Consider the following 144,179-nt stretch of genomic DNA (forward strand, 5'->3'; position numbering starts at 1 on the left):
TCTGCTTAGTGGCATTAATATTGCTATCATTTATTGTTTACATATTTAATGACCTTATTGATATTAGACACTGTTAGTACTACTAATTATAAGACAATAAACATAATTTATGAACAGTTTATAAGGAAATATTTAATAAGTGATTACTGACAACACCTGAAATAGTTACAGTTTTTGTGTATGCATGCCATAGATGATTTTAGATTGATATTATTGTCATATAAATCTGTTTTGACACTCTTAGATATCAGAAAGTGACCTATATAGAACCATTTTTGTCTTCAGCAGAGAACTGATCAAAGCTATAATTATGGTGTGATTGCCTTGGTTTTACCTCTAGTTAGTGAAAAAAAGAGAGTAAAGAAAAAAGAAAATTAAAAATCTCTCATAAATCAGATTTCTCAGGTTCTGACAGCTCTAGTTTTTTGTCTGACTGCACATTATTTCTTTAGCTAGAATCTGAGGAGTTACAGGCCATATTCTAAGAGGCGTTGACCATCTTTTGAATAACCTTGGCTTTTAGGATATGGCCTATCTTTCCAAAAGGAAATTTTTGTCCAAAATACTCATTTTGTAGGTTTAAAGTGACTAAACTCACTCTGATAGTAGCTCAGTGCTGCAGCCTTGGGAAGTACTGCAGATTTGATGTCAACCACCTGAAATTTGACATAGGCATAATGGCAGTGACCCTCGCTCCTGGGTCAGGTCAGGGTTGGTTTTCTCAGTAAGGATCAGGACAATTTGCAAAAAAGAGCTTTTGGAAGCATGCCACAGGTGAGCTGTCTCTCCTTGTCTTCTGTTCTTGCACTCTCCAGGACAAGGTCATCCTCTCTCTAAGCCCATGGGACCCACAGGAGACACCCAGGGATGCAGTCTGCCTGCACCCTCTGCTGTCCTGTGTCCTGTCCGTGTGGCCACGTTTGCAGCACCAAGTCTTCTATGGGTTGCAAAGGTCATGGGAGAAGGAGAGAAGCCTTTGTTCTGCTGGCAGGACTAAGGCACCCAGTTCAAAATTGTCTTAGAAATGCCACTAGGAATAACAGACCAGAATTCTTCATAGGCATACCCAAAACAGCTTCCCCGTCAATGTTCACAGCTTTAATCTTCTCAGCTGCAGGTAGTGCTGGCTAGGAAAAACTATGTATTTTTCTGTATAATGACATGATTAAACACTATTCTTTGTAAGGAAAACTGTAGATATTTTAAACTTCCACCATAAACACTGCACTTTTTGAGAAAGGTACTTCTTCCAGGAAGAGGAGAAACTCTTAGCAGCAGCCTGAATGTGCAAATCATAAAGGAAGAAGGACTGATCCTGTCAGTCCTTCCACAATACCTTTAATTTCCTACCCGTTGCTGCTTGCACAGATCTGGTTTTTAATGTGCCTAAGCAGGAGTGGTGACCTGTGGGAAACATGTCCAGAGAGCTGCATATTAGGATTTTTTTAAGGGTCTCCTTTTCCTCCTTTCCTAACAGCACGGTGACTAGGACTCAGGATTTCATTATGTAGGGAAAAGTTCTGTAACTACTGAAATCAGTGTCTGTAACACAGCCAAGGTATTAAAGTGTCTTTATATTGGAAGGGGGGCAGGGAAGTAATAGAGCAGAAGTCTTTTTAAACAAATGCAAACACCTTATCAGCACAGAATTCTATCTCAAAGATCAATGCTAAGAATCAAAAGTAGTAGAAGGAGAAAGAAATAAAGGAGAAACACAGAATGAATAGATGACCAGGAAATGAAAGAATAGAAGGAGAACAGAAATGGAACACAGAGCTGGTATTGAAACTGAATGGAGAAAGGATAAAATGAAAGATATAATAAAGGCCTATTTTTATACTGACATGAAAAATTCATCTTGGTGGATTTACAAGCAATTGTGAATTCAAGAGTGTCCACTAATTTCTGGCTTAAAGTAACAGAATCCACATGTGATAAATTATGTTATGCTCATTCGTATGCATATAATTGTAAGAAATTTATCTAGTAGAAAAATAAAGAGTTATATGTGTAGGATTAGCAAGGTTACTTCTGCAAAGGCTTTACCCAGAAAAGTTTATTTTAAGATCTAAAGGAACATTAGAAGGTTAACTGAAAAGGAAAGTTCATTCTGAACTAAATTTCTTGGAAAACATGGATCTGACCTTCCCTCCTCTCTTTTGAGAATTACAGACTTACCATGATTTACTCCATTGACATATGCTCTGAATGGAACTGGTTATATTTGAATGTAAGTGTAATTATATGTAAGTACTATAATTTTATCACCATGATGCTACAGCTATTGATTACAGATAATTGTCTGAAGTCTACAGATATGGTTGTGTAAGGCTGACAGCTAGTATAATCTGTTGGGTGTCATCTCCCTGTGCTATTGAAGGAAAATGAAATTAAACCTTAAGAACACCACCCGATTTCAATAGGTATCTGAAATACAGAGGGTCATTATTTTATTGCATACTTTTCAAAGTGAGAAAATCTTAACTTATTTCTGGAAACTGTCTGTAGAACTATATATGTGAGAACTATTTTAGTTATTGTCTCAGTATCTCAGATCAAATGAATGCAGTTCGCAAAAGGTATTTCTGTCTCCAAGGAAAGCCATTCCTTGGCATCATTATTTCTAAGAGAGATTATACAGGGCAAATTCTGCTTCTCTTGCTTCTAAATTGTCTTCAGATTTGTCTCACAACTCTGAAGCTACAACATTCTTACATTTAATGCAAAATGTTTATAAGTGAGTTTGTTCCTGCAGGTAGAATTCAGTTAACCAATACCTCAAAAGGCAAATCAAAGCATTTTGAAGTTTGCAGTTCTGAGTCTTTGTTTATGTTTGTTTTGCTGAAGTTTGAAATGCAAAAAACAAAATGTTAAGATCTTCACTGAAATGCCCCTCTTTCTGGGCAATTCTAAGATTCTCTTCCCAAACTAGCCAGATTGTACTCAAAGCTACAGCATGCTGTTCTGAGAGGATGAAAAGTTTTAGAAATGTGATTTTGCTTTCAAAAGCATCAGAAAATCCTTCCTGCTGACTGTTCAGTGAAAATAAAGCAGGACTTCTGAGTAAAAACCAGCTTATTTCTGTATGATTTTTCCCACTGTGTTGTAATTGTATTCAAAACAGGTGGAAACTGGAGAAAAAGGAAAAAATCTGAGGTTGAAAAGAGAGAAATTTGGAGACAAGAACTGTGGTAAGCCTCAGGACAGATGAGCACAGCTCCTAATGAAAAGACAATTAAAGCCTTGTCATATCAACCCATCAAATGGTGTTCACTCACAAGATGCCTCTCTCACTAAACAGGAACTCATAGCTAGGCCCATCATAACCCCACAAAACAAATTCTAAGTCATGAGAGTAGGACAATCAAAGAGTGTCTGGGCTTCAGAAATGTCGGTTGTACCAGAGGCCACTGGTGAAAAGCTGCATACATGTGTAATATACATTTGTTCCTGTAAGGATGTCTGCTATCTATTAATTAAAGGGTTTGTAATTTCATTTCAACCAACATACTTGGCTTCTGTTCATTATTCCTAGTAATCTCTTAAATGAGTGAAATATCCAGCATTACAGTATCAGTTATATACTGCTTATAAACAGAGCCTCTTCATGAGTGTTTCAGCAAGCAGAGCAGCCCTGGTGCCAGGCAATCTTCATAGAATATGAGTTGGAAGGGACCCATCAGGATCATTAAGTCCAACTCCTGTTCCTGTGCAGGACACCCCAAGAACCACACCATGTAGCTGAAAGCATTGTCCAAATGAGGTCTCCCCTCCATCTCTTCTCCAGACTGTACAAACCAGGTGACTTCAGCTGCTCTTCATTTGGCTTCTTCTCAGGAACTTTCAAAATCCTCATGACCCTCCTTTGGATGCTTTCTAATAGTTTAATATATTTTTTATTTTGTGACACCCAAAACTGCCCCCAGCACTCAAGCTGAGGCTGCCCCAGAGCAGAGCAGAGCAGGACAATCCCCTCCCTTGCCTGGCTGGCGATGCTGTGCCTGATGCACCCCAGGACAGGCTTGGCCCTCCTGGCTGCCAGGGCACTGCTCAGATTCAACTTGCCATCAACCAGCGCTGCCAGGTCCCTTTTCACAGTGCCGCTCTCCATCTTGTCGTTCCCAAGTCCAGGTGCAGAATCCAGCATTTGGCCTTGCTAAATGTTGCTGTTGAGGCAGGACGGGAACAGATTGACTCCAAGTCAGAAGGCAAGGAATGAACTGATTTATTTCAAATGCACTGCTCTATATGTAGAGAACATTGTGCAGACTAATTTCATTGGTCTTAAAGTAAAAACATCTCACACCATTGGTGTGCAGTGAATGACACACAGTAGTGGAACCTATCTTGTAAACTATGTGAACAAGAGAGAGATAGTGAATTATTTACATTCTTTCCCAACTGTTTCCCAGGCTCTTGCCTGGCTAGAAAACCCTCTCTTTTTCTCTCTGACTGAACTGAGAATATCCATAGCTAAATGTCATATGGCTCGTGATTGTCCAGTCCTCTATTTGTCTAGGTCTCTTTGTTCTCAGGGGAGCTGATGGTTCCTCCAGTTTTTGTGTCATTGGCAAACTTACTTAGTATTCCTTCAGTCATGAGTCTGAGTCATTAATGAAGATACTGAAGAGCACAGGGCAGAGGATTGAGCCCTGTGGCAGATCACCACTAGTGGCAGATCACCAGTCTGATGTCACCCCCTTCACTGTGACCCTTTGCGCCTGACCTGTGAGCCTATTGCTTACCCATCACATGATGCATTTATCCAACTATGTGCTGGATATTTTGTCCAGAAGAATACTGTGAGAGAGAGTATGAAAAGCTTTGCTGAAGTCCAGAATCTTGTGTGGACACCTCTACGTGGAGGATGAGCTCATGACCTGGATGTAGAGCCTGAGCTTATTGCTTATCCGCTCACCACTGTTTTTTTCTCCCTGGGACTGGAGAAGACCTGAGCATGCAGGCTGGCCCTGGATGAATACCTGCTGTCTTAGTGCTGTCCAGAGAGAAAAATGCTAGAAGATTTTTTTATTCTTGATTTTTCAAATTAAGATGAATTATTTGTCCTCACATTTATTATGGAGAAAAAGATTGGTGATACTTCCGTGACTAAGTTGGTGTGATCTTCAAGCTGTGCATAGTCGGAGCTCCCAATGTGGTCATCACCTGTTCCTTTAAGATGGAGGAGGTTTCCAAGTTCTGGGCTGGCCTTGTTCAGGTCCTTTGAGTGCTAGTGCAAGCAAGTAATAATGATAGCATGATGATGTGTGTCTTTCAAAGCACAAAATGACCACTGCAGGTGGTGACATTCCTAAAAACTGTAAACTGCAGCCGTTAAAAGCTCACAAACATTTTAATGAGACTAGGAAATAGTAGAGCAGAAGTCCATTCCCTGGACGATGATCGCGACATGAGTAGGAAATGTACGAACCTAACCTGCTTTCTTTGCAGCCTGCAGCCTGGAGTCCTTCAGGACTCCAACTATGCAGGGAAGAAGCCAGGAACGCTTCCTTTGGGACCATAGCTAATTAGAATATCCCAAAATTCAATGTCAAAACCTGGCCAGAAGCCTTAAAGAGAAATCCCATATTTAAGAACTCGAGTAAAGTAACAGCACAGCCACAGAGAATTTCTTCATTTGGGGAGCTTTTTTATTTCAGGGGGAAGGAGGTTCTGTGGCTTCTTTTTAATTTGTTCTTTTTTAGACAATCTTAATGGGACCACAAAATTGTCTTTTTTTTTTTTATTACAAAGCCTGTCACATTGAAACAAGCAGAGAACAATCTTAAAATCTTTTAATTCTCTTTACATTTCTATACACTGTCTGACATATGCTGATGGAATAAAGCAAAAATATAGTTTGTATCTTTAATGCTGCTTTTCTCACTGATAGAGTGGCAGATTGTGGACAGGGTCATATTGTTGCCAAGTATGCCTATGTTGCAAATAATAAAATTCCAGCAAAAACAAGGGACTGGTCATGCAGAAGAATCTAAATGTTTCCTACCAATGTGGTGAATCCCTTCTGCTAGCAATTAATTTTGAGCTATTTATAAATGCTGTTTTCTTCTACTTCTAAAATTTGTTTTGTTTATTGCAGTTGTAGGCAATACCAGTTAATGACTAAATTAAAAATCCGGAATACTACTTTCCAGCAGCATTATAGCCCACTTTCCTATGGTGCTTCTACACATTTAAATTTAAGCCCCTTTTGGAATTGGTGTAAGTGTGCATTTGTTTAAGACAAAGCACATGCCTGACTGTGTGGCTGGACATGGGCAAGGACATGATAGCACATCAGTCAGAGGTTAGTCACACACTTGAAAACGTTCAGGGAAGGCTTCATCACTTTTCAGAACATGAGAAGTGCAAAGGTTACAAGTAGGCAAATACCAGTTTAGTATTTTAGAATGGACATTTACATCAGCACTGGTATTTCCCTTAAAAAAAAATCTTATTAGAGTGTTTTATCTAGACCTCTTTTTATGAGACATTAATAGAGTCTTTATAAAACCATGGGTTAGTTAAAAACTTGCCTTAGATGATGGTGTCATTACTGGTAGGCCCATGCTGCTCTTTTGGCATTCATCAGCTGGAGGCAAGTGGGCTGTCTCATGGGGAGTTGAGAACTTGTAGGTTATCACTTTGATTAGCTGCTGTAGGCAACTGGTGGCTACTGTAATTGCCTCCACAAGTCTGAAATGAATATACATTTCCTCTAACAAGGAAACAGTAGGAATATATGCCTAGTGGAAGCTTTAGGTTTCTATAATGCCATGGAGATCAAATTAAAAAAGGAGAGGGAGAACCTGTTGCAATCATACTTCATTAATTAAGCATCAATTTAGAAAATACTATGGCATTGACAGATTTGGGACTGGCTGCTGATACTGTTTGGCAGGGACAAATTTTCAAGTGGGTTAATGTGCAGTAAGCCTTATGGAAGATAATAATGCTCTAACTGGGAGACTACCTCTTTAAAATATTGGTTTAAAATATGATGTACAAAGTGAGCCTAATGATTTAAGTACTTTATATAGTTATTTTAGAGTAGTTCACTCATTAGCAGCCATGTAGGCAGCACTAGGAGCAGGCTGCCTAGTGAGAGGTGTGGGGAGAGGAACAGGAGGGGAGTAGAAACTTTTGCACAGCTCGAACTGTGGAGGTCTGGGGTGCAGAGAAGCAACTCAGGGATGACAGTGGGAAAATGGGAAACCAGGAGCCAGAACTGCAGCTGAGATCCAAACAGCCTCCACATTCATCTTCTTTCCCAGTTTTGATTTACATCAGCATCCTGTGTTGTTCTCCTATTTCTTTTCCTTCTTCAGAAACCTTCTTCTGCCTGTTTCTTTGGGAGATGTGCCAACTGTCGGGCCTTGGCAGGAGAAAAAGTGCAGGAGCTCAGCTCCTGGCAGCTCCATCTCCTTGAAACACTGTGGTTATGTGAGCTGAATGGCAAATGCTGGGACAAGGTGTTTCAAGAGGGGGCTGGCTGGCCAGCCCCACTGCCGCTGAGACAGACATCCCGGCGTGATGCCCATGATGTGCTGGGAAGTGCTCGGGGGAGAAGGCACAGTGGAGGAGACCTGCCCCTCTCCCCCTCAGTCACCAGCATCACCTGTCAAAGAGCTGTCTGCCTGCAACCCACAGGGACAGGGGAGTCTCTGGACACCTGCCAATGGGTCAAAACCTCTGCGGGTTTTGGTTCAGTCCCAGTTCATTTTCTGCTTTGTGTGGATGCATGTGCTGGTTTATTCATCAGCAGCATTTTCCCATCCCAAAAATTATCTGACTATTCCCAACCCAACAGTATAGAGGGGTATTGAACAGTGAGTCCAATGAGTCATGTTGTTTTGTCTTTTCCAAAAGCACAACCCTGTAAGAGGCAATGAAGCTGCACCTGTGTCATCAAGAGTGAAATTTGGCCAAGTGCTTCTGAATGAGGAAAGAAAAAGAATAGACTGGAGAGCACTGATATACTTTTGTTTCTTTTTGCTAATATAGCTGCCATTAATACTTTTGGGAAAGACAGGGTGAGAAATGAAAAAAAAAAAAAATCCCTAAAATCAGCTTTGAAATCAGTTTTTAAGCCATAGCATCATCCTGGGGATTTATCACATCATAGCACTGGAACTGAACTTCAGATATTTTACAAGGAGAAGATTTTATTAAAGGCATTATGTTTTCATATAGAAAAAAATTGAGTGGAGTCTATATTCTTTCTCTTTTCTCACAGGAAAACAAGTTGAGTATTTAGCAATCACATACTTCAGGATAAAAATGGTGTGTGTGCTTTTCACACATTTTCTGCATAAATATTTTGAGGTTCCTGTAAAACAGGACAACTGCTTTTTTTATTCTTTATGAATCAGCCCCTATGTTTGAAACAAATCGTTGCAGCAACAAGGAATGACAGCATGACAGCCTAGTAGGTTATTAATGGGAGTGACAGCCTGCAAATCAGAAATCATGGCAGTGCATCTGTATGAACAGCAATTTGTGTTCAGTTGAATAACCAGGAAATCCAGAAAATCAGAAAAGGTTGGGGGAGGAGATGAATCAAACAGAAACATTTTTAGATAACCCAAACTTTCTAGAAGTAATTGGAATGTCAGGGGAATAGCAACATTCAAAAGTTTACTAGTACAAATACTTAGGTTCACATATGTTTGTTTTGATGCCCACTAAAGACCTAAAATTAAACAAAAGAAGTGAGGAAAAATGTAAAAATGCTGAGAGGGCTTTTTTTATCTGTTATAGTAATATCACCAGGAAAACAAAACTGCAGCCTACTTAGCTGCTTTATCACATTTTGTGAACAAACTTTATTCACTCTATATTCCAGATAGTAGAGCTCTGTGAGATGAATGCTGAAAACTTTCCATTGTAAAAAAATCTCTGTATAATTTATAAATGCAGGTGTTATGATTTTTCTACTTTCTCGTTCAGTTGTTCTGAGAAAAATCAAGTATATTTAATTTCTCTTTTGGAAGAAATGATGCAATGTAAAGTACAGGTTAGCATGTTTCCAGTCTTAATTTACATATAAGTTTATGGGGAAACACTTTATGTACCTATGGATATAGGGTTCAATTGTCCACACAGATGTTCTTCAGTTTTCTAGATGCTACTAAAATTCTTCTGATGGGCATTTGAACCTGAATTTACTATTTCACTGTTAATGGGAACTATCTCAGTTATCAATGATTTTTTAGTGTGCTTCTCAGTAATGTCAGTCCCGGTATTTTCATGAACTGATTGAACTCAAAAAGGGGTTTAAGTTTCAGTTACATAGAAATTGTTGTAAGTGACCACCCAAGATCAGAGTTAATAACATTTCTGACTTCAGTCCCAATATGGAAAGTAGAAAATTTGGCAGATCTAACCCTCAAATCAGAGGTTTCTGCAATACATTGACTTTAAACTTGCGCATCTCAATTCAGATTTCTCCCTTTCAATTAGTGTCAGTTGTTTAACCTAAGGGGTATCAATCCCCCAGTGCTACATTCCAGTCATACTATTAGTTGGGCAACAAAACTTTGATTTGTCTGTTCACCGAGGACTACAAACTCCAGGAATATGAACCTCTTTTTGCAGATACTTGTTAAACACAGTAATCTTGCTTTATTACTATACAGGGGTTACTAAAAGTGGGAAAACCTGAAGAAGGCAAAGGCAAAGAAGGTCCTACCTTCAATGAAGAGGGACAATAGCTCTATTCACCATGAAGAGCATTTGCCTGATCATCAGGTCATCCATACCTGAAGCTTAAACTTTCAGTGCTCCAAAGGAAGGAAAAGAGACAAATCAAATATAGACAGACCACATGCAGTCAGAAGCCCCATATCCTGAACTATACATTCCTCCCCAAAGCAGTAAACTGTTCCCTGCTTGGTCTGCCTGTTTGATGCTAGTATAAAAGTTAAAAAAAAAAATTTATCTGATAAATCTGAAAAATCCATTTTAGTTTGTGACAGGTTGGATTTTTTTTTTTTTGCTCTCCCTGGCTTTGAATATTTCCAATAGCTTTTATTCATAATAGGGTTTTCTTTTTTTTTTTTTTTTCCATTGTATTATCAAGCAGGAAGCCTTTGAATCTCATGTTTAAGTTTTATTTCCAATGTTACAGTAGCAATTTTGCATCTCTTCTTCATCAGCCTTTGTGTTTGATTTGTGTTAGAATTTAGCTTACTGCTGTGGGTAACCCCCAGGCAGTGCTATCATTCTGTCTTGAAGTGGAAAAAAAGAAGGGTATGCCTTTTTGGATCACTAAAAAATAAAATAAAATGAAAATAACTCAAAAGAAAACCCCCATTGGTTGAAAAGCTTTTTAATGTCAATACAAAATATAAACAAAACATGGTTTCTGAATGAAGTATCAAGACAAATAATCCTCTTGCCCATCTGTTATACTAAAATGGCCGCTGTGGTATAATGTTGTGAGGATACATGTGCCAGTAATGGATGAGATAAAAGCAGACATATGCTAGCAAGAAAGAATAAAAAAATGATCATAGTAAGTTATGAGCTGAACCAGTATGGAGAAATATATTCAGACATGAGAGTACAGTATCTGCCAATCTATGTGTAAAGCACATATTTCCACTGCATATAATTGTTCCAGTTGCTCAGTGCCTTCATCCCAAAGGACCTCAAGAATGCAACATGTCATCAGCATCAGCTTGGGTAAGGTTAATCCAAAATAAAGACTTCCCCATTTTCCTTAGAAACTGCTCATGAATCTATTAAATGACCTTTGTAATTACTTGGCATTCTTGGAATAATCTCAATTTACCTGTGAATCAGTTCTAGGGTTTGATCAAACTGCAGAACAACTACTTTGCTTTTAAGGAATAAAGACAAACAGAAAAGATAGTATTTTCAGGTTTATCTGTGAGAATTTTGTGGAGCTGTACATGAGATAGATTGAAATATACTAGAGATTGCCTCTTGCCTTTGTAAATAGAAAGACTGAATGACTGAAAGCCACAACACCTGGAAGTCTGTGGTTTGTATGAAATAAATGGGTCGTCTTACTTACAGTCCTGGCAAACTTCAATTTGTCTGAAGAATAACTAAAACAAAGATGGTGACACAGAGGCTCCTTCATGCTCTGCTGCCAATGAGCCTCGTCCTACCCTCTGGTTGAAAAATGGTATTTCCTACAGGAAATTCCAAGAACTTAACATATGGAGTCACTCCAAATTGAAACAAGCCCAAATCTCAGACTTTTTCCACCCCCCCTGCAAAATGAAGCTTTCCAAAGTATTTCATTTTGGTCGCACCAAAACACAAATAACACAAGATTCACATTAAAATCTCCAGAGACACTAGCACTGGGACTGGTAAGGGACAGAGTACATTTCTTGGGTGCCTTTAAAAACTATATTGATCCCTGGTCTCATTTTAAAGTAGACCTATTTCCCACATCTAAGCTGGCATTGCAGAGAAGGCAAAGAAAGGAGTGGTGTGTACAAACAGGCACATACAACATCCTCAGCAGTCAGTGTGCTCTTTCCATTTCATTCACCTCAGGAATCACTTTTGCAGCCCATAGACTGGTTCTTCCACAGAGACTGCACTCCTGAGCAGTGGACAGTCCCACAGCTTAACCTGAAGTAACGTCAGCAGGCCTTCACTATCTGCCATGTGAAGTTTCCTGTCAGCCCCCTGAACCTTCCCTTGGTGCCCAACAGCGCGTCATGTCTTCACATCAATTCCTGTTCTGCTGTGGAGCACCAAGCAGTGGCCAGGAAATCTGTGCTTTCTTTCCCAGCTCCTATTGTGTCATCATTGCCTCATCACCTTTATTCATATTTTTCACTTTTCTCCTTTGCAATATATTAAAATTACAAATTCAGGGGGAGTATGTGTTTGTGGGAACAGTTTTTCAGTATGTGGTAATATTTATTGTTCCTCAGCATTGAAAAATCAGTCCTTGTGTTCATAACCACACAGGAAGACAGGGCTTGCTGCTGACCTGTGCACATGATGAAGCTGGTGAGGAAAACTGTGCTCAAACTTTTCAGGAAAGCAATAAATATATTTAATTTTTCAGGAATGTAGTGACTTATAGCACTAAGTGTATAAGACAAATGCAATGTAATTGATGCAATTCAACTTTCCTTTACATCGATAACGTCCATTATGATGTCCATAATGTTGTGGACTAGTCTTCAGACACTGCTGGGGGAATGAATTTAAGAACAGAATTTAGCCAGGATTCATCAGTTGCAGGGGTATGTTCATAACAAGAGGTAAGACACTGGAACATGGCAGTGTCAAGATTCCTCTGGGGAAAACTGGGCTCAACACATGATATTTAAGTTACAGCAGGACAGAAAAATGAATCTGGCAACCCAAAATATACAACTGGTGACTAAATAGTCATATCCTTCTTCATGAAGAATCCATTGAATGCAAGTTCAGACTATTCCTCCTCTGTGGATCTACCAAATAATCCATACCAAGGATTTACGATTGCCTTTGAAAACATTTGGCAATTTTTTGATACAATTAGCTGCTACACTCATCTTAATGAGATTAATTCTCAGAACAAGTATTGAACCTGAATTAAAGTCACATAGCAGAACAACCCAGATTGCTTTTGGCTATTTAGATCCAGGTGTGATGTTGAACTCTGGATTGTATCTGTTATTGTAAGTAAAACACCAGATCTAATATATACACCATGGTTCATTCTGTTTTCCTCCAACACTTTTTTTGATTTTCTCTCTAAACTTCTCTTGTTCTTTCTTCTTCTACCATGACAAAGATATTGAGATAGGCAAGCCTGGCTTATATTCAGATTTGCTATGAGCAATGAAATTTTGATAAATTTGTATCCAAAATCAATTAATTTGTTTAAAGATGTGGAAGATTAATCATGGGAGGGTAGATGATGGAGATGAGTCTACTGAGATAAATGGCTCAAGACTTTTGACAATGATTTTTCACGAATGATAGAAAACAGCAGATTCTCAGATCTTCTTTGGAAGAACTATGTGGAAACCACAGTGCATGTGCTGCAGAAATAGTGACACCCTCTACTAATTCCTGTGTTCCCACAGCGTAAAGCAGGGGAGTATCTCAAGGGCATGACTGGATTTTATTGTTTTATTGTGCTCAGAAACTTTCTAAATGTTTATGAATTGTTGGCACAAGATTTAATTTAAAAAAAAAAAACAAAAACCCTTCAACCACTTAAAAATGTTTTAGCATGAGAAAGACAGGATACTTTGAGATCCCAATTACTTCTCTGATCAGCCAACATGCTCTGCTTGGACAAATACACACAACTGTGTGGAGAATCCATGTCAGCGTACAGCATGTCTTCCAGTGCTGAATAAATAAGCAGCTTGATGACTGCAAAGGGCTCTTGAGCAACTAAAAAATGCTCCTTCTTGCTGCATGGAGGAAAAAGAATCCAGTTTTGAGGCCAGTAATTAATTATTTACTCCTATCTCATACTCCAACAAGGGCTTCCTTGGGTGTGTTGCTCAAGTCATTTAGAATCCGTCCAAAGAAAGTTTTTGCTGACTATAGTGCTGGGTTGAATTTGGTTCCTGAGTGAAAATCTATTTAGAAATCTGTAGATATCAACATTGTCACTTGTAGAATTGCTCTAATTTCTAGAGTCCTGTTTCTGTGCATTAACAGAAGTACCATCATTTTAGCAGATGAATTAAGTGGTTTGGTGTTACTTTAATATCTGGGTCTAGCTGGGATCTATATATTCTGCTGAAACCTGCTACAGATCTAGTATAGTAGATTTAACTTGAGCTTGTCTTGGCAATGATCTTGTTCATATCAATTTTAAAAAAGAGTGTTACTGAAAGATCATTCATGCTTCCCATTCCTGTGATGTAATTATAGCTGGGGTATTCACTGCAGATAGAGAAGACCTACTTTCAATTCTTTCCCAGCTTCAGGGAGCATTTACCCAAATTCTTTACCTTTTAGCCGACTGTACTCTGCTGTGAATCATCATCTTTCTTTGTGAAACTCTGCCGCCAGGCAGAAACACATGCAAGAGGAGTTTTCACAGAAAGAAAATTCCAGCAAAATTGTAACACCAGACTTTTATGGATTGGATTGGATGAATTTACAGCTGAAGGAAACTATTTCTTTCTCTGTCTGTCATGTCTTGTCATCATAGCTGGGAGACATGGGAAGTGAATCAAGGGCACAGTGCTGAGGCTCCATATCCTTCACCTTCAACCCTCAGAAAGGGTAACTACTTAATGCCTTTATATTCATTTTGGTAATTATATGTCCATTTCAGGTAAATTTTATAATTTTTTTGCAGATTGATGTTAATAATACGGTTTCGTTTTGTCAGCAAAGTTTGTTTGTTCTAAATAATTGTGCCCACAGTAGATGTGCTGATCTCCATGGTGTAAATGAGTCACCAAAACAGGTTCCCCAACAGTGGCCCATAAATGAGGCCACGGAAGTGGGTCTTCTGGGCAGTATTCATTTCTAGGATTAGAGGCCAAATACTTTCATCTAAGCTGCCTCTGGACATCTTTGGGTATGAAAGCAGAGTATGGCTTGGGCCCATGCCTCATCAGCTGCAATGAGATATGTCTACTGCTCAAGCACTGCATTTTGGCAGACTGTGTTTGTATGCAGACAGGAAAGATCTGCCAGGTTTTCATACTGAATCTAGAATTATTTCTTGTTTCAATCTTGTCTTTCTTTTCTTGACGACATCTATTTTGAATCATGGTTTTGAAGCTTTTCGTACAGGCTATTTAAGGTCAAAGTGGCTTTTAAAATGCTTAGACAAGGTTGCTGCCTTGATTAAGACTAAGGATTGGGAATTCCCAGAATGGATATGCAATGAAGAGAAAGCAAATGGGTCATGGCTATGAGAAAGTGACAAATACGTAGAGAGAGAAGCCTCATTTTCAGGTACACACCACCAACAAGGTGTGAGCTGCTCATTTTCTAAAATTTATTTCATATGAAGCAACTGCCTTTTTGCTTATCTATAGTTTTAATATTATCCATCCAGTTTTAATATTCAGTACTTACATACTGAGTCATGCTTCTACAGACTTGCAGAACTTTTCAGCTTGAATGTCCAGATTCACAGATTGGATCTTCCTTTTCCCTCCCTGCCTGGACCATTATGAGAAACAGTTGGTTTGTATCTTCTATTTTTTTGTCCACACCAGTATTTAATGAGGAGATTGTTTTACTGAGCCATGTGAAGCAAGTTTTTTCTCTACCTGACCTTAGCAGTCCTTCAGAATAACTGCCAACATGATCAAGACATTTAGGAAGAAATATCTGTCTTCTTACTTTTATTTCTTTACAGCAGAGGAAAACCCAACATTTTAGCAAGTTCTTTCTTGCTGCACACCTTTCCAAGAGCTCTGTGGGTCACAGCTGAAGAAATTCTGATGCTTCATATTTCAGAAAAAAGTATTTCCATGATTTCAATAATAAAAATCCTGTTCTTCCCCCTCATTTTTCTGTCTGACCACTTTTATCACTTTAATCAGATTTTATTCAAGTTGTCTCTTCTTGAGTCCTAAAGCTGGAAACACTGATGATCATCTGGATGCAAAGTTTACTGTGTGATTCTTAGTGCTGTCACACTGCAGCTGTAATTTTTTAAATTATAGAAAATATCTGTGAAATATAAATACAGAAGTTAAATTTCAATGGCTGTGGAAATGAGGTCAATATAATAAACCTGCAACACTAGATAAAATATGAAGCCTATGCTATTGGATAATAACTGACAAAATCAGGTAATTCTCTTCTCAAAGCCATAAATATAAAGATTCTCTAGGTAGCAAAAGTTAAATTTCTCTGTCTAATGAATAATAACATTTAACTACATTTAAGAAGTTAGCTCAGCTATTAGTAATGCAAAAGGGAAGACCTTATTTAGAATGTTAGAAGATGGCTAAGACTTCAAGTGTTTCTTTCAGGTTTTTGAAGCACTAACTAAGTTTGAGGGTTAGAGTGTCTTGAGTGTATGAGTATGGAATACAGTGCTCCACACCTTCCAAGGAACAGCTTGTGCTGCTCTCTGTTGTTATTGTCAGCACGACTGGGAGGGTAACATCCCTTTTTCCTACTGAATTTATAGCAATTATGTTTACAAGACAGAGCAAGAATGGGCCTCAAAGCAGCGGAATAACAAAAAGGATGTTCCCAAGGGATTGTTTACAGTGACACACTGGAGGGTACTGCTTCCTAATTGTCCTTGCTGGACAAATGGCCTGCCTTGTGTTGTTTATTTTCTGTCCCGGAGTTTTTGTGTTTCCCTCTTGCTGGGGGAGGGAAGTGGTGTGTGTGTATGGTGGGAAAGAAAGGGAGGGGGAGAGAAGAGAGGAGGTTGGGAACCCCTGTCCAGCCCCCGCATGGGATCAGAACATGTAAACTTTCAAATCAGAAATTATACTGGTACTGTGAGTTTAGATGAATGGCAGTGTCCAAGATATATGAAGTATTTTTTCATTTTTCATTGTCAGCTAATTCAATCCATTGAGGATCTTGAAATTATATGCTTAAATATTGCTGTACTGAAGTAAGTGTTTGAAAGAGCAAATAAAACCAAAAGGCCAATATCAAAAACTTTGATTCATGTAAATTGACTCTACCCATACAAAAAATCTCTCAACTTGCTTCAATAGCTAAAGACTAATTGGAAGACTGAAGATTTGTAGTGTCTAGGCTTTAACAAGTAATATGAATAACTAGAAACCTAACACCACAAATCAAACGTGTTAATTCCTGTGTTGCTGTGATTCATAGAGCCTCCAAAGAGTTTTGGAACACTTTACTGCATACCAACATATAAGTGTTTCTGTCCACAAACTAAGCAGAAAAGCTACTGCAGGAGGAAGGAAACTTTTTTTAATGATGAAGAAAGCAAGCCTAGGGAACAGATTTTGATGTTATAGTATACAACACCATGCTGTTAAAATCAGCTTTGGAAATTGGCATACAGGAGTTAGTATGAGGATGTTGATGTAAGTCTGTCCATTGCAGAATTGACTATAACTTACCACTCCTGTTTAATACACTTGATTTTCTCAAAGATCAGGTTTACTTTAGAATAAAGAAGTCAGAACCCTAAATATAGGAAGTGACTCTAATGTTCTGAGTCACTTCAGCCATATATCACCCTGCCTTCCCCACCTCAGCTGTAGAGAAGTTAGACATTTGTATGAAAGTAAGGATTAATAACACCTCTGTACTGGTAATGGTGACAATAATACACAGATTGAGTTATTTGCCACAGGACTTAGAACAAAAGCTTGACTGGACAACAGACATAGCTGCTTTCCATTCTGATTTGTTGTACAGTGCTAACAAAAATGTTATTTAATTAGGTAGTCACATATAATATTGCCCAGGGTGCAAATCTTGCCTTTCTTGCTAAGAACATTGTAGTCAGTTTGCATTATTGGAGTATGTGTGTTTTGAATTGTAGGTGCATAGTGGCATAATTCTGCATCCTTTGAACATTTCTGATACTATTCTTTCAAGTTTGTGGAATAAAAGAGGCCACATTCCAGAATAGTGTATTCTTCCACTTCTAAACAATAAAAAAGAGGCCATCTATCAAATTGGCAGGCTCATATCTTTTGTAACCATGTACAAATCACGCTCCAACTGGATGAACAGCTGTCAGAGCAGTCTCTTGTCAGCAGGTGGGTTAAAGTTTGCAAATTCATGTGTACACGTGCAGGCATTCATATCCTTTTCTCGTGAAGATCAATAACAAGATTTCGAAATGTGTTTGCAGTCATGATTTACTCTGGATGCATTAGCTTTCTTTTGTTCTTTGCCCCACCTGTCTCTTGTTATCTGTTTGCAATATGTTTGTCCACCATGTGAGAAACTTTACAGTGAGTGAAATCTGGAGAGATAAATAGTATAAGTGAATTTTGTTCTTTTGAATCCTTCATAAATCTGAGGTAAACATTTTGTGTCCAACCATTTGTCATAGTTTAACCCCAGAAAGCAGCCAAGCCCTATGTACCTGCTCATTCACTCCCCCACTAGTGGATCAGGGGAAGAATTGGAAGAGTAAAAGAGAAAATTCATGGATTGAGATAAAGACAGTTTAATAGGGGAAGCAAAAGCTGCACACACAAAGCAAAGCAAAGCAAAGCAAGGAATTAACTCACTTCTTCCCTTGAGACAGAAGCTGTTCAGCCATCTCCAGCAGAGCAGGGCCCCACCCCATGTAATGGTGACTTGGGTAGACAAACACCATCATTCCAAACTCCAAAAGTCCTCCCCATCTTCCCCTTACTTTATATCATTAGTATGATGCCACATGGTCTGGAATATCCCTTTGGGCAGTTTGGGTCACATGTCCCAGCTGTGTCTCCTCACAACATCCCATGCACCCTCAAAGTCCTTGCCAGTGTGGCAGTATGAAAAGTGGAAGAGGCCTTGCCTCTGTGAAAGACCTGCTCAGCAATAACAAAAGCATCTCTGTATTATCAGCTCTGTATTCAGCACAAACATAAAACACAGCCCCATACCAGCCACAGGGAAGAAAACTAACTATATCTGAGATAAAGCCAGCACACAATTCTAGTGCCACATTTTCCAGGACATGGATTCTAGCTGCTTTCTGGTCTCATCTAGTATCATGCATATCTTGAAAAATTACATTGCAGTCCTTGTCTAGAATAGAGTCCTAGTCTTGGATTGTTATTTTCTTGTGTAATGAATTTTAGATGACAAGGTGTATGTGAAGGCAATGAAGAAATGAAAACTGGTCCAGATGATTCAGAAGCATCCCCACAGCAAAGGACATTCTGGAAAGAAGCTCATGCTTAAGGACTGAGATGAACTTTCTTTAGGACAGACATCAAGAACTGCTCCATAAACATATTCCCAAATCTATGTGATTCAAAATCAATACAGGTAGGCTTACCATTCCTAAGTATATGGTTATTTTCAGGATAGTTCTAGTCTTTACGCTAGACACAATGACATACAAGTGCTTTAACACCTTCACTGCTGGACAGGGAACCTGACTTGGTAAACACAAATGTTCAGCAATCTGAATGTTCCTCTTGGTAGAAGGATTCTCAGTAATGCCTGTGATAAAGTAAGGTGTCCACAATGGCTGATCTGAATATGTCCTACAGTCGTTACATGAAATGCTCCAAGAGTGTCACACAGTGCAGATAACTTATCTAAGGCATACTTATTGCCCACACATATTTCTCAGTGTCTGCGGGCATCGCCTCCAGAATCACAGAGCTCCGTAACAAGATACTGCCAGAATGCTAAGAGTCATGCTGCTGAAAAAACAAATTGAAAGCATAAACACATTCATTCCTACAGTTTGGCATAAATATTTATTTTTCAATTAGACAAGATGTTCTGAGTAGCATAAATCCCCTTTATAGTTCTGTTTGGTTCAGTACTTAATCCGTTACTTTCCTGAGCAGTGAAAGCCCAACACTTAACTTTTTAACTTTCATGTCAGATAAGTGCCATAAATTTGCAAGGTGATTTAGAATGAAAATCATGAATAAAATTCAATACTTCTAGTGCTAGTCCTTTATGAATCAAGACCCTATAAAACTTCATCAATATCTGTATTAAACAGTTATTGACCAGAATTTTATGGAAGCCTTTATTCACAAGGGACTAGTGTTCCCAATACGAACCTATGAACCTAGGTATTTGAGAAAGGCACAGACACTGGTTTATAATTTTTTAATGATTATCCTTATATATTTATATGGATATATATATATACATATATATATATATATATATATTTATATTTATATTTATATTTATATTTATATTTATATTTATATTTATATTTATATGGATAGATATATATACCATTTATATCTGGAATAAACAGATACACCCACACATTTTTTGCACAGATGTGAAAAATCTTATTATCAGATCATGCCAGAAGAGGGGAAAATATTGTGTTTTCTGGGTCAATAAAATAAAACCATATTAAATATTATAAGAATAAAAAGGAATTAATAATGTGTTTTACAAGTTGTAAAAGATAATAAGGAAAAGAAAAGCAACTTAGAATACACCTGAAAAGTTGAAATCGAAAGACTAAGTAATAACACAAGAAACAACAGCCTAGTTACTTGTCTGCAAAGGTTGTTTCATTATGAGAGTGTATTTCTCTATGATTCAGAAGCTGGGATGTTAAAAATCCTACTCTGATTGAAGGTGTTTTGCTTTTGATTTCATTGATAGCAAAAATTTACCTTCTGTAAAGCCAAAAGGGATCTGATTAAGATCTAGCTGACCAATATTCTGCGTAAAGTTTAATATCCAAAGGCAGTAACATTGTCAGTAATGAAAAACATGGTGTATCCAGATAACCAATTAATCCCAAACTGCAAATTGAGGATATAATGCAGAACTATTTAAATGCTAAACACAATGGTTTGGGATTTAATTTTTAGAAGAAGAATTATATACCTTCCGAACTTCCCTGTTGTTGGGCAGGAAGAAAGCTTTCTAAGTGGCTTTATGCCAATTTAGACAGCTCAGTGTTGAGAGAATCTATGAGAAGGAGGTTAATCCAGCTTTTTAGTTGTTTTATTATGTAATATCAACATAAAACAGCTGGATCAGGATTGAACAGCTATTTAAAAAAACACAGAAAATTGTTTATTAAGGATTTTTCTTCATTACTCCAGCATTATGGTAACTTAAAGTCCCCTTGAAAATAGCAAGGAAATTCAGGTTTAACATGTTGCTTCATGCAAATACGGCCAGCCAGCCAGGATCAAATATAAACATCGAAAACCAACTTAGTAAAATGGTGTCAATTTAAAAGAAAGAAAGAAAAAAAAAGGCTTTATTAGTGCTTTCATGAAAAGATTTTTTTGGCTTTTAAACCCAGATGTTTTATTGCTTCTCTAAATAAAGCCTTATCTATGGGTTACTGTATCTTTTACATAGAATGGTAATCAAACATTTTTTTTTCTTATAAAACAACTGTATTTTCTAAAACACTACACGGAAGACAGTTTGATAAAAACACACGTTTTGGTTTGTTTATATTTTTCCAATTTTAGAAATTTCATTGATTTATTTTTTTTTTAATTGAAAACATTTTAGACTGAAAAATATGTTTGCATTTTTATAAATAAACCATTTTTTGCTTTGAGAAAACTATTTTTCAGCAAAATTTGTTCCTCAATGTTATTTAAAATTTAAGTTGTATTTTACATTAAACATGAATATCTTAAAAAAAAAAAAAAGCACCATTTAAAGCTTTTGGTTTCATAAAGGCAAATAATTTTGTTCAACTTGAAATTTCTTTTCACCTTGTCAGTGTAACAGAAATTTGTTTCCAAATGCAGCAATGATATTTTCCTTCATGTTATGGAACTGCTACTGCATTAAACCCGAAACAAACAACACTGTCCCCCTCCCCCCCAACTTATCTGTACTTAAAAAGAAAAACTGAATCTAAACTTCGTTTTTGGCCGCAGGATCTATCAGCCCTCTGCATGCTGTATGCCGTTTAATATGTGTCAAATAAAAGGAGTACACAAGTCATCTCAATAGCTTGTCGTACGTGCAATCTAATTTGATGTACATATAGTAGCAGAGTATCCTGTAGCAAGAAGAAAACTTTTGACCTTTCCTGCTTTTGGAGAATGCATAGAGTTGAGGATTCATCCAAATTGTTCTGGGTACAAATGACATGATGTATGGTGCTAGAAATATTCCTTACTACGGCAATCAAGATGCTTTCATCAGTCAGTGGACACAGACTGACTGACCTTAACTAACCCAGTTGTTTAAGGGCAATATGTGACCCAAAAATGAACTTCTCTGTTATGAGAGGAGCTAGTCTGCATGTGAAAAGGTTTGCTTTAACTATGTTCAGTTTCTGTTCAGAGGCTCAGGTTGGCTTTTATTTTATCCGCACCCATTCAGTCATTAATATGAATTATACTCTAGTTCTAGAAGTAGGAAAAAAACCTTCATCTATTTGGCTTGTAACAATTTGATTGTGGTTGGTATGTAAATCACCTACTACTACCATGCTTAGACGGTCAACAATTCTTACGGAAAACAGAAGCATTCAAATTGCATCTGTTTGGTGAAAAATAAATGTTGCTCGGCAGAGGCTATTTCACCCATTCACCCATGATTAAAAACTTGCTGGTTAAAGATTTAAATGGGTTTAAGATTGGCATGGTGTCACCATTGTGCAAATCCTTTGTTAAATATTAAATAATAGAAAAATGTCTTAGGGTCACACAGTGTGTGATTTATGTGACAAAGTCCTTATGGGCTGTGTTTGTCAAAGGCAGCTCATAATTCTAAATTGCTTCGCTGAATAGCAGAGAATATTTTTGTTGTGGTGGTGGGTGGGAAAAGATTTGTTTTCTCTCTATATTCAGCGTGGTGCGATTTCTCTCTGTCTTTAGACACCTTTCACATGAAGAAGCCAAGCCCTGAGGCTAAGCAAAGGAGATGGGGAGGATGGGTGCATCTTCCCTACATTAAGCCACTGCTGATAACAGCTTTTTGATATATGCATGGTCGGGGACTCAATTAGATTGTCAAATAAAAGTAATAAAAATATGTCATTTTTCTAAACTTTTTTTTTTTTTTTTTTGTGTATAACAGTCAGGAGCTGTTTAAAATTTGAAGACTGTAGGCCATGTGGACTTTTTGAAATACTTGCGTTTGTGTATAACTTCACATCATCTCAGAATTATACTTCTGGGACTTTCTAAACAATTGTGTCTATATAAATCCCCACTGCTTTGTTAAAAAATATATATGTATATAAAAAGTAGGTAGTAATTTTCTTCCTCCACCCCCTCAAAAATATATATATAAGTTACAGCCAGAAATTACTGCTTCCATTCTGTACTCTAGGAAATACAAAGGCAAATTCAAAAAAAGACCTTGTCTCCTTTCTTTCTCTAAAACACAATTTATTGCTTTAAATCATAAAAATAAAACAGTCAAATGTTGCATAAGAGACCCTCAGCAGAAATAAAAGGAAAGAAAAGGCAAAACTGAACTTCCCATAAACCCAAATCCCATACAGCACAGCTTTCTACAAGACCATAATTAAATAATCCCTGAAGGACTTGTGGAGGAGGGGATAAGAATACATAAACTTTCCAATATGATGAAAGAAAAGACCCTGTTATTATTATTGGATTTTATTTTTAAGAAGGAAAAAACTAAAACCAACATACTTAAGGTGGTATACATGGGAAAAGTATTCTATGCTGGGCAAGTATTCATATAAATCAGCCTTGATACACAATAAACAGAAATTAAAAGATATCTTTGGAATTGGAAGTCTGCAAGTAGATCGTGGCATTGTTTTAAAAAGTGCACATCTTCAGCACCAGACAAAGGCCTTCAGCTCTGCATCTGGACTGTTGCATTTGTTCCCAAGCATTTATTTAACATTTTTTCCTCTAGTCTGAGATTTGAGATGAGATGGGACAAACTTGCAGCAGAAGGTTTGTTTTACAGGAGCTTCTTCACTAGATGGGAGCCTTCTTTGTTAAACAGAAGAGTCACATACCTGTCCAAGGCCACCCATGTAGACAGGCAAATAGGTAGAAAGAGTGACCAGGAAAGGTAAGGATTTCTTGTCATCATTTTACTTTATCAAATTAAAAAGCAAACTATTGGTATAATATATAATTGTGAGATTTGTAAGTTATCTTTTGTCATATTTCTTCAGGAGGGTTCACTTGTAGTGAAATGGTTTTCCTCAGACAGAAAAATGCCTCATTGGGAAAACATACCAAGCATCTCTCAGACTCTTACAAACTAAAATGCTGGTAGAGTCTCCTATCTGCTAAGCCTCAAACTATGGGAATCACTCCTCCTCACATCAGTGACACTGAAGTACCTGACTTTCTGTAATTAATAGAAACCATTAAGACATCTGGAAAAGGTGAGGGCATGTGAGAGGAAGCCTATCAGAGCTAGCAGGGTAATTTCTGGGTTTTGGCAGTTTTTAATGGTCAAGTTTAAGAATACCTTTTTTTTTTTTGAGAAGGAGGATGATCCTTTCATTTAAATTGAAATGCCATTAAGGGTGTCCCTCTTACTTAGTTGGAATTAGCAGAGAATATGGAGCTCTCTTGTGGGTTTGCTTACGAATATTTCCAGTTAGCATGTCTAGTAAAGGAAGAATTGATTATTAATTATACACATCTAATCAGCAAAATGTTGCTTTCTGGTGCTATTAGTTACTATAAAATTGGAAAAGTTATATAAAAAATGAAACATGACTCCCTCACTTATGACAACAGGAGGTTTAGCTTTCTTTTTAAGCATCACATTATTATTAACATCTTGTATGTTTTCCATCTGGGTTTAATATTATGTTGATAAAATTGCTTATGAATTTATTGACTGGCACTACATAAATTTATAAGTTGGTCAGTCAAAGGTGCAAAGTTACAAAGGGACAAAGACAATGGAAATCCATTATATTTAGATTTAGGGCCTCAAAATACAAAGAGTTTTCTTAATGGGAATACAGTGAATTGAGTTAGATTCCTCATGAAATGCTCAAACCAACTTTTGCAGGGCTGATTGATGGCAATCAGTCATTTTGCTTTTCTGCCAAATCTTCTAAAACCATGCAAGGGCTGGAGGACAAGTATAGGAGTGAAAGTTTGGTGAAATCCAGGACGAGTCCTCAAGCCATCAGTGGGAGAGTGGATTCTCTATGTCCTTCCTGTGGTCCTGGTTCCCAGGCCCAATTCACCCAGCCTTGATATCACAAGAAGTGCCTGTGGACCCAAGGAATAGGAATAGTCTGATGGTTTCTCAAACAGTTCTAGAAATCCTTTTCTTTGTTTAGTCTCTCCTTTTCAACACTGTGCAAAGCCTCAGTGAAATGTAGGGTGATCATGAATTAAAGTCAGGAAGAAAAATTAATCAGAGAAGAGTGAATAACGTTCATCTTTCAGGATCTGAGCAATGGAAAAGTAAATGAACTCTTTGAAATTGTTCTGACCCTAATAATTGAAATTGCAGTAAATCCAAATCAGACTCTGTGGATAGTCCTGTATTCTTCCTGATCCTTTAAACTATGTTTTAATATGCCAGATATGCATGCAACAGTTACAGTTTTAGCCTCAGTTAAACTAGGTTTAATCCCAGCATTTTTTAATTTAAAAGAAGTTGTTCCTGGAGGTATATTGGTGCAGCTGCCAGTGGAAAAAAATCACATAGCAAGTTGAGAAGCATGCTGAAAATCAGTATTTGTTCCTTGGTGTAATTGGGCTGCTCTGCTTAAGCATGATATTGTTATTTTGCATGGAGTTTGAGCTGGAATGAAAATGAATACAATTCATCTCCAAATTAGATGCAGTACCATATGTGTTGTCAATTTATCAGTACACCAACAAAATTGAAGTGTTGAATGGAAGTGGTTTGGTGGCTGTATGTGGCTGTAAAAGTCAGCAAATATTGCAGTTAGCTGATTCAGCCAACTGCTTCTTGACACATCTCTATCTTTACAATTATTGACACATCTCTAGTCATATGGAACTGATATTTAAATGTTACCCTACAGCCAGGCACACATAATGGCTATAGAATTCATGCCGCTGGGTAGGCTGGAAAATTTGTATTATGACACAAACTGTGTTTTTCCTCCCTGTAAGGTCTGAAAGAAATTGTAGTCAATCCTCCATTCTCGCTGGCAGATTAATCTTAATGAATGGTCTGAAGTTGTAATAAAATACCTATTTTGCATTGCTTCATCATGGAGGTACCTATTTACTCCCAGATTAGCATCTTCTGCCTGGCTCTTACCTATGCTATTTTGGCAAGGGAAAGGAAGAGAGGAGAATAAAATGGTTTTGTTCAATATTTCATTGCTTAACATTATGTTATGCTATAGCAGGCTATGTTACATGAGTTGATGAGAGCAAGACACAGAGAAGTGCAATATAGTTTAAAACAAATAAATTTAGAAATCCTTAAGGTGAAAGAGGTATGAAGAAGCCCATTACAAACCCAGACCAACTTGGCAACTTCCCTGTGCTGACATCTTTAAATATCCGTTCACTCCCCTCCTCCTCTTCCTAAGAAATGCCGAAGAATCACAGGCATCTGGGGCTAGACAGATACCTCAATATATTAGATACCAAACTTTTTAGAATCTGATCCACAACTCCCACTATTGTACTTCCTTTTCAAACTCATTTTATAGCAACCATGACTCCCTCAGAACCTGCTTACTTGCTTCATAAAGGCCACTTAGAGACACCGTGTAACTCTAGTGACTCACCGCAGTGCCTTTTCAAGGCAGAAAAATCATGACACACTGCTCATATACATAACACAGTTCCACCTTACTGATTTTAGATTTAATTTTCTTGGCTAGGACTGAGTTATTGGATGGACATCATGGGATGCCAAATGTACAAATTGCCTTGCAGCTCAAGAGTCTGTGAAGAATCCTGACTGAAGCTTCTATGATCACATGAACTTTTGGGGACCTGCCAAGCAATCCAAAGATGTTCATGGCGATATGTGACTATGTTGAAAATTTCACTGTGGGAAGAATTCCTTTCTTACTAAAAAGGGCAAAACATGCGCAACAATATCCTTGGGGAAACCAGTGCTGGAAATGGTACTAGGTATGCATATTCACAAACCAACAGAAAACTGTTTCCTGTGCCCTTCAGGCCTTTACCTGTTGTGAGCTAAGTTGACTGTATTTTAGACTTCAACAAAAGGAAATTTTTCCTTCCTGCTCAGAATGTTACTTTGGAGCTAAAGAAAATGCATTCACCTAGTAAAGTACAGTGTATGTATAAAAAAGAACAGAATGTAGGTAACCTCACTAAAAGTATAGCTAGTTGACAGAAAGGACACTCTCCTTGTTAAGGTATTCCCGTATAAATTTTCATCTTCAGCAAATAGGACTTTTACTGACTTTACAAATGTATGTTGAAATAAACCCCAAGAAAAGACACTAAGTTAATTAAAAAGTGGTGATTTTATTGCAAATTTACAGAACAGAGTCGCAGCACTGAACCACATCAGCAATAACTTCTAAGAGATTTGTCTTTTTACTTTCCATTCCTGAATGTAGTCTGTAATTAAGATTTGGTTAGACTGGGACTGGTCATCTACTTGTGTAAACCAGAGCAAAACCAATGTTGATGTGTACAGGTTGAAAACAGGGCCCAAAATTGCAGTTCTCAGCTTCTTTGATAATACTGAACTCACAAATAACGAGGGTTTTTTCAGTACCATTTTTTTCCTGTAAACTATTGCAGGGGAAATATTTACATTAAAGTATTTAGTTTAATATCACGCTTTTAGTCTATGTTAATGGAAATAGTGTGTTCCCTTACCTAAGTGTATATGTGACCTCTATGCTAATGAAATAAAGAGACTTAAATGCACTAATTACAGGAGGGATTATTGCACAGGTAGCTGAGATACAAGCTCTGCTACACAGATCAGCCAAAACTTGCTCACACTTGATCTGCCACACTGTCAAGTTCTTACTGTACAAGTGCTCTGTGAGGTGAGTGGAAATGAGACACTGCAGGCCCAGGTCACAGGAAAAAAATTAAGAATCAAAATCCAGATGTAGCATAAACAGTGGGAGTTGTTAATATTTATCTTATTCTTTAATTTAAAAATGTGTGTTGATAACTCTGTTGACATAAAAATTGATAATTTTGACAGTGACCAACCCTTATATTTTACAAGAGATTGACAACTCCTGCACTGATTTTACTATTTTTTTTAAGTCGGTATGATATTACGATCATGTTTTCAAACCTTGTTTTGCTATCATATGAGTACAAGATCTAAAATAATATATCATTATATTGAAAACTAGAAAAATCTCTGATTCACAGGTAAAACTTACAAAAACAAAAAAAAAGATAAAATATTGACTTTGTTTTACCATGGTACTTTTCTGAAGTCAGTCCATCTTAACCAGAACCTGTGTGTTCATATCTAGTAGGCCTGATGTTTCTTGGTGTTCTTTTCTGTTATTTGTTTGTTTGTTTGTTTTTCCTAGTCCCATTGGGAACTGATTTGATCATCACCAGCGACAAAAATTAATTGAGATTCTTCTGCCTCACCTCTTTTATGAGGTGAAAAGACCTAGTCTAGATTTCCAGATAAAGTCTTTCATTTCCCTTGTCATTCTTCCCTGTATACCCTTCCTTGTTCTGAGTGCTCAACATTCCAAGATCTATTAAAAAATACATGCATATTTTTATATAACTTTACAGGATCTTTCCAAGACTGCACAAGGAAATTTTTGCTCAAATAATCCTGCGTTAAGATAAACATTATCATATTCATCAACGGTTGGATTTCTTTTTCATTTGTATAGTTGAACATATTTAATTAGGTTTAAGAATACTGATCATGCACAGATCATGCTATAATTTGTAATGTAGCTGGACAACTGTTAGAAATAAGGATTGGACTAAAAATTAATAAAACCCACAAACCTTCAGGATTATGCAAATGAGATAAATTTTGAAAGTCATGTCCAAGTGGAGTACAGGAGATAATCCAAAGAGTAAAACAGATATCCAAGTAGAATAAGAAATTTGAAAAGCGAGAGTGATAATGCCAAAAAGTGATGTATAATGAACAAAATTCTGTGGTGTCATACATCAGTGTAAAAGCATGACTGTGATTTTGATCAGCCTGTCTGGGGGGCGGTGGGGGTTATGTCTGGTGGGGGTGGGCATGTATGGAGGTAAAAGCCCCATTTTGTGTGCACTGATACAAACTTTACTTAAAGTGGTGTGTTCAACTTTGTGCACATCATTACCAGGGGCATCCTGAATCTTGGGGGAAATTCTGCTAGAGAAATTTAACAGTAAAGGAAACCAAAGGCTGTGTAAGACACAAGAAAATGGAGGTGGAAGAGAGCATGACAACCACCTACTAATTGCTGAAAGTAATATTTATGCTCAGAAGATAAAGAATAATTCAAGATGGTTCAGACTTCTTGGCAAGAGGATCCATTCAGTTGCACCATAATATAAGGCAAATCACCTGTGATAGTTACAAAGCAGGCTGACCCAAACACCAGCAAATGTATTCTCAGGAGCAATACTGCAGTGGCATGAAAATGAGTATTCCAGCTTTACCTTCTGTATTATTATCCACAGTCTGTCTCCTTCACATAAAAAATAAATAGGCTCCATATCTCAGAACAAATGGATCCCAGATTTTTCACAAGGATTGAGGTAGTTTGCTGAAAAGCTCTCATTTTCTTTCCACAGAAAAAAGAATTGGGGGATGCCCATGACGAACAGAGGTCCTCTTTATTTTCTGCCTGTTGTCATCTGAAGTAAATCATCTCAGTAGGGAAGCAAACTGGGAGTCTAGTATTCTGTCTAGAATCAGTTTTCGACCTGGGCCTGATAAACATGCTCAGTCCTCCAGCATCCCCTCAGTGTCAACTCCCAGGAGCCAACCAGAAAATTGCCTCATTGACAGAAGGCAGCAATGTGCTACCAAAATCTTCTCTACAGTGCCACTGACATGACTTTCATTTTAAAATGGTTCCTGGAGATTGCACCTCAATGTAGCTGAAGGTGGAAAGAGAGTTAACATTTAAATGGCTATAAACATTCTAGCTATGTACAAACACCATCTAATGTAGCTTTTTCCGTTCCCTTTTGCCTACCAAGCTGTACCTTTTTTGTCTGCTTAGATATGTTATAGTTATTTTCACCAGAGGGAGAATTTGTTATGTCAGTAGCCAATCTAATCACCTCCTGCCTTGAATCTTTTCATAATCACCTTATAGAATCCTATTCAGAACAAAACCCCATAGTGAGTGCTCAGTTCCTTTCCCCATATATCCACTCGCCACCCTGTTTCCCTCTTGTAGCAGAGACACAGAGAAAAATGACAGCCATGAAGGTAGAGGGGTATCAACTGCTGTGGATAAATCAATCCATCACAAAAAAAAAAAAAAAAAACCCAAACAATTCTGCCATGAAACTTAATCACTAAAGGTCATGTCGGGGAGTGAGGAACAGATTAAATTAGCATAGTATTAGATATGGAAAATGATTTCTGTCAAAATCATCTTTACCACAATTATAATATGTTAATTACGTATTTCATTAAGGAAGTTGATTATGGTTCACAGATGAAATCATGCAGACGAAGACACCTGGAAGGAAGCACTAGAGCCTGAAGCCTCTTCTCTCCCTCTCTCTCTCCCACACACACGCACATGCACGCACACTCACACGCAATTAGGTACACACACTCTTAGGAAGAAAAGCTTTTACTTCAAAAAAGTGCAGCTGTTTCTGTTAAGGACAGAGACTCACAGAAATAAAGGAAAACATGGTAGGGTACATTCATTTTTCTTCTATCAGTACTTAGAATGAACTGCTCATTTTAAGACTGTAACATCCTCTGCCTCTGGTGACATATTGGTGGCATCTAGTACTATGGGTAAAGGATTTCAGCACTGACTAATGAGGTGGTAGCAGGGTGTTTTTTATAGGGAAGAGACCATTCGGCAAATTTTAGCCAAGCTATTTGAAAGAGATATCATCAACCATATGAATGTCATACAATGTCTTGCCCTTAGAAGTGGTTGCAATTAATTTACAGTGAGTTTAGGAACTTGGCCACTGTGAAAAAGTCACATCAATCAGCAATTACTTATATAATGTCTTAGTCTTCTTTTCCAAATAACTGTTTGAATTGTTTGCTCTATTTAGTGAATAGATCAAGATCTTTAGTGATTTGAAAACACAGCCTCCTTGTTTTGGCTAGAAACAATGCAGCTGAGTCTCATATCCCACAAACATGGAGAGATGTAGACAGGAATTTTCACATGGGTATGAGTCTGCATGTGGTCGTGTATGTGGTCTGTGTACATGATAGCAAGGAGTTGTAGCCGACATAAGAAGGGGCTAATTTTATTCAAGTCTTACTGAAGGAGCAGCAGAAGTGGAATAAATGGGATACTCAGTAGAAGGAAGGGAGGAGATAATATGTATCCCTCCAAAAAAGGTCCTACAGATGCCCCTGGGAATGAAAACGTCTGAGCTGCAGTCAAATATAATTACCTCATTCTCATATTTCCTAGTGAGTGAGAATGCATCAATGCTTGTGTGCCCTTGTGCTGATAGATTTTGCCACACAGAATAATCATTGTTGGAATTAAGCATAATTGTCAAGAAAGACTTGGTCATCATGAGAGAGACTGTCTCATACAACTGTCCTTTTGCTTTCCAACAGTAATTACTTTAGTAATTAATCTCTGTCATTTAACTGTATTACATTTTGAAAAGAGAAAATGGAAGAAAGACTGGTTTCTGACTAATTTACATCACAGTTTAAAATCCTAGAACAGGGTGAATCAAATGTCAAATTTAGCGCTTTCACAGATAGTTAAAATGGGCCCTTTCTAATACCTAGCACAAGCACAAATGAAGTTAAGTTCCTAAAGTCAGCTTCATAATATCTATATTGCCTGAAAGTTTCCACTTCAGGGCTCTTAGCTGTAGGTAATGGAAGACAACACAAAGATCAAGAACCGTGGCCAGAAAAAGTCTATCACTGCCTAGTCAAAAATAGCTTCTGCTGCTAGTCCTCGTGGTAGGTGCTACTTACCAGCCTTGCACCACTTTTGAATGCCAACATCATACAGCAGTATCTATGATTTCAGCAGCAGCAGTTGACTGTGAATGTTGCCTGTGCTCTTCAAGAACCGTGTGGGTGAGTCAGAAGTGCTGAGCATCCTTAGTTCCAGCAGCACAAATGCCCAAATGCTTCTGAAGTTGAGGGTCAAAGTGGGTCTGTATTGATATCATTGGCATTCTTGCTTTCTAAAATATTTTAAACCTGTGTCAGTCCTCTTCAACCTTTTAAAAGGTTTTCTTTCAGCAAAGAAATATTATATGGATGGCATATATATTAATTCCTACTCATGGAGAGAAGGATCAGCTCAAGGGTTTCACTGTTACAAATAATGACACAAAGTCCCCAGATGCATCCCAGAAAGTACCTCAGAAAGATGAAAATCCTGTTTATTTTGGAGACTGATGAGGGTATGATTTTTTTATGATCGATCACTTTCACTGCCACTGCTCTTTGTAGGAGTCTGACCACAATGAGGTTTCCAGGATTTCACCTACTATCAGGTCTGAATCATAGGTAAGCCAGGTAAGGCATTGCCATGGACCTGTAACAATCTAATATTAGGTATTTCACTCAAAGCCAAACAGGCTGGTGAAAGAACTGCAGGGTTTACAGTAAAAGCATGAAATCTGCTATGGTCTAAGGTTCTAAGGGTACGACCTTATAAAGATGATCAGATGCCGATCCAAAGCCTTTCCTTTCACCAACATTTCAGTTTCAGTTGGAATAAATTTTATAGCCCCAGTTTTCCTGAAACAGATTGCTCAAAAGATAGAAAAACCCACCAAAATATTAAATCAGTGTTTGAAATTCCCTTTTTACTTCCCCTCCTTTTCTTTGTTCACACTTTTAATCCCATTGTCCTTGTCTTCTAAAAATTAAAAGAATGAATAGTGACAGCTTGAAATGGTATGAAAATATTTACAAGCAAAACTACAAATTAATTTTATAGAATATTTCTGTCTGAATAAAATCAAAATTCAAACATCAGCATTGGTTCTACTGAGCTGGTGGAAAAGATTGCCTAGTGGGGTAAATCCATACAGCACCCTGAATTTCTCATCCACAGAATATGCTACACAGACTGTTGTGGTATATGTGTGCCTAGGAAAACACAGCTCAGGAGCAAACCACAACTCTGCTGTTTTACCGACAACCAAGATACAAGGAATCTTGTTTTCCCTTAACAAGATACAGGGCATTTTTATTTCAGTTGCTATGTAAAGAAACACAAAATGTATGAAAAAAATTAACAAAGATGTGGGTAGGGTAGTAAAGAAGGAAGGATTCAGTTGTGACTGTGTAACAAGAGAGTCTTAATGTGGTACATGTGGAGGAGTTGGAGGATGTAAAGAGCTATGGGAGAAAAAAATGAAACAAAGGTGATTATGGTAAACAGTTATTTTCCTGTCTCTGTCCCCCAACTGTATCTAAGGCCTTTGTGAACACTCTCTTTATAATATGCCCTTAAACGTCACTGGGCTTTCAAGATCAGCCTTATAGGCAGTGTGTTCTACTGATTTGCATTGCTAATTATATTGTACTAAATTTAGTTTATAGTGATAAAAAATATCAACATGATGCTTTACAGCATCTATGTAATCTGAGCTTTTTTCTTTCAGGACTGTTTCTGGGTTATGCAGATAAAATGGCCCCTTGAAACAACCGGGATTTTTTTTCCCTTTTCCATTTTGTACCCATTGTGTGATCTCACTGCTCCAGATGCAATTTCACTGAGGTTCCTCAGCCATTCTCCATCGCCTTCTAGAGAGGAGAAAGGGGGGTTAGAAAGAGTGAGTGACACGAGGGGGGCTATTTTTACAGGCCCGGTGCACCGTGATTAGAACAGGCTTATGGTCTGCATATGTACATGGAAAAATCTCCCAGCAATTGACCTGCTAAGTGAATATATATTAGAGAGCAGTAAATAGAAGGCTACGAGGTTTTAGTTAACAAGAACTGACTGATACTTAAAAGCCAGGTTCTGCCCCCCTCCCTACTCCTCCTCAGTGCTAGCTTGTTATCCTTTCACACTGGACAATACAACAGCACGTCTGTCTCTCCCCCTCTTCTCCCCAAATCAAAGATCAAAGGCTGCATTTGTAAAGCAAATAGTTGGAGAGCTACAGCCGGGTTTGATGAAAACCCACTCCAGGCCTCTTGGGAGATATTACCTTCCTCATTATTCCACTGATTGGCCTTATTTCATCCAAGGATTACTGCACATTCTCCTGACGGCTGATGAGCAGCTTCATGAATATACAAAATAATCCGGCGGCACTGGGCCAGCACTGATTATTATTGTGAAACTCGGAGGAGCAGCTTCAAATGAGCTGCTGGAGACTGTGGAACTCTTCCTCCCCGTTTTCCATCTGATTTTACCACAAGGATCCTTATTAGGCTATTTTTCACATGTCTGTGAAGAGAAGGAGAAAGAGAGAGAGATATTGCATCTAGTTAAAAATGATCAGGGAATTCTGGGTACCAGATGTTTTTTGCTTAATATTGCAAAATGGCTTTTATTAGATTACACTAAGCACTTACTAACTACAGTTAAACTGCTTTGCAGAGAAACCTGATGGGAATGCTGCCCTAAATAGCTTCCTTTTTAATTTATTTATTTTTTGGGGAGCAGCTTTATATCAGGTGGGCAGGCAGGCAGTGAGCCCATCGTTGCAGGTACAAGGAGGCCAGGTGACAAGGGGCTTTGCCTGAGAAGGCTGAGCTCTGCTGCAGTGATCAGGTCCCATGCATCATCCCAGGAGATACACAGCTTCAACATGCTCTCTGGTCATGAGACACATGGGCCAAGCACTTCTGAGGCACCTGAGCACTTCTCTGCACCTGAGCAGAGAGCTGAGCTCTGTGCTTTCCAGTTCAGCCCAGCAGAAACAGTATTGATGCAGAGCACCTCTGGTGGACTCCAAACCAGAGCCCAAAACAATCTTTGAATATAAATTCTGACTCTAGATAGAAGCCATTTTGTGTCAGAGACTTTCATGCTACCCTTCTCTTCATTTTCTATTTTTTTTTTTTTAAGGATGCACATTTTAAAGTGTGTCTGGAAATGGTGGCCTACATGCACTCCTGTTGTTCAGGATGCAGCTAGGTAGCTTTGCATCTGAGAGAAGCCCTTCCCCTCCCCAGCATTTCCTCTCAAGTCAAACAAGACTGTTCCCCTGTTGGACTCCTCCACCCCAAACACATTGCTTGATTTACAATGCTGCCAATTTCCCATCTGCTAAACAGGGACCATGTAATTGTCACATTTAGTTGGGTACACTTGGTTTTAGTGATTGTGAACTGCTGAACTTCCTGTGCTTTAAATGTCTTATCCTACGCTTTGTAATACGTCACATGAAATAAAGGACTGACACAAGCGACTCCCTGCTGCCTCGAACCCTGCTAACCACGACTAAACCGTGTTTTAACCAGGTACAATATAACTTCTCAGCTGAGAAGTCAGAAAATCTACTCTGCTTCCTCTGACAGTGGCATGCTCTCTCCTTCATTCAGAGGAGACAGGCTGGTGGCTCACCAGTGAGACCAGCAGTTAACCCTTTCTGGAGATGCCATGAACTCTGCCATGCAGCTGTTGAGCTCTTGCAAAATCCCGTTGTCAATTAAAGGTTACTTCTCACTATGTATCACATTTAAATATATTTTTTTAATATATTTTATTTGAAATTGTCAAAAAATAGTATATTGGCCACCTTTATAAATACACTTAATAATGGATCAGATGGTTTGTTTAGCTGGAAGCTCATTGCCTGGAATGAGTTAGGGGACTGACAAGGCAGCTTTTTCTTTTTTTAAGCAATGTCTTGATGAACAAACCAGTGCTGTATTTCAAACAAGGCTTTTACACTGAGCTACCCCAGCACGGTAATTTAATGAATCTACATTTCATGACTGAAGTGATAAGGATGAAACATTTTAAAATAACCAAAAGGTAGATACACCAAAAAAAGTCTGATGAAACATTAAATGAATGTAGTGTAACACATTATCTTTGCTTCTGCACATCCAAAAAGTGCAATGAACTAAAACATTGCATTAAGCCAAGAATAAAGCTAAAAATTAAATTGGCTTAGAAAGATCTAGTGTAGTGGTTTATGCACTAAGAACGCTGTAAATTTGGTCATTTAATAACATTCTCTTTACCTCTGAAATGCACATTAAAGGCAAACGAAGACTCACGGTAAAAAGTTAAAAGAAAAGGACAGAGCTGAACTTTGTCATTTTATATGCTTATGTCTTTTTAAACACACAGTATTAATTGTTGTTTTATTTATTGTATAGTTATTCTCACTGTCTGTTTTTCAGGTGGTGTGAATAGCCCGAGACATGAAATATAACAAGGTCTGTTACAGATTAAAACAGGATCCAATAAAGAAGATGTATTCAAAAATATAATACTGCCCCTTCAAATCAATAAATAAAGACAAGCATTTCATACACTAATGCATATATCTATGACCATTATAAATTAGTTGCTTGCCAGAAAATACACTTCTTAGCACAAGTGCCATTATTTAAAGTTGTCTGTTTAATGCACACTTAGTATATTTTCTCATCCAAAGCTGCACTGCATAATTAGACAACATCCATTCTTAAAAACTAAAGTAGATGCCAAAAATGTAATACATAAAGCATGACGTATTACAAATTTACATCTTCAAAAGTTATGTGTGGTTTCAGACAGAAAAAAATTGCAAAAAGATCACTATATTATAATGGCCAGGGTTTCATCTTAGCTTGCTCCATCTGTCGACTGGCAGTAATGTAAGTTATAATGCACTCATTCTTATTCAGCTTCAGTGAATGGGTATTTTCCAGGCTAGTTCTATTAAGTGGACAACTAGATAGGTGTCTTAATAGTTTGCTGAATTATGGTTGTTTAAGTCTCGGTTAGATCAATGGGTTGATTGCTGGTTCTTTTCCCAGAAGACATTTATTGTCTTCTAAGGTGAACTCGTGTTTCTGTCTGTATTCCCAGCATGGATGGGTTTCTGGCAACCTATTGGTCATATACCGCATACTTTTATCTTTTCCACTTAGGACCCCTTGGGAGCACTCTCTTACCCCTATCCTGCCAAGATAGGTGAGGGTGTCTGTCTCCTTCTGCCCTTCTTTGGGCAGTATGGAACAGCCAGGTTGGTGGCAGTTGCCTTGGTGAGAGCTGTGACAACTGCTTGGGTGAGAACTGTTCCCTCATTGTCCTTCCGTGCAACAGGACACAGCTGATCAATCAGAAAGAGCAGGAAAATGTGGGCCTGCTGAGGGATGCAGGGGACATAGTGACAAAGGACATATGAAAGGTGCAACAGCTCGATGCTTTCTTTGCCTGAGATCATTGGCAAGGTCCACTCTCAGGCCTCTCAAATACCTTTGGCTGGCAATAGGGTCTGGTAGAGTGAGGTACAACCTGTGGCCAAAGTAGATCAGACTATGAACCAGTTTGTGGACTGGGAAAGTAGAAAACAATGAGCACAGCTCAGCATCTGATGTTCCTGAGGGAGCAGGCCTGTCTTACTGTGGGAGAGCTCTCTGTCCTTTTCAAAGAGTAAAGATCAGTGAAATGGAGAAAGTTCTGGGAAACTACCAGTCAGTCAGACTAAGGAGAACCCTTAGAAAGATCATGGATTGAAGCTTGCAAACTGTCTCCCACAGCACACTCCTGGAAAAGCTGGCAGGCCACAGCTTGGACAGGAGCACTCTTTGCTGGGTTAGGAACCGGCTGGATGGCCAGGCCGAAAAAGGGATGGTGAATGGTGCTGCATTCAGCTGGGGACAGTCACCAGTGGTCTGTGCTGGGGCCAGTTCTGTTCAATATTTTTATTGACGACATGGATGAGGGTATTGAGTCTGTCATTAGTAAATTTGCAGATGACACCAATCTGGGAGTGTGTGTTGATCTATTGGAAGGTAGGAGGGCTCTGCAGAGAGACCTGGAACGGTTGGATGGATGGGCAGAGTCTAACAAGATGAAGTTTAATAAGTCCAAGTGCTGAGCCCTGCATTTTGGCTACAATAACCCTCTGCAGTTACAGGCTGGGGACGGTGTGGCTGGACAGTGCCCAGGCAGAAAGGGACCTGGGGGTGCTGATCGACAGCTGGCTGAACGTGAGCCAGCAGTGTGCCCTGGTGGCCAAGAAGGCCAACAGCTCCTGGCCTGGATCAGGAACAGTGTGGCCAGCAGGAGCACAGAGGTCATCCTTCCCCTGTACTCAGCACTGGTGAGGGCACACCTTGAGTGCTGTGTCCAGTCTGGGCCCCTCAGTTTGGGAAGGACGTTGAGATGCTTGAGTGCGTCCAGAGGAGGCAACGAGGCTGGAGAGGGGCTTGGAACACAAGCCCTGTGAGGAACGACTGAGGGAGCTGGGGTTGTTTAACCTTGAGAAAAGGAAACTCAGAGGTGACCTCATCACTCTCTACAACTTCCTGAAAGGTGGATGTAGCCAGGTGGGGATTGGTCTCTTTCTCCAGGCAGCAACTGACAGAACCAGAGGACACGGTCTTAAGCTGTGCCAGGGGAAATTTAGGGTAGATATTAGGAAAAAGTTTTTTACAGAAAGGGTGATAAAGTACTGGAATGGCCTGCCCAGGGAGGTGGTGGAATCACCAAAAAGATTGGATGTGGCAATCGGTGCCACATTAGTTGGCACACAATCGGTTGCCACACAATCGGTTGAGGTGTAAGGGTATGGGTTGGACTCAATGGTCTTAAAGGTCTCTTTCAACCTTTGATTCTGTGAAACACCCATTGTCAAGTGCACAAAGAACAGAACAGTGAAACAAAGCACTGGGATTTACCAAAGGCAAATTACGCCCGAAAACAGGCACAACAACATTAAGATAACTGGCTTGGTAAATGATAAAAGGAATGTAGTGGATGTCATCTACCTTAAATTAAGCATGGTCCTTTGCACTGTCTCCATAATGTCACTGCAGATAATTGTAAAGATATAGACTGGAAGGAAAATTGCATGGTGGATAAAATTTGCATGGACTGTCTAGGCTTAAAAAACAATGATTCGTATTTTGAAGACCAGGTGGTGGATGATTACTGGTGGCATTCTTCAGGGACTAATACTGAGGTCTGTGTTCTTTATTGTCTTCATTAACAATCTGGGTGATGGAATGAGGTGGGATGAACCTTTGTCAAAATTCTGGATGACACCAAAGTGGGGATGAGGCAGAGGATTGCGGTGGTGGAAGTTGCCAGTAGAGGCTGGGAGCAGGTCTGCCAGTTAGAGGGACCTCAACAGGCTGCAGAAAGGAATTGACAGAAACCTCAAGAAGTTCCAAAAAAGCAAATGTAAAACCCTGCATCAAGGGTGTAAAACTGCAGTGGTACAGGAGAGTGAGTGACTAGCCAGGGCACCTCCAAAAAGGCATCTGGGAATCCTAGTGGACAAGTTCAGAGTGAATAAGAGAGGTGAAGGCAAGCTGCATTAGGATGAGTGTAGCCAGCAGGTCAAGTGAAGTTATTATTTCCTGCTCTTCGGCCTTTGAAGATCAAATCCCATCCAAGTAATGTCCAATTCTGGGACTCCGTTGCACAAAAAATACATAGACAATTTGAGCAAGTCTGGCAAGAGAACCACTAGGCTGGTCAGGTCACATGAGGAGAGGCTGAGGGAATGGTGCCTGATCGGGGGATGAATCTATTTCATAACTCTACTAACTGCCTGTCGAAGTCTATAGAGGAAAGGAAGCTACACTGTTCCCAGTGCAACAACTGGAGACAATGGAATCAAGCAACAGCAATAAAAATTCCAATGAGACACAGAGTAAAAATTCTTCATGGTGAGAGTTATCAAGACTGTATCAGTTTGCCCATCTTCATCCTTGAAGGAATTCAGAACTTTACTCTGGGCAACCTCGACCTAGTTCTGAAGCTGGTCTTGCTTTGAGCAAGAAGGTGGATTAGATAACCTCCATAGATTCTTATTTGTACTGAGATTCTGATTGCTTATCATGGTTACTTCGGGCACTACTATTCAAGAGGAATAAATTCTCTGACTCCTGCACTGTTTCTTTTTTCCTATTTCCTCTATGGTCTGTGGCATTTTGGCTCTGCTTCTTGCCTCACTTGGCAGCCAGCTTGTGCCTCTCAGCAGCTTTTGCACAATGCTACAAGAGAGCAAAGGCTAGTGGGCCGTAAAAACTGGCCAACACACCAGGAGCCTTTGTGCTTCTGCCTGTTAATCACAAGGTGCTATTAAGGTGTGTGAGCTAGCCAGTGTGCCAAGAGCCTGTGCATCAGGCACACAAAGAGAAGTGATCTAGCAGCAGGCAACAGCAGATTGCAGAGATGTGTCCCAGTGCTGAAAGGGGCAAGGCCTGAACCACCCATGTCAATTAGTGCAGTCAAATCAGATACAGCAGCAACCAGTTAGACCAGAGCTTATTGTCTCATCTTCCTTCTGGCCTGGTCACCCCCTCCATATCCCATCACGAAGGCACCCTCATTTTTATTGGGGGGGGAATGAGAATCACATTGTATTATATTGAATTATTTTATTTTATAATAATTGCATTTACTGTATAGATTATATGTACTATATTATATTAGATGTAATATGTTACATTACATCATATTATGTGTTCCTCTTGAATTGTTTTCCCAGTCTGGAAGTCACCATGCTGCCACCATATTTTGTTCTCTGCAGCCCATGAGATAGCTGAGGAGGCAAACAAGGCTCACACTTTCCTCTTTCTTCCCTCTGATGCAGTGCAACAGATTTCAGTAAGTGTCTGAAACTGGAAGTGGGTCAGGAGAACCAGGAATGGGGTCAGAAAAGAAGCTATCTCTTGGTAATCTACTCTTTTCTCTAACAGAGACCCTTGTGTTGGAGGAGAGCAGCATGGAAAGGTAGAACTGGGCCCATAGCATCTCATACTTAAGGACAGATACCTGCTCATATCTGAGGCAAGGGGATCTCTGTCATGGTATGTTCACCCCAGTAAATCAGGGTTGCGCTGATTTGTAAATGGTTGTCTCCATTTACTGCATTCCTCTCTGCAAACTGAGCCTGTGCTAAGCTGCTGGAGCCCAGCCTCACTTTCCACCAGCCACTCACTTCCAAAAAATTATTGACATTGCCTCCAGCCCTTGGATGTTAGTGGTATTTTTGTTTTATGTCTTTCCTAACAAGTTGACACAACTTAACAATGTTGGTCTTGTCACCAGATTATTCTTCTAAATGAGACAGTTATTCACAGTGAATCATTGAATATTTTACAACATGGTTACAGTAGCTGCTCCAACAGGTACCTGTGTATAGATGAGAGTGTACGTACTGTCACAGCACTGTCACATAGGAGATGTTTGCTCTACCTTTATTTATACAAACCATTCAGCCCCTCCTCTCCATTGCTCACAGGTTGCCCTTTAATTCTCATGGCACCATCTTTCCACCTTGTTACTCGGGTGGATGCACACAGATGGCCCTACTGCTGTAGTACCTCTTGGGTTTCATCAGGTGTTTGGGGAAAATATCTGTTACTAATATCATGCAACTGGAGATGTGAACTGTAGACAGTTTATTTCCTGGCAAACCAGTGAGCTTTGGAAGAAGGATTTTTTCCTTGAAGTGGGGATGGCTCTAGAAACAAAGTTCTTTCAATTTTTCACTTTACACAGTTCTGCTTGATTTATTTTTCTGCTTCTTTGAAAGGACTTTATGGCCAAGAATAACCAAAATATCTGCCCATTTGCCTATAAAACCACTCTGTGGGTATCTGAAAATAAAGACCTCTAGTATCTTCTCCCCCCACCTGTAACCATCCCCAGGGAATAAGTATGTGCGTATGCGTGTGTGTATGCGTGTGTACCTCTCTGTGTGTGTGTGTGTGTGTGTGTGTGTGTGTGTGTGTGTAACTCTACAGTAACTCTCTGGTTTGCCCAGGGTTTAAGGAATAAGAGCTTAAGTGAAACTCCCCCCAGATTTTTGATACTTGCTAGTGATCAGAAAGCCTTGTTTATCATCTCCACTACATGGCAGGACATCAGAACTGAACCACTTGGCTTCTTTGCAAGGTGTTTTCTCTATAAAAACTGCTTCTCAGAAATTGTGGCACTTTAATTAATTCACATTTTAAACATACTTTGAGGTTCTCAGGCACATGTGCTACTTGAAAAGAAACTATGCTTTTAAGAGTTTCTGATTTCTTTGCAGTGTTTGGGTTATTTTTTTCTCTTTTTTAAATTTTTTGCCTTGAAAAATAGTTGTCCCAGAACTAGTTAAATAGCAGGAGAGTCTGAGCAACAGCTAAAGGGCCTCTATTCTCTGTCATCTTGTTCCTTGCACCTTGTCAGCAACACCTGTAAAGAGCTAGTGTAAAATGGTAGCATGCAGCTCTCCTAGTACTTCACACTACTTTTGCACAGAGCAAACAGACTACACAAGGTGCAAGGCCCAAAGGCCCATGTTTCTGCCCATTTGGGATATGCTCTTTGCATCAAATCTTGAGATTTCTTCCTTTTATTAAAGTAAACCCAAAGGGGTCCCCTAGAGGCATAGCCAATATTCACTCCTTGTGGGCACACAAATCCAGGATTAGCCTGTGGCTGTTCCCAGGGAAAGTGTTTGCTAGTGAAGTCTGAGCTAGTGTTAGGCAGGTACAATAATGCAGAAGACCTGCTCTGGCTGTTTATTCATCTGAATTAGATTAATGGAATGCCTCTGGAATGCCTATTTGTGTACTCCCAGAGTTTAAAACTCCATTGTGCTTGCATCCTTAGATACGCTGTTTATCTGAAAATGATTTTTCTTTCACATTACTGTGAATCCTCCCACAAGTCAGGAGGATCTGACACTGCAACTATTCTCTGCTGATTTCTCCAAGCTAACACACAGAAGCACTGTGGATGGGAGACCTTACAAATTGCCAATTCCCTAAAAGTCACATTTTTTTAAATGCCAGAGTTTCACTTTGACTAGGCAAAGCAGAGGAGAAGACTGGTAGAGGAATAATTATTAAAGCTAGATCTGAAATTATTCCAAGTCTGGGAATCTGCTTCTTTGCAGGAAGACAGCGCTGAACCCCTAGCACTTTCTATGGCTCGCCTCTTTGCAGAGGTCTTCTAATGGTAAATTGAAGCAAACCAAATGCCCACCACCAAAACTCACCTGAATTCCAATGCCTACACTTGATTTTGAATCCCAGTCCAGATTTAAAGAAGATAAAGGAGGTCTGTCCATGTACAAAAATATCCTTAGATAGCTAAAAATAATCAAAAAGCACTTGAATAAATTCTCATTAATAAACTAAAATTTATCATCTGGCTTTTCTGACAATCTAATGATGAAAGATACAAGGTGTAGATATTACAGATACACAGATGTCTGTCATAAGTAATAGAAATTATTAATATTATAATTAATGTGTCTTACACCTAGACGGTCTAACTGAGATAAGAGTCTCACTCCTTGTGCATGCAGTCGGACACTGCAGTCTGCCACATAAGTAGAGAATAAAGGCAAATAGTCAGGACCAGGAGAAAAAAAAAAAAGGCAAGGCACACAACAGGATCAATCTTGGACTATTTCAGAGGACCTTTTTCGGAGAAACCTGAATTATCCTTGATTTTCTAAGGAAGATCAAGAGCCTACCTATTTCATCTTATTGAAAACCTCACCCTGATGGACTTCTCTGAGGCCAAACAGGAAACACATGGACAGGGGTAAAACATGTCCAGCACAGCAGCACAATGCAAATCTCTAGAATGCTTTTGCACAGAAATAGCGTTTCTTCATACAAAGAACTGTGTTTGGGCTCATGTCTAGCTTAGATTAAAGAGCAGTGGATAAACCAGTGGATAAACATCTATCTTTGTTACCATCACAACCATGAATTTTAAGGGTTAGTCATCCCCGAGACCTGGAATGGCTCATTCACATGAGACAGAAATACTTCATTCAGCCTCGCACTCCTGGAAGGCTGACACTCCTGGGCAATGAAGCTCCCTTTTTACCTTTCTTTTCTTTCTCAGTGAGTGATCTTGACTGCATTTTCACCAAAACAGAGATGCAATATCTCACAAAGTGGTGCACTGCATGTTTCTGCCGGCATTCATTGGCTGTGCCTCGCGTGTAGGGCAAAGGCTTAGCCTCTAAGATTTGTTGGCAGCCTCCTGCTCTTTGTTCTTCAGAATGTGAAAATAGTGTAAATAGCAGCATCTGCAATTGCTCCTGCTGCTCTGACTGCCAGCCAAGTCAGATCCCCCTCCCCTCGGAGAGCAGTCCACATGCTGCACACAGGACTGGACCAGGAAGGAATTATATGCGGTGAGAGTGCAGCCTCAGGAGTGCTGTGAAGAATACGGGCCATCAGACAGGAAGGCAGATAGACTGCCTCCGAGTTCAGCTATTCCCAAATGAAATTTAAAAAAAAAAATCTCTTCCCCACATCATGAGTCTTATATATTTTTTTAGGATTTTTGTGTCTAAATCTATCTTGCTACCAAAAATGTTTTAAAGAAAGGGAGAGAATAATTCACTCACTGTTTCTCTTGTGCAAGCAGAGCTCTAATCCAAGAGCAACCAACCTTTCTATCATGATCCTATACCTTCCTGTACAGATTCTTACACTGAACCCATCATGACACTTCAGAGATTTCAGCAGCTGGGCTCAGGTTCACTGTTTTTCTGTTTATAGTGCTTTTAAGCAATTTTAAATGTGCATGTGGAAATGAAGTTTTAGAAGTGCTGAAAAGTGATCAGTGCTTTTTATCCACCATAGACATACACATGCATACATGCATACTATACACTGTATATATCTGTCACAATAGATTTTTTTTTCCTCTCCAAGTCAGGTTGAAAAGACACTTTAGTCCTTTTTCATGTGAAAGGCATTCAAAAATACCTGTTTGTCCATTTGAAATCTGCAAAAGAGGTGGAACAGTGTGTAGGCAGAGCGAGACGTTCATTTACGATCTGCAACAAGGGAAGCTGGCAAAGAGCCTGGAGTGAAATGCGCGTCCCAGAGAGATGCTGTTGCTGGAAGGGTTCTGCAAGCTTCTTTCTAGCCAGCCCTATCAGACAGTGCCACCCCAAAAGCAAACCCTTATCATGCAAAAAATGGCATGTCAAGGTCAGTGATATAAATGAATTGTCAAAGCATCTCATAGGCAGGCAGCTGGTTAGACTCGTTGTCAGCTGATGGCAAGATTAAAGCCTTAAAGTCTGTAAAAGGATTCAAGTTCTTCCTTGCTACACAGCAGTTGTCCTGAGCTGATGGTCTGTCATGAAGTTCTTAGTTTGCAAGCAGAAAGTTCTTATTTTTAAGAAAGACATTAACTATTTTTTTAAATTTTGCTTCTAACCTCTCTTCCTTTCTCCCTTAATACAATCTTTCATCTCTAAACCAGCAGCATAGCAACCACAGTTCCATCTATCTTCAGAGACCTGAGCTTCTTTGTGAGCCCACCTTAACACCAAGAATCACAGCTTTCAATGACATTTTACTCTCCTGTATTTATTTTCTTACTTGCATCATTCCAGCACATGCCAACCTCTAGCACATAAAATGCTTGGCTCAGAGGAACAGACGTATACAGCTGCACTGTAATTGTATAAAAAAAAGCACGCTAATAACTCTTCAGTGCATTCAAAAACTCTGCTCATTGCAGAAGTCTGGGCAGATTGGCACATGGTGCAGAGGCATAGATTACACAGTGCTTAATGACTAAAACTGGGGTGCTAATATAGCCCAAATACACTCACTTTACATTCAAGAGAATGAGACTTTTTTTTTCTTCCTCACAACAAGTGGATTTTAGCCTAACAACACTAGAATATTTGAGGAAAGCCAAGTGTGCACTATGTAAACAGAGAGGACTGCAGTGGGAACCTAAACCTAAGAGCTATGTTCTTTTAGCAAGAGGAAAGGACCACCCTATAGGAGAAAGGGCCAATCAAAACAGCTCCGATTTTTAATGCCGATCACTCATGCATGAGTTACAAACCAGTTATTCCTTGTAGGAATTATCTACACAGTAGTATTGAACAGTGAGTCCATTTTCAGGAAATTGTGAACTGCTCTTTGGAAAAAAAAAACAAAAATGCATTAAAAAGATAGTTTCTTTCAAATTATCATTAGTGTCTTGTGTGCAGTTTGAAGATAGTTTTTCAATGCTAAATCTGCACAGACTATGCTATAAAATTTTCTCTGGTTTAAGTGAGTGAAAAACTGAAAATAATATTGAAAAGTAGTGTTCTTATTTGTACAAAGATTATCGCATTTGCAGTACAGATCTAACATTCACAAAGGCAGGCAGAATGGCACATGCTGTGAGCATACCACTCCAGCTTAAAAGCTTTAATTCAGGAAAGTTGCTCTATTGAGGAAAAAGGAACGTAAGCACTTGCCTAACAAGGAGTGTTTAAACTGCTTTCCTAAATATGGATAGATTGTACCATGCACTTAAGTGGTTTCCCACACCAAGGGATTACACCTCCAACAATTATATGAATTAATTTTAAATCTAATGCAGGGAAACAGGACTGTGCCCACTCCTCCTCTGGATATGCACTCCTTTTTCAGCCACACATGGACCTTTGCCATGAGCTGTGCATTCAGTGGCCATTTGACCCCCTGAAGGACCAGGCTGGGACTGGTCCCTGCATGGGCTGATAATCTGGATGCAGCTGCCACCCACCATAAATGCACTGGTGTGATCAGTAAATCACTAAGCCATAACCTGCCCTGCAAACTGCAGGGGGATGAACCAGGGAAGGCTTTTGAAGAAATACATAACAGCCCTTCTAGAGCTGTAACTTCTAGAGCCTCAGTTTTTCCCATGTGCTGGAAAGTTGGAGATACAGAGGAACCTTCTTCAAGTTGTCCAAGGCTTACTAAGGGAAAGAAGACCTGCAGCCTTGGAGACAGCCAAGGTGTCTATATTCACTGGAGAACCTTTTCTTGAAGCTGGGGCAGTGCAGATATACTGGCTGCACCCAAGGATGTTAACCACAACAGAGGATTAAATAAAACATGTATATGTAATGAAAAACAGAGTACATAAAAAAAAGGGGAAAAAAAGGGAATAAAAATATATATATACATACACATACAAAGATTCAAAGCATTTTTTTGTCCCTATTGACAATTAACATTTTGTCCCTATTGACAGTAATACTGGCTGAGAATATATTTTCCTGTAACTTTTGGATTTCTCTAAAATTTTCAAACATTTAGGGCACAGTCTGGAAACCAAGCTGACAGACACCACCCTTGAGCAATACTGGTTTGCCACTGACCTCGTGCACCAGTCAAAAAGAATAGCCTGCTCCATCTTTTACCCTGGCACGTGACTTCAAAAAAATCAAACAAGAGTTTCTCATTACACTTATTAAATTTGAGTATGGCTTGTTATTAATTGACTAAGGTAAAACAAAACCCTTTCACTGTAAAACATAATTATTTAAGCTAAAGTGCTGATGACTTCAAATGCTATGTTATAGCACATAATCTATGCTGAAATGAAAGATAGAAACACCTCCTTTTGGACTAATTGCACCAGTGAATTCAGTGCATTTGTTATGACCAGAAAAGTGAGATTTGAGAGGAATGCTGGATATGGGTGCTGTGTTTTATCAGTCACCAGATGCCAAGGCTTTCCCTACCTCTATGGAAACAGGCCATCAATGAGTTACAGCAATAGAGAAAGCCTTCCAGGTCCATGCCTATGGCTAATAAAAGAGCAAATCAAAGTATTTACCTCTTATGTAGGAGCAGCACAGGAAGATATGCTTTACACTTGTTCCCAAAGACGTCTGTAGCTGGGTGGGTTTCTTGCAGTATCTTTCCTTCTCAAGCAGTTTCCAGTTTTCTGGTGAACTTTAATTTGGAGGGGGAAAGGGCTTCCTATTAGTAAATAATTCATCTATCATACTTCTATCTTAGATTTATGAAGTGACTTTGCTTTACCAAAGAGCATTACAAATTACTGGCTAGTTCATCCCTTCTGATTTTTTGCCACAGAAGAGAAGGTTCAAATAGCCCAGAATTCTGTCAGGAGGAGGGAGCTGAGTGTGGCACTGTCATCCTCCCCTTCACCTGTAGCTCAAAGCGTGGCTGTGTTTATGAATTCTGCCTGACTGGAGGTCCACTGGGATTTGGGGCTGAGAAGGAGCTCAAGTAAAATGTGTCTTCTGGGCAGTCATGAACCCAGGAGGAGCAACATTATATGTGGCATAAATGTCTGATAAACCCACATGGGAATAGGCATGGAAGCAATGACTTGGCTTAATCAATAGCAGCTGCTAGATTCACTTTTATGGTATTGTATCTCATGAGGACATGAGGTGTTTTGGTGTGTAATGGGTCCTACAGGATTTGTGGCAAGCAGTGTTGTTTGGGGGAAACATTGTAAAGGGTCTCAGCCCTTCTCCGAATGCATCAAAAATTTGTGGGGTTTTACTGGAGTCTCCTAATGTCGATACCCTCATAAATTTTTGTGGCTGAGGTGGAGGTTCAATTACCAATGACTAATGATGAGCATTGTGCAACCTCACCTTTATGCACCTTCTTTGCAAGGCAGAGTTAAACCCCTAAATTATGCATTTAGGCTCCCCTTCAAAATCAGAAAAGTCTGCTTCCTGAGAGTGCCTTGTCACAAGCTGACATGCTGAGCCGGGAACCAGTAGGAAATGGTTTATCCGGTTACTCTGTAAGGATTAATTATGATGGAGACTAGTCCCCAGGTCTCCTTTTTATCCTGCCAAATGCTTTAACCAAGCGTTAGAGATTCACTGACATTTTTTTCCCCCTGCTTTGTTTATTCAATGCCCTTTTCACCTTCTTTTGGTGGTGAATACCACCTCCTGAGCCAGGCCTCCTCTGCAGGAGGGTATTTGAGCTGGAGTCAGCCCTGTGACAGTGTGAGTCCATAAGCATGTGCTCCAACCCCCAAGCTGGGGGACAGACCTTTGCTTGTAGGAGAGGTGGCTGAGGGAGGGGGAGGAGAAACAGCTCCTGTTTCCAGGAGGCTCTGAATGGACACACATATATTAGGCATGCTCGGAACATGCGCTGAAACAGTAAAACTTTTCCACAGAAGCTATTTATCATAGCCTGAAGACATGCCCTAACAAAAATTCACTTGCAGAAAGCTGGTAGGGTCTTGCTTTGCCCAAGTGTTCGTGCCTCTTTCCTTCTTTATATTCTGTGGGGTACAGAAGGGTACAGCCAGAAAGGACATGAAGAGGTTTTGGGGTATTTTTCCCTGACTTGACATTGCCCCACACAAGAGATTATTTCCTTTCTAAGCTTCCCCTGTGTTAAACACATGGAGGAGCCTATGCTGCTCTTGGCATTGAAAGGGGATTACTCTGGTGGATCCTGCTTGTGACAGAATGGAGCTTGACAATAAACAAAGAAATGGCATCCTAAGCAAAAGGGATTTCACTGTGAGCATGTACCAATATTGACAATATTCACTGTCCAATCCCTCACCGATCCACCTCATTCACTTTCATGATACAAAACATGGGGTTTCATTTCAACCCTGAAGGTATGTAACCCACATACTCAGAGAAGAGCACTTCCTGAGCAGAACTTGGATATATGCTCACCTCCACTCTACAGGCTCTATGAAGCTCCAGGCTGGAGCTGCCCTTGTGGAGGGCTGAGGGAAGAGCTAGGGAATGAGGGACCTGAGCATGACAACAGGAAAATTATCTGTGCAATGATATAAACCTATGAGTTCAGCTGATACCAGCTACCCTTGCCACCCAGAGTAACTGTTTCCTTCTCAGCAACAGATCTCCAGTCAGCACAGACCTCTTCAAATGTAGGCAGCGTTGACACTGAGGCTCAAGAACACCTGGGCACATTCGTGATGGGACAGTGCTCTTAGATCTGTCACAGTAATATCTGGTGCATCCAGAACACTCACGTGTCAGCACCAAAATGACACTGTCCCCTTCTCCTTATTTTCTTTTTTCCTTTTTTTTTTTTTTTTTTTCTTTTTCGGTAGAGGAAGATCATCCAGAATCAACCCAGTAAAAAGAATTGTCATAAAATCTCACACCATTGACTTGTAAATGGAATTGAATCTGTGGAGTCTACATAATGATCCTATCAAAAAGGGAAAGAGCTATCACATTCATATAACAGATGAGATATGAAATGACTACTATGGCAGATGAACACCCCAGAGGTATTTTGCTTTATTCTACTCACTGCGTTTATATCTCCAGTTTCTCTAATTTTAGTTATTTTTTTCCTCAGGTCTCAAGACAAGAACAGAAACACTTTCTTTTCTTTCTTTTCTTTCTTTTCTTTCTTCTCTTTCTTTTCTTTCTTTTCCTTCTTTTCTTTCTTTTCTTTCTTTTCTTTCTTTTCTTTCTTTTCTTTCTTTTCTTTCTTTTCTTTCTTTCTTTTATTTATTTTCTTTCCTTCTTTCTTTTTTTCCTTTTTTTTTTTTAACAAATGACCTCCTACAGAAGGCAATAATATAAATACTTATGTTTCCAAGGTCAGTGCTGGGGCTTTATTAAAACTGATTTTTCACAATGCATTTCTCTGCCTTTGCTTCTGCTGTTGTTGCTAGAAACCTTCCAGTCATTTCCCCTTTCCTATAATCATCATTTGGGTTGCTGAGAAGTTAAAGTACTTACAGAAGACAGGGGCCAAGTAGTGACAGGCTCACCTTCCTCACCAAAGAAATTGCCCTGCTTAGTAAAATCAGATGCAAAGCCCTCCTCCCTCCCCTTCTAACCCTCACACATTCCTTTACATCTCTTACCTCCATGTCTTTCCCCCTTCTCCCCCGGCCCCCTCTGCTCAGCATTTTGATTAGTGACTACTTAAAATAATCAGAACAGCCACTTAACTGGCAGTCTCACACTCGCACCTGAAGCTAAAACACAGTGTCATAAAAATGAAAAGTCATCAGAATCGCAAAGCCTGCCGTTTGCATGCAGCTGCCAGAAGAATATATTCATACAGCAGTGATCGTGCAGGGCTGCTGTTAGTCAGCACGGGCTGGATTAGTATACAGACCCTTCTATCACTGCCCTCCAGGGATTCACACCCTGGGTTTAATTAGGGTTTGTGCCTGATTTTGCTTCAGAGACACTGACTTAAGTGCAGCCCCAGTGTATTTTGCTGGACGACCTCTGTCTATATGGAACATGCTCCTGCTGTGGCATGCACAACACACATGCAAACCCCTCACACACGTTCTCCTGCTCTTTTCCTGTACATTATTGCCAATATTATGGTGCACAAGCTGAAGGGTACTATTTGAACCATGTGTTTTGTACTTATTAAACACTGCTGGTCACAAGGAATGAAATGAGCCAGGGCTCATTCCTAGAAAGGGTTGTTGTGGCACTCTTTAATTGTACAGAACAATATCATCCAATGTGATGTAATGAAGATCTATGGAGAAAACCAACCTTTTCCCTTTAAGACAATGCCAATGTTTTTTAATTTTTATTTTATTCACTGACAGGTTGAGAGATAAAAAGCACAATGTGACCTTCTACCATATTCTACATACCACATTAAGCCCTATACCCATGTGTATCCTCTACAAGCGTATTATTAGTTAACAAGATAAAGAGTGGACAGCAAACAAAGAGAACAAGACTTTGAGAGTTAAAAACTGTTGCTAAATCAATCCTTCATGTCTCTTTCCCTTTACAAAACGGAAGGGAAATATTCCAAACTGTGCCCAGAGCATAGATAGCAGCCTTTGAATTACAGAGTGGTACTGAAAGTGCAGTGCATCTAACCTTAATCTTATTTAAAGTTTTTTATTATCTGTCATTGTTTTGGTTTAAAAGGCCCTCAAGGAAGTTTGTGAAATGTGTATTAGCTATCTGAAAGAGCAGTTGTCTCCTATATAAATTTACGTATTTAGAAACTATCCTAAAGTCCCTTGTTATGAATGAGATTTTTTCCATTGATTTTGGTGAGCTTGGATAAGACCTTTAGGCAGCTGTCTAAAAGGAACAGTTTTGCTAACTTTATATCTATATCTTTGACTTAGATTGAGTAAAAATAGAGACAAATTATGAAAGCTGTGCAAAATCAGAACAAGTAGAGTGACTTGTGTTATGATAACTTGCTTGCCTTGAGCTGGGTTTGTCTCACCTTCTTTGGTGTTTCCTTACAGTGGGTAAGAGAGATGTAGGCTTTGTGCAGAGCAGTGCTGCACAGAAGAGCACAGCACAGCAGGAAGCTGGGCATAGAAAACAGACAAAATGCCAGCCACCAAAACCAGCACTGAGCATGGGGTTGCTATGAAGGGCAGCCCACAATGATTTTACTGATTTAGTCATATAGAAAAATTTCCCACTTTTGTCCCCTTTTTTGTATTGATCACTGTTACCTGCATTATTTCATTGAACCTCAAATCCTTCTCTTTTCAGTGATTTCCTTCTTACCTGTATCCCTGTGTGAGCCTTGTTCAAGAGAAATAGAGAGAGGAAAGTAGAAAAATGGCAGATTTGAGAGGGTGTGAGGGAGAGAAATGGCTAGAAGGGAAGAAGGTATGAGATAATCAAGTACAACTGAGGAACAAGCATGAAAATAAGCTTATAAGCAAGATCTAAGAATTCCCAAAATCACAAATAGGAAGTTTGACTATGAGTCTAAAGCTAAATTCAAATCCAGTTAAAGACTGGGGGGAAAAATCTTAAAGATCTCCACTCTTGCAAAGGTAGAGAAGATCACTCTGAGGTCTGAAAAGAAGAATAATGAAGCAGAAAGGAAGCATAGCACACCTTGCTTAAAGGAGGAATGAGGTTTAAAACTTTGTTTTGAATGTTAATGGCTCCCTGCTCCCCTCCCCATAAGATGAGAGAGAGAAATGGAGTAGAAGGCTCCATTACTCTTTCTCCATCAACTTTGGTATCTGCTTACTGCTGACTGCAGCCTTCACCCACTATTTCACCTAGCTTCCACAGAGGACATTCTGGATTCCTCATACCACAGCCCCAGAGACCAGTGGCCTCCCAAGCCTGCACCAGCTGAGTTGGCACCTTCTGTGCAGCAGGTGGTGGCCGTGCCCTTTCCAACCCTCTGCCCTGGGGAAGCAAAGGAAAACCCACTGTACCTGCCACCATGACAGGGCTCCAGGGAGGTGGAAGCTGTTGAGCCAGATTATACAAGCACCAGGGGACTTGTAAAGCTTTTATTGGCATTTAAATACATATTTAGGGACTGTTTTGCCCATGTAGTATTTAATTTCCACACCTGGTTATTTGCTGTTATTGAAGTCTGTGATTAAGAATTTTTACAAGACTCCATGCACATGAATATCACTGCAAGACCAAGACTTTGTCACTTTGGCTCATGAGAGGGAGCTGAGGCCCCAGTAGATGAGGACCCCTTCTCACAGGCACGTAGATCTGCTCACCCAGCCTGTACTGCAGCATCGGAGACTGAGACTTGTGTCCACCTTTCTCCTGCTGTCAGACTTTGGCAGATGTTGTCGTCTGACCCAGTTCTCAAGGAAAATGAGGGATTCCTGCCTTCTTCTTAAAGGTGCAACTGGCCCTTGTTAAGCCTATCTAATGACCTCAATATTTGTTAATTTCAAATTCTTATGAAAAACAAAAGTTTTGTCCTTTGTGGGAAATCCATATTAAATGAATATGCATTGCAAGATATTTTTCTGATGCAAAAGACCTAATTCTTCATTGACCTGCACTGTGCAACCAGTCTGCAGCTACAGGGGTTAATATTTGTTATTAGGCATAGAGGAGGTAAGATTGTGGTCCAATGTAAAGACTGAGGTCCCTTCCACACCTATCTCTTCCATACAGGAACATGGAAATATTAGGAGACTTCTGATTTGGGCTTTTACAAGTGAAACAACCCCAAAAAAAGGGTGATAAAATGGCCCAATAAAAAACAGTGACTCCAGCTCTTTAAAAGGGAAATTTTGCCATTTATACTCCAACCAGATCTTCCTACCACTGCAACGGGGCCTGCAGGTTCCTGTCTTTGTCACTCCGACGGTGTCCCCAAGCATGGTGTTCCAAGCAGAATTGCCTCATCTTAACTCATTCAGATGCCCTTCCTGTGAGTCAGAAGCACGAACACACCAGCTGATGTCTCTAGTCTTCCTGCCTCTTCCCCAGCTGCTCAGCAGGGATACACAGCCTCTGGCAGAGGACAGTGCTGATTGTGCATACGGACGTGCAGCGGGGAGACCAGAGTGGGAGAGCAAAGCGTGATATGCTTTGTCACCTTGCAACAGTCAGCAGGCTCCTTTCCTTCTGCTTTTGCAAAGCCTTGCTCACCTCCCACAGTCTAGACAAGCAGCATTTTATTTCCTCAATTGGATATAACAGGTAGGAAACGGGTAAAAATTCAGGGAGCTGCTCACTCACAGTCATTCACTTGCATTGGGTTTTCAATGCTTTCTCATGGGAGCACTTTTGAGAAGTCTTTCCACACGCTCACATCTAAAAGTGCTTTGCTCATCACAGAGGTTCAGGCAGGGCAGGTCTTAGCAGTAGTATTTTCATGTGGAGGAAGAACTGCACCACAGCTAACAATAAGCACTTCTTCAAGAGCTAATTGAAGATAGAATGTATAACACCATCTGTAACCAGCCATCTGGTGATTCCCAACAACACTGCTTTCCACACCACAAGGAGGGGAGGAATTTATAGAATAGCAATCTAGTTTGAACAATCTGATTTGGATAAAACGTGAGCCCCTCTTTGCCACCTCCTCAGCCATTATCCGTATTCAAACTGTGTGAAACTGCAGCTCTTGTGGAGCTTTAAAAAAATTGGTATAGGACTGTGAATAATAATGATGATGATAATCAGAAATGTATTTATTAGTTACCTCTGAACTTTCAGATTCCAGTTGGACAAGATGCAGGAAACTAAGACCTCAGGAGAGTCTTTTTTCACAGAAATGACAGACCAGTTTTGCAGTCCCAGGGGACAGTGCTAGCAGAGATAAGTATCTAAAGTTAGGAATGATTATCTGAGTTGAACTTACAAACCTTCCACAGCTCGCCATAATTCCCTTTTCCTTCTCTTACTAATACATGAAGGCACTGTAAATTAATGACCATCAACCTGTCAGTTGTGAATCAACAATATATTTTACTCACAGGAATGCAAAATCAAAACAAATCCCCCTCAAACACCAGGGGTTTCTGATGTACTCTTGGAACACAAAAACATCTGACACTATTTTTGCCACATATCATTAGTGAAATTTGAACCTGTGCTGAATCCTCAAGTGGCCTTTTCTTTAAACTGTGAGAGAATTTTAGCAACTGCATTTGGTACCCTTGCAAACACAGGCAGAGACTGGTAATATGGACAGACCTCCACTTTGTGCAACACAAATGGCACCAACTATAATAAATATGAGGAGTGATTCCCAAACCGAAGACTGGCAAATAGTTACCCAGCTGCTACAGAAATAGCAAGATAGATTTTTTTTTTTTAAAGAAAAGAAATTAAATGAAATGGATATTAGCTGGAAACATCTGTGTTCACCACAGAGCAAAATGCATATTCAGCAGCCAGTTTATTGGCTCTTTAGAGGATGTGAATGGTGCATTGTAAATAATGACACGCCTGTAATAAATTCCCAGTAAAAAAGAGAGGGGGACTGAGCCTGTTCCTCCCACAATTCACATTTCTGGGTCCCTGCTGTGAGTGATGATTCACAGCAGTCACAAATTCCTGTTTTCAAAATGCTATTGTATACTCCAGGGCTTTCATTAAGTTTTACACTAGCAAGGGAAATTTAAAACTTGAGAGAGAGAGAGAGAGAGAGGCTCTGTGGTGACATTCATTTAACACTCACTGTACTGCACTGATAGATGTGATAGGAGGGTGCATGTCAGAAATCAGTCTGTGTTGCTTTCTTTAAATGTAAAGAATGGTGCACAAAACCCTGACAGTGTGTAAGAAACAATTCAAAAAAACACCAAAATTGTGACTTGACAGCTTTTGTGTTTTGGAGGTGTATAAAACATTGTATAAATGTATTGGGCTTCAGCATTTAATTTGTGCTCCTGCAGGACAGACAGCTGTCTTAATTTCCTTCTTGATGCAAGTATATCAGGTCTGTGAGTGTTATGTATAAAAGATGTACTGTTCCAGCCTCACAGCTCCAGGACTGAGCTAGGTGCAAAGAAAGATCTTGTTGCAGAGAATACACCTTTTCCTGTCAAAGCTGGGTATCAAGATGTGCAGATGAATTTTTGCATCCTGACCAGGGAATTCCTAGAACATCATTCTGGTGCATGGAGTTCCAGCATACTCCCTCCACTGGGCCTTTCACCTCCAGGACATAGTTTTATATTCAGTCTACATAATTTCAGCCAAACGGTTGTTCTACAGCTGCAAAGCGCACTAATGAGATGAGTTTTTGGCAGACTCACAAAGTTCTCAGTGCCCAGAGTTACACATGTTGTACACTGTCTGCTGGCTACCTCTGTTTGCACTTAAGGAGGCACTGTAAGATTTTTTCTTTAGCAGAGAATATATTGCCCAGTAGCTAAAATGTTATACAAGCTTCTTCTCACACTAGTGAATTTGCCATACCCCATTCATTTAGAAAGGAGGCATCCTTATTCTTGACTAAATTAAGGGCAGATTTTCCAAGAACCAGGGCCAAATTTTGCTCCTACTTTTTTTTTTTTTTTTATTTTAACCCAAGTGTAATTTCATCTTTTCATTGGGATTTCTCAAGCAAAGACAAAATGACTGTGTCTCTCATAAGGCTGTGGTATATTTCTCTGCTTCTTTTTGCTCTGAAATTTAAAACCTTCTGTCACAATTTTTAGCTATAATTACTGAGTTCAGAGTTTCACATTGAGAGCTGCACCCAACACAGGTATGAAGACATAAGAGCATGAAATAAAAGCTGTTCAGATCCTGCCTAATAAAAATCTGTAACACTTCATCAACATCACAGGCTTATTAATTTCAGGGTCATTTTAAGAGAGAATTTGCGAAATTTGCGCCATTTTCCACTTTGAAAAAGAGATTGGTGTAAATCTTGGAAACAGACCCATTACATTTAATTAAAACATAAACAGAACTGAAAATGCTTTTGCTTTTCTCTCCCTTATCCTTTACACTTTTCATTTGCTCAAAAAGCGGGTAAAAGTTTAGTGTGCTTTTTGGTTGTGTCTGAGATTTGCTTTAAAAAAATATGTGTAAGGTGGGAAAATGCTTGAAACATTAAGTAGTCAACTAATGGCACTTCATTAATTTGCTTTGTTCAGGAGCTGGAGCAGGGAAAATGTACTGCTTTAAAATCACTGGGCTGCAAGATTTCAGAGCAGAACCTACATGATCCTATCCCAGCTCCACATCTCCTTCCTTTCCCGTGCAAATGTCCCTGAGGCTATCCAGCCCTGCATGACAACACTCCCTCTACACCTCACCCCACCCTGAGCCAACATTTTGGGAGCCAGCACTGCAGGATTTGCAGCTCCATACCAGTTATTTAATTTTCCAGGGAGTACCACCTCATCTTTCTTGGAGGCTGCTGCCTGCCAGCCAGCTGCCATTTTGTGGAGCGGGGTTGATAGAGCGTGTTGTGGAAGAATCAAGCCCTGCATGCTCTCAGAGAAGGTGTTATTTTTGGTTCTCCTCTTCCTTTTTTTCTCACCTACACTGAGGAACTACAGCTATTCAAACTGACTGCCTCCGCCTGCTTGAGGTATGGAAAACATTTTTTTTTTCTGTCCGGGGTAGGAGGAATGGCACGGTGTCACGGAGCTGCTGCCAGCAGGAGAATGGTCCGTGGGTCACTGCCCAAGCTCTTGGGATGGGGTTTGGTCTGCAGGGCAGTGGGGCAGCAGATATACTAGACACCTTCTTGTGCTATAGCCAAAGGAAGCAACAAAGACAGGGAGAAGCAGATAGGCTTCATTTCTGCAAAATAGTGCTTTTCTTGGGATCTTTTAGCTTGGTTTGTTTGTGAGGTGGATAACTGGAATTTCCAAAATGAGCTAGTGTTAAATGTCAGGTTCACTGACAGAAGACCCATTAAGCTGGGTAGGGTAGGTGTGCTGATAGTATTTGTTTTCCAAAATAATATTCATGAGACATGTTTTTAAGAAAGAAAGCTTTTTCTTTGCAAGATCCCTGAGGCAAAATAATGGAAACTGCTTTTTGCCTGCCCTTTATATCATGGAAAAAATGGATAGGTACATTTTTAGTGGTACACAGATATTTACACCGTGAATCACCAGAATTGACTTTTCCTTAAACTTTATCATCTGTCGGGGATATTTTTTTTTTAACTCTCAGTTTTGATAGGTGTCCCTCCTCTTCTGTATGACACCATAACAATTAGGTACATCTGAAGCTCTCAAAGGTGCAGAGCCCTGTTTTCAATCTGTGGTGGTTGGTGGAAAAATACTTTCACTTGGGAGTTTTACCAGTCTGAGAAAGCCACAGGCCATGGTGTACTCCAAAACATATTTCCTTGATGTCTGTGATAATAGGAGATGATGCAGGTCCAATTGGGAAAGGCCATCAGTGAAAGTTAAGATGTGAAAACTGGGTTTGACAGAGCAAGTATTGTTTGCTAATTTAGTAAATAATTTCCTTGCATAGGCAATGCGAGGCAAATACATGTCTGTATTAAGAACGCGAAAAAAATGAATTGATGTTCTTTTCTTCAGAACCTAAGCACTGTTTATATGCCCATTTTAAGCTAAATCATTTTAAATCACCCATTTTTCAAAAAACTGCTCAATGTAATAAAGATATTTTCCAATATTACTTTTAATATATTATTAGATTGTATTTCATATCAATAATGCACATATTTTCTCCCAATTCTAGGAATCTTTTTTTCCCTGTCTCAAGGTGACTTTGAGCCTCGTCACTTTATTGCAGACTTCAGAGGTTTTCATCACCCTGTTTGCAAGTACCATTTCAGTGGTTAATCACATCAGGGACAGCTGTCTCTGGGGTGCTCTTTTTGATACTGGGATGGAAAAAGCCTTTAAAGACCATTCCTTTGGTGCTCTAAGCACAAAATCAACCACTGACATATGCCCTGCAGACACGGGAAGCCAGTAAAATGATATCACAGCGATTAAATGGGTCCAACTATTTTTGTCTTTTTTTTTTTCCTATTCCAATAAATTTTTTGGAACCTACCCCACCATCATTGATTCTACCCCAAGAGAAGGAAGCAGAAAATCAGTCACTGTGAGAGTCTGAAGCATTTCACAGCAAACTGCTTTCACCTCCCAGGAGAAACTGAAATATGTTCCCAAATAGAGGACTTGGAAACTTTTCTCTAAATTGCAAGAATGTGAATTATTCCTGTTGGAGACAGAGCATGAGAGAGAAGTAAGAAGAGTAGCTGCAGTTTCTCATCACAGCCTTATTCTTCCCTTCACCACTTATCAACATGTAAACTTTGTTTTCTCAGGAGTAATAATTTTATAACCACTAGGGACAATAGGAAATGTCAGATAAGAGACTCATTACACATCAAGTTAGCCTAGTCTGACAAGACTGGAACAAAATTCAGGAAGAATGAGTAGAATTTTATATGGTTATGTTTTGCTTAAAAGTGGCCACTAAAGAATAATATAATGTGTTAGATTTTTATTTAAACTCTATGCTCTCTATGCTCATGGTACTTTTTTTTTTTTTTAATCTCTTTGTATCACAACAGAAGGCTGACTGAAAATAGAACTCTGCATTCAGTGCTGCCATCTCTTTTTCACCTTTGAGGATGAAATTCAGATGCAAAGGAAAGTTCAGATCTAAACTTTGTGTCTCCTGCTTATCTCTTACTGCATTCCACCACACATTGCAAAAGGAGGTAGTTGGCAACATGTATGTACAGCTTTCAGCTATTGTATAATGGATTTTGACACAGGCCACAGTGGTGATGACCTGTTTGAAGTGGACACCTGTTATGAAATCTCATATGATTTTGCAAAGAGCTCATGCAAATGTTGTCAGTTCAACAATGAAGCTCTACAGGCCATGAATTTGTAATGGATTTCTTGGTTGTGACTATTTGTGCTGGAATACATAGATTGTGAAATGAAATCCAGATGATAGCCAGATTCCTGTTTCTGTTCTTCAGTGTCACAAGTCACACAAAGAGAATGAAAAAGGTTGTTGAACTTGGAGCTTTAAAGGACTTTATATCAATGGTAGTGGCTGAGGGCACTTTTTGGAGGTCACCAGTTTACACAAATCAAAATTTGCTTGGGACTGTTAATACTGTCTGGGTTTTCTTCGTGATAATTGTCCTGTCTCTACTAACCAGTATATGCAACAAGGTCTTCATCATCAAAATAAACTTTCTGCCTACCCTGAGATGAAAAGACAAAAGATGTAGTTTGCACAGGGAAAACCCAGGTGAACAAAACTGAATAAGATGTATCTTTTTCTCTTTGCTTCTGTGCTTTTTCCTTCCTGAATGTCTCAGATTCAGCAGACCTGCTTTGAACATTTAGCTGGTTGATCACTAGAGATTGTATTTTGTATGTAAGTCAGCTCTACTTTAATGACAATTTCAACTGTTCTGGTGTCAAATGAACATGGAAGCCACAGGATCTTAAATGACTGCTGGCAAGGCCTAGAAGATTCACCACTTCCCTATTTCATAGCTGATAAAATGAGAAAATCTTATGAAAAAAGAGGAGTAGTGTACAGCCCTACTCAACATATGAGCTAAGAAAGTGGGGAAAAAATGATGCAACGATTCCACAAATTCAAGGACCACAAATGCCAAACTACAAGTAGATCAATATAAGAGAACTAAAGTAAATGCAGGGAATGTTTACCACCTCAGGTACTGATTAACTGTGGTCCAGATAATCTGATAATCAGCCTTCTACAGTGAGATTCACTAGGACTGACACCCACTTTATTTCAGTGATACCCAGTGCAAATGCTGTGCGTATAACCCAAATTAAATACACCAAGCCCCATGTGGTGTGCAGATGCACACAAGACATAGTGGTTTCTGTCTCTTATAAGAACATGGGTTGTGTGGAGAGTATTGTCAGGGCTTTGGGTAGTTGACACATTGCATCTCTACCAGTACTTCTCGTCCTGAGACCAGGATGCAGGTTCTGACAAGAAACCTACTACTGAGAAATAAAAGAATGTTTACATTAATGATGTACATTTACATTTTCCTTGTCACAGTGTCGCAAGTTTAGTTCCAGGAACACTCCGTAAGTTCAGAGGAATGGCTCAGCCAGGAGGAGCACTCTGTTGTGGCCTGCAACATACACTGGGCAGCCTGAACACTATCAGGGGTAAGTTGTCTTGGGTGATACAATCATTTTATATGTAGTCCTTTTGCATTCATTCAATCCAGCAGGCAAAACAATGCTTTCTGTGCCATAGTCAGGCCTTAGAGACAAAAGAAAAGCTCAGTGAGACAACAGATACATACAGAAACTGGGGAAATTGTTTACTCTGACCAAAAAGAGTTCAGACGGTCAGCTTCCACCATAGACTTCAGGAGTTTAAGGTTTACTTCCTTCAAAGCATAAAGTCAATAATAATAACAAATACAATAACTCAACAGATAACAGTGCCTTAGCTGATAATAAATCATACAGCACCTGTCCATTCTCAACCAAATTGGCTCCAGTCTTTGGTATTTCTTTAATTATTTTCTGATGTAAGTTTGGGCTCTTGACTGGATGAAAATAATAGAAAGGTTTCTTTCAGTCCTAAAGCATCTCCTATTCCAACTAGGTAACTTATTGTCAAGTCAAAGATTATTTGCTTTTAGTTTTGAGTAAAATAATAAATCATTCACTGTTTTCTGAACATGTAACTGCAAATTCCTTTATTAAAGCTATTTGCCTGTCAGTTGCACTATTATAGATTAATTACTCAATATCGCTTTAGAAGGTGATGCCTGGTTGAGGATTCACACTCTCACACTGCTGAGTGAAGTCAAACACACGTGGTTACTTTCAGTCTGGCTTTAGCATATGAGCCACTCTACAAAGGGATCGTAAAACAAAGTACAAAGTGACAACCATGGATACCACTGATGTTCCTTGTGGAAAAGAGACAAAATGAAGGAATGTCTACTGTGGAGAACCAGATGGAGAGGTCCTTATAGATGCTTGGTCTCCTGATTCAGACACATCTGTTCGGGTGGATTTATTACTCTCCAGCAATGACAGGCTGAACCACAGCTCGCTGGCATCAATATGGGGTCTTTCTACTAACTTCAGAGCATTTGGATTGGATGCTGAAGGTGGATACAAGTCTTCCTACTTATATCACTACACATTAGGTGGAGAACATATTTGAAGAGCTGAGCCTAGTTGATTTCAGAAGATTTAACTTACAGAAAGTATTAACTACTTTTTGATATAGTACTTGGTGGTGTGTTTTTATGACCTTTATTAACTTAAAATCTGAAACTTATAAGCATGTAAATGCAGTACAATAAAAGATAATATAAAAGATTCATAAGACTGGTAAGATATTTCAAACAAAAGGAGAAATATGGCTCATGGGTATTATAAACACGTAAATTATGATCCAAACTACTTTGTTTAGACCATTCAGGAGTGGAAGAACTTTTAGGAAGAGAGTTTAGAAGGTTGCATAGGAAAACTCTTGTAGGTCAGAGTTAGATATCCTTAGAATTTAGCTTGGTAAAATTAATTGATGGGGGAAGAAGGTTGTATAAACATTATTAAAGCAGAAGTTTACTACTGTTATGAAATTTCTTAGTGAGTAAGGTCATCATATCAGTTCAAATTCAAAAAAACACAGTGTTTTCCTGATGGTATGAATTGCATATTTGTTTAATGTTGTTATGATGTAGGTTGTAGGGGATTGAACTAGGTGATGTCCAGAGGTCCCTTTCAACCCTAACTATTCTGTGATCCTGTGAACTCCAGTGACAGCACTCACACACTCTTAGAAATTATGTAAAAATAGTTACCACTATCCTTTTGGAAAACTATCAAAGCAAGAGCTCTTCAGTTTTGGGTTCATCCCACTATACTAAAACCAGACAGAAAACAAAAAAAAATTAAGCATGTGATGTTCTGCACTTCTAGTTTATTTTATATTGTTTTAAAGATGAGTATTATGTACTCACTCCTTTACAGGGAAGGAGAATGAACTGTGTCTTCTGTGTCATTAATCTTTAGAAATACTGTACATGATCTGTTGAAATATTTAAAAACATATCTTTTCTAAGTGACATTATTTTGGTGACTGGGTTGGAGTTGCAGAGATTTCACTGAAAGCATGATGACAGTGTCTCTGAAAGATGCTGAAGTGCATCTCCAAAAGTATTTATGAGCACTTGGGACGGGGATGACACTGCTAAATGCTAGCCTGTTCTTCATTTCTCCTCATATCCCTCATCCAGTCATTAGAAGCAGTCATTCAAGCTATCTGCTTTTTCCTAGAACTAATCTGTACAAGCTGCTTGAAGGAGAACTCTCTGAGCTTTCATTTTTGAGAGTGCTCCAGTCATTTGGAAAACACCCACTCCATCACTCTCCTGCATGCAGCAGTGGCCACAGCTCTAAAGAGAAAGCTGTCCACTCTCTAGCACATGTAAGCACTTCTGAGCTTGCTGAAATTGCCTTCACACCATACAGTTTATGCATTAAGTCCATTTTACACAAGACATGCTCTTCTACTTCTATTGACAGTTTGGCAGTACAGTATACTAAAATTGCAGAGGGTTAAGCTAAACCTTGCCAATCCCTGTTGTCTCTGTTAAGGAACAAGAATAAAGTCTCCATAGCTATCATTCTCCAGCAGCTTTTGCTATCCCTTTCAAGCAACTAGCCCTTCTTGGATGAAAGAGGCATTGCCTGCATTCCCTACTTAGCCATGTACCCACACTCTTCACAACATGTTAGTTTGGTGGTTGCTGGCCCGTGCAGATAGCAGAAAGTACCTGATGCTTTCAGAATATGAACAGCAAACTTCCCACCTTCCATATCACCCTCAGAAAATCGCAAGAACAGTGAATCACTGTTTCTCTTCAGAAACCTTGTGGGTGCATTACGTAGAGGGAGGCTTTAGAAACAGGTAGTCTTTTCACTTTCAGAATCAGTTCCAAATAACTAGCTGAGAAGGAAACAGCTGTCAGCAGCTGTGAAATGAGGAGAGAAGAGACCAAGAAACATGAGCACAATTTTGCACAAATTCCAAGAAGTGGGACATATAAGACCTGTGTGAGGTTGGACAAGGTAATGGGGTTTTGCTACAGACTGTCTGATAGCTGGTTTCCAGGTCTGATGTTCACAGGAACACATAATGATTAGAAAGCATTTGTGCACATGATTGAAGTCCTAGCTGCTTTTCCCATCCAGCCATGAAGAATGGCAGGGCTCTGACTGTTGGTAACATCCCAACATTTCCAACCAGAATAGAGACTTCAAGTAGACTGGAAAATACCATCTGTGAACACAAGACAGAGTAAATAACACATTCTGTTTCCAGAAACATACATAATGTGGATAATAATCAATTTTGGCCAAAGTTCACACCTGAACTTTGCTATTGTACATGTGTTGGCTTGTCCTAATACATTAAAAATATAATACACATGGAAAAAAAAATTATTTCTTGCCACTGGGTCTTAGCTCCAGTTTTCAGCTAGTCCATATCTTATACTGCAAAATTCAATGTTTCTTGTTTTTGTAAGAAGATCTTAATATGTCTTGCTGTCTTCATAGGTCTCAGATCTTTACCTTGTAAATATATGTGCTACACCTATCTTTACATTCCCATGTGTACCAACAGAGTACACTCAAGCTACAGTAAAGCACATTTGCAAGTAAGGGAAGAGTTACTTTTCAGGGGCACTGTCTGTGACAAAGAACCAATGCAGGAAACAGATCATGCAGGACAACATTCCAGGACACTGGATACCTAAAATTTGATGCTTTTGCAGTAAGTCACAAGCTTAAGATTTCCCTCAAATTTCCAGGCATTTGAACAGTCCTGAAAAGTTCAATGAGTCTCAGTGCAAGCAAGGAAGTTTCCTACATCTTACATTTTTCCTTAATAACTCAGGTCTTACCCTTTAATTATTATGAATAGGGTTATTGAGTAGAAATCAAACATAATTGGGCTTTGCATAACAAATGCAAAGGTATGGCTGTTACCCCCTGTGTTTTCCAGTCTGAGGCCAAATCCTGACCATATATAATGATAGCTGTACCTATGCTGAAGCTCTATGAGTCAAATGGGCTCTCATGCCAGACTAGGATGGCACATGTGTATAGTGGTTGATAAGGTAGGCACCAAATCCTTGATGTGACAGGGTAAAAGAGGGGGAAGAGCAAAGACAGTAATGTGGGAACATGTCTTTGAAAGCATGTCTTCTGTCTATTGCAGAAGACCCCGTACAAAGGCTCCCCCTACAATTCCTAGCCAGGTACCTGGATCCTTCTTAGCACCCCAGATTTTTGTGCGTTGAGTACAACTGCCTTGCTGTGACACTGTGGCAGGCTGTCTCTCATCAGCCCCTGCTGTGATGCTCCTAACGCTTTCACTCCAGGGAGTGCTTCCCTGCTTGATGCTGCTAGCAGATTAAAGCTGCTCTAATTTCCCATCCTAAGCCAAATAGATGCATAAGCAAGCTGTTGGATTGTTTCACTACGAGTGCCGTGCGCCATCAGCCTGCTTCCCACTCCCCCCACCCCAGCGCTCATAATGGTGGACATTTGCAAGTAAAATGTGGGGTGGAGGCCAGAGGTGAGGTTAAGCCACATGATAGACAAGGAAGAGTTCCAGAAATATTTTTCTGCCAAACCCTATTTTTGAAGGTACTCTCCTGACTTCTATCTCTGTGTTAGTGTCAGGAGATGACTTGAAAATTAGGGAGTCTTTTTCTAGGATCAGAAAAGTCATCAAGATTCATTGGATCAGAAGAGTCTTTAAGATCCAGTGTTTTTCAGAAATAGGCTGAATGAGCTCAATAAAGATTAGATGCCAGTCCAAAAATACAGTGCAATACAATTTATTTTTATATGCCATCCTTCACACAAAGTACCACAAAACACTTTAGAGAGATGGAGAGATAATGCTTTACAGAGTTAGGTACAGCAACTCCCAGACAGGCAGAAAAGGAAAATGACATATGGAAATAGAGCAGAGTAAAAGGGAAAGCTGAAATTTAGAAGCAGTAAAGATGTAAGTTAGTATCCTCATGGATGAGTCCCTGCGAAAGGACTGCAGAAAAATTCAGTGACAGAGGAGGAGAATGATAAGTGGAAATTAGCATCGAAAAGCAGGCTAGAAAACATGGAACAAAACTAGGAACGCTTTCACTCTGCAACATCTGGTAAGAGAAAGTAATATAGAGGGATACCTGGCTGTCATAATAGCAGCTAAACAATTTTTTAAATAATCCAATGTTTCTGATTAGCTGCCTATATGAATTAGGCCCAGAAAGAGTTTCACACGCACACACACACACACACACACACACACACACACACATCTCCTCTTGCCTCCAAAATTGGTCCATCTGTGGTATGAGGATTTTATGATGCCTGAACACTTCAGGGGCATTACAGTCATTTCAGGGAAGCTGCTAACCAAATTGCATGGAGATGGCTTTGTCTGGGACAGCAGGAAGAAATACTTGCAGGCACAAAAACATGCATGTACACACATGCACAAACTTTGCATAACAATCCCTTTAAAAATACATTACCAGGTTAAATTTTAAACTGTGCTTGATGACTCTGAAGTAAATTGAAGGGCTTGAGGGTATTTATTTGTTGCAGGGGAGAGAGAAGGAGAAGCTGTGTGTATGGAACTATTCCCTTTCCCAGAGAATCTCTGTAGCCGGCTGGAAGATGAAAAGACTCAGGCTGCAGATGAGTCAGAAATGGGAAAAAGAAAAATTTTCAAAAATAGGATAAAAAATATGCTTAATCTATTTTGTGTTGCTGTGATTTTGTCACTGCTGGCCTTGGCGGGCTTTTCTGGCTGTAAGAGACTTGATTATTGTTTGTGAGAGCTCAGGGATAGCATTGCAGCATGCACGCAGCACAGCCTGCACCGCCTGGATAGCAGAGGCAGTGGGCAGTGGGTTATCACATCCCTTGCATCATTCAAGCCTTGCTGCAGTCATATGTCATTATGCATCCTTAGTCCAAAGACGTGAAGCTGGAGAAGTCGCCAATGCTGCTGCTGTTACAGAACATCCCAGCAGCCAGTCCCTGGTGAAAGGTAGTCAGTTAGTTCTGTTACAAACCTCAGCTTTTTTCAGAGCTTCTTTTGTTTTCGTACTTCAGCTAGCAATGTGCTGCCGCATACAGAGTATCAGTGTGAAGATTTGGGCCCTAACTGTGCTGTACCTGAATAAATCCACTGATTCCAGTTCCCATGTCTCTGGCCAGATTATGCCATTTTGGCTCATGTTTTTTAATCCTTTAGGCTTATGACTGGTATTGTTCTGAGAGAAATATATCTACCCCATTGTTTTCTCTCGGTGAGTTTTTTCTTCTTCACAAACATGCTCTTTGATGAGTTACCTGTCTTAGTCTTGTCACTGTAAATCCCAAACAGTTCCCCCAACTTACTAAAGAAACTTCAGCTATTACCACAGCACCAATTTGTCTCTCTGTCTTTTTTTCTTCATCATAACTTGTAGCCAAGATGGTTAAGTTGAAAACATGTGAAAAGGAGACATGATTTTTTGGTGCAAGATGGTTTTAGGCTCTAGCCCAGTAAAGACTACATGGAATACTACACATAGTATATTCAGGGTACATGGGATGATCACCAGTGCAAGTTCATGGGACAGTCACTAACGGATATACACTGTTATAGCAAGGTCATAGATTAAAAATGCAGCTTTGGGGTGATGAGTGAGAATCTGTCTGGGAACTGTTCATGTACCTTTCAACAAAGCTGTGATTTTTTTTATGACCCTTATATTCAATTTGTTTGTCACAGTTTCCTGAGGGATCAGATGTTCCCTCTGTTTCAAAGATGAGGGATTGTGCTCCTCCTACAGACAGCTCTCCTGGAAAACTCATGCCAAGTGAGTAGTGAGGCCATGCTTCTTCCCTGTCTCCTTGCCCAGGACTTGCAGAAGTAGTGACAGGAGACTGGACTGGTCTTAGTGATACGAACTGATCTTGTGTGATGTGCTCTAGGATGACTCTGCTTTTTCAGGGTGTTTGGACCCCTTGGCACTGTGGCACCTTCAAACTTACCCATTCTGTGATCCTTTGACGTGAACTTAGCTTCATCAAGCTGGCTGCCAGGAAAAGAAAGAGAATTTTTGGACTTGATATATCACTCCAGTGCATCACACCCCCTCATTCCTGTGTGGCACACTGCTTCTGGGAAAAGGCTTTAGACAGAAAACTTTCGAAGTGCTACTGCATCTCTTATATGCAATGTTTAGAACCTCACAGTTCCTGTTTGACCATGGCGGAATCCTGCAAGATCCTCCAATGTCTAGCATGAATCATGGCTAGTGACCCTCATCCCAAGTCACATCCAGGCCTGTGGTTACAGCACACAGAGCAAGAACAACAGGGCAGAATTTGTCGAAGTGTTACATGAATGTTCACTCAAACAGGATGAAAATCCAAATTCCACTGCCAGGGAAGATCATACTGTGAAGTACAGAGAACCAAATAACTATCTGCCTCTTGCAACCCCTCTGTGTGGCCCACTAGATGTTCAACACAAGCTCCCAAAGTGCACCATGAAGAAACAGCAGCGTTCACCTGAGAGATGAAAAGCAGAGGTGAACATACCTTCAGACAATGAGGAGAAACCCCTTTCACATCTCTCTTCCTGTACAAGTAGGCTAAGGGCTCAGGATGTTGACCTCCCCTTCCAGTAAGGAGGGCCTCAAATTCTACAAAAGGTCAGCTATGAGTTTGAAGACTGAGTACCCTAATCAGCAGAAATGTCTCTTTAAAGTGCCATTTCCTGTGGCATTTTTCTCTGCTGAAGCTTAGAAAGATTCCGATTCACCTGCTCCCTTTGTTGTCCCATTTCAGGGGGTTTATAAACACCCTGCTGACAATTTCCTGTGTCAGGAGTACTCTGCTAAGGCTAGGGTGCATACTAGAATAGGGTTACATCATACTGACCCTTCTGTGTCACCTAAGACTTGAGCCAGGTTGAGAATGTGAGAGTCCGGCCGTAGAAAAATAGCCAAAATACAAACAGAAAGTTGCTACGATAAAGCTATTTTAAAAAAAAGATTACAGGAAGAAATTCTGACATGTGGGGTGGCAGAGGGGTAGAGGGAGACGAAGAGCTTTAGGGTGCTGTGAGGCCCAGTATGGATATGCTACATTAATTCAGAGGAGTTTTCTGCAGGAAGATGACAACCAAACTAAAGAGCACTCACCAACGTTGCACCAGCAATGGCTTTGGCTCTGTGAATCCCATAGGATTGGACCCTGTGACAATTCACTTCTTACTCTGTGGGCCTCCAGATTGGTGTGCTAAGTGAAATAAGGTGCAGCATTCTTTTAAAGATAAAAGGACTTGTTCAAATTTTACATAATCGTAGAATTATTCTTTACAGTGGATTTACATAGACATTGTCAGTGGGGAATTCTCTCAGCAGCTTCAATTACTGTATTTTCATGTGCATTGTCTGATAGGAGATGTGCTGGATCTCAAATACCTGCTTACCTGATTAATGTGGATTATTCATCCCATTGTAATTACCTGTGAATTTTAGGGTAGCAAACATGTGAGAAGAATTTGTATAAAAGCCGCAGGATTGTTGAAAAGCACATATTTCCCAAGAATCCCTGTATGCAGGCTGACACATTTCATTCCTTATGGTGATACTCTCCGTGTTACAGCATTTGACTTGATGTAAAACGTGATAGTGCTAAGTAACACTGACATGCAGCGGTGAAATGCACTGAAGAACCACTAGAAAACACCTGGCTATTGAATGGTTTCAAAGAGTGAAAGCTTTTCATCATCAATTTAGCTTTCAACAAAACTGCCCTCAGATGTCTGTTGTCTTGTTATTTTTTCCTCCTAATTAAAAACATACCATTTTATCTGGTCATGCTTGTGAAGCAGGTATCCTGAATTCCCCAGGAGCACAAATGTGTGGTAACAAACACAGCCTTAGCATGAGACACCATTTTGACAACTAGGTCAGGCTGGCAACCCATTCTACACAGCCTGTGAATAGGTTTTAAGGTAGTTGAGCTGATTGTGTGGGAATTTGTCTATTTGGAATAGATGCTCCTAAATGACTCAGGACTCATGTCTGCAGGCAGGGCAGGCAGATCTGAACTCCTCTGTTCACATCAGAGGCCAGATGCAAATGTGCTTTGCTGTTTTGGAATTCATGCAGGTATCTCCCTCTGTTTCTGTGCATGACAAGCATTTTCTTGAAATGCCCAGCCTTCATTTTTATGGACTAAGCTAGTAAGGCTGCCAGAGGAAATAGCCCTGTGTTAGCATTACCTCCTTGCACACTACCTGACTTGTCTACAGACACAAGGCTTTCTGAAAACAATTATTTACCTTTTATTTTTATTAGCCAAAATAATTCTGCAGTTAGGATTGCTACTAAAAAATCAAGAAGACAACACAGACATGACCGCACTGTGGATGGAGCTCACAAAGACAGACTCTGATATTGGCTAAATTCAGCTGATAGGGTTGGAAATAGTCCCCTGAATGATATTTACTGACCTTGCAAATTTTCACCAATGTCATTCCACAGCTTCAGGTCAAAACTGACTGAAGTGCGAATAAAGAGGAGCCTCAATCATCTGAGCTACATTTAAAGTTAAACAGGGTTGCTGATAAGAGCTTTATGATCTTGAGCTCATTATAGCCTGTGCAAGCAGAACCATATTGATACATCAAATTGAACATTAACACAAAAACTCCTGTGAGCTACCTTTTCATTGCTCTGGGAATGTGCACACCCCAGGCCAAGCACAGAAAGCAAACACAAAGAGCTTAAGGAAGTACCTGCTTGCATGATGTCCCCATCCACTTAGAGGTTCTCCAGCCACCCTTTTTTTTCCCACCACATAATAGACATGGTCCATCATCTGCCTCTGAAAGCCTTTTTTATAATCAGTGACCATAATCCAGGGTCACCGCTTCCTGACAGTGATGTATTGTATCTCTACAGTTAACAACAAAATCTCATATAACCCTTGAAGGACTCAAAGGATTTCCTCTCCTCCTTTGGGCATTGCTTCCATTTACTCTTAAAGCAATGGTGAGGATAGGCTTAGGTCTGTACTGATAGCACCACATCCCCAGACCTATTTATCATGTCATCATCAGGTCAGGGTTTTACCTATTTATTCGGTGGCAAATTGGAGGCTTGTGCTGCTACCGCAGGAAATCTCAGCCTTTTACATATGCATGTGTGAACTGAGTCTGGAGGCTACAAAGTTGGAAAGCTGTAATAGTTCCCAGAGTTTCCGTGTACTGATCCAGGAAGCGGTCTCAACTTTGAGCCAATAGACTCTATTTCTGTTGTCCCTCAAGGGGACAAGCCAGCGTCTGCCTCTTTGAGAAATCCAGCTCAACTCGTTCTTGAAACACAGTGCCAGACATGCTGACATGCATTGAGTGAAGTGTTATAATTGAATGGTTTGGACAATTTGAGACTTGAGATGTGATGAATACTTCAGCAGAAATCCTCCTGATACTTTCCCTTCATCTACAAAGAGAGTGGGTGGTTTGATATCTGCATCACTAGTTACCCACCAAACCTTACTGGGAATAATTAACACCTGATCCAAAGACATAGCAGTTATTTCTTTCAAAAAAAAAAAAAAAAGCATACAGAAATGAAGAGATGCCATTTTATTATTAACATACCATGCTGTACAGAAAAAATGTCATCAGATTAAGGACTAGACCCTGCTCTCATTTATGCACATGAAACTTCACTAAATCCAACAGGAATCATGCACACATGTACGGGCAGGATTTTGCCCATAATCACTGATAGCACCTTTCCTCACAGTTCACATGCAATGTGGTATAAATCTGTCTAAAGCTTTCTGAGGTATACAAAAGTGGCAACATGTTGAATTTGGAGGATGATAAACAAAAATACAGGTGTTTTGAAAACCATGTTAAAGGAGAGCCTTTTCAGCATGACTTCACCTAGACTAATTCACTTGTTAATAAGGCCATCCTGAAAGTTTCCATCTGTCAATTTGTGTTTAACTGTACTATTGATAGATCTGAAAAGGTTGCCAACAGCAAAATTTGCACAGTACTTCTCATTATAAAACTCCAGCTTCACTGCTTAGAATTTTGCCCTGGTTTTAACTGTGCTGGAATGAGCTGTATCGACTGCCTTTCTAGGGGAGAATTTTGCTGGGAGGCAATTGTCTCTCTAATATGTCAAATAATTTTTCTCACTGGATTCTGAGAACACATTAAAGGAAAAAATACAGTTTACTAAATTAGAATAAATTTACAACTGCTTTATGGAGAGCTAGATATTTGACCTTGGACAAGGGATATGGAATCTGACAGAGAAGCTGACTTTAGACAGAGATGGAGCTTTTGTAACCAGTCACTGGAAATATCTGCCTTAATTCGTCTGAGTTGTGAGCCCTGAAAAATGTTTGTATTTCATCAATACAAAGGATTTCTGAAACTGTTCAAAGAGGGCTTTCCAGTTGGTGATTTGAAACTTTGGATACTAAAACCACAACAAATTTCCATAGTTAGAAGTTGCTCCTATCAAGCCACCACCCAAACATTGTTACACATCCCTTGCCAGTATTCATGACACATGTATAAAGCTGGACAGGTAGTGCATTTCCTTGGCCTTCACTCCACTACCTTACCTTGCCTGCAGCACCACATGCTGCTCCACACTGCTGCCTTTTTTGCCAAAAAAAATCCAGGGGAAAGCTGGGGTGAGCTGGGCTTTCAGAAGCTGTCTTGAGTTTCTAACCATGCTTGTGAGTTTGTATCATTTATACCTAAGTAGCCTCACCAGCAGCTGCAAACACAACTTTCTGCGCAAGGTAGCCCTCAGGGGTTGTAGCTATCCCTAGGGGTTGTGTAGGATTATTGTTGCTGTTGCTATTATTACTGTTGTAGTTGTTGTTATTATCATTGTTGTTGTCATTTAAACAATTATTATTTTGTTTGAGCAATTGAGAAAATTCTTAAAAAGCACTACTTTTCCTATTCCTATGCAATGTGGCAAGTTTAACTTGCATTACCAATTACTTAGGTCTGGATGTCTATTCTTCCTTCCCTCAGGGGAAAAGAGGAGAATTGATTTACAGCTGCAAAAAAAGCAACAGTGAATTCAGAGCTAGGGATACTCCCATGTCCTTCACCCAGAAGCCCCTGCCAGCCAGAGCACTCCCCTGCTGTGGGAGACATGGGGATCTGCCTCCTCCCTCAGCTGCCAAAAGGATATCTCACAGGTGTCAGGATGGAAAAAATCACAGATGCTTTCAGACACATATGTCCTTCTTCAGGTCTTGAAGAAAGAGCTTGCGTGCCAAAAAATGGTTTATTTTTAAAATGAGACTCATTGGTCTATTTATTCATATGAAGTGGGACAGTGTCAAAGGGACAGCATGGGAGTGCACATACCCAAGTGGAGGTTGGAGCTGGGGGATTGCTCTCAGGCAGAGGAGGGAACTTATCTTGGATCTTAGATTTTTCATATAGCTTTCAACTTTCAAAACCTTTAAAAAAAATCAACCAAATGCCTTTTCCAGTTTAGACTAGATTTGGCCTTTCATATCTAAAATAAAGCCTGTAGCTGTGGGTCAAGTCAGTGAATTAATTCAATGATTTTTTTCCTAGTTTTAATTTTAAGGAAAAAATCTTACATACTATTTAGTCTGAAGTGAAAGTTTAATTTGTAATTTTCTGGCTTCATTTTTGAACCTCTAAATTTCTCACTGTAGTCTTGTTTCAGACAATGTCCTACATCACCACTGCTTGATGGAAACCAACAAAGAGTTGGGAGGATAATTTAGGCAACAGCCATTATAGCCAGTATACTTCCTATTGCAGCAAGATGAGAGTATTGGTTTTCCTCTAGCTGGTAAAAATTATATATGAAAAGAACACATAGCACTGCAGGTCAAATCTCCATCTTGTCCTGCAAGCTGCAATGTGTCATGTCTGTGGAGTTGCACCCACCTACAGAAGGTCTGAATTTGGTCTGGCTTTTTTTCTGATGATGTTTCCCTTTAGTAGCTCACTTCATGGTCATTTAACAGGAACCTAGCACACATGCAGGAGAGGTGTCACAACATCAGTTACCTGAGATTATTGTAAATGATGTGCCAGCACCTGAAGGAGATGTTAGGATGTATGTCAGATCATAATAATAGATACAGTGTTGTACCAGGCAGCACAAAGCCAGATGTATTTATAATTCCTGCAGCTGCAGCCCTGCTATTAGTTAAGTCTAAGAATGGAGCCACTGATAGATTTGTCAGAGATGAGTTGTCTTCCTAACAGAAAGAAAGTGATGAAAGAAAATAGATGGTGACTCCAGTTATTGTCAATAGAGAATCTTTAACTGTGCATCTTCAATTCAGAGATGGACATACACATGTGCCTGGCATTTATTCCTCCCCAAACCCCCCCACCCTGTGCCATCTGTGACAGAACCTGATGTGGTCTCACCCCAGTTCCCTGTGAGAGAGAACAGATACCTCTATCAGAAGTGGTGCAGTTACTGACAGTCTCCCCAGGAAGCAAAAAATGGGTAGGCAGTGAGACTGACCTGTGAGGGTTGTAGATCTGGGGTAAAACATGCTGGCCAGGCTGGGAAGGGTTCTTCTCATTGTGTCTGTCTCTGCTGAAACTTTCTGGAGATGTATAAAAGATTTAGTCTCTTCACATTACACTCAGAGTTGGTCAGATATCCATGACCTAAATTCAGCAGTGAACTAAGGTTCTAGAAACCCTGTAGCCATCTGAGCATCACACTCTACTGAAACAATTGTATTGCTGCCAGCTCTAAACATAGAGCTTTCTGAAGCACATTTCATTATTTTTACCCTGTAATTGAGTAACTTCAATAACTGAATTAGTTTTCCATCTTTAAAACAAACAGAATGGCACACATCTACAAGTTTGGGAAGTAACCATTAGGGATCAGCTTCAAGTCAGGCTCCAAGGATGAGAGCTGATTACTCAGACCTCATCATGAATATTCAGAGATGGAAATCAGAATGCAGATAGTGGATTGAGGTGATCAGGTGCTTCAGAAAAGCAAGCTGGGGAGGGAGAAAAACTAAACACATTTTCTTCTGCTTCTTATGATTGATGATGATGAAGAAAAATGGCACCAAAGTGTGCTAGGTCACTTTGATGCTCACAACCAAACTAGTCCAGGGATGATTTCAAGAAACCTGTTGTGCTAAGTTGGGGTGTTTGAACACAGAAGTTATCTTGTAATAGAAAGTCTTCTGGAATTCTTCAAGGAAAGGAATACATAAAGACTACATGTGACCTGCATGCATTTACAAACACTTCAAATGTGCTTTTGACTATAACACAATTTTGATGTGCTTACCATGACCTATTAATAACAAAAATTGCTATAATTAGGAAACAACCTACAATAAACCATGTTGTAAATAATATTTAGAGGGAATAAAATTTGTATGTTTAGATTGAAATCCTAGTGTAATACTGAAACCTGTTGATAACATCATAAGAGCACATGAAAGAAATCAGGGTGTGTTTTTGGTTAAAAGGTCTTAGAAAAGTGAAAAATACTCCAGCTGTGCAAGTCTAGAAAAAAAAAACTGGGCATTTTAAAGCTTGCCTTTTTGTGATTCTTAATGTCTATGTGCATAATTCCAAATCAAACATATTCACATTATTAACTTTTATAAGTTTATTAGTCTCAGTGCTAATGAAACCATTCATCCTTTGCAAATGCACATGGCTCCCTAATGAAACTTCAATAGATGGATCAGCAGTTAAGTGAGTACATTCAAATGTTTATGCCAAATTCTGTTTGCTGCAGTGAACAGGGAGACCAAATCTCTTCCAAAGAGATTCTGTACAAACCAACCAGCAGATGTAATGATGCCACCTATGTAACAAAGATTCCCTTTACCTATAAAGGAAACAATATAATATATAGGATACTGATATTTAAAATATATTTCTTCTTTTGGCTTGCTCTGATTACTCAGTCAGAGTAATTCCACTTGAAACAACAAAAATAAAATCTAGTTAAATAACTGGTAAAATGACAGGATAAATAAAACAAAAAATCATAAATATAGTAAGAAAATACTTTTGAACTGGAACTCAATATTATTTAAGTGATGGACATGTATGTGCTTATTAGCTGGCTTTTGAAATCTAAGGCTTATGCTGCTAATAATAATTTTAATACTGTTTTCACCCTTTCATCTTTTTCTTTGTTGACCTGCAGATCAGTTCTCTTGGTTTGTCTATGTTTGTATGTTATAATGGGAAGTGACTGATACTCCATACTACAGCATTTCTTTTTCTTGAAGATTTGGTGGTTTTTTCAACTCTCAATTTAGAAAGCTATAGCAAAAGGGCAGTTCTGAATTTGGGAGTTTCAGCATTACTATTTTAAATCCCCAAAGCAAACATTTGTGTCTTGACATTGCAATATTTTTGAGTTTTTTCCTTAGCATGATTTTTTTTAAATGTACATCATTTGGGACTTCAGGATTCATTTTCAGGAATTCAGAGAAAATCAGTTTTTATTATTAAGCCAAGCAAGACAGAAAAATGCATTTGCTTCTGGACTATACATATTATCTTCTTTTTTTTCATTATTTTCTACACTGAGGTATAAATACTGTGCCTGTAGCCAAATATGTATGTGCACAAAACAAACAGAAAGCATTCTTAAACCAATGAAGTATTTACTTTTTTTTAAGACATTTTAATCCTATTAACGGTAAATTATATTACCTATTGTGAAAGCAGACATGAAAGAAATATCTGAAGCATGCAGTTAATTATGGTACCAAGTGAAACATAATATTTATGCTCTCCTTATGTAGCTGGAACAATTTTTCTTTCACTAACTCTGAGTCATCCACTGATTGAAGTCTTGAAACTGATGATGAGAGAGTTGGCTGGCATATTTGCCATAGAGGTTTCCTTCTACAGATAATTAATACAAAAAAAAAAAGTCTGGGTTTTATTCTTTTATATTTCCAGTTGTCTATTTTTTAAACAAAATCTCCTCCTCCTGCTCCTTCAACATATCCCTCTGTTTAGAGGTTATATGCTTAAGAATAATAAAAGACATCAAAGTCTCTGATAAAGCTGGGGAATGAGGATTTCACTGAACAAGGGCCTGAACCACAGTTTCATATCAAGGCTGCTTTTCTATGTCAGAACATCAGAAATATTTGAATCAGAATTTTTAAATGGTCCATTTTAATGAATGAGCTCAGGACATATTTTGTTTAATTACCTCAGTTTTGAATCTCCCCTTTTCTCCAGAAGGATGAAAGTGTTCAGATAGCCAATTCCTGTTAACATACGCTCCTATTTTAAGAGGTTGTCTTCCCTGCATTGTCTTCCTTTGCTTTTGCACTTGTTCATATTAGGTGCTTGCAGTGACTGTTTAATTAGCAAACTAATGCAATTGTGTTTGATTCTCATGGCCTTGACTCTGTATTCCAAGCCAGCACTAAAGTTGTGTATGGCAGAGACTCTTCTGTACCACACCCTCTTTATCTGGCAGTTTTCTACTTTATTTATTTTTCCTTTCCCTTTTTATTTTTAATTAGATTTTTCTATTTTATTTTCCTATTAATTCATTTGGCTGCTATTTTTTCACTCCTTCTCCTTCCCAAAGGATGCTTTCCTTTTACCACTTGCTTCTGAAAAGATCTGCTTCGAAAATTTGTTCATATACACAGATCTAAAAAGTTACAAGAAATAAGCCAGAAAGGTATTCTGTGAGGAGTGCAGCTGTTCTCCTCCCCCAGGAAAACTAATTCATCAGCTCTTTGAAACAGACTGTCTTAATTGTTTAGAAACTACGAGCTATGGATTTTCTTTGTTAACGTAGGTGCCCTGTGTAGAAAAATCATCTAGTGTTACAAGTAGGAGGCAACCCCTTGGCACTCATGATTTCAGTTAAGTTTTTCATTCTAGTCTTAATAATTTTATGGGTTTCAGGTGTTTAAGATTCTATTTTCAGGTTTTAGAGAAAACAGTCTATTCCCTTTGTAGCAAGATTTGATAAAATTCTTTTACACTATGACAGATCCACTTATAATCTGGAATCTTGTCTGTTGAATCATTTTGAAAAATCAGTTTCTATGGTCCTCGCTTCAGTTCACAGGAGCTTCCCTTTCTGTATTGATGGTACCCACCCCAACGCTGCTGACAAACAGTAATCTAGAGATTTGTTTCAGTCGCATGGAGCCCATAGAGGGATGGATGGAGATGGGTACAGTCTTTCCATTGTCTTTGGACTAACTGGGCTGTGGCACCAAATGCAACCCATATCAGAGGCTGGCCCCAGCACTTCTTCATTCCTTGGCATATCAATAGCCAGACAGCTATTATCTGAGTACATCTTATATGTGGTTACACACGTAATCACCCAACCCCCATGGAGAAAAGAGCCAGTTGCTAAAATGATATAAATTTCAAGATACTGTAAGAAAATCTGAATGTCTAATATCTCCAACACAGTTCCAATTTTCCTAATGCATGACTCCACTCACCTTACCTAAATTTCACTGATAATTTTCCTCCATCATTCTCAACTCTGTAAGCTTTTAGGGACAGTTGTCGTAAATCAGCATTTCATTGTTTCTGGCTATGACCTCCTTACAATAAAAAAGATGTTATCAGTTAAAAAGTAAGAAATGCAGTATGGTCTGAAGGGCACTATTGTAGGGAATACTATCAAACTACAATATAAGGCCCATGCAAATTCACTGCTGTTATCTATTTCATAGATGGCAAAAAGCTAGCAGTAGTAAATGTACAGCCACATAAAAAGGCAGTGATAATACAGGAAATAAAAGCCTCTCTAATCCCTAGCAGCAATTTGCACTAAACAATAGGAATAAACTCCCTGTTAAAATTTTGTTCTAGAAATTTACAATTGCCTCCTCTTCTCTTCTTGCTAGAGTGAATTCTGGTATCCCACTTCGTTTTGTCAGCAGACATGACAAGCAAGTGTCAGCAGGTACATACAGGTAACTAAATGCATATGACACACATGAAGGACACCAGTATCTGGCAAAACCCATTCAACTTTTACAGATATCATTATTTCCTTTGAATTAGATCTGTTAAATCAGCTTTTATCTAAATAACACCCTCACCCTTTATACATCTCAAATTCTCATTTAATAGATCTCTTTGAAAAGTATCAAGGAATTCAGTCAATATTTAGCTGTAATGAATAGCATGACTTGAGTGATTAAACTGACATCTCATGACCTTACAAACACTGGCAGAGGAATGAAATTCTAGTCAAAGGTCTTCTATGAAAATGGACATTTTGCAAATAGGAGTCAAAATAGTCTCTTTATTGTCTCATAGCAGTCTTCCACATAGCTGTGGTTAACATATTCTGATAAGTTTGTGCTCCATTTCTGCTGTAGTGAATCCTACTGTGTGGCCAGGCAGCTTGCATCCCAGGCAGTCCAATATTCACCTGCAGAAGGGCACTTTTGCCAAAGCCTGTGTAAAAGGATGGCATGAAAGCAAAGCCAGAAGCAGAGACAGACTGGCCCACACAGCCTGACCTGTCTCCTCCTGAACATCTATTGAAAGTGATTGATTTAATGCCTTGCATCTGCCAAACTGTCATTCAAGCCAGAGGGGATTTGGGTGAAGACAGGGGAAGCATTGTAAAAACGAGTTTGCGCATTAGTTTACTGAGCAAGCTTTTAACTCCTAGGTACAGCAAAATTGGCTTGTTGGAAAACCTGTGCCTGCAATAGAACAGCTTCACTAAATGGGGAACAAGAAGGGAAGGGGGAAAGTGCTATTTGAGGAGTTAGTAGATTTCTCCCCTTGATTTGTGCCTGAAAGAAAAAAATATCCCAGCTGTCTGCTGCATTGTGTGAACATATACATGCATTTAAATTACTTATATCATTACTTACAGATGTAATTGTGAAATATGTTCTTTTGCATTCAAAATTAGGGGCAGAACAGATGGTGAAAATTCAGTTTAAGGCAATATGTCCATTAAAATAACCCATACTGTTTATGTATTATAACAATAGCAGTCTTCAGTATGGCTGAGATTTCTAGCAGTGCTAGATTATGATAGAAATACAAATAGGCTGTAGGATAAAATTCAGTATGATTAAAAATTCATCCTGAAAAAAAATTTGCTGATTTCACTTTGATGATCATCAACAGATGAACTCAGTTCTGCTTCCTCCTGCCTTTGCAGTATTGACCTCTTTATGGCAAAAAGTGAATGATAAACTTTCTGGAGTTCATGGCCTGAAAAAGCCTTTTCCATATTCAAATCACAGACACTCTCAAAACTTTGCAAATTCCTCTGCTGGGGTAATTTAGGTCTAAAAGGGTGTACATATTATAAGCATATTTTTTAATATAAAAATATAGCAGATATGTATCCATATATATTCTTGCTGTAGAAAGGAGCCACATTAGGAGTAAACAAATCTCAGCTTTTGCCTCTGGAGTGTAAGTTTCACACCCTCCTGAACATGAAGAAAAGCTTGCAAATGTGAGCCAGGTGCTCCCCAAAGGCTTAAAAAGCAGCAAGCTGTTAAGCCTACCACAATGTTAAAAAAAAAAAAAAAAAAGTTACATAGCTTGAAGGTCTGCTCAGTTTTTGCTAATAACACTGAATATTGCCACCACTTTTTGGTCTTGAACAATAATTTTTCTAAAGCCAGTCCAATGACTATTAAAAAAAAAAAAAAAAAGAAAAATAGAAAAGCTGGATTGTATTTTGGACTGAATCACCTACAACCAAAGCACCAAGAAAACATTCCCTGTCCTTCATTTGCTTGGCATCCAGCACAATAAAAATAGAATAATATTATAACAGCCATGAATCTTACGTCTTGCCATAAAATCTGGCACACTCTACATCACTTTGGATAAGTTGTTTCCATTCTACTTTGTTCATTTGAACATGGTAAAGTAGTTAACAAGAACATTTATCCTTTTCCCTTATTCCATCAGTCCTGACATTTCAAGCTATAATTCCCCCTGCATTGAATATACATGTTTTCTGTTCATTCAAGCAAAAAAAAAATGATGCTTAACTTTCAAAGAAATTATGATGGTTTGTGAGAAGTTTAAAGAAAGACAAGATTTGTCTTTGGCATTTGTACAGCACTGCACACAACAAGAATCACACCTCAAACACATTGTATTAAGCATGGATTAGAATGGTATGTCTTCATGTCTCATACACGAAAAGGAGAATTTACTCCAAGCAAGACAGATGCAGGAATTCTTAAGCAATAAGCTCAATATCATACCTACTGGAATTTGATAAAATGCATTTATCTGTGGGGCACTGTGCCTTTAAATCCTACTCATAAATACACAACTCTTTTCAGAGTGTTTCTCCCACAGGCTGCTAGAACAGCTGAGAGTTAGAAGATTATAAGAGAAAACTGAAAGTACTTAATTTTTTTATTCCTTTAAACATTCAAGACATTTTAAAGAGTCTAAGTTCATCATCAGTAGTGTTAATATGCAAGCTAAAATAATCACTAACCATGAAAGTAACAAAATTTTAAAACCAGTAGTCCAAATGCATGCATGAGCATGTGGGAGGAATGACCAAGTTCAAAGGCAGCACTTTATGAGAGGACAGCAGTGCCTCATGAGGTACTTGTATCACACTTATTTTTAATTACACAATGCACATCTTCCACTGCATCATTTTTAGGGGCTGAGAAGTAGCTTTTTCTAGGTATTGATTCAATGCTTGACTCCCTTACTTTATGTTTACTAAGTTTTGCATTCCTCTAAAAGTACCTGGGATAGGTTTGAATTTTAATATTATCTGGCTATAGTACAAAGAGCCAATGTACCATCATCTTGTCTCTCTTTCTCTTCCTCTTTTCCAGTAGCACATAGCAGTTTTTGTGCATTTGGGCCCTCTTTACAAAATGTCTCAAGTTGTTATCGAAGTAGGGGTAGGATAATTTATAACTGCTGGATTTACTATCTATGATAGCATCAGATTTAACCACTTTCATGGTCTTTTCAGCCCTCTGTTCAACTGCTTTATTTCCAAGGTCTCACAGACTTTGTAGTGAAGTTGATCTAAAGGGTTGATGGATTTTAGCCCAGGTCTCAAGTTTCCCTCTCCTTCAAAAGCACTAAAAGGCTCCTGCTTTATGATCTATGCTTTTCAGGTTGTGTCTACATTTTCGTAACCTTCTCGATCCAGATGACATCTGGAGGAAAGTATTTGACTTGTCTGAATTCTCTAGTTCTCCTAATTACTTTTTAAGAAACAGCATTAGTAATCATCTATCTAACAGCCAGTAACCCTTCCAAAATAGATTTAATTACTAAGAGGTCCAAACAGAGCAGAGCACTCTCCACCTTTTAAGTTGGACAAGTGAAATCAAATGTTTTATAGCAGCAGCAGAATCCTCCATTGATCTTAGAACAGCTGTTAATAAAGCTAGGATCAGGAGAAGAGTCATTAATTCAAAGAAGAGTTAACATGGTATAAATGGGAAATGCCACTAGTAGCAATGAAATGGTCACCATTTGTCTTAAAAATACCATTTTTTTTAGATACAAAGGTGTCCAACACCCTCTTTCTAATTGTTAAAAATGTGATGTTGTTTATGTTAAATGCTGAAAAATGGAAGAAGAAAAACCACTGGAGAACTTGTGCAAGCTATGGATACACTTGCTTATTAGGTGACTCCTGATAATCAGAAGAGTGTGTGCATCCATATGCTACTGTTACACTGCAGTTAACTTTCAGTACACTTTTTGTTAAATGGGAATAGCAACCTTTAATTAGGATTTGGGGTTTGGTTCTGAAATTGCCATACACCTGCTTATTCAAAACAGATGTTTTATCTGCAGTGCAGTTTTGCTCATAATATGTTATGACGGCAATAGCAGGTTGCTAGCAAAATACAAAGGAAAGGCAATATCTACTCGCTGTGCTCTCTTCTATGAGGTTAATAAAGTTGACTGATTAGGAATATCTCTTTGCTTTTACCAACACCTGACTATGTTATCGTGCCACATTATAATCTATGTGAGTGTATCATTCAATGCTCTGATACTGAGAATCTAATTCAGTTTTAGTCAGAAAACAATTATAAAATGACTTGGCCTTTATGCTGCACTTCATTTTTGTAGTGTTTCATGCATCATCAGCTTTCCACGTATTACACATCTCCATTCCCATTTTACAGACAAAGGAAGCTGAAGCATCGTCCAGCACTGAAGCAAGGCACTGGCCTGGCCAGCCTTGGGCCAAGAGCACCACGAACACAACACATACAGTGAGGCTTCCAAAGCCTCACCCTCACGTAAGGCAATTTCTTTCCTGAGTATACTTAGTAAATCCTAAAGCTCGAGGAAGCAAGGCAGAAAAGCCATGAAATGTCAAAGGGAATTGTTCTGGGCTCAGACCTGGTGTGTAGGAGGGAATGTTTCCAGAATCACTTGTTCTGCTTTTGTAACCATCTTAAAAGGTAGAAAATGCTTCTGATGCTCAAAGAATGAATCAGTGCGCTTTGGATTTCATCAATAATTTGTTTATAATGTGCAATCGATATTGTAGGTAAGATGAGGGTCCCACCTAGTCACTGACTGGTCAGAAGCCTGGAGATGTCCCAGTGTCATGAGTCAATTTTGCCTCTCATGCACTGAGAGGGTTGTCCTGCCACCATGGACAAGCCACCTGAGAAATGTGTGTTCTTTCCCTGTGGAAGAAGGCGGGCTGTCAGCAGAAGGTAGGACAACAGTGCTGAGGTTTACCCAGCCCAAGTGGCAAAAATGATGCAATACCAAGGACTGAAGCTTCACAAAGCAGACATCAGTGTGCCTCTCTTTGCTTCAGCCTTGCAGCATTTAAGCAGAACGTTTTCATGCCTTCTGTGTCAAGGGTGTAAAATTGTCATATGGAGGTGTAATGCAACGTGTCAATTTATTTTATGAAGATACTGTGTAGGTTTCTAATGTGATATAGATATTAAGTTATACAACAAAAAAGGAATTACTAAGCAACGAATTTTCTGCCATATTAATTCTTTCTATGGAACAATAAAAAAAATCATATTTCAGTTGAAAAATGTATATCTAAGCTGAAAACTTTGAGCTTTATTTTCATCCAGTTTGGAACATTTGCTTCAATCTGACCTTCTGTATTATATTTGTTGCCACCCAGAACAATAGTTTGGTGGTCTCTATCTGGTCTCTTGCCTTTGATGGAGTAGCTGTATAATTTCCAAGAATCCTGTAATGAGTAAATTAGCTTTATGAACCTGTTCTCAGCCTAAAAAGTTAAACCATCATCAAAGTTAAACCATCATCAAACAATGCTCTGGTTTACTTGCCTTCTTTTTGTTTGCTTTTTATCACTTTTCTTTTTTACAAAATTTTTCGTAATGTCAGACTGTGAGAAGATAGAGGTTGTAAAATTATTATATATTTAATTCTTCTTTGGATAGTAGTTTCTGTGGAGGAAGGTTTTTGTGATCTCACATTCAGCAAAGCCATCTTCTAGGCTCCATTTCATTGACAGGCCACAAATACATGTGGATCCACTTTGACGTTTGGACCTAGAGATGTAGAAAGCAAAGCACCTGTTTAAGTAATTTGCTGAATCAGGGCCACAGAGAACTGAAACATCAAAAAAATTATGTAAATACAGGTTTATAGCTTAGAAGAATGAACATGCTCAATATGTAACTGAATGAAGAATTTATTGAGTGAATCTCATCTCTCTTTGTGTCTGCTTTTGAAATAGCTCTGACCACATCCTGCTTTTTTAAAAATATTTATTTGTTATTTGAATGTAGTCAGCAACTACCTTTAACAGATTTCTTTTTTTTATTTTCTGGTTTGATTATTTAACATTTAAGATTTATTGCTTGATGGGATACTTATTGAAAGGACTGGAAAGATTCCCATTAGCTTCAAAGGACAGCGAATTGTGCCCAGAGCTCTGGTACAGCAAAGCATTTAGACACGTGTTTAAACATTGATGCTTTCAATGGGACTTGAGCACATGGTTAAGATAAAGCATGTGCTATGGGCTTTGTTGCATAGGAAAGCACTTCAGCACATTCTTAAATGCTTCGCAGAACTGGCACTACAACTACCTCTGCTGCTAGCTACATTTTTTACTTTTATGAAGAAAAAGTAAAAGATGTAGAAGAAGTTACTTTGAGATAAAAATATATCCAGCCTTGAAAGGGTGGATTTGCCTCCAGTTTGTTCATAAAAAAGTTTACATACACTATGATCTATTTTTGAAGAGTAGAATTTAAGACTATCTTAATCAGAGATGAATGAATATTTTTCTATCCCTTTTCAGCAGTTTTAGTTTGGCACTTGTTTAAGGTGTTATTAATGTGCACATTCAAGAGAGTCTTAGATCCCTCAGTAGGTCTCCATCATGAAATGCCTTTTTCAGCATGTAACAACTTCTGCCTACTACTCACCATCACTTTTAGTTGTCTCCTTGTTATAACTTCAAATACTTTCCAGAGAGTGAAGAAGGAACAAGAATGCTCAAATAAATGTTGTCTCCTCTAACCGTGTGCATTTTCATTAAGACTTTCTTAGCCCCTCACTCCCACACACCTTTCCCCCTGAAAGTGAGAGGAATGTGCCTCTGCTATTTATCCTTCATTAGAACTAAGTACCAGCTTAAACAGACAATCAGGAAATGCAAGATGCTGAGTCTTAAAAATTTGCTTCTTTTTTTTTTCCTTTGGAGAGCTGAGCCTGTACCAGATGAGATGAACGCCATCACACTTCAGCTAAAACATGAGCAGCCAGGAGCTACAGAAAGTGTCAGTGAGTCCAAGGCTCAAAACCCTCATAGTTTTTCACAAATGAAGCATTCAAAGAGAAAGCTTCTCCAGAAAAAGGGGTGGTCATATTCTCCTGTGGAGTTTCAGAAGAGTAAACCTATACCACTCACTGAGGAGTTTGTCTTTGAGCTTCAGTGAAGTGAACAGTGAATATATTTAACCAGTTCCAAACTGTCTTGGGCAGTTTTAATAGTCTTGACCATGCCTATGATGCAAATAGTGTAAGAATTATATTAAACAACCTTTAAGTGCATTTGCTCTGTAACTGGACCATGTGGTTGCAATTCCTATTGACATATCCAGCCTAGCTGTAATAATTGTGCAGCCTGATGGAGTTAGAGCCCAGCTTGCCCTGGTGAAACATGCTGACATGGTCGAAGGGGAGCAGCCACTCTGCTCATGCCAGTATTCAGCTAATTAATTTAAAATCTGGTTTTGATATAATTACCTCAAATACAATACAGGTGAAGATTGCAGAATGGGGCAAACATGAAACATGTCCACACAGTCATGCTACTTTAATGATACTGATAAAAAAACACTTAAAGAGTTGTTTCAAACCTAAAATCTAAAAAGAAAAAAAAATTGAGAGCTACTGATAGTCCAAGGCTAAATATATGAAGATTAGACTCAAAAGAACAGGAGACTAGGAAAGACAAAACGTCACACAGGCTACCTCATGTTTTCAGGTACTTTCAGCTTTGATTTTTTAAAATGATTCTTCAAAGCATTATAAAAGAAATAAATAATAAATAAGAATAAAATAAATAAATAAGAATAAAAGAAAAACTTTTATTTGGTTACTATTCTTCTCTGAGAAGGGCTTGTGGTTGTTTCATCAATAAAATGGAAAGAGAACACATAAGTACAGATTTTGCTGAAGTAAAAATTATGAATAAGCAAAATCTTTTTTTTCTCATAGGTACATACTGAGGAGAAGTTATGGAAACATGACGTTATTAAAATTGTTTCCTATTTTCCCACCTCTTATTTTTAATCTATCTCAGATGGTCTTAAACTTTTTTTTGCCTAGAAACCTAAACAACACCTCCTTGAGAAACCTTACCTGATCAAAATTAAAGCTTTCACAGCCATAAAGAAGCCCAGTGCTGTTCTAACCATGTTTGTGTTCATATTTTCAGCACATGGGTTTCACCCTCTGCATGCTGTAGTGCAGTGAACATGAGCCCATGCCAACTCCTGAATCTCTGGCTACTTTCTGCAGAGCATGAATGGCCTTTGAAACAACCTCAGGTAAGACTTTCTGGGATGATTTTGCTGCTTCTGTGTTGCAAGTCTTAGTGGTTTAGAGTTAAGGCAGAAGAAAACTTTAGTATTCAGTAGAAATATTTTGAAGACAAAATAAAAAAAGAAAAAATAGTAAAGCGTCAAGCAGGTAATTATTTGTAAAGGAAAAAACTATTGATTTTCCTTTTGATACATATCCTAAATTATTCCTCAAGAACAGTAGTAATGCATCTTTAAACAGATTTATTACTTAAAACAGTAAAAAAGTGGCTTATTTAACTTCAATGCCATTACTGTTTTCATTTGATGCAGAGATGGAACACAAATGCAGACACTGGAGAGGAAGTTTGATTTGGTGATCAAAAAGATTCAAGGAGATTTGAGGTCCCAGAAGACTCTAGGGCTCTTCCAGAGCTTTCATTTTTTCTCCCACTTTTCAATCTTCAGGTCCCCAACTCCCCATCCCTCCTGTTGTGTGTCCAAGAAGACTCCTTTATCCCATGACTACAGGTTCAACCCCTCCTTTGCTGCACAGTGTCCATCACAAGATGTATACACTGCTTTTTACTCAAAGTTGTCTCATATACACTCAGATCTTGAAGGCAAAGGAAATCCATCAAATCAAATCCAAAATTACACTATTACCATAGAATAATGATTTATTGTCGGGACTTCACACTGATACTTTTCTACCAATCTGCTGCTTTTGTAGTTTTTTTTGTTTTTTTTTTTTTCCTTGGCATTCCTAATAGTTCATCTGTAAAGGTAGTCCATAAACCAATCTTATGCACAAGGAAAGTTAAAGGCAAAATTACAGCGTGTTACAGTATAAAAAACCCTGCAAATGGCTATGATTTTTCCAAAGTATAACCAGGTGTCTGGCTGGCTAGCTGGCTGGCTGGATGGATGTATGACAAAAGAGAAACTCTGCATAGTGTCATTGCCAGTGAAGTTTAGACAGACTCTGTTTCTCACCTTGGAGCTTCAGGTTCAGATTTACCTGTATTTGCTGAAGGGTAAGCCACGGCAGAATTTTACCCGGAGAAGACACTTCATCATGCTTCTGCATTCCCAGCATTGTCTCCTCCCACTTTTTCTTGAGTCTGTTCTGTGGAGTCTAATGACATAAATGCATTCACTCTTCAAGCAGTCTTTGGTGGGAGTACTAACTTGTGTCTCTTTCTTCTATCCAGGACATATGTACATCAACTCTTTGGGATCCTGATCCCCCAAACCCTCAATATCAGTTTGAGGAGGTGGGCAGTGCATTCAGGAGTTTTTAGGGAAAATCTGACTGACACTCATTCAGGATAAGTCTGGTCTCTTCTTCTCAGGAACACCAGGAAAAAGACAAGAGTCTGCGTCACTGGAAATGCTGTATCTTGTGGTGATAAGGAAAGGCTTAAGAAAACGACCATGACTTTTACCAGTCTCTTGCAAGAGGAACGGCAAAACACACATGAAGATAATTCTCTTTGAAATAATTTCTTTGTACTTGAATGGCAATTGGGCAGGAAAAGAGTGATACACACAGATTAGGTCACAAATACTTGTTCTGAGAGATTACATGCATATCACAAAGCGATATTACCGGTATCCTGGTGATATCCCTGTGGGGTGTAATGCAATGTACAAAACACAACGGCAGTAAGGGACTTAGAGTGTTTGAAGACTATACAACCAAAAGCCCAAAAGCTGGCTCCAGCCAGTCAATGTGATGATAATGTGTAAATACATATACATGCATACATGCATGGATGAGCAGCAGTGATGTGCTATTCTATGTCAGCTATTGCACTGGGACCTTTGGACAAGATGGAAGATACAAGCACCATTATTGGAGCAGAGAAGACAGGAGGGAGATTATTTATTTGCTATTGCAAGGGGCCATGACAACATCACTGTGTAGAACGCAGGATGAAATAACAATTCTATGCTCTTATTCTCTCTCATACTCAAGGACCTTCATGCACACTTGCACTCTCTTGACATCTGCAGAGAGCAAAGGGAAAGGCAGAAAAACAATGTGTAGACAGCTATAGAAAATAAGGACTCCTTGTTCAAAATATCTGAAGAAGTTGAATATTCTGTCCCATTAATTTATACAAACTAAGTGAGAGAAATACCAAGTGCAGTTTATAATATGGTTTGTAATAATTTAGTTTTTCTCTTGCACACAAAAAAAAAGGATTCTTTCAAAAGAATACTAATCAAAATTGTACACCACCTGACCTCCGAGAGGAAGCAAGAGAAAGGTTAGGCAAAAAGCATCTGTGGTTTCCTTTTGGCCTCGTGTGATTGCAATGCTTGTGTCCTAGCCATGCCAGTGATACAGAAAAGGTCAGAATTCACCCTGTTTCACTTTTCCAAACCATATCAAGCAGTCTTCAGTCACCAAGGAGGGTCTGACCCAGATTTTGTCTCTTTCTTCTTAGCTCTCTGCCTGTACCTTTTGAGCATCTACTTCCCCAGGCCAACTTCCTAAGCCTCATCGTCTCCCTCTCATGTGCCAAAACAATCTTATTGCTTTCAGGTCTTTTACTCCCTTTGATCTCTCTTTCTCTATGGACATATTGCCCTTCTCTTTCTTTTCTCCCAGAACCCCACTTCTCCTTTCCTGTAGATCCTCCAGGTTGATTTCTTCCTTATCCTTCTATTCCCTCAGGTTTTTCCTATATTATAGACACAAGACCCAACCTTTATTATAAATTTTTCCCTTAGTAAGGGTGGGGGAGAGAACAGAGAGAAGGTCTGCAGCTTTTCCAAATGTTGTGTTGTTGGGAATACTTCCCTTATTGTGCCTGTCTAAAATATAGTTTATACAGGTGGCAGAATGAAATGTGCCATCTCGTAATTAGTCCCACATGCACTGCAGGCAATTTATCATCAAAACAATCAGCAGTCACCATTTGATTCAGTGAATACCAGACATTATCAGAAAATTGAGCTGAGGGAAAGGAGGAAAAAAAGATAGAGCACTTTGGCTTTTGTAAATTTTTTTCTCCTTTTTTTTCCCCCCCAAAAAATGTCACTTTCCCTCTAAAGTAGTGACCAACCCAAATGACTCCATAATGAATAGATTCACAGAAGAGCTGTTGTGTTGGCCTTTACAACTTTTCTCTCCCTCTGAATTTGTTGTATTGGACTTTCTTGTATACTTAATAAACTGCTTCAATAACAGCAATCAGCACAAATGTGCTACTGGTGAGGAGGGTGTTCTTTTTCTTAGATGAGCACTGTGCTGCTTTTTTTAGTGATGGCGAGACAGGTTGTTCTGTCTCTTTTGTGCAAGAAAACGTGCACGGCAAACTCTGGACACTCATTCCTACACATGCACACGCACACACACCACACACACACACACACACACACACACACACCCCTATTCAAGTACAAGCACTCTCATACACGGGCATAGCCAGAGGTGTTAAATACCCCAGGCAAAAAGAGGTGTGAAGACAATTCCCCACAAGATAACTTAGGATTATTAAAGTATCATTTACTGCTAGTTCTTCTGATGTAGAAACCTAGTATTTAATGGAAAAACAGGATGCAGGATGCCATCCAGCTCGGAGGAACTGCTGAAATCCACACATCAGAGTAATCAGGCTACAGAAGAGAAATGCCTGCAGGGAGAGACAGCAGTAGCCCCATGGCCCTGCATGAAGGCATGTCTGCCTCTACCCTACATGCAGGAAGTGTGGATATATATTATCTTCCTGAAGGGCTATGCAAGAATGTTCAGTGACATAGGGCTTGCTTGCCCTATGTCATTAAACCATTCACTGGAGGGCATAGCCCTCAGGGCGGTCACCAGCAGACAGAAGCACACAAGTATTCCTGATGTTTTGGGAAGTTTTTTGCTACACATCAGCTTCAGAAACAAAACAGTGGGAAAATCAAGAAACTTTCCTCTTACAATCTCCCCCAAGAACTGCTCAGTGCTTCCCCTTCAGTGCTTCAATAGCTGCTACTCTTCCTTATCCCAGCCTCTTGCAACCCCTCCTTCTACCAGCTACTACTGAAAAACCTCACAAGCCAGCCTTTAAAAATTCTTCCATCACATGTTACAAACTGATCATTACAGTCTATGAGTCAAACCGAGTTTACTTTTTAAACAAATGATGTGTCAATAAGACAAATGTTCCAGTGTTAACTTCAATTACCATAGACATTCCTGGTGATGAAGAGTGTTTGATCTATTGCTACTTCTTCAGGGCAACTTCCTTTTGCAAGAAGGGCTTGTATTGCGGTGTTCTCTCTATCCTCTGCTTCCATTCTATCAATGTTCCTTTTGTTTCAGAGGCTCTTCAGTTAAATTAATATACTGATCAAAAGCAGAGAACTGAGCACAGGCTGGGCTTAGTAAATCTAGAGTTGTTTGAAAAATAAATTGCACAGCTAGAATGCATCCTTTGAGGTGAAGTTTTACAACAGGTAGATAGGTGAAGGTCATGTTATTTTAGCCACAATATAACATGACCTAAGTGACTATTTCAAAGTAGTGCAATGCTTTACTACTGCACTGTTGAACATCAGCTGTGTTATACACTTACCAGAAGCCAATATGTCCTCCATATTCTGCTATTTAACACAAAACAGCAAATGCAAACAAAACATTTCCCTATCCTACTTTGGACAGTGAATGTCGTCTGTGATGGTCCCAGATTGAACTTGCTGTAAAGAAGTCTTTAAGCACAGGACATGGCAAACACAAAATCACACATAAAGGGAGTTCAAAGAAACTTGACTTACTCCCCTTCATTAAAACACTTCCTTCAGAGTTTACATGAAAATAGCAGTCCTTCCCCAGCTCTTAGATGAAGCATTTATTGGCTGTATATGCGCAGCACACAGCACAGTGCTATCGAGAGTTTGCACATCGACAAGACAAAGAGCGATCCTTCACAGCTGCTTTAAGACCAGCATTTTTCTCTGTACCCTTAAGCACTGACAAAGGAAACAAACAAGGCACCCAGGAACACACAAGCCTGCTCTGCCATCGGGTGTGGGGGGGAGGAAGGCAGAGTCAGGAAGAGCAGTCAATCATCACCCTTCCTAGTCCTCACCTCTCTCAGTCTTTTCAAGTAGTCCTGCTACTGCAGACAGCAGAGAGGTCTTGAGCAACATCCATCCTCCTTCCCATCTGTGCAGAGGCTGGACAATTCTCCTTGTGGACACACGTAAAGTCTTGCTCATAAGGCACAGAAATTTTTGGCTCACGTAGAAGTTACTCTACCATGTGGCACATGGACAGACATTTGCAGCTCCTAAGTCAGGGTGGGTCCAAAGGAACGTGTCAAATCCACATAATGTGCCTTATTGTAGCCAAACAGTAATAAATTGGAAGCCATTTGAGAAAATCCTCAATTTTAACACCTTTGTAACCTCCTTATATCTAGCTGTGCCAATAAAGGCATAAGAAAAAGCATGAGTGGAGGTCCCCAGTTCCCAGCTGTATCTAACAGACCATGGAGACTGTGGAGGTGGGTGGCTCCCCTGCTGTTTACAAACCAGCACGGGTGAGCTGTTAACACTGGAAGCAACAGTACTTCACCAATGTCATCACTTAACAATATAATATGACAGCATGTATAGAACCGATTAGCATAAATCAACATAATACCCACTTTGCAGCATTAGTATTGAAAACTTGCATCCTCAAGTAGTGGGGAGGACACAATACGTGATGAATTGTAATGATTTTTCTGAAGTGCTCTCACATGGCAGAGTATGTTTGCACAGTATGTACATGTGAGGCTGCACACACATGTATTTTAAGAATATGTATAATACTGTAAGTTACAGCATTAGTTTGTAACAACAACATTCCAATATTTCTGTGATCTTTTCTTAGACTTAAAAAAAGACATGAATTTTCAGGAGCTGCCACATGGAGAAGGGTGGAATGAAAGGGGTGTGTGTCTGTGTCTGTGTGTCTGTGTCTGTGTGCATGTACGTAGTCATTTTGATTTTAAAGTACTTCCACCTGTCTTTTTGTGTCCAAAGAGTCATCATGCATAGAGTCATATAAATAGAGATTGCTTTAAAAAATAACTTGAGGTCACTCAGACTCCTAGGTTTGAATTACAGATAAACATATTTCAAAGTGTAAACTTTGGACATAAGGTACAGGGGAGAACAACTTTACATGCCACTTCCATCAATTTTGATAAAGAAGTTTCAATTTTCAGCATAATAATTCAAAGGTCTTGTGGCTTTTTGACAACACTGAGCTCTGCTTTTTCCTTCTCATTCTCTGTCCTTCCCTCCAGTGCTTTGTGCACACTCTGATCATTACGTATGCTTAATCATATCCAAGTGTATTTTTGAGAGGTCTTCCAAAGTCTTCACTTTAGGCAGCATTTTCTGAACAAGATATCTCTTTGGGGTTAAGATGGCATGCACATTTGGAGATGGTAGGCAAAGTACAAATAAAGGAAAAGTACTGTGCAGGATACAAGAGGAATTCTTCTCCTAGGGGAGAAGTCCTAGGGGAAAAGTCTGTAAATACTCTACACTCTACAGCAGGTCAGGAGAGTTAAATTCCCCATTCCTTTACTACCAATGATGACACAGAAAACCTGAGGAAGATCTTCATGAGTGGTGCTCTAGTCACTCTCTGCTGCACTTCCCTAAGGTGACACCCTGTTTCCCAGCAGAAAGCTTTCCACAGGCCTTGCTTGCCACCATATGGCATTGTATCTCTGCACTCACCCTTTCAATCATATTAATGCCAATAATGCAACAATCTTTTTCTTTTATAAAGGTCTTAACCTGGCTTGTGCATTAATTTAGTCTGCCAAGTTATTTATGCACCTATAAAAATGCAGACTAGGCATCCTTACAAGCACAGGCACATCCTATTAATGCTGATCTGAAAGAGTTCTGAGCTCACCGTTACAGGTCCTTGATAGTGTTGGCCCATTACTGAATGTTTTCTAGGGGCCAGAGGTGAACAAGCTGATTCCAAGGGGGATCCATCTGTGTCCTCCAGCTTAACCTAAAGTCTATTCTATTGTATAGAATTCTATTCTGTTGCCATTGGACAGACTCACTCTTCTCTTGCTGCATCCAGACTCATGCTTCTCTTGCTGCATCCAAACAATCTTGCAGTATTTCCAGACTGATGAAAACAAACAATGCTGATGTATGTCCAAACACTTCTGCTCTCGTATTTCCATCCTATTTCAGCTACCGTTTCAGTGAGCGTTGGGAAGGTATAGTACTGCTCTGAAATGAAACAGTATTCACAAGCTTTGCTTGGACATTTTGGCAAAACCTGCTCTGAAAACACTGAGAGTTTTGTCCAAGTGAAGCCTGGAAGATTAGGCTGTATGTGGTACTCCAATAATAACACCAAAGTAAGGAGTATTATTAAGAGGCAGTTTAATTTTTGAACATATCATGTAACACACTGTGAAAGTAGCAAAAGATCAAGGAAAACATCTATTATTTAATTTGACTTGGAGCCAAACTACTGGTGATGTTGAAGACCACACTTCCCACTCTGAATGGAACTTCATTTATTCAGTCCTTGCAACTTTCCACTCACTCTACCTCCATCCATCTCTTTCTTAGCAAATACATCACAACCTCTGAGGGTCCTTCTGTATCATTCTTTATTTCTCTACCAGATAAAAGAGGAACACTCTTTACTCCTCTATAAGCTACATTTTTTGTTTCTATTTCTGCCCTCAGCTGAATCTTAACAGCTCCAGGAAAGTCAAAGCTGCAGAGATAACAGCAGAACCTCATCTTAGAAATCAATGTCATTGTCATCTAAATTCTTCTTTACAGACAACATTGCCCCTCCTTTCTTATACAAGAGGATGGTGATTTCACATCAAAGGTAACCATGACAGCATCATGGCAGACATATTTGTTTGGTAGGTGGGTTAAAGCAGTTCTTCAGTACTGTATGCCTATTAACGTTATTATCCACAGACTCAAAAAAAATCACTATTTCACTCATTAAAAAGGTACACGTGAATGCAAGATTTAATAAGCCTGAGTGGATGTGATCAATAATTTAAATATTGCTGGATAACAAGTAAAGAAAACAAAAATAACAGCTTTGGTTTCAGGATATATGTAGCTGTTCTATGAACGTAAATATATTAAAACTTTTCTGCTACATTTTATGGCTCTATATAAATATCAAAATCGGCTTATAAGTTGAAAGGAGAACATGCCAATTCTAAAATCATCACTCACAGCACTTCAGTTTATGCAGTTAAATCTCCCATCTAACAGCATTCTGCAGGCAGTTGCTCTCCTGCCCAGGAGGCAAACTACACATCTGTCTTTCCAATACTCATGGTAAATAATGTCAGGAAATGCAGGCCTGCCAGAGCTCATTTAAAGACAGTAGGGGTAAGAGGACTCATCACAGCCACTAGGTGCAACGCAACCTCTGTTGGGTAGAGTAGGGGGTACTCAGGCAAGACAAAAGTCTACATAAGGGTGTCTTTTGGTGCATTGGTGTCTTTTTCTGCTTCCCTTGGCATTCTGGTCTTCTGTTCCCATGCTTTTACCTGACCAACATCCTCAGACAAAGGTCCTGTCTTTCTCTTCCCTTCTCTGGATGAAAAGGTCAATATGGAGAAAGGGACTTTGAAACCTGTACTGAACAGACCACTTATCTCTGGCACCAGAAGTTAGGTTGTGTCCAATGAGGGCCACATTATAAACCACTATAAAACCTATGCTTTCACTGGATGTGAAATGTGTTTAAAATTGAACCTCTTGTGAGAAACATTATGGGTACCACAGCCACTTGGCAATGGGATCCATTTATTGGCCTCTTCCCAACTGCAGTAAACTGGAGTTTCTGTAACCCAAATGACTTTATAGGAATCCAAGATAGTTTGATTAAAGGTTTCTGTGACATGCACTGTAAATTTCTGCAGGTCTGTCCTCAAGGCCAAGAGGAAGGTGGGTCCCTTTTTTCTTCCTATATCTTTGTTTCTTATAAAATCCATTTGTCATAAAGGCATCAGTGGAAAGGGAAACAAAAAAATTCGATGAGCTTCTGCTCTTTCCTGCCTTTTATTTGGTTGTATTTTTCTTGGGATTATGGCTCTTGGACAATAAGCAAGGCAAGTTTGGTTTAACCTGTATAGCTTTATTTTTGCATTATCCAGAATCATTCATTTGTCATCAAGAGATTTCACTCAAATAACATAGATAAAGTCACAGCAGAATTATATTGGCATACGAACCCAACTTTTTGTTCAAAAAAATACTCATCCATCCCAAAACCTTCCCTAAATCCTAAAGAGCAAGACCAGAAGAAATTATAAGGAATCAGATTTCCTAAATCCTTTCTTTGACAGCACCTTACTACTCAGTACCACTCAGCACCATCTCAGTACTCACCTTAGTACCATCAGAAAACCTGATCATCTGATGGAAGAGTTCATCATCAAGTTTCCCCAACCACTTTCCAAGCTACCTTTTTGACTTACGGCATGGCAAAATGTCACGGTCTCCTGTTAGAGTCTGTTCTTGGGTGGGTCATTGCATCTTCCTGGGTGGAACCTTTTCCACTCAAGAGAGTGAAGTGCTCTCTAGCCCCAGTGGGTACCTTCTGGCACAGTGGTGAATTAAGCTATTAGAGCTCTGTAGGAGGGTTGTGCAGGTGTGCTGATCTGAGTGGGAGTCAGGTCAGTTCCTAGGGGCCACTGTGTAGCTGATGTGGGCAACTTCAACTGATTTTCCACTAGATCATAGGGCCAAATACTGTTTTCCCATGACAGAGAAAACTCCTGAGCAGCTCTTCCCCAAACTCAGCCTAAGAGAAAGAGCAACAAACAAAACACAGGCAGCAGTTTTCCTCAGACTTTGTAAGACAAGTATTTCTACTGATAGTTCCTCTATAGCCTCCTTTGTCATGTTTTTTTCTTTCTTTTAATTTATTTATTTATTAGCATTTTCAGTTCTCCTTCTGCACCAGAACTTTATTTAAGGTTGCTGGCTGGGAGCCCCTGGGAGGGCTCCCAGTGATGTCCCCTGTGTGGATTCCTGGTCCCTGTGTGCCACAGTATTATGAGTGTGACCTCCTGCCTTGCCAGGACTTTAAAGGGCCCATGTGCCCTGTCAGCATCAATCACATTGGGTTTTGTAATTCTGCCCCTCCAAAATACTCAAGTTGTAATTCCCAGTTCTAAACAGTGTCCAAAGCTATTCTCTGCTATTCTTTTTGCATAGGGAAAAGACCATCTAATTTAAAGCCTAAGTTTCCCCCTCATAACATTTATGCATAGACTGTGTTATTGCTATTATATTCTGAAAAACAGTTATTTCACCAAAATAAAAAATCCTTTTCATAAGTGCTTTGCTCTCTATGCTTTTTTATTTTCCTTTTATGTTGCATATACCAATAGGGGCCAACTTTATTTCAGTATTGACTTGGATTTTGATGAATATGCTTCTATTTCATTTATTCTTTATTTGCGCAAAAGCTAGGCAGTATTTTTACATTGTTTCCCACTTCCTTTTTGATTAAACTGTTGTATTTGATTTTCCAGAAATAAAGCAGCACAGAGATAGAGAGAGTGAGAAAAATACATCATCTTTGATTCTATCCTGACTCACAGCTCTCTAAGCTCTGACCCAAAAGCCCACCTTAACTCACTGGAAATAAGTGCCCAAAGGGAGCTGCCAGAGAGGAAGCTCTTCAGGAAGTGACTACCCAAAGCACTAACCACAGGAGAATGAGGCCTTTTCCACCTAAAATTAACTGAGCTGCTCAAACAAAAACACTAAACCTACTATAACCCTACTAGAATAATAATAATAGATGACCCAAGTCAGGCCTTTTAAACTAAATTGCTATAATCAGTATCAAAGATCAAAGATCAAAGGCCACGAAAACTTCAGTGCCATTAGTTAATGTCAGAAAAAACATGTCAGAAGAACCCCAATCCGTACAAATTCAGTGGATAGGCTGTATATCTCTTTTTCCTTCACATGTAACTTTCCAAAGCTCTCTTCCTTGGGGCTGGGGGTATCCCCATTCTTTGTTTCAGCTTAGGCAAAGAGTTTTCTGACCAAAAAATATTGCCATCCACAATACCTAGAGTATATATAGATATAAAACTTCCCTTCTTGCTGTGTACCCACAACAGGATTTGGCAGTAAACTAAAACCAGGACAACAGCAATGGGAGTACAGTTTCACCAGTGCCACTTGTTAAGGGAAGGAAATTTACTGTTGCTTCCTTGAGCACCCCCATGGGACATGACTGAAACATCCTGGGGAAAAGGAAGAAGAAAACATCACAATAAAAAAGACCATCCAATGTAACCCTGAAAGGTGAACCTGATGCTACAACCCTCATCCATTTCCATTCGTTCTTCCCTGTTCCCTTTCCCTCATCCATTTCCATTCCCTTTCACAGCCTGTCCAGCCTATAGCCAGGGTGGGCAGCCCCTACCTTGCAGTGTGTGGAGACTTTGGCAGATCACCAGCTCCCAAGTTGCTGACTTTCTGTTAAAAATGCCAACAACAATAGCACGAGAAACATTAATTTTCACTGATTGACCAGAGGAATAGAAAAAGCAGACAGTGAACATTTTTTTTCTTTCTAAAGCAGAAAGCTTCAGGCCAGATGAACTGCACCACAGGCCATCCTTGTGGTCTTTGGGCAAACAAATGACAGCCACTAGAGAAGCAGATCCTGCCTGCTGTTAACTACTGCAGCTCACTTCCCCATTTGCCTTCATCTGTCCAAGAAGCACCTCATTACCATTTTAGCTGCTGAAGAGCCAGGGGAGAAGTTACTTATTTGCACAGTGGCTGCTCGCAACTGCAGCCCCAATATGACACAAACACCCAGCTTACTTCATATGCAGTGGCAGCTGAGGTCTGGCTGTGGGCTCCTCACAGCTGCACAGGAGCTTCCCTGCTCCCCTCCAGGGAGAGAAGCAGCTGGGGTGGTGTGTCAGGAGCTGGGCTGAGTACAACCCAAGGAGCCCCGCTGAGAAGATGGGCGGGCAGCACCAGCCTTGCCCTGAGGAGCATAGTCTAGCTCTGTGAGTTACAGCAGAGTGCAGAAATCATGGCTAAGCACAAGGTAGTGCGTTCCTGAAAGCCCCTGAGCAGATCAGTGATCAGGAAGAGAGCCCAGTCTATCCCGACTACACTCCTTTCAACGTCAGCCCTCGTTCTTTTTAAGCTCACTCTGCCCTTCTCAAGACCCAGAAGTGGCATTTGTGCTTTGGATGAGTCTGCGAGAAACCTCCAGGCTGTCAAACTACAAGCTGCCATCAGGTGTGCTTCCTCTCCTTCAGGTCTCTTGCAGTGCTGCTATATGCCAGGGCCACCAGCCTGCTCACCTGACAGGGAGCCTAAACCGTGCTCCCCAGCTGCCTCCTGGTGGGGCAACCTGCCACTCAGCTGGAAACCGTACCAGGACCTTACCTTGGAAACCAGTGACCAAGGTATTTATTTACCCAGTAAAGGAGCAGCGTGGTAGACAAAAGTTGCCAGTGTAGAAGTTAGTGGAGAAGGCCAAGCAGTCCCTAGTGCTCTGGTGTGTTCTGTACCAAATTTTCATTTCCCAGCCCCTAATGGATAATTCACATGTAAATGGTTGCTTAGGGATATGCATGCACAACTCAGATGCTCCTTCTACAAAATCAGCAAGCAGAGCAACTGTGGGCATTAACAGTGCTGCTGCTGCTGCTGCTGCACCTGAGCTGGCTTGATCAGGACTCACCTCCTTGTCAGAGGAAGTGATTTTGATTCAAGAATGTGAAAATAACTGAAATATATATTTCCAAAGCTAGTATAGCCACAGAGAAGATTTCTTTGAGACTGTGAATGACCACCCAGGCAGTCAAAGCTAAGACATATTTGAACAGTGATTTGTAGGAATCTGATTTCACTCATATATTCATAGCAAGATCTAACACTTACCACAAGGACCACAAAGCATTTGCAACCTGTCTGCTAAGCCTACAAGAAACCTGACGATTAAGTCACAAGGAAGTCAGCTATCCAGCCATTACACAAAGCTTCCTAAAAGGCAGTGACATACATTTAGCAACCATCCCAAAATCAGAACATCAAAAGAAAACATGTTTGCACTAGTTTTCCTTCCTATTGCCAACCTATGTCCCTGTGAAGGGAGTAGTGTTTATGGAACCAGTGTTTGGAAATGTAAGCTTGAAGAGCAGTGTCAAAGGGTAATTGGCACAAAAGAGATCCCTACATTTGGAACAAGAGGAATTAAGTTTTCCTAAGCACATTGGGACCACAGAGGGCTTGTTGTTGATAGACCCACAAGTAGTAATATTACCAGGTTCATGCCAAGGGTCATAGCATGCAGTGAGACAACAATTCCTTAGAGCAATGAGAGCAGGGTCATGACTCTTGTGTGCAACTGATTGATCCTCAGAGCTCAGATCTGTGAGACACACAGAGAAAAAAAATGTGAAATTTACAGCATTCATTTACACTTGACTTTGAAAGGTTTTTATTGAGGCAATGATCACCTTGCATTTTTCCCTTTCAGTTACTGCCTGAAAGTCAGTGGAAGGATTTGAAACAATATATGACCATGGGATTTTATCAGCAGAATATATTAGTGCACTAGTTACATGCCAGGTAAAGTTTTGCAGTTGTTAGTAGCTTTTCTTCTCAAGGGCTTATATGTGGAGACTGGCCTCTAATTTCCATTTAGCAGAAGAGAAGCTTGAAGCCTTGAGAAATGACAGTGAAACTGTGCAACCAACCCAGGGACTCAATTCTTAGCTTATGTTCTTGATGATCACAGTAAATAAGTGCATTGCAGTCACATTTCCACTTTATTGATCTTGAACCTCAACTTTTAGAATGGACTTGAGGAATATTTAGGACAACCTGAGCACAAATGAGGTTTAGGGTGTTCTAAATTATGCATCTGGTAGAGAATACTGGAGTGCCCTACACTGCTCTTGTAACCCTGACCCTCAGCACAAACTGCCTCCTTTCCTTGGGAGCCTCCTGCCTGTTTGCCACCAGAGAGAATCCTGTTATCAAAGGCATACTCTGTTGCCTCTTTAATGGGTCATTTATATTTCTGACGAGAGTAGAAAATAGTAAGAGTCACGGTTTAAGAAGGAGCCCATGGCTCCAACACACAACATTAAATAAGCCTGGTAGAAACATCTGCAAAGCTCAGCAGAAGTCATTCTGGATCTTGTGTTTTCAACCTGTTCTGTGTAATGTCCCAGGTACATCCCCTTGGATTCCTGACCAGGATTGTGCAACAAGAAGAAATTTAGTAAATTTTGAATGAGCCTAGAAATAGGGCATTGGGAGTTTGGCCAGTGCTAAATGAGTACAGATATCAATAAAGCTTATAGCTACATACTTTCCTACCAAGCCTCAGTTCTTGGATTCAAGGAGCTCCCTGTAGAACTGCACACAGACTGGATTGCTATGATCAATACTGGAAAAGGATATAATGCAACAATATTAATGCAACTGGTCCCATGGAACTCAACAGAAATTCTGTCATTTTCTTCATTCAACCTAGGATTTCACCTAGTGTGTCTTTTCCAGCTCAAATATCTGTGATCCTGAGCACATTACTAAATTGCCAATGGGATCTGCCAACCATTACAGTCTGTGATTTGTCAAGTACTCTATTTGTATTCACTTTGCCTCTGTTGTCTACAGGATTCCAGTAATAACCTATTAAAGACATTTAATGTTACCAATTTAAAACTGAAAAACACAAACTACTGAGGTGGCAAAGTTGCCAGAAGAGACATCAGGGCCTGTGTTAGAATATCTGATTCAACAACTCCTATATGTGCAAAGCCTGCAGATTGGATAATTATAGTTCCATCAGTGAGTAGTGTATTTATTAGACCCAAATTTGGTTTTCAGAAGTGTCTACTGAAAGATTGCCATGGTAGAAAGGGCTGGCAAATGTGGTCAAATAAGGATGGCTTGTTAAGGCTCAGTTTTTGTGAGAGGTTGCATTCATTTTCAATGCAGCTACCCAATAGTTACTGTCCTGAGCAATATGGTCCAGTAACATACACAACAATTAAGGAGGATTCTGTTATACCTAGTATTTAGCAAAGCTCAAAATCACAGCTCAGCACTCAATCAGATAGAAATATTGCTTTCTCATAGTATCACAAAAGCAAGCCTTGATAAAAAAGGAGACTATCAAATGCCTCTCATCCTTACTAAGTTGTTAATGGTGGAAAAAGCACAGATAGCTACATGCTTAGTCTAGTTTGGCATCAATTTGTATACACATAGAGAAACAAGTTACAGATGTTTAAAAAGTTATGACAAATGAGAAAACAGCTCCACACTAAATGTGGCTGCAATAAATTGCCTTTCAGTTACAGGTCTGTGGTGCAACAGTTGACATATATGGAGTGAAAATTAAGGAAAGGGTGGTAGTCCCACTCAACTGATACAGGCAGCATGCAGCAAATAATTGTTAAACAAAGGTGTTGCGAGAATCCTAGATGGACAAGTCTTCAAAAGCCAAGGAAATGATCAATCCTCGACTTCTGCAAGTCAAAAAGCAGAAGCAGTCAAAGCAATGAAAAATTTCTAAAAATTTGAAGCTAGTGAAGTTTATTATAATTTACAGTTCTTGCAGATTTGTGCTCCTCCACTGCTCCTTAAAAGACTTACTCTGTACCCTTCACTAGCTTCATTGCCTTTCTGGTGAAGGCAGAGAGAGTAAGTTGTGTAAGTAGAGAGTAAGTAGAAAGTAGAGAGTAAGTCCTGTAAGGCGCAGCTGAGGGAGCTGGAGTTGTTTAACTTGCAGAAAAGGAGGCTCAGGGGGACTCATCATTCTCTACTATGACTTAGAGGTTGTAGCACGATGGAGGTCAGTCTCTTCTCCCAGGCAAACAGCGACAGGATGAGAGATAGGGTCTAGCTGTGCCAGAAATTCAGGCTGGACATCAAGAAGTTCTTCATGAAAATGCTTGTTAAGCATTGGAACAGACTGCTCAGGGAGGTGGTGGAGTCACCACCCCTGAAAGTGTTCAAGAAATGACTGGACATGGCACATAGTGCTGGCAATGTGGTGATCAATCAAAGGTCGGACCTGATGATCTTGGAGGTCTTTTCCAACCTTAATGATTCTGTGATTCTGCAATATTCGGGAAGCTCCACTGTGTTTGCCTCAGCCTACGTAGTTGGTGCAATTCCAGCAAAAGATTTCTTCTATTTGGTTCTCAATGTCTCTCATTGTCAGTTGAGATCAAGCAGCCCTGCACATACAATATGATTGTTCATGAACAGTTCTGACAGTAAATTTGGTTTTATTTTTTATTTTTTGGTTATTTTTTTTATTTCTTACTAAGTTCTAAGGCAAAGTCAAGCATTGTTTTGTGTCACATTTAGTGCCTAGTATGATTCAAAATGTTCATCTACTTTGGGAGCTTTTCTTGCATATCTTTTCCTTTTTTAAAACTAAAGTACATTTTTAGAGAAAGGCATCCACTTAAGCAATATTGAGACACTTTAATTTGGGCAGGGATCAGATAACTCCAGGGGTATCTTCAGTCTATTATTCTGCAATTCAAAATGTCAAAAAAATCTTTCAAAAGTCATTCAAACCGATTATTTGAATTGATAGAAATACATCCTTTTTTTCCTGTTTAACTAGACCTATACTTTTAAGGGTGAAAAATTGACTAAAAATTTTCATCCAGATCTAACTTTTTCTTTGAATATATTCATAGAACTACACTTTTTATTTCACCCCTTTAGGAAATAACCTGTTTGCAAGTCAATTTATCAAAATTACCCTCCTAATGCATAAAATAATAATGTATTTCAGTTAGTGCTCTTGCATCATTTTAAAAGCAGAAGAACTAGGAAGAAGAGGAAAGAAAGAAGAGACAAAAATATAGTTTAGAGCTTTTTAAAGTCTTTAGAACAATATTGTTCTGCATGGGTCTATTTTCATCCCTAAAGTAATCTGGTTTTTTTTTTGTACTTAGAAGGACTTAGAAGTTCAGAGAAACTTCAAGAGAGCTTATGACACTTTGTGTAACTATATAAAGCTTGTTAAACACAGTGCAAAAGACATCCAAAAACCTCTAACCCAACAATATATTACTGTTAAGCTTTTAAAATTATTTATTTCCTTTAAGAAGAGAAAAAAAAAATCTACTTATATTTAATGTATCTTACCTCTCAATAAAGCTTTCACTGATTTTACTGCTACTTTCTTGGAAGTCAGAAAATACTCTCTTACCTAAAATGTTGACATGTTTCATTTGGAAAAAAAACAGATATATTTGGAGTATTTTATGAGTCAAAAAAGCCAACACAGATTCCTTTGTTTATTTAATTATTTAATGCTTGGACAGTGCTTTGCAAGCATAATACACACGTATTTTTAGTATTACTTGTGCATACAGCATTATCAGCAAGATATGAAAAAAATGCTCTCAGCTTTGCAAGCAATTTTCTTGATTAATTTCTTTGTATAAAGCAGCAGAGGGAGCTCATACATTATTTTTGGTGTGTCACACACAAAAAAATGATAAATTACACGTGCACACACATGTGCACGCACGCGCGTGCGGGTGACACGGCCCCGCGCAGGTATGTGCGCATGCAGTCAGCTCTGGGACGAGGTGCGCAGCTAGAGTGGCTGTGCCTGCACTTGTCACACAGACCAATAGGAGCAGATGTGTTCAGCGAAAGAGCTGGGAGTGAGCCCTGCATGGCCATGGCACGCATCCTCTTTCTGGACTAGTGCAGCCTGGTCCCATCAAGCTGAGACACCCATGTGTGCCTTGAGCATGTTCAGTGAGCTCCCAGAGTGCTTTTTTCAGATGGATTTTACCCAAGAGGAAGACAGCTGGTGAGTTCTGACCTTGATCCTGGACACAAACCAAAGCTCAGCTGCTGGGGGTGATCTGGAGGCCCGGTCAACAGCACGCTCTTGATCCAGAGAAAGTCACCAGCACCAGAGCTGTGTTAGAAGTTTCTAGGTACCTACCTGAGCTGATCTTCAGGTGTGTAAGGAATCAGATGGATGACATCAATTAGGCAATTGCATTCTGCTGGAGTGACGCGTTAGGAGCCTATATTATATGCCTTTTTGAATTTTCTCCTCAACCTGTGTAAGTTTTGCAGGAAACGTTTCACAATGGAGGTACACTGAGAAAGAAGTGCTGAAGTCACTTAAATGACTGGACAAACTTCCTAAACGTCTTGGTTTTGTCTGATTGAATAAATTCTTGGGAATATATGCCCTCAACTGGCCCCCTGAAATCTGTAAATCCAAAGTATAAGGAGGGCTTAGCATAGTTACCAAGCAGGCCCTAGTGCGGCAACACCCTAGCACTCCCTGAACAACACAAGTAGAATTGTTATTTCCTTTAAGGATACGTAGAGCATATCCTCTTTTATATGCTGGGCCAGCCAGCACATTAGGAGCATAATTTGGCTTCTCTAGGCACTCCTGTGAAAGTCTAGGAGGAAGCAATGGGCAGTGGATAATTCGGTGGAGGGCAAAGCTGGAAGGAAACAGTGCACTGGACTATCCCATATCCTGCCATATACAGATGAGCACTGTTGAGGCCAACGACTGAAAACAATGGGAAAACTGGTCTGCCAATACTTCCAGGATGGACAGAGGTACTGGGAGCTTTGCACTACAGCTTGCTGGTTTTGCTTCCAGACTTGGACTGAGCAGATATGAAGATAGCAACAACGGGACTGAAAAAAACAGGAAAAAAACAGGTTAGAAAATGAGAGAAGTGTGGAGACGGGTGGGAGTTGCAGGATGGGGCACAAGATGGGAAGAGCAGACAAAAATGGCACAAATGATTTGTGATTTAAAAAAACTTATCCTTTCAGAGTGGAGCTTAGGGCAAAAGGGATAGATTTGGGGAGAATTACTTGTCATACCTCAACCAGCTGGCCAAATTTGCAGTGAAAAGTCCATAAACCATCACTGTGAGAGAGGAAAAGCCACATTGCTTTTATTTGTCTGTAGAGCAATATGTGTCACTGTATAAATAGCAACTAATAACATGTGCTGCAGCACTTCTGTGATATTTTTTAATAATTACTGTTGTTGTAAAGGAGTTTAGTATGAAGTAAAACATCTCTATGAGTGAAAAAATTGCTACCTCTTTCCCCCGGTATTTGTGTAACTGAATTAAAATACACAGATACATCGAGTCAAAAAAACATTATTCCTAGTTCAAGGAACTCAAGCTGAACACCTTGAAAAATCTGTCAGCTACATTGTTCTCTCATATGTTATGAGGATTTTTATTTCCTTTTAACAGCAGTAAATCGTCAAATGAAAGAGGCTTATATTGCGCATACCATTGCGAGACATGCTCATCATGTAACGTCAGAATGAACTATTTTTTAACCTAATATATAACAATTTAGCAGCATTAGAAGAACATAAAACAGATAAAAGTATAGCTTTTACAGCCATTCATCAATGGCCTTTTTTTGAAGAGTGCAGATACCTCCTCAGGCTAAGCATACATCTCTCTATTTCACATAAATACACAAAGTGACAGGGCTTCCAGTCAAAATAAACATTTGCTCAGTGTATACCTGATTTCCATCCATTTCATTCAACAGGAAAGATACTGAGGTTAACAAACACACTAATCTCTCATCTGCTTTAGGGATGAGGATGTGCTGTATCCAACAACTTGTGATTGAGTGCATTTGTAGTTTGCTGCTCCCATGGATGTCCATGCCTTTGGATTGGTACTATTTAAAAGGCAAACAAAAGAACAAGCCTTTACGTGCATCCAACCAAAATTACTTTCAGTTTTTAGAAAATAAGAATGGTTCAAGGGGGAGAGGACAATGTCTCAGGTTTGGTAACTGCACAGAAGAAAGCATAATTTGGATGAAAATGCTACACAAGATTATATAACAATATCATTGCACATTAAAAAACATAACAAAACAGAACAAAACAAAAAAAAAAACATATAATACTGAACAGCACAAAAAACCTACAATTCAGAGTAAAAGCTTCCAAGAGTCTGAGGCACCCAAATCTCATTGAACCTGAGGAAATCTGCAGTACCTAGAACAGAAAGTAATTTTTTTGCATTTGTGGCTCTGGCCTTAAACCCTCTGTGTAGGGAAATATGACCCTGTTGCCTTGGCCTGTCTCTCCAGCAGTTTGAAGGAGAACAGGAGCTGAGCACAGGTTTCTTACCTCCTGAGGCAGGGCTCATTGACCATCACTGCACACCACCATCAGAGCTGCCTCCCTTGCCAGAGAAAGAAAGGATGTAGTAGGTCCCCTCTGAGTCCCATACCTGCTTGTTAAACCTGTGTTGTGATGCTTTGTCAGGTAAAATACATGATTTGAACATACTGTTTGATGATCTCACACTAGGATTTCACACCACACTATCGAAGACAATGTTGATTGAGTTATTTTAACAGTCATGATATTAGTTAAACATGATTAACAGATTATTTTCCACTGACATCACTTCTTTATTCTATTTACAAGCTAAATAGGCCAGACACTCAACTGATAAATGCTCATTTCCTTCCATCTTAATTAACTAAATATTCTCTTACTTAAACAATCCCTCATTTTTCCAGAGACACAGTAATAGATCCATTAGAAGGGTCTATCTGATACCAGGATCTTTTATTTATGAAGACAAGTCCAAATGGTTACTATTTTTTAATGTTTTTATTTTCCTTGATACTGTACACTGTGTAATGGCTTTGGTCCAAACAGTAATCACACGATGGGTGCCGTTTCTTCTTTCTTGACCTATCACACTCCACATGATTTAATCCATTGTTTTGGATGTTGCCAATGATTTATTGTATGAAAAATGTAAATGATCTGGATGGCAGATGTTTTATATTTTCTGACCATTCATTTTCAGTGGGAATGTAATTAAAATTTATGAAGTGTATCTGCTGAATTGCATTGGCAATTGATGATCTCCTCCAGTGCTGTCTGTCTGGAGATGATGAGTGATTGTGGACAGTGAGATGTGTTGACAAGGGCAGAAACAGACGTGATGTTACTGTCATGAGCGAGGCTACCTGCAAAAAGGCTGCCTATTTTTTCTCCCTTTCTTTCCCACAGGAAGAAGGTGGCAACCAGAGCTGTCTTTCTTCTTGCAAGACAGAGTACAAAGCCTCCGCACACTCCTGAAAGCTGTCACTCTTCACAAGTACAATCTCTGTCTGTCTCAGCAATGGGCATCTGGAAGCCAAAATACCAGTTATTACAACCCATGTCAAGGATATTAATTAAATTCCTGATGGCCACCCAGAGAAGCTAATGAGTGTAAATTTCACAACATCCCAACTCATAAGGCAGCCCACTTAACCTTTTCAACGTTGATATCCTTCCTCCAGGAGGGAAGTAAAGAAGTGAGCTGTTTGCCAAGGGAGCATGGAAAGGAGGAACAGGGAAAGGAGGAAATACTGGTCTGGCACATTTTAAAATACAAAAATATGAGAATTGAATCTACTGGATTCAGATATCCCACAACAGAATAGGAAGTTTTTTTTTTTTTTTTTTTTAAACTGAGATCCCAGACAGCATTTTGCACAGAGCCTTTATTGCTATGAATCTGAGTGGATCTCCTTACCTCAGCCCCTTCCAGCTCCATGAGCAAGAGAAGCAGCTCTCTTTTTAACCCCAGTGAGGTACACTTACTGGACTTTGAATTTCCCCTGCTCCTGACATAGCACATCTCTTACATTTCTGAATGCTGTGGAGGACAGAATATGTAATTACTATCATCCCACCATACAGTTACCTCTACAAGAAATGTACAGACAGCCTAGATTAACATGTAGTGAATCATGTAAGTGCTATGGGACCAACAATTGGAACTGGGGAATTTCTGACACCCATCTTTATCATCAAAGATTTTGATCACTTGAATGTTCAAAGTGTTTTCTTAATTCACAAACCTCATTTACAATATCTACCATTAGGCCCTAATAAAAATGCCTTCACTCTAAAGTCATGTGGTCACCTCATTACCAGAGGCTGGTAAATGAGGATTTTATTCCAAAAGCAAACCCCAAAGGTAGTTTGTCATGAATGCCCCAGTCTCACTGCTGTTGCGGACACCACTTCCAATATATTCTGCCACTATGGGTGGGGTGCAAATGAAGGTGATTGTAGCTGTCAGTTCTTGATTTCTGCTTGTGCTGAAGTCAGTAGGCATTTTGCCATTCATTTCAGAAGTAAGCATTACAAGCTCAAGAACTAATCCAAGCTTCAGGCCTGGTAGCAATTGTGACATTTGACAATGTATGATTCAAAACAGACAAGGGATTGAAATGGCAGGTGCAGCAGATGGTCAAGATCCTATTACACAAAGGCTTTTTTTTTTTTTTTCCATGTGTGCTCCCAGCTCTGCTGCTTCAGTGCATCTCTGGCCTGTGATGTGCAACCGTGGCAGGAGAGGAGAAGAAACGAGGTAGGACTAGGGTCACAAAGTCTGGTTAGGCACATTTTAGAAAATCCCAAGGGAATACTCTCAGCACAACTCATACTACAAAATGGATAGTAAATACTGCAGAACTCTGGGAGCCAACAAGGTTAAATTCTTCTTTTGGCTTCATTGCTGTCTTGTTGGGTGCCTCAGTTTACCCATCTGCACTTTTAGGTAACGTGCCTTACCTGGCTTTGTATGCCAAAACTTCATTCATTAATACTGATGTCAAAGAGGACATTCAGCACCTCACAGGAGGCCCAGTGCACCTGCATTAGTTAGCCATAAATCATGGGAAACAACACTTTGAAGTGTCAGGGAGATTTAATGTGGGATACAGAACAGAAGGGGAATGTGATGAACTGAGCCCCAAGCCCCAAATAAGGAATTTAAAATGCACCTTACCCTTAAAAGTGTCAGCAAATGAAGAAAAAGAAGAGTGGGGAAGCCCCAAAGGCAGCAATTTTGAATGCTTTAGTTTTCTCTATTGACTTTAATTAAGCTCACCCAGGATTGCAGGCCTGTCACTTGGGGAACCTTTCCATAAAGAAAAAAGGAGTTTGCTCCCCAGGTGGGTTTTCCCAAGTTTCTCAGGCTCTTACCACAATATATGCCTGGCATCCATGACAGGGTCGTCAAAAATAATAGCTAAGGAATTCACTGTCTGTCATTCCAAAATAATTATGTATGGGGCTTTACTTGCAGTGGAGATGGGTTATATATTTCATTGAGAAAAACCATGTAGACTAAAATATATATTTATGTGTATGCATGTAATATATGAAGGTTGAAGAGATTAGCAGTCAAATAAAGAACATAGGGGAACAGAAGTGTGCATGAATGCATGTAAAACATGTTGAGAAAGAGGGTGGAAAGCACTGTAAGTCCAAAATTTGTTAATTACCAAATGCATTAATGCTTTATTAGCCATTTATCAGTAATTAATCCCCTATTCTGATGTAAATTTCAAGCTTACAAATGCACCATGAAAACTGTCCCTTAAATATAAGCCAAGTTTTAAGGGTCAGCAAAACCATAGCAAAGATAGCAGCATATTCCCCTCAGCTGCCTGCAAGAGTTGTTTAGTGCCTCAGCATCATGCCTGTGTCTAGGCATACAATAGTTTTTGGGTGCTTTCAAAGTCAAAATAGCGTGGGGAAAAAAAATGAAGAGAGCTTGCAAGCAGAAGGGGAGGAGGTAGTATACTCAGTGGTATTCTTCAGGTGCACAGTTTGAATAAAAATGCAAAACAGGATGCTCCCATTCAGTAAATATTATCATTTTTATTCACTCATTAATTAAGTTGCATAATTGCTGCTGTCAAAAGACTCTTGAGTTTGTGACTGGGGTTGCTGCACTGTTTTGATAGTAGCTGAGGAAGGAAAAAGGCAATATAACTTGGCTTGTTCTTTACTTGATAATAAGGAGGCACTGGTTGTAGGAGATCATAACGAAGCTTCAGAGTTGCATATGGGAAAAGATAGATATTCACAGGAAAAAAGGAAGGGGATATGTATGTTTTATTTAATACATCAAATGTTATTTCACCAGTGTGATGGATGCACGGTAACTTGTGCATTATTGTTCAATTTGTTAGTCCATGAAAATAATTTTAATGCGAAGTATTTCCCATGTTTTATTCTAGCTTCCCAAGAGGGTCCAGAAATAGAAAGAGTCTCAAGCTCTGTTGTTCAACACAATTATAGATATTTTTTCCAAGATCTGTCTCCAAAAGATTAATGTAAACTGGTTTAGGCTCTGTCTCTTTCAGGACACCAGATTGACAAATGACCAATGCTTATGGTATATTATTCATACATTTCTGAGACAGTAGCTATTCATGCCAGGATGATGATCAGTCCCATGTCACTCAAGACATTCTTAGAATTGATGCCCACTTTGCTGCAGGCATCTCACACCTCAGCATCACACTGATGAAGTGCTGTGGTCATGACACATGAAGGTGTCTTTGCAAATGAAAATGAGACTGATACCGCTGACATGGGCCGGGACCACCAATAACCATTTATTGATTCTTATTACTAAACAGGCTAAATGGAAGACAGCTTTCAAAACAGATTGCTGATGATGGGCTCTGAGTCAGATCATTACATGTGTATCTATACCTGTATGGAGTCTGGAGATGTCGTAGGTTATGCTGGTCTCAGGTTGGCTCAAGAGTCACAGAACAACTAAGCAGAAATTGCTGATCAGAGAGAGAGTAGTGCTAGGATGATGGATATGGTATATAGCCACCAATTTTACCTTATGGCTAAGAAAGGTGTAGTTTGTCCTCCAGTTCTAAAGTCAAGCCTGCAGTTAGATCTGTATGTCTATTCTCTGTTCCCTCTTTTTTAATCCTCTGTAATGAAGCAGGTGATCACCTAAAGGACTTACTTCTGCTCAAGAGAAAGAATTTTGCTTAGTGATTAAACTCCTTTACACAGGCACAAATGGGTGTGGCCTGCTCTGTGCACCATGCAGGGACTGTCATGACAGGGTCTTTGTGTTTTTGAGTGTCTCACACTGCCTATGCTGCTGGCTGGGATGAATTTCAGAAATAGGTTATGAAGGTCTTCAAAACTCTTTGACACATTGAGTTTTTGGCAAGACTTTCATTATATCTCAAGCTGTTATACCCATTAAAGTCTCCCTTCCTTATGCTCATAAAACACTACAGTTTGCACTGAACTCTGCAATGAGTTTAGCAATGGACACAAAGGTTCTTAAGGAGAGAAGCAAATCCAGTACACTGTTATGAACATCTCATATCCAAATGTGAACATAGGTTTTCTGAGCTGAAAGGCTATTGGTCCACAGCACCACACAGTCTTAGCTGTCTTACAGGTTCCTTGGGAAAAAAAAAAACCAAAAAACAAAAACAAACAAACAAACAAACCCCCCCCCAAAAAAAAAACAAAACAAAAAAAACCAACAACAACAACAAAAAAAACCCCAGTGGCATTAATTAAATTACTTATAGGTACTTCCTGCACTTGTTACTTTTGATTCCACCAGAATGAAAGGAAAAGGCAAAATTACTACAAAACATTCCATTCTACACACTGGAAGTTGTGAGCAAAGAAAAGTTTTCAAACATTTCAAACCTCTGAGTTATGATTATTCTCTAAAAAAAAAAATCATAAAATATACCCATTCATCTTACTAGATTTTATGGCTCAGTATAGTCTCTTTAAAATCTGAAGGCCTAAGAAATGTAAGGGTGCTGACTGATGAGCTGGGACAGCCTTACCTTGGGATAAGCTGAAAAGGTTGGCAGCTCCAGCTGTCTGCTCTGCTCCTGGTGTCCAGATGTCTAAGCTGCTTGTCAATCAGCTCCCAAACCACTGCAGTTTACAGGGCAGACTTTGCACTGCAGCCGTCACTGGCATTGGTTTGCCTTAAAATGCTTCATTGTAATGGCTAGCTGAATTCTGAGGATAATGACACAGGATAGAAAGCGATACCTCTACCATTAGTCCCCATACAGGCAGTCCCGAGTAGTCAGAGTCCAAAGGTACTTAAATGTACTCCGTATCTCCATTGTGCTTTTACAAAAATATCCAAAGCACTAAAACATGCATTTAATTGCAATACAAACTTAAAGCATTGACAAGCTGCTTTTCTGTAGACTTTCTGCTATCAGCAACTGGAATTGGAAATTATGGTATGAAGAAATGTGGCTCTCACATCCTCCTTTCCTGACCCTAACCACCTCTGCCAGCCTGCAATGACAGTGTTGGAGCACTTGACCATCTTGCTAGTCTGGGACACAGGATGCTGTCACTCATGCCCACTCTCTCTATATCTCCTGTCTCTGTTCGTGAATGCAGCAGTGAACTCAACAAAGGAGTTTAAGTGTAAAGCAATGTAAGTTTTGTCTCTTCTTCTCTGATGTGAGTAAATACCTTTGCTTCACCCTTCCCTTGGCCTTCCTGATATCTCTTGTCATACTATCTTTTCCTTCTCTTCTGTCTGCTACTTCATCTAACAATGGAGGGCAGAAGTTACTAGTCACTGTGAAAGGACACTGACTTTCAGAAGAAAAATTTGCTTCTTAGCTCTTCCCAGCAGAGTTTCTCAGGTGTATTCTGAAGCTTCTTTAGGCTTCTCTTTGTCTCCAGTGACCAGTGGTTAAATTATCCTCCGATAAAAGGAGAAATGAGTCAAAAGAAAGGACCTAAATTTTACTACAAGGGAAAGCAGGTGATGTAAGTTCTTGATATAAGTTCTCAAACAGCCACCTGGACCTGAGTAACTCCTTAAGTAATTCCTGATATAGCAGTGGTAGGCTCTGCCTAGAGACAGTGTAATAAATTTCCGGAGCATGTTATTCCCTGAGGACCCAGCAGGCGAGCACACTGAAAGCCTCCCTAGGAAAAAAAAAAAAAAAAATTAAAAAAAAGTAGAGAAATGCACAAAGGTTCAGCTGCTGTTCTTGTGCTTCTATTTCCTTACTGTTTCCCCCAGCACAACATAGTCAGACCAGATGATTCAGAAACAAGAACTGACACCTTCTGCACCCTTTGTCATGCGACTTCCAGATGTCAGCACAAGCCCCCAGCCTGGCGAGGGCTTCCAGAGACATCAAGCAAAAGCTACCGCTCAGTCCTCCAAAACAAAGGGGACATCCCCATCTGACACCAGTCAAAGTCCCAGAGTGACTCCACAGTTTTCCTTTGGTTTGTGCATCCAGGGACAATCCTGGTTTTCCTTTGGTTTGTGCATCCTGGGAGTGGCAGTGGGGTCTTGCAGGGGAGAGACCCTGGCTGGGTCTGGAGGGTCCAGGCCAGGAGAAGATTAAGACTACATTGTTACGAGGTGGCTGTGCTCTCCAGCATGGGACAAAACTGCTGCCAAGGTTCAGAATTCAAAACTGCTTCTTCGGCTTGGTGCAGAATGTGAGAGAAGCCAGCGATGATGCTGTGGGGCTGAGCTCGGCCATCCCCCAGCCCCCGGTGTGCGGGGGAATGAGGCAGAGGTGGGTTAGGAGGCCTCTGGGCCCCGCGGAGCCCCAGTTCACGCCTTGGTGCATGTGTGGGAGTTGAAGAGGGGGTCAGGGGGTGAGGGAGAGTTCATCCCCGGGCTGAGCGATGGCCATGCCCGCACGGGAGGGGGACGTCCCCGGCCTCCGAGAAGAGTCACTGGAGGTTCATCCCGCCGGGGAGGAATTCTTCCCAGCAGTAGCCGTCCTGCTGATGAATCGGCCCGCGCACGGGGCTGGCGGCCTGCGCGCCCTCCGGCAGCCGCGGGCCGCCACCCGCCATGGCCGTGACGGGCGCCCGAGACGAATGAGCCCCTGAGAGGTACCGGGGACGGCATGGGGGGAGCCTGGGGCGGCAGAGCCTGCTCGCTGCTCCACTCAGCCCAGCTCACCGGGGCAAGAGGCAGTGCTGGGGCTGCGTGGCTTCCTCGGGAAACCCCAGCAAAGCTTGCACGCTCCTCGCTCTACCTGTTGGTGAAGGGAGAGCGGTGGCTGACCGAGGGAGGTTTTCTCTTTGGTCACTTAAAAAGGGAGACGAAGTTCTGTTCTCACAGACCTGGATCACAAAGCGCTGACTATCTGACACCGGCCCTGACTGCACCGGGCTGGGATCTTGCTCTAGATGTAGGAAAACTGGACTGCCCAGCTAGGACCGTGGGTATCCCAAAAATGATGGCAGCTTTCAAGCTTTTCTGTGGAGCAGGCAAAAAACATGACGGCAACTCAAGTGATGGTTTTGCAGCACATTTTAGCAGCAAGAATTTTCTGTTTAAAGGGGCTTCAGAACAAATACTTTGAAAATTTTTAAATATATATATTTTATTATATGTTTTTATAAAGAAGTAGTGAGAAATGGAAGTGATTATTTTATCTTCCAATTGAACCATAGTGGATCAAAGCAAGAAAGTATGTACCTCAAAACTGACACATACCTAAAAATTTCATGATTGTTGCTATTTGATGTGACACGTCACAGAATTTTATGTCAAGCTGAAGAAAGTATGACAACTTATATGTAGTATTTTCAGAAACAGAGTTTAAGTGCAATATTGAGAAGTGTATTTGCAGGGTTTTTAAACTCTGCTTCTTCCCAGACTTTAGAAAAGCAACCCCATATGCTTTAAACTTCTGCACCCCATTAATTAAAAACAGAGCTTAAAAGTAATACTAAAAATAATTGGCTGCATTAGAAAAGGCTGTGGGTGAGCTGAGAAGTTACCATTGCACAAATATTAATAAATCACTCTTCCTGTAATTAGCAGGAAAAAGAAAAAAGAGTGCAATGTGGTAAGCTAGTAGTCGTTTGCAAAAGTATGTTGGCTAGAGCCTGTCATCCCTCTTCCCTTCCCTTTCCCCACACGTCCTTTCAAACCAAGATACAGCTGCTGATGCCATTCATAAGTAAGAGACCAGCAAGGGCAAAACAGGATTTTCAAAAGGTCGGTAGAAAATGAGGAAATAAGCCAAATGACCAAGACTGTTAATAAGTGATTAATATTATACTATTGTTACCAGAAATGGAACAGTTCAGCCTCTATACCAGTTCTTGAAAGGTGCAATTTTCTAATGATGTTAGGCAGCGTAGCAGAATGCTAAGCACCCCTTGTTCTTTGCTCAGCACTTTCCTCATGTAGCTCATGTGGAAAGAAAGAATCATAAAGAGCTCTAAGCCTTGCCCTAATGTTGGGAGAAATCCAACATTTGAAGGCTTCCAAAATAAAGGCAATAAATAAAAGCAATGTTTTGTAGAACAAAAATAATCTCGTTTAAGAGCATCAGTAAGAATGCTATCTAATTGTTTTGTTTTGGCAAGCAAGGAAAATAACTATATCGTTTTCTTGCTTGAGCACACACAAGTAATCCAAGGTGCAAAATAATCACAGCCTCCCTGATTCAACAGATTTCCCAGAGGTAGGTTCTGACGTGCAGTTCTCCTGGACGGTTTGTACACCTTCCCTTGGCTTATGATCATTCTGCTTTCTGGGTATCTCTCTTTCAGGCTCAAGAGCTCGCCTTCCTCTTTCCAGCAACATCTCCTCCTGCCTCTAGACTGTCTTTTGTGTCTTTTTGTATATGCTCAGCTTTTCTAAATAACCTCTGCTCTTCTATTTTACTATCAGGGAAGCTCCCTGAAAGACAAGTTTTCCTTTAAGTGGAGGTTTAACTGTTACATTCTAGGTAAAAAAGAGTGTTTCAAGTTGTTTTCCTTAAAAATCCTGAAATAATCAAAACCCAAAATAACCAAAAGAAAAAAAACAAAAAAAAAACCCAAAAAAAAACCAAAACCAACCAAACAAAAAAAGCACACAACAACACAAATAAAAAAAAAAAAAAAAAAAGAAAGAAGGAGCACTTCAAAGCATTCAAGCATTTAAAAAGTTCATGTATTCATTTTAGATATCCCCTGGTGTTTTTGGCTCCTAAGTCACAATATTATGAAATTCTGCCACCCTATATCTGCCCTTTGGCACACACAAGTTTCATTGACTTCAAAGGGAGCTGTGCATGCACAACAATGACATGAGTGACATGTAAAGTCTTCTCAATCCTTTAATCTTCCAAGAATTTAGTTTTTATTACTACCTCAAAATAAAAGTCTTTCCTTTTTCTTAAAGTTAATCTAAGAATATTGACCATGTCCCCAGCAAAGCACTTGGGCACATGGTAAAGTTTAGGCAAGGAAATAGTTACATTCACATTCTGTAAGGTAAGTGCACTTTTAAGTCAGTAGCACTGCTTAAATGTTTGAGACTGGGCATGTGTAAACTACTAACCAAATCAGGATCATAAGAGAGAAATTCCTTCACCAAAGCAACCAGATCACAGGGAGTATAACAACTTCTTCACTCTCACATCCCAAAAACCTAGGGTAATAATTGCCAGCATTTGCAATGTTTTATTCTGCTTCTGAATATGTTTGGTTTGTGCATTCCAGAGAACAGAGGCAAACTTGAGTCAACTCTGTGCCTTTCCCATGGAGAAGGAGTGATGGGTTACATGGGTGATCCCACTGTGGGCTGGGCCTGCAGCTGCACAGTACCATGGTGCTCCACAGAGGCAACCTGAGGCAATGCTACAGCTCATCTTCCATCAGATTTACATGGCCCAAGGCCAGCCCACTTCACAATGTCATCAATGTCAAAAATTCCATAGACTTCAGCTGCATTCTTTGGGTAACAGAGTTTTTTTTGGAGTACCCCCTTAATTTCAGATTTGTCTTTATAGCACTTATTACACTCTTGGTATTCTGTAGCTGCCACGATTATTATTCTTACATACTCTGCAGTTTTTATTAGCATCACCAAACAATGAGAACCAGATAAATACTAATATGTACCAGAAGCAATGCAAGAAAAGAGGGTGAGCTTTTGGGGCTGGGGAGTTTTTCTATCCACAGAGCATTTTTTGCAGCAGAGAAAGAACAAAGAGAAATGATGCTGTTTATTTTGATGGTTCTGAGAAGCTAACATTCACCCCGCTCATCCCAGGAGCAAACAGCTGGCAAACAGCTGACAACATAGATATCAGTCAACTCCCACATAACTCACAATATAATACAAAAAAATATAGGTAATAATGATATGACATGACAGAATGCATCTTTGATTGTGTGTGTTAAAAAAAAAAAAATCTTGCAGTATAAGGAAAAGATTCCAAGAAGTCTTCCTTTCTCTTTTTGCCACTTGCTTTCCTACTTTTGTAACATGGTTGCATATTTGTGATTTTTCTGTAAATTATGGTTTCTATTTGAAACATTTTTCTTTAATTTCCGTATTCCCAAAAAGTCATTTTACTATTTATGTGGTCAAATCCCCCCTAATGTGATTTGATGGCACATAAATAGTCTTATGACTTTTTATGTTGTCTATTGCTTATGTAGAGTTTCCAGAAACCCTATATTATAGCCTTGTATTAAACCCTGATAATTTTCAGGGGTCATCACTAAAATATATGGCTGGAAGACTGCTATTGTGATGCTGTTGTCAGCCAAAAACCTTGCCTTCAAATGTGTGCCTCAACCATAGTATAACATAAATCAAAATATGTGTCTGCCTAGCCGTATATCTGTTTTGTGACTTTAAATATTTTTATAATCCTGGGTGCAGGACAGAAGACTGGGGATTTTCTATAACCAATGTTGGAAACACATAAATGTTAAAAAAAAAAAAAATTAAATTATTATAAACTTCTAAATTATAAAATCCTATAGCAAAAATGAGCATCCCTGTACATTTTTAATAAGGGTCTAAGCTTATTTTACATAGTAAACATCATGCTACTGTGTGTAACTGTCTATCTCAGCCACTTATATATTGACCCCTGAACAAAGCACTTGATAACTCTTTTACCCTTTTATACACGCTCACCTGTGCCCCGCCCTCCTTCCCCCCCCAAAATACAAGAATTTCTGCAGTGGTCTATGATCACCTCTCTAGGATGATTAAGCTAGCTGATACCAGCTGACAGATGATGCCAAGTGGCACTCATGTTTGGGTGGAGGTGTTGGTTTTAAGGGTCACCATCCATAGGGTGCACAGATCTGGTATTTTGGAACAGAATCACATTCTGGTTCAAAGACAAACACTAAACCTATCCATAACGAATGTGTTCCAGTAGGAGGTTTTAAAACATTAAGACTTTCCTGCTCCCTTTTGCATTTCCAAGTCTCCCATCAGCTCAGAGTATGAGCATCAGACAGCTCTGACCTTTCCTGGAATATGGGTCTCTCTTCATTTTATTTCAGGCATTCCTGGACATCACAGTGTGGCCATTTCACACTTCTTCTAGTGCAGGAATAAGGGGGTGAATGTGAGCCTCAGGGGGCAAATGTGAACCATTCGTATGCAACAAGTGCTGTGTGTGAGTGTGAGCCCCTCTCACTCACAGGTGCCAACAGACCAGGGCTCTGTTCTGCTCTGTGCATGCTGCCCGAGTCCTAAGGTGCTTTTGGAAAAAAAACCAAAACATTATCCATTGCCATCCCCCTTCTGCAAGGTAGTTACGGAATATATGGGAAATTCCAGAGGACAGTGGCCTCCATCATAGCAGCAGTGAAGCTTTTATGAAGCTGTTTATGTCTATAGCCAAATTTCACAAAGCTGTATAAAGTGTGCATCCTCTTCACACCACCAATTCTATCAAATCTGATCATGTTAACTGTAGGAGTTAGGAAAACAAACACAGGATCAGGACTAGAGTATGTGAAACCCTCAGAGATGAAAGTGCGACATAGTTTGAAAATAGTATTTCTATTAATAATGAATGTTCTCAATTTATACTAGATTTTGTAATGTTTCTGGGTACGCAGTGTTCCTCTGTTGTTGTTGTCCCAGATGCTCTCCTTTCTGACTGATTTGGTTCCCTCTCACAAATGAGCACCCCCTACTCACCCTGGGGAAGGCACTTGAGGGAAAAGGGCAGTTAAAATTACAAAACCAGGGAACTGACTGTAATAAAGTGCAGGGAAATTCCATGCAAATGTGGCCCTTAATTTCTTAGGCCTCTGCAACTTATCAGTACCTTTCAACAGGGCTAATGTCAAGTACTGTACAGCATTCCTTATTTTCAGAAAACTGTTTCCTAAGGTCCAGATGATGTTATAAGTGGTATAACATGACTCAAAGTAGTTTTGCCAGATGTGATATCCCCTGTTGCAGCCTCAAATAGACTGAGAATGAGGAATGCATGCTCCATTAATTTCCATTGGAGTGAAGAATGCATTACTCCTTCGCCATTCCCATACTAAGAAATCTTCACATAGTCACAGCTTTATTTTCTTTATTCAGGAAACCATATATTCCAGCATTATCCTGTGTTTGCTTTTGGAGGATGTTCACTGACTTTTCCTTTGTCACTTCTGCAACACATATGCGCAGTCCTGTCTACACACACCAACACAAATTATGTTCTCGAGGGAATATCTACAATGACCTGTTACTTTCAGTATTTCATAGCTGGTTTTCTCCTTCCAGTGATTAAACCCACAAATTTAGTTAATGTACAGAGCAGGTTTCGTGCATAAATCTACCCCCCATAATTGCTTTTAAAATGCTGGAACCACTTTCAGATGCTGTCATCCATTTCTTAGGTGGTGGCCTCCTTCTTTCCTGCATTCGGTGAATCAAAATTTACATGAATATTTCCCACCAGACACAGATCAGTTCTTTGTGTGGTCTTTTTAAATAAATAAAGCATTTTTGATGGATTAGCAAAAAAAAAAAACCAAAACAAAACAAAAAAACCAACAAACAAACAAACAAAAAAACCAAAAAAAAAAAAAAAAAAAAAAAACCAACAAAAAACCCCCAACATAAATATAAATAAAAAGGAAAGCTCCTACAGGATGGTAACTACTGAGCATATTAATAGAGGAAGAAACTCATGACGTGTCTCTTTCACATTGTTAAACTGGTCATTACAAATCGTCCACCTCACACCACCATTCTGAAGTGTTGCTTTATTATTTAAAGTGTCAGTTACTTGGCCTTTTAGGAATTAACTCATCTTCACCTCTAAATGACAAGAAAAAGGAATATGTATCTTTTTAGCCAGTCAGCAGAACTACACTAAGTCACAATTTGCTAATCCCCAAGTTCTACTATTCGCACAAAGAAAAGGGTGTTCCTTCATGGTAAAGCTTAAAACTACACTGATGGTACTGTAATAGATACTAAGTTACTGCATATACCATGTTACTAATCGATGCTACAATTTCACTCATATTATAAATATCTATTAAAAATGCTTGTGCGCATACTGGAGATGTGGTTTAGGTAAAACCAAGTTGCTTATATTGAGAAAGAAGTAGCAAGTACAATCTGCTTTCTGTTTTCATAATTTCTAAAATTTTCTTTGCTTGACAGCTCAGGATCAGTAGCTTCCCCTGGATTCCCTAATCCTTGCCACACATGGGGGAAATTTCGACCATATTTATGCCAGACTTTGACAGAGATGTTATTAATTTTCAATACTCAGTGGCTGAATCTTTGTTTAAGTGAGTTTGAAACATATCTAGTGTTTCTCACAAGAAGAATATAAAGTGCACCTAGAGAGGTTAACTCGCAGTTCATCTCAGGTACTCGCTTCCGTCATAAAAATGTATTAGCAGAAAGCTGGAAACACAGCCCAGATCTTCAGCTGATGTAAGCTGATATACTTGCGCCAATTTCATAAACTACGATGGGTTATTTCAGAGGAGAATCTGTCACAATTCATCACTGCTTTGAAAATTGTATGGGGTGATAATCACAGAGAATATTGCTACATGTCTGACATATTGCACAAATATTGCTCAAATGTGGTGTGTTGTTTTTTCTTGTGTAGCAAGTCGCTTTGCAGTGCATGAACAATACTAAAATTAGCATGATGCTAGTAATTTCCTGATTGCTAAACTAATCTCATAGGCTGAAACCTGAGAGCAGCAGAAACAGGTAAAAAGCTCTCAGGTTCAAAAAAAAGAAAAAAACAAGCCCTTGAAATATAATGAAACTTTTCTAAAGCACAGATACAGAGCTGAACTCAATTTTATGAAGATTGCTTAGTGACTTACAATACAACTGAAGTGTTACCAGCATAACCAAGGTTCCAAGTTTCACCTGCCAAAATATTCCAGGCAAAGAGGCAGCAGACGGTGGCCGTCCTCCCCACTGTGAGGCACCCATGCCCTGAGACCCAAGAGCCAAGGCTGCTCATCAGACTCTTTTCTCATGAGCGCAATCCAGCAGTTCCCTAAGGCTTGCCTGCATTTCAGGTGTGTTTTGAAAGCAGTGAGTAGCCTGGATGCCCAGCCCAAACATGTGACAAGTAGTAATGAAACCTTCCTTGCAGGATTTCTCAACCAGACTAAGGGTAAAAGGAGTGTGGAAGTCTACATAATGGAAATTGTCCTTTGGAAATCTTCAGTGTTCTCTGTACTGCAGTATTAGTCCTTCCTATTGCTGCCCTTCCTTGCCTTCTCATTTGGCTTCTGCTGCTCCAATCCCTTCCCAGGCAGGGACATTGTGATATGTTTATCAATGTAAACACAAAGTTCTGTTGTCCACATCTTCCTATACCTCCAGTGGCATCAGCATAGGCACTTCTTTTGCCCTTTCCTGTTCCTGTTCATGATCATGAGCAGCGGCAGAATAATGATCATGGCTTGCACCCTCCTTCTAAGGATATCCCATGACCATTTTGCTCATTATTTCAATTCTGTCTGTTCTCATTTGCTGCTGTTGATTGCCCACCCCATGCCAACTTTGCCAATGCTGCAACACTCACTGACACCACATTTGAAAGCGCACCACACACATAACTGTACAACAGAAGGATGGGCTGCAATCACAGCACAGTTGTCACCATCCACATTAACCTTGCGTGGTTGAAATGGAGCAACATTGGCAGTGAAGCTGCAGTTCAAACCTCTCATTAGTTTGGCTATGAAAAACACATTTGACCCTTTGCTGTTGCATTTTCCTTGATAGATGGCATTTACTAACTCACAGAGAGCCTGCACCCTCAAGTTTCTAACTACTCTATCTAAAGAGGAAGGATGCAGATCCAGGGACAGGGGAGATGTTCCTTGCTCCACCACAGGTTTGTCTTACTAACACAGGGAAGTCATGTAGCTCCTCAGATTCCTGTTTGTAAAATTATGTGGGGCTTGGGACATGACAGATCTCATCTGCATAGCTCAACTTCAGTGGCATGGTTGCAAAAAATACTACTCTACTTGAAAAGTGGATTTATTTCTTTTTTTTCACATAGGAAGTGGCTCAATCAGGCCAGCTCTGAGTGATGCTACTTGGATTGGGCAGATGTTGATAATTTGCCTCTTGCATCTGCTGGTTAAATGCCATTGGAACTATGCCATGGAGTGCAGAACTGAAGGTTGAGAGGCACTTGCAAACTCTGGTTATAGAGATCAATAAAGAGCAGAGATTGTTACTACTCTCCACCATCTCAACTCCTAAGCCCTCCTTTTACAACATACTATTTGACTTTTCAGTTTTATGAGCTGCATTGAGCTGAATGAAGAGTTCAAAGCACATGGGCTAATTTACCTCTTTCTACTCACAGTCACTCTATGGATGGACTGTGGTTTCTTCCCCTTTACCAATTATGTGAGTTTATCTGACAGAGTGTTTTTCATGAAACAGTTAATCAGGACTATTCAAAAATCTATTCCAAATTACTTAGATAATACTGGCCACATGAGAAACATGTTCTTTTCCTCTCTCAGTCGATTGGATATACTCAGACATATATCCACAGCAAATATTTATATCTACACTATTAACATTCTACTTCAGCCTATTAGAGTTTTGGTGCTCTACTGTATTTGTAGCTCTAATCATTTAAAAAAGCTCTTTAAAAATTATTTCAAAACATATATCTCTATAATAAATAACACAGATTGCCATCAATCTGGGCACTCAAAAATTATTGCAAAGCATGAGTTTCTACCTTCCCTTCAAATGATTTCTAATGTGGTAGTATAATCCTTCCTTCTCCATTTATTATCCTATTTATAATCTTCTACTAACCTTTATGTTACCATTTGTTCCTAGTGCTTACTCAAATAGGGAACCTGAACTTAAATCCTTCCCTTGGGTCTGGCAAAGATTTAGGTGGCACTGACTGCTGCTCTGCCCTTCCTTGCATGGCAGACCAAAAAGTATGTGGATTTATTCTTGCCCACAAAGATTCCTTCCCATTCAAAGATATTCAAAGTGCCACAGGCACATAAAAGGTATTCCTTTGGCTGTATGGGCCCATAAACACTTCACTGAGAGCAGAACCTTGTTTTCTCAATGGACCTATGTGGATAAAATTGAATACTATGGAGGGAAGTAAAATCAGGTTATAAAAACGTACCCACCCATCACTTCATGTACTGTACATGCCACAGCCAAATCCTGTCTTGCACCACTCTGCATCCAGAGTAGCTCCATTAAGACCATCAAATTTTGGACTTACCCTATGTCATTAGGAGGCAGAATTTGATTGCATGCAGCTACTTCATATCATTTCTAAGCAGAAGTAACCTTACCGTGGACTTTCCAATCCCAGCTACAAAAGACTTACTTACCTTACACGTGCTTTCTCAGACATGGAAACCCTAATATCATCAGGCAGATGCTTCCTTTTATCCAGGTGATCTGCAAGTACTGACGCACGTTTCCTGGTCACTCGGCCCCTATCCCCCCACCCCTTCCATTTCTGCTCCATGCTTTCGGATCTCAGTCTGTGAACTATTTCAGCTCTAAGTCAGAACAGTTTGCACAGAGCTGCTCCCACAGATGATGACACTATAAGAGATACAAGATGTGATGACGCCAATATCTGTATGAGTATATATGGCCTTTATGACTGGTGCAATGAAAACATGGAAAAATCTTGCTTGAGAGGAAAGCTTTTCGTCTCCGGGTTTTGGTGTATTTTCTAAGACTTTGTCAGCCCAGGACAGAGAGCTTCAATTAAACTTTCCACTGTGACTAAACCTCAGACCATGATCATGACACTGCTTCTACAATCCCAGCTGCCCTGTGTCACATCCAGCAACAAATTAAGACCAGGACTAGTGGAGGGGTGTGAGAGAGGAAGATGCTTTCTTCTCCACCTGCTGCAAGCCTTGCATCCCCTGCACCACATTCCAGATCGTCCTTAGCTCTTCCCTTCTCTCATCTCACTACCAGATTATGTCCCAAGATGGCTTGTTGCCAAGGAGAATGAAACAACCAAGTTCCCAACACACCTGTGAAGTGACTGCAGCAGTGAATCCAGACTCAGCTGCAACCTGGCATACACCCACTGTCAGAAGCATTCTCTTTATCAGCAGAATACATGGAGCAGGCCTGAAGCACTGCCCTTGCCCAGCCAAAGCCATGACAGGCATACCTTGCTCCTAACAGGTGGAGAACTTGGCAGCCCATCACACCTCCGGCACCAAAAGTCAGTGCTTAAAGCAGACAAGTTCCATCACTCTCTCGGAGACATAGGGAGTAGGGCAGGGAAAGGGAGAAATTTTGCTCTAGGGGGAAGGGAAGAAAGGGACTAAGGAATACATGCACCCACATGTGAAGCTCTGACAAACAGTCGTGTGATTTATCATCATACTCCCACTTGTAACTCTAACCTAACAGTGTGTCATCTTTACTTTTCATGTTATTTATTTACAAGTGCATTTTCAGTATCAAGCCTTTCATTCATTAATCCTAATGTGGCCTTTTTCAATGTCTACTTACCATTTTAAATACTTACTATAATTTACAGGGCTTTCTTGAACACATCCAAGGTATATTATATGGGGCTAGCTTAATGGAAAGTCTTGTACACCAAAGCAGGAAAAAAGCACATTTAATTTATGATGGCTTTGAATTTTGCTCATAATTTACTTCTGGAGAACTATTCATATAAAGCCACACCAATGAGAATTTTCAGTGGCGATGTAGAAGGGAAAAAAACCAATAAATGCTGATCTTATTATTCATTTTTATTTTGAAAGCCTACCCATGTTGCATTCTGGGATTATGTAAACTACTACTTATAACTTGGCAAAGAAATTTTTGCGTCTCATTATGAAAGAAATGCAGTGTAATGACGTGGGCCATAGAGAGACCTTCTTTCAGGTGTGGTCCTAAAAGCAGTATCTAAAACATTTTGATATTAAGAGTCATAAGATTTCAGTTTTATTCATCCTTCACCACACCAATGTTCAACAGGAGCTGAAAAGTTTCAGCACAAACTCATGCCTAAAATTTGCAGCAGTCCTACACAAAGAAAAGGCTCTTTCATCTCACTCTTTCTGCTGATTCACTAGCAAAAAGGGGGGATCATCAGTTTCTGCTCCACAATATCAATTCCAGTGCAACCCCATGAAACACTAAAACAGATGGGGCTGATGATGTAATGGACAAAATAAGAAACATTGCATGTGTATGATTTTTTTTAAATTAAGTTTTTTTGAAAACCATCCCATTATGGGCAGATGTCCTGCTTAAACCATAGAGAAGCGGGACCCAGAGAAACCTTTCCTACCCAAGCTTCACAACGAAGTGGATTGAAAATGGGAAAAACTGGCAGAAATGGAAATGCAGGCATAAAGCTGAGCAGCAGCTTGGGTGATGCTGTTGGAGCACCTCAGGGGTTCACCTGCCTGAAGCAGTCATGGTACTCCAGCCCACAGCTCAGCTCACAGCCCAGAGTGCACTGGCTCCAGTTCACACTGGCAGAGAGCTGGCATGCCTCAGACTACAGAAAACATGGATGGGGATGAAATGCACAGCCATAACTCTCTGTGCTTCGCAGAGGAAGTGTGCCGGCTGCAGGCAAAGGATGCAGCCAGGTTGCTGTCAGTGGGTGAAGCAGCTCACTTGCCTTCATCTGTCTGTCACATAGTGGGCAAGAGCTCCCTGCTTCCTCTTGCACTTTTTTTGATCCCCAGCATCTTCTGTTCCCTCACCCTCTCCGTCAACCTTTTTCCCACCCCCCCCAGCAGGATATTCATGATGTGAGAGGACAGACTGTAGAGAGACCAGAAGAAGGCAGGTATGCTCTGCTGTGAGCATTGCTTGGGCTTCTGCCACTGTGCTTCTGATCCTGAAGCCTGACAGGCAGAGAAATCTGGCCAGCATGATCCCATAGTCTAATATTTTCCATGAAGAGGTGGAGCAATAGCTGGTGAAATGTTTTCATAAGTCACCAAAAAAAAAGCAAAGCCTCTTCCATCCCTCCATCTCTAGCTGCACAAAGACTCTCTGTTTCTTGTGTGTGCAGACCTTTTAACATTTTGAGAAAGACAATTTCTGGTCAGCGTTTGCAGGGGACATGGGAAATTGCTTTTGGAAAAGCATACTGGAGGGCCCAGCCAGGACACAGCTACTTCAGGAAAATATGGTCCTGCAGACCTTCCTCAGCACCATTGTAAACCTGCTGCACTAGCAAAGGGACCCTAGAAAACCTACACTCCATGGATCACTTTTATGGCAGTACCTTGAATTCAAATCATAAAATTTTGGAAATATTAATATCATTAGTAGAGAAGAAACAGTAAAATAAATACCCTCTTCTAATTTTGTCAGAAGGCTGTTCTCCTCACTGGGAAAAGATCTGGCTTGAACAGAATGTGTGATATCAGGGCTAAACAAGTTAATTTGATTTTAAACTTTCCCATGAGTCTTAGCATTTTCACTAAATATTATGACGCAGGCCCACTGCGGTTTGTAAAGGATTTTAAAGATCGAATGTGAAAGATCCTGCAAGGCAAAAAAAGATTACTATTTGTTGTTAATTTAAATAATAGCATGAATGCACTGAATGCCTTGCCTCAATCTTCTTTTTTTAATGACCACTGGTTTGCAGTCATAGCTTTTTGCAATTAACTGTGCCTGCTATAGAAACTCTGGTTTTCACTTAATTGTGACTTTGGCTGATAGCAGTTTGACGTCTGGCTCCTTGGTTATTCTTGCAGATATGAAGGCTCTTTTAAATACTTGTTCATTTGCCACTAAGTTAGTCCAAACAATTTCAGGAACTCAGATTGGATACAATAAAGAATTTGGAAGATAAATACTGCTCCAGTATTGACACTTCACCAAGAGCCATCCCTGGATGTTCATTTACGACTTTGCCGCAAGCCATGAGCAACATATAGCCTACACTGTGTTGCTTCAGAAGCAGCCCGGGAATTGCTGGGATCTCCACTACAGTCAAGGATGTGATTTTCACGTGTAGAGGAAAAGCCAGTTTGTTTCTAGTTATAGTGAGCACACAGCACAGCCTGGGATAAGAACTTATACCTTGCCTCTGTTGCTCACACCCAAGCCCAGGCTGCCTCAGCATTAATATTTCTGCAGTTCTGCAATTAGATAAATGAAGATCAGCTTTGGGAATCTCTAACTCTCCTACTTTCACAACGCTTTTTGTAATCTAGGCACAAAATTCCTGTCTAGTCTTTGCTTCTTTCTGCAATGGAGAAACAAAATGGACCAACCATGTAAAGTCTGTAGTACCTTTCCCTGGAGTGTCTGGTCCATTACAGCACACTGGGCAACTGGGAGAAGGGTGGAATCCAGCTTCTCACTTGAACCTAATCATTGCTCACCCAGTTGTTCATGGAAACAAGTGACTTTATGGCCTTAGCTGCTTTGCAGTACGAGTATGGGAAGGTGATCACAACCTCCCTGCAGAGCTGGAGGAATGAAAGGTTGAACCTGGGAATTTGATATCCTCTGATGGAAAATAATTGTGTTCTTTCTGTGAAGTTTTAGCAATACATTTTTTCTCCAAAAACAACCAGTCTTCCCTATCTCCTCTTGAACTTTAGTCCTTACCCAGTTGTACCTTAGAAAAATGAAGTTGTGGTTCCACATACAGGACTGAAACAAAATGTAAAAGATGGCCAAGATTAGATGATTACCTTTGCCTCCTTGTGTATCTGTGTTAAAGAAGTCCTGGTAGCTTTTTTGTCATTTTAAAATTTATTCTGGAGCATTTGTAATGTCTTAGAAGAATTCAGCAGAATTCAGCATTGTTCATGCATTACAGGTTGAGTTAGGTCCAATCAGATCTGACTGAAAATGAACACAAAGAAGAAAAAGGCCTGGAATTGAGAAACAGGTTCTTGGTAACCTATTCAAGGGTGATAAGTCTTGGAAAAGTCAAAAATAAATATGGAGACGAGATCAAGGTAGAGCACAAGCAGTATCAAGGAGGAAAACAAGTGGTGAAAAAATGTTCCCTGGGATTTTCAGGGTGCAGTTATGAGAAGTGCAGTGGTAGAGAGACACAGAACACAGTATGCAGAGACAGGAAAGAGAGTGTTGTTTAACACAGGGAAAACTGAAGAGCAGGTGAGAGCCTCTACTCACTACAGATGAGGGAGAATAAATCCCCAATGTGCAGAAGTGAAGACTGCTGCACACCCTGAAGAGCAGGGCCCAGGAAGGGTAAATGCTGGGGTGCACAGCATGGGCTATTGTGGGAAACCAGACATTTCACTCGAAGGATGATCAAGCCAGAGCCCTGAACCAGGAGAAGGGCTGGGGGACATGTGGGGTGCCATGAGAGGAGCCTCTGCTGTGCCAAGGGCACTGGAGCTGATTACATGTGATCAAACACATTTCTGTGATAATTGAAACAAAATCTGGCAATGCTGCACTGGAAATACAACAGAAGAAACATTAGTCTCCTGCTGCAGCACCGGTGCGACTGAAGGGAGCTGACTAACAAAACCTACAGAGAAAGAATTTTTTTTTTTTGAGGGAAAGTGTGCATGAGGGATTAATATATCTGAGCATTTGTTTCCCTTAAGTTTGGTATAATCCTCTCTATGTTGATTCAGTGAACAACAACAAAAAAATAGAGTTAAAATAAGGTTGAGTACAGCCATTCAGCTGTCAGTCTAAAATCTTATTAGACATGTTTGTCCTCAAATTCAAGTATAACATTTTTTTGATTGATAGAAAATGACAGGTAGTAAAGTTATGCAATTATGCATGGAGGTGACATTTTTTTCTCCAATAACACTTTAGGAATGTAAGAATTTTGTCATCCTCACTACCTGCCTTGTTGAGAAGATGTGATTTACACTCTTATCTTGGGGGAAGGGAAAAAGAATCGTTGCTACCTCAGTGAATGATCTGTGCATATTTTAAATTGGAATATACATCCTTTTTATAGTGCTATAGTATTGTATGCAGACATCTTTTCTGAGGAGAGTTTCTTTGGGACTGGATGCATTTTTGAGCAGCAGTGGCAGGAAGCACTTGCAAGCAGGAGCCTGACACTGACACTGTAGCAAGAAGACCTGCCACAATATACCCATGTACTGCATGCTGCTCAGAGTCCAAACACAGGCTAAACTTTTGGCTGATCCTTTTCCACCTCAGGGTGTAACCACTGACTGAAACTGCCTGCACGTACATTGTTATCTTCCATCTTCTGCTGCCTGGCACCTGACACCTGCAAATTGGATGCATCACATGCATCCATTACAAAGTCCACAATATTCAGCACTTGTAAATGAACAATAATTAAAATTAACAAAGCAGGCCTAAGAGACTAATGCAAAATGTCAATTCTCTCCCTGAGTGAAACTGTGATCTACATACATTAGAAAAGAACGGGTAAGGCAGAGGAAACCTTTTAAAGAAGAATGAGACACAGAAGGGACAGCAACAACAACAAAAAAGGACTTTTATACTATTTTCTAGCACCCAATTTAGAAAGCAGCCACCTGAGCTTTCAGTCAGCGGTAATGCCAACCGCTGCTCTGTATCCAAAGCAAGGCATCTCCTCCTGTCCTGCTCCAGTTGCCCACAGTGACACAGGACCAAACAGTGGGCAGGATAAGCTTGCCCAGAGTGTAGGGATCATCTAAGCTGGACTGGGCTGTGCATTTCTAGAGATGCACCAAGAAAGAGACACCCTGTAGCCTTCCTTCCTACATGGAGCAGTCATTAAGGCACGCTAATGTTAAGGCAGCATTTCAACATACTTCTGGTAATATATAAGAATTAGGCCAATATGAAACAAAAGGAAATATTTGAGACAATCTGTACCAGGAAATATCCCCATATTTGATTTTAATGTGTATCTTTGACTCAAAAAAGATGTGGCTGCACAGCTACCAGTATAGGTGATAAAAATACATGTTAACTCCAAGCACATGGTTCTCACTAGAAATCTAAGATTACACTTCTCTTCACAGTCCAGTTTTCTGAGATTAATTTCAGTTTAAACTAACATGACAACCATCAGCCTTTTAACCTAAGTAGGTGTTTAGATTATGCAAATTACAGAAACACTTCAGCACCTCAGAACCATTTAGAGTAGGACACATAATGGAAGAAATTATTAGATCCCAAATCAATGGAAACGTTCTTATTTCTCCCACAGAAACTGAAGAGTTTGGCTAAGAATGAGATTTCTTCGGCCCATGAATACTTTCAGTTCTGAATTCATATGCTTGTTTAAGCTCCTAGAGCATCTTAGAAGAAAATAAACAAGCATTTTCTCAAGACACTAATTTGAGAAAGGTCATTTATTACAGTGTCTTCATTAAGCATAGGTCCAGCTTCCTGCATTTGTCCTTTCATACCTTGCTGTCTTTTGATTCTATCTTTATCATCATAGCCAAGCACTGACAGCAGATGTACACAACAGCATCAGACTGCTTTTATTTTTGTAGAGAAATAAACAACAGGCATGATCAGCTAATGTAGCTCCTCACCTATTCGGTCACCTGTGGGAGTTCCCTTACTGACTGATCTACTCATTAGCTGGGGTTAAGGTAACACTGCCAGACGAGTGTTTTGGGAAGTGGAAACCACATGGGAACCGTGGCTCCCTGGGAATGGTGCTCTCTGACCTCTGTACTAAGATAGGAGGCATTAAAGGTGCAGAGACTCACTAGATCACATCACACTGCGAGATGCTTCCCTGCAGATGGAGAAGTATTTTATTCTGTTCTACATGACAACTCCAGAAGTGAGAACATTCTCCTTGTCTTCTGAAGCCCATTCTGAAATCAAAAAGGGGGAAATATGCAATAATGCAATCCCCCCAGAGCTAAGAAATGTTTCTTGATATCCTAAGTTCTCTTTTGATCTTCATCCCTTCTAAACCTCTGGGGCCATCCTAAATCACCCTGTTCCCTGCTTGGTGTTTATGTCTTTCTGTTACTTATACACCATTAAAATGCACTCCTAATCAAAATATAATTCACCTAATCTTCTTTATAAATGAATCCCTTGAGACTCTTAATCATTTGGATTACTCTTCTCTGGACTGTCTCCAATTTCTTGACAGCATTCTGATATTGACATGTCCCAAACTGTACGCAGCTCTTTTGATGCAGCCTCAACTGTGCTGTAGAAAAGGAAATCATTGCTGAAACTTGTCAGAGGGACTCTTGGGAAAACCAAATGCCATTGGCTTCATGTCTCTTTTCCATAAGAAAGCATAATGATTTAACATCTTCAGAGTGAAGCCTTTTCATTTTTACTTTTGAAATAACTTCCCTGAATAATAATTTTTATGATTTGTACACATTCTGCATCCTGGCTGGATGCAGTAGCCACTGATCTGAACAGTTGTATTGAGTTTTACTGTTTTATTTTGCCTCACCTACATAGACAGGCTGTCATTTACAAGATTTATTGTTACTTTATTATTTACTGTTATCACTTAGCATCTTTGCTTTAGTGCATACCATGTAGAAACCCATTGTGCTACTCACCACCTTGTCCTTCTCCACCCTTTGCCACATCACCATCAAAAATCTTAAATAAAACTAGACCTAGCTCATATCCCTGTATAGCATAACTGTAGGTAGTCCTCCATTGAACAGTAAGTAACTGAACACCTCAACTTATTATATTCCTTATTTTATGGACCCTCAGTTCACTCTTGGTTTATGGCAATGCTGATATTCACATCAGTTAATTCATACTTCAGGTAGGATTTCAGGAGGGTCCAGATGCACTATGTTCCTTTACACTGTTGCCCAGTTTTGTAACTTAATCTGAAAAATCAAGGTTTGTCTGTCATGATTTTTCCGGTAGAAAATCTTGCTGTTAATTGTGCTTATGGTTTGATTTCTGACTTAATATACATGCCATTGCCTTACTGGGAACAGAAATTGGACCACTGAATGCTTAGTGCTTAGATTTCTTTTTGTCTATTATTTACTTTTTACCTTTCAGAAGTTCAGTATTTCCTTTTTTCTCCCAGCTCTCTGGTATCTTCCCATCACACTCTGTAACTTTCTGTAAGTAATTGCTAGTGTTTCTGTAAGTTCATTAGCTAATCCCCTTAACACTCTAAAATGCATGCACACCTGCTGATCTGTATATATATTCAGATGTTTTAAGTATTCTCTTAACTGCTTTTCATCAATAGCTTTGACAAAGTCATTATTGCTACTTAATTATCCATTTCTCCTGCCTTATTTTTCTTGTTTAACAGATTTTTATAAAGCATTTCAGTAGTTTACTTATTTTAGAGCCATCATTGATTTAATCTTCCTCCTCATTTATTAATGAGTCTACTTTTTCTCCTTATTATTTGTTCTCTTAATATATTGCATATGCTTTTCTTCTTCTCTTGAAACCCTTTGGCTGTTGCTGACCCATTCTTCTTCCTGCTGTCCTAGCAAGTCTAAGTCAGAGAAGTTTTCTTCTTGGTACTGTTTTTTCATAAAAGACTAGGGAAAGGTGCTATTTATTTATTTATTTACTTACTCACTTACTTACTTTTCTGTTGCTGGTAAAGAGCTGTGGGTTTGTGGTTGAGTTTTTTTGTGGTTTTTTTTTTTTCTTTATTTGCCCCTCCATTTGTTACTATACTTACAAGTTACTGCTGTTATAGGTTGGACTCAATGACCTCAAAGGTCTTTTCCAACCTAGTTAATTCTGTGATTCCATGATTCTGTGTCTCTCACACCTGTGTCCTTGGTGCCAGTGGGGTTGCCATCTGGTGAAAATTCTTATTTCTTCCTCTGCACCTTGCCCCGTTCACTTATTTACTCACTTGTCCTATATTTCCAGCCTCCTAAATAAGGGTCCAACATGCCTAATCTTTCAGTACGAAACAGTAGGTGTCAACTCCCTGTTAGGGTCTTCAATCATAAAAAGACTGGAAGGAGTGTGGATGTGATCCTGATCCTTCCTTCTGAATTTTCTTTTCCTTTTCACTGATGACATCAATAAGATCTGGATACTTTATCTTGTCTACTTATTTGAGGAGATGGGGAACTAGGGATCAGAATAGAAGGAATTTTTCATGAGAGATGGTGGTTCTTGAGAGATGGATAGGTACTCTTCTTTCTCTTAACGTTGAAGCTCACCTCTAACAATGACTTGGGCAATACAAGGAGGGAGCAAAACCAGCCAGGTGTGCAAACAGCACATTGTACATGGACATGTTCATGTAGATTGGGCACAATAAGGAGCTGTTGATAAAAGAAGTTTTGCCTAAGAGAACTCAAAAGAGACAAGTTCCAAACAAATAAAGTTCAAATAAAATAAGTTCCAGACAAAATAAATGAGTTTTCAAGGATCAAAGCAGAAAGTTACGTACCAAAAATAAGAGTAGAACCAGAGCAGAAAAAGGAGGGAGAATGACATGCAGTAGTAGGTGAGACGTTCAGAAAGAAGAATTTCATTCAGGAAGAAGGGAGAAAGCTGAGAATCACACAAAGAAGCAGGTCTGTCTGACTGCAGATAACCAGGAAGCCTCTCTCCAAAGGTGATCTACAAACTGGTAAACTGCACACCAAGGAGTCTCAGGTAGGTCTGGAGCTGGAAATGAAAGTGAAGAATCTACTGCCTATCTTCAGCACCAAGAACACTGTCAGATCAAGGATGCTTTCATTAGGAAAGACACTCGAAGTGAGTTATCTGCCAGATACTTTCAGTAGGAAAACACAAGTGCTCAGGGATTAATGAAGCTACTTAAGGAAGTCACCTGACCAGCAGAGCACACAGACTGCAAAATGAAGGAAAGAGATTGCAAGGAAAGTCTCCAAACTTAACTGTGTAACCACCTCAAATGATATTGTTAGAGTGAAGCCTGGACTCAAAGAAAGAAAGGGTTCAAATGGTAAAGTAATCTATGTCCTCAGGCAGGAAATACAGACATGAAGTGAGAATCTCCCCAAAAGGAAAGTTTTCTGGAAAATTAAGCTGAATTAAACCTTTCAAATGTGATTAAAACAAATAGCAGCCAGTTCCTCAGCTGTGTAAATAAAAAGAGAATACTGAATGAAGAAGTGGAGCTGCTATAGAGTGAGAATATAGCAGAGACCTATAAATGGCCCAAAACTAAATTAATACCTTTGCCTCAGTTTTCAATGAAAGTGACATGAGGACAAAGGGTAATGAGTGGAAAAGCAGGGATTAAAACCCACCACATTCATTGTACAAGCAGAATTCAGATAGCATAGCATTAACCAGTGAGAGACGTGTATAGTCTGGATTTTGAAGGCACTATTCCACTTGGAACAAACACTCTGATAATAAACATTCCTAATTTAGATACCAGGTCATGATTAATACCAAGTTTGCACCCTGCTTCAATTCTCAGACTCAGTTTCCTTTCCTACAGGCCTTTGAACCATTTTTTCATCTCTTTGAGATTCCCCAGACTTTTTAACTCAGGCAGCACATACCTTTTCCTTAATTCTGTTCCATAAACCCACTTGTTCACCTGAGGATTTTGGGGAAGAGTTTTCCAACAGCTTTGAACATTGGATCATGTGAAACACTTCAAGAAAATTAAGTCTTGGAAAATTATAAGCATCTGAAAAACAGAGGCTTAGGATGTTAGTAATGGACTAATATAAGAAATTATATCAGTTATGATAGAATAGAATTTCAGTGAAGGGTGGTCTGTTTTACTACACTGTATTTTCTCTAAGCAAACCACTCCAAGTCACAAAAATGCCTAAAGGGAAACACTTCTAACACCTTCCAGAATCTTACCTCCAGCTAAAGGCCTCCTTATAAGTCCAACCGTACCAATAATGTGAAGGATGAGATTCTGACAGAGTTAATAATAAGGAAGCTGTAAAATTTATACTGAGTTGACTGATTTGAGAAACACCATACCCCCTTTCTTCTCCCCCAGAGAATTTCATTTTTATCTTGGTTATTGTTAACTGTTCTCTATTAGTTACAAGCCAAAAGCAGAGTTTATTTTACATCACCTTTATTCCTCCTTCCCTAGTGCTACTTAATGAATTGAAGGGGCTGGAAACTTGTTCTCAGTGAAGCAAATATCCTATGAGTTATAAATGACATTTCATCCTCATATGCAGATTCTTCTGTGCCTAAGTGAATTATTTACAAGGTACAGCTTGTGGGCTTCAGCAATCAGCTGCCAGAGATTTACACCTACACTGAGTCCCTGCTCTCCTGCTGGGAAAATGTAAAGTTTTCCACCACCCTTTAAGATCTGAAGACTTAACAGATAATAGCTCTCCCCAAAGCTGGCACTGCTTTTCTGGGGATGGTGGCTGACTAGGCTTTGCTGAGGGACAGAGAATAATGGTGCACTGAGACACCAAGAGTGACTGCTTCAGTAACTTTAAATAGTCTCCTTTTTTCCCCCTCTGCATGCAGCTGCAAATCAAAAGTATCATGGATCATTTAAATATTGTACTTCCAGTCCTGTATGCATAATGACAAAGGTGGTCATAGCATTGTTTTTTCTCTTTAATGAGGAAAAAGCTCATAGCAATTGGATGCTACTGTGATCAACAGAGCAACAGGGTGGTGGGTAAAAACAATAAGAGAATTATTAAGTCCCCTGCCAAAGCCTACCTTCATATTTAAGGGGACCAGGAGAAAAGCTTAAAAAACTTATCAGATTTAGGATAAATTATTTTAAGTAAATTTGGAAGTATTTTGAAAGCTCTGTTTCTCTTCATGAGTCTTTTCACATAAGACAGAATTGCAGGGAGCAAAGTATTGTGAAATGGGGTTGTAGTTACAAGAGCAATGACAGTGTGGTACTGCATTGCCAGCAGCCAAGTTGCTCTGGAGACCGAGGGTGTGGAGTGCATGTGGCTCCTTCCTGACACCACAGGTGGGCTTTCTTTCTCCTCTATAATCCTCAGAATTTCTCACGAGCTTTCAGTACTTCCATAACGTTTAGAAAGCTAATGATGTTTACACCCGTGTGGGAAAAAAAGAGAGCTCTGTTGCAACTTAATCTTTCAAGAAAAGCAGTAAAAGCCATCTACGTGGTATATGTAGCAAAACAATGTAAAACAGTCATTTGGGGGCAACAGTCCCTCAGTGGCAGGAAAACAGTTCAGAAGACTTAATAATTTTTTTTCCTATTTAGGTATCTCTGATCGTGGAATGCTCGATGTGATTCTCTTTTTCCTTCCATTTGAATCTCCACCGAGAGGAGATAATCTGCTGCTTTTTTTATTTCCCTCTCATCCAGTTTATTTCTTATAATATTAGACTGGGTGTAAAATTGTTTGAGTATGCTTGTACCTAACCAGCCTTCTGGGAAAAAAAGACTGACTGTCAGTCTCTGGATAGACAGACAGACAGAGAGAATACTGATACTTCCGTGAGGTGACGTGGCAGAGTTTATATAGAGGCTTAACATTCATACTACTTTTCAGGAAAATATTTTCCTCCTTCATAGCTTCGGGACTTGAACCTGCTTGAAATTTCAATAGATAAATACATTCTTAATTATATGTCACAGAATTCTCGTTGAATCTAACAGTCAGTGTGTGTGGGATGCTGCTGAATTTGGGACCACAACCATACCCAAGGCTCACTGTCTCTCTGCAAATATCTGACTCTGTCTACGGCTGCCTCCGTGAAACCCCAACAGCCTCACTAACATTCTTTGCCTCGGAGAAGGATGTGGGGAGCACAACCAAGATAATCACTTGTGTTCCAAAGGATAATGCATGGCAGGAAAGCCCGGAGTGGCTTTGTAAGAGAAATGTCCCCAGAAAGTAGCTAAAATTTTCCTGCAGGAAGGAAGAGTGAGGTTTTTTTACACATCATTCCCCTTGCTGATAAAAGGTTTGAGATTGTGTTGAGAATCTTCCTCAGCATACTAGTAAATACTTTTTTTCCTTTAAACCAAAGAACAGTAAAATGGCAATTAATTTAGACTAGGTAAAATATATAATTACCTAGTCGTAAAATGGACCATAAAAGTACTACATTGTTGAATCCATTTCATTAGTAGCATGTACATAAAAACTGTTTCAGTGTATAAAGAAATAAGTATTGTGCTTCATTTTTTTCAAGTGACAGTGCCTTGCTTTTTCTTGGTTTTGCAAACAGACCTCTCAGCAGTATTACTCCAGGAGTTGTTTAAACTTCTTTTCCTTGTATTATCCACATTATGCTAACTTCATCTTGAAGCAGCTCAAAAGCATCAACATGACTTAAGAACACAAAACCAAAAGCTGTCACATAAAAAGGTCACATAAACCCAGATTGAATGTTGATGAGGCAGTTTTATCTGGACTGGAGGGGGGTAGATTTTTATGCCCTTTCTTTCATTTTGTTTTAATCCCTAAATTTGGGGGTGTTGCAGACAAATAGGTGAATTAAGAAGTAGTGGCAATCCCGTAGAGCTGCCTTCCTAACTTTCATCTCTTTATGTTGTTTGCTATTTTCATTCTGAAAAGCCCACAAGTCTTTTAAGATCCACGTGCCTTAACTAGTATGTTCTCCCCCCTCAAAAAACAAACAAGCAAACAAAAAAAAAAAAAAAAAAAAAAAAAAAAAAAAAAAAAAAAAAAAAAAAAAAAAAAAAAGAAGAAGAAAGAAAATAGAACCTTAGGAGATGAGGAAAGTTGTTTTCCTTGAAAGTTGTTTAGGTGTTTTAATCTCTAGTAAATTCAGTGTAGCTGCTTTGCAATGTCACCAATTCCTGTGAAACAGAATATTCTTCAGTGATCAAGAATACAAACTGGCATAAAGAACTTTTTCATTAAGATATCAAAACTGTAGAAATATTTTCAATTATTGCTATGACTTTTTCTCTAAAATGATTTCACTTATTTTGTGACTACCTAAGGCTCTCTAAGATACACAGCAACACAGTTTGAGACATCTCTGTGATGTTCTGTACATCACATAGTTGCTAACAACCTGTCAAAGTCATCCTGACACCAAACTGAGAAGCTGATGGTTTTGGTATTAGCAGAGATAAAAAAAAAATGGCCCTCATTATTGTAATAAAACCAACAAAAACACACTGAGAATCAATTACTGATTCTGTGACCTGTTGAACTAACCCTCAGTCAAGTGGGGGAACTGCACAGAACATCTTACATTATCAAATGATTTAGGATGGAGCGCTGTCTGAAGACTTGCAACAAGTCAAGGCAAATACATTTCCGTAAATTGTAGCTTGCTTAATTACCTTGTTCCTGAGCACAAAGATCAAATTGAGCAACTTAAGGTGCTGAAGCACTCTGCCAGCTGGTCATGAGAAGGAAATAATTAACACACACAAGAGCTAAGTTTAAGGATGAGATTCCTACTGACAACAGCAAGGAGATCCAAAGTTAAGGCAGACACTGTGTCCTTGACTGGATCCATGTGCCTACAATTTGCAGCACATATTGGATTGGGGAAGAGCACCATGTGTTGCAGCCATTTCAAGTAAGCAGATGGCTTTTTAAAGCGCTCAGTGTAGGGAAAGCAAAGCCCTTTCAAAGGTTGGCATTTCACTCTCATTATTTGTCACAGACTGTTCCACCTCTTGCCTTCACAATGTCCGAGTATCACTAAGAAAATTCTTTCCCATGGAATGCACTATGCAAGCATGTGAAAAGCATCCCCTGGTACAATGAATTGGCCAGTGAGACAGGAAATTAGTAATGATATTTCATGTTTGGAAAGCAATGCCCAACATTAAGTTATTTTTCTCTCCAGGATCCCACCTGGCCTTGAGAGAGAAAGCCAGAAGTCATGAAAACCCTGTTTGGTGCCTACCTACACTTCCCAAAGGCCTTCATGTCCAAAGCAGAATCCTTTTGCCTACTCTGAGCAGCTCTCAAAGCTAAAACCTTTCTTCCATAACCAAATTCAATTATAAAGTGTAAAGTTATTGTTTACTTTGGAAAGATGAACCTAACAGCCCAACTTTCATCCACTACTTACCACATTTTTTAATAGGATCTCTCATGCCTGCCTGAATAGTCACCCAACATGAAGAGAAAAAGACACCTAATTTTAACATATCATCTTGAAGGACGGACTCTTTGGAGTACTGCACACTACAGATTTGTTATGATCAGAGGGGCCAGATGTCACCAGCTGAGCCGTTCATTTGATGCTGCGCCATTGCTCGGTGCTGCTGCCATAGATACTGCCCTGCCCTTATGGTGGCTGCTGTGATTCATTGAAAGTAATATCATCCCAACTGCCACTCCAGGGAATCTTGCAGGCATGATTTTCTAACACAGCATGACCCATTAAAAATAACTGCCAGGAATCCTGCGCTTTATAAAAGGGCATCTTCATTAGCTCTCACGGTGGGTCGCCAGAAAGTCCCAGGCGCTACAGTAGTCATAGGGTAATTTGTAGTTATCAGAAATGTTGCATTTAATGCTTTTATTCCTGTGGAGCTGGAGCCCACTGGTTACTAAACACAGACTCCTCCTCTTAAATCACAGAAATTAAAGAGGGAAGAGACCCATCAGATTATTTTGTCAGTCCATTCTTTGAATGCAAAACTGGCAAATGTATAGTCCTTGCTGCCAAGATGTTCAATGCCAGGGACACTCACCACTCTGCTATGGGCCACTTCACTTATCAGTGCCTACTAGTGTTTGGCCTTTCTCCTAAAACAATGAATTCCTGGTTATGCTGTGCAGCACTTCATCCTTTACTAGAGTTTCATCCAAAGAACAGATTCTAAATGACTGCAGCGGTCTGTAGGCTGGGCCTCTCACCTGCTCTCTTTATTCTTCCAAGTATACTGGAATAGAAGCTAGTGTTTTACTTGGCTAGTTAGACAGAAGAAATCTAAACTTCTATTTCTATCAGGTTTAATGGAAACATTTTTCCCAGAACTAAACAAACCTTCTCTATAATATAAGACAAAAATCTTGGCTTTAGTGCCATATGGACATGTTCTACAGCATCAAATGTCAACAAGTCTTAGATACCTCCATTGCTTATTAACACAGGAACACACCTCCCTGAAAATGTGTCCAGTTTCCCAGCACTGACACTCATTTTATAGTGAGTTGGCAAGGGCAAAGTCACCCAAAGAAGAGAAGAAACACATGACAGATATTATGCATGAGTTTGTCATCCTGGTCCTCAGATGCTATGGTGATAAATGTCCTACAAAAAAATCACCCCAGACTAGAGTAGGAAGGTTTTGGTTACTTGCACTAAGAGACCTGAGCCCGGAACCACATTCTGATAAAAGTATTTCCTCTTGTACTCTAGGTTGAATATTGACTCAAATGCAGTGGCCAAGTGATGTTTTGAAACTCAGATTCTCTCCAGCATTGAGTATGAGCTATTGCCCTTTGGGCCATAGCAGCAACTCATAACAATAAGCAATAAAAAAATAAATTCCAACACATGTCTTTCTCTCCAAGGGTGTGGACTAAGCTTCAGTGCAAGCTTCTTGCAGGACTGAAAAAGGCCTCCAGGCTATGTTGCAGTTTCTGAATGGTGTCCAAGAATGAGTTGTATTTTGGTGGTGAGTATATCAAATGGGGAACAATTCCTTCCATTATATATTACCTCCCCAGTCATTATGAAATCATTTGGTATTCACTGTGATAGCACCAATCATTAATGCACTCATTTGGCGTTCTTATGGCTTGTCTTATGCACTTCCCCAGGAATTCCATTGTAATTAACCATTAGTTAATATAAATAGCAATGGACATTTAAACTAAAGTGTTACCAGGCAGGGTTAGTAGTTGCAGAGAATCAATGTGTTCATGAAAACAGCTACTTCAAAAAGCTCCTCTAATGGTAACAAAAGCCTAGTAGTAAATATGTTGCTTAAACAGAATCAGGGGCTGTTGTAAACATTTTACAGTATTTCATCTGAAAACCATATTCATCATTCCTCCTCCTCTTCCTACATCTCTAGAAGAGTGGACTCATGGGCAGCCTTAATGCTATGCAGCAAATAACGAGGATGACTACAAAGCTTTTCTCTGCAGAGCATTATACACTGCATCAAGTACACCAGCAGAGCATTGGCTGTGTTGGCATGTTGCACAGGTCCTACGAGCGATGGATCACTGGTTTAAACCAAGGAAAAGAGCAATACAGAAAAGTGAACCTATGAAAAGCTAAACTAGTTTTGCTGTTCACATGCCATCAGTCCTTGCATAAACTGAGGTAATGAAATGTAATGGATTGGGATCCATAACTTCTTCCCTGCCAGACTTGTATTCCTAGAGATGTTTTAGAGCTGGAATTCACTGACCTTTTTTCAGGTGATGCAGATCTAGTTTTCTGGTAAAAAGACACAAGTTATCATTGTGTGGAACTGTGAGGATAATTTCTTGCAGAAACCAAAAGCAGTAAAACTTGATGTTTTGCCAGATTATAAAAAGCCAAAAAATTTCACTTTTCAGCCAGGGCACTAATGTGAATTATTATTGTGACAAAGAGCTTCATTTTGCCAACGGTAATAGAAATGGGAAGTTTTCACTGTCCTGTGGTGTGCTAGCCAGGGTTCCTGTAAATAACAATAATAACAAATCTAAGTCTACCTCAAGAACCCAAAGGAAATACAAGGTGCTTCTTCATCAGGTGGCCCCTAGGTAAACTTCATTAAAAGAATCCAAAACCAAAAACCATGACAGCAGAGTGACTGAGCTTGTGGTATTTCCATCAGATACCCTCAGTGCTTATAGGGCTATGCTTTTGCACATTCCAGCTTTTCATCTTGCCACTCTGAATGGTCCCAAACTGTGAAGCACTTTGTGGAAAACTCCAGTTGTGAAAAAACACAAGGAAGAATTTCATATTACCCTTCCTTTAAAACTAAATATTTTCTTCATTTGTCTATTTTAGCTTTTTCCTGAAAGAAAGGCAATAGAAATCTTAAATTACTCAGAGTTCAGGCTTCAAAATTTATATATAATCTGGATTTAAAGGAGCATTTTCTGAACAGATGTGCTAGTATACAAACACCTGCTGCTTCCTTTCTCCTGAGCATTTTAGTTACTTATTTATTTTTTTCTCCTCTTTGTTCCCGTTACTGTGATTTCATTTAGGTCTTTCTGATTCTGAACAATACCTTTGCTCTTTCAACTCCACTAGACTTGCTGAATATCAAAACACACCCTGAGGACCAGTAGGACTTTGAGCAGAGCAGATAATTTCTCTTCCTTAGGTGCTACTCGTTTAAGGCTCAGGACAAATGGTCGTGGCCCATTTCATCCTGACCTCCTCACTATGCTGATCTCAGCCATACTGCTACAAATGGGAAGTGATGTCACCACTATCAGTGCAGGAATTGCAGCAGGTCCTCTGTCCCACTTGTGTTGAACTGGCTGCACTTACCCTATTCCTCAAGGCAGTCAAACTGGGCTGAAGAAGGAAATTTTTCTCATTACCAAGAGAAGACTAGTGCAATGCGGTAAGTTTTTCATCACTTCTTTCTCAATCTATGCTACAAAACTGATCATAAATAGTTTCTGGGTGCAATAAAATTGGGAGCCAGGCTTCTAGAGCAAGAGGGGAGAAGTAGGAATCTGGCAGAGACTTTGGAGCAATCCCAAATATTGGGTGGTGGGTGGCAGGAAAGTGAAAGCCATCTGCTAGCTCAGATTTCCTGTATAAGGAGGTCCTCTGGTTTTGAAAATGTGGGCCTCAGCTCCTCTGGGAAACAAATGCTTGCAAAATGAAGAAGGAAATGTAATGGTTTGCCTGCAAATTTTGATACGTGATGCAGTAAAAACAGGGTTTCTAATAATGACATTTCTACATTTCTTCATTATGAGTCATGAGTAAACATGACATTTCTGCAACGTGATCTAGATATGTGATCAAAGATTAAAATGGAGCCATTTTAATATTTTAATTATTTCGGCACTGTCAGGCTTCAGAGTCTGTTATGCCAACACCCAGTGCAGAGGAAATAATTTGTAACAAAGAATTTTATCAATTTTAGCTGCTTTTTTCTCCATGTGTGAATGGGTCATTATTTTCTCAGATTTGCTCATTATTCAGAATGATCCACAATGAATAATTTATACAAATATTTCTTGTTCTGCAGCTTCTTCACCACCAGTTTGTAGCTGCCTGGGCTAGTTATGTCTGAACAAACATATCACAAGGCCTCATTTCTGCTTCCAGGTTGGTTG

Source organism: Vidua chalybeata, chromosome 1, assembly GCF_026979565.1.
Source record: "Vidua chalybeata isolate OUT-0048 chromosome 1, bVidCha1 merged haplotype, whole genome shotgun sequence".
In the NCBI taxonomy this organism is placed as follows: Eukaryota; Metazoa; Chordata; class Aves; order Passeriformes; family Viduidae; genus Vidua; species Vidua chalybeata.